The sequence below is a fragment of the Tursiops truncatus genome, chromosome 2 (genome assembly GCF_011762595.2).
Source record: "Tursiops truncatus isolate mTurTru1 chromosome 2, mTurTru1.mat.Y, whole genome shotgun sequence".
Lineage (NCBI taxonomy): Eukaryota > Metazoa > Chordata > Mammalia > Artiodactyla > Delphinidae > Tursiops > Tursiops truncatus.
Window position 1 is genome coordinate 41,311,786 of NC_047035.1, and position 121,896 is coordinate 41,433,681.

At 36.0% G+C, this 121,896-nt stretch overlaps 1 protein-coding gene and 1 pseudogene across 1 annotated transcript; one reads left to right on the forward strand and one right to left on the reverse strand.

Moving 5' to 3' along the window:
- Positions 1–22,345: 22,345 nt before the first annotated feature.
- Positions 22,346–121,568, reverse strand: LRRC9 (leucine rich repeat containing 9). Its single transcript, XM_073799892.1, has 32 exons — positions 121,521–121,568; positions 114,206–114,424; positions 113,446–113,586; positions 112,848–112,911; positions 112,502–112,572; positions 107,766–107,948; positions 104,194–104,349; positions 100,815–101,011; positions 99,791–99,922; positions 92,267–92,443; positions 91,819–91,936; positions 88,118–88,250; positions 85,885–86,007; positions 85,153–85,268; positions 80,166–80,378; positions 75,122–75,241; positions 66,060–66,251; positions 64,686–64,811; positions 62,408–62,542; positions 61,208–61,385; positions 58,888–59,108; positions 57,836–57,958; positions 53,437–53,567; positions 49,609–49,717; positions 48,827–48,966; positions 45,871–46,007; positions 35,746–35,963; positions 33,792–33,860; positions 28,863–29,003; positions 24,645–24,789; positions 22,669–22,837; positions 22,346–22,397 (listed from the first exon to the last, which is right to left on the reverse strand). The coding sequence occupies exons 1-32, from the start codon at positions 121,566–121,568 to the stop codon at positions 22,346–22,348; spliced, it is 4,497 nt and encodes a 1,498-aa protein (XP_073655993.1).
- LOC117311372 (U2 spliceosomal RNA) lies at positions 31,023–31,120 on the forward strand (annotated as a pseudogene).
- Positions 121,569–121,896: the final 328 nt, after the last annotated feature.

Below are 121,896 nucleotides of genomic sequence, written 5' to 3' on the forward strand. Positions count from 1 at the left end.
ACTACAATGGGTCCCTTCACGGTTTTTTTTTCATTTTTATTTATTTATTTTTTATTTTATTTATTTTATTTAATTTTATTTTTTAACGTCTTTATTGCTTTACAATGGTGTGTTAGTTTCTGCAGTATAACAAAGTGAATCAGCTATACATATACATATATCCCCATATCTCCTCCCTCTTTTTTTAAATTTTTAAATTTAATTTTATTTTTTATACAGCAGGGCCTTATTAGTCATCAATTCTATACACATCAGTGTATACATGTCAATCCCAATCACCCAATTCATCACACCACCACCACCACCACCACCACCACTTTCCCCCCTTGGTGTCCATACGTTTCTTCTCTACATCTGTGTCTCAATTTCTGCCCTGCAAAGAGGTTCATCTGTACCATTTTTCTAGGTTCCACATATATGCGTTAATATACGATATTTGTTTTTCTCTTTCTGACTTACTTCGCTCTGTGTGACAGTCTCTAGATCCATCCATGTCTCAACAGATTACCGAATTTCATTCCTTTTATGGCTGAGTAATATTCCATTGTATATATGTACCACATCTTCTTTATCCATTCATTTGTCGATGGGCATTTAGGTTGCTTCCATGACCTGGCTATTGTAAATAATGCTGCAATAAAATTGGGGTGCATGTGTCTTTTTGAATTATGGTTTTCTCTGGGTATATGCCCAGTAGTGTGATTGCTGGATCATATGGTAATTCTATTTTTAGTTTTTTAAGGAACCTCCATACTGTTCTCCATAGTGGCTGTATCAATTTACATTCCCACCAACAGTGCAAGAGGGTTCCCTTTTCTCCACACCTTCTCCAGAATTTGTTGTTTGTAGATTTTCTGATGATGCCCATTCTAACTGGTGTGAGGTGATACCTCATTGTAGTTTTGATTTGCATTTCTCTAATAATTAGTGATGTTAAGCAACTTTTCATGTGCTTCTTGGCCATCTGTATGTCTTCTTTGGAGAAATGTCTATTTAGGTCTTCTGCCCATTTTTGGATTGGGTTGTTTGTTTTTTTAAAATTGAGCTGCATGAGCTGTTTATATATTTTGGAGGTTAATCCTTTGTTGATTTGTTTGCAAATACTTTCTCCCATTCTGAGAGTTGTCTTTTCATCTTGTTTATGGTTTCCTTTGCTGTGCAAAAGCTTTGAAGTTTCATTAGGTCCCATTTGTTTATTTTTGTTTTTACTTCCATTACTCTAGGAGGTGGATCAAAAAAGATCTTGCTGTGATTTATGTCAAAGAGTGTTCTTCCTATGTTTTCCTCTAAGAGTTTTATAGTGTCCAGTCTTACACTTAGGTCTCGAATCCATTTTGAGTTTATTTTTATATATGGTGTTAGGAAGTGTTTTCATTTCATTCTTTTACATGTAGCTGTCCAGCTTTCCCAGTACCACTTATTGAAGAGACTGTCTTTTCTCCATTGTATATCCTTGCCTCCTTTGTCATAGGTTAGTTGAACATAGGTGCATGGGTTTATCTCTGAGCTTTCTATCTTGTTCCATTGATCTATGTTTCTGTTTTTGTGCCAGTACCATATTGTCTTGATTACTGTACTTTGAAGTATAGTCTGAAGTCAGGGAGTCTGATTCCTCCAACTCTGTTTCTTTCCCTCAAGACTGCTTTGGCTATTCGGGGTTTTTTCTGTCTCCATACAAATTTTAAGACTTTTGTTCTAGTTCTGTAAAAAATGCCAGTGGTAATTTTGGGTAGGGATAATTTTTTGGTAGGGATGATAGGGATTCCATTGAATCTGTAGATTGCTTTGGGTAGCATAGTCATTTTCACAATATTGTTTCTTCCAATCCAAGAACGTGGTATATCTCCCCATCTGTTGGTATCATCTTTAATTTCTTTCATCAGTGTCTTATAGTTTTCTGCCTACAGGTTTTTTTTTCTCCCAGGTAGGTTTATACCTAGGTATTTTATTCTTTTTGTTGCAGTGGTAAATGGGAGAGTTTCCTTAATTTCTCTTTCAGATTTTTCATCATTAGTGTTTTGGAATGCAAGAGATTTCTGTGCATTAATTTTGTATCCTGTGACTTTACCAAATTCATTGATTAGCTCTAGTAGTTTCCTGGTGGCATCTTTAGGATTCTTTATGTACAGTATCATATCATCTGCAAACAGTGACAGTTTTACGTCTTCTTTTCCAATTTGTATTCCTTTTATTTCTTTTTCTTCTCTGATTTTCCTTTTATTTCTTTTTCTTCTCTAGGACTTCCAAAATTATGTTGAATAATAGTGGTGAGAGTGGACATCCTTGTCTTATTCCTGATCTTAGAGGAAACGGTTTCAGTTTTTCACCATTGAGAATGATGTTGGCTGTGAGTTCGTTGTATATGGCCTTTATTATGTAGAGGTAGGTTCCCTCTATGCCCACTTTCTGGAGAGTTTTTATCATAAATGGGAGTTGAATTTTGTCAAAAGCGTTTTCTGCATCTATTGAGATGATCATATGGTTTTTCTTCTTCAATTTTTTAATATGGTGTATCACATTGATTGATTTACGTATATTGAAGAATCCTTGCATCCCTCGGATAAATGCCACTTGATCATGGTTTATGATCCTTTTAATGTGATGTTGGATTCTGTTTGCAAGTATTTTGTTGAGGATTTTTGCATCTATATTCATCAATGATATTGGTCTGTAATTTTCTTTCTTTGTAGTATCTTGCCTGGTTTTGGTATCAGGGTGATGGTGGCCTCATAGGATGAGTTTGGGAGTGTTCCTTCCTCCGCAATTTTTAGAAGAGTTTGAGAAGGATAGGTGTTAACTGTTCTGTAAATGTTTGATAGAATTCACCTGTGAAGCCATCTGGTCCTGGACTTTTGTTTGTTGGAAAATTTTTTTTTTTTTTTTTTTTTTTGCGTTACGCAGGCATCTCACTGTTGTGGCCTCTCCCGTTGCGGAGCAGCAGCTCCGGATGCACAGGCTCAGCGGCCATGGCTCACGGGCCTAGCCGCTCCACGGCATGTGGGATCTTCCCAGACCGGGGCATGAACCCGTGTCCCCTGCATCGGCAAGCGGACGCTCAACCACTGCGCCACCAGGGAAGCCCTGCTGGAAGATTTTTAATCACAGTTTCAATTTTATTACTTGTGATTGGTCTGTTCATATTTTCTATTTCTTCCTGGTTCAGTCTTGGAAGGTTATACCTTTCTAAGAATTTGTCCATTTTATTGGCATAGAGTTGCTTTTAGTAGTCTCTTAGTATGCTTTGTATTTCTGTGGTGTCTGTTGTAACTTCTCCTTTTTCATTTCTAATTTTATTGATTTGAGTCCTCTCCCTCTTTTTCTTGTTGAGTCTGGCTAATGGTTTATCAATTTTGTTTATCTTCTCAAAGAACCAGCTCTAGTTTTATTGATCTTTGCTATTGTTTTCTTTGTTTCTATTTCATTTATTTCTGCTCTGATATTTATGATTTCTTTCCTTCTGCTAACTTCGGGGTTTTTTTGTTCTTCTTTCTCTAGTTCCTTTAGGTGTAAGGTTGGATTGTTTATTTGAGATTTTTCTTGTTTCTTGAGGTAGGCCTGTATAGCTATAAACTTCCCTCTTAGAACCTCTTTTGCTGCATCCCATAGGTTTTGGATCATCGTGTTTTCATTGTCATTTCTCTCTAGTTATTTTTTGAGTTCCTCTTTGATTTCTTCAGTGATCTCTTGGTTATTTAGTAACATATTGTTTAGTCTCCATGTGTTTGTGTTTTTTACGCTTTTTCCCTGTAATGCATTTCTAATCTCATAGCGATGTGGTCAGAAAAGATGCTTGATATGATTTCAATTTTCTTATATTTACTGAGGCTTGATTTGTGACCCAAGATGTGATCTATCCTGGAGAATGTTCCATGCGCACTTGAGAAGAAAGTGTAATCTGTTGTTTTTGGATGGAATGTCCTGTAAATATCAGTTAAATCTATCTGGTCTATTGTGTCACTTAAAGCTTCTCTTTCCTTATCTATTTTCATTTTGGATGATCTGTCCATTGGTGTAAGTGAGGTGTTTAATTCCCCCACTATTATTGTGTTACTGTCGATTTCCCCTTTTATAGTTGTTAGCAGTTGCCTTATGTATTGTGGTTCTCCTACGTTGGGTACATATATATTTATAATTGTTATATCTTCTTCTTGGATTGATCCCCTGATCATTATGTAGTGTCCTTCCTTGTCTCTTGTAACATTCTTTATTTTACAGTCTATTTTATCTGATATGAGTATTGCTACTCCAGCTTTCTTTTGATTTCCATTTGCATGGAATATGTTTTTCCATCCCCTCACTTTCAGTCTGTTTGTGTCCCTAGGTCTGAAGTGGGTCTCTTGTAGACAGCATATAGATGGGTCTTGTTTTTGTATCCATTCAGCAAGCCTGTGTCTTTTGGTTGGAGCATTTAATCCATTCATGTTTAAGGTAATTATCGATATGTATGTTCCTATGACCATTTTCTTAATTGTTTTTGGTTTGTTTTTGTAGGTCCTTTTCTTCTCTTATGTTTCCCACTTAGAGAAGTTCCTTTAGCATATGTTGTAGAGTTGGTTTGGTGGTGCTGAATTCTCTTAGCTTTTTTTTTTTTTTTTTTTGGCAGTATGCGGGCCTCTCACTGTTGTGGCCTCTCCCGTTGCAGAGCACAGGCTCAGCGGCCATGGCTCACGGGCCCAGCCACCCCACGGCATGTGGGATCTTCCCAGACCGGGGCACGAACCCGTGTCCCCTGCATTGGCAGGCGGACTCTCAACCACTGCACCACCAGGGAAGCCCAATTCTCTTAGCATTTGCTTGTCTGTAAAGCTTTAGATTTCTCCATCGAATCTGAATGATATCCTTGCCAGGTAGAGTAATCTTGGTTGTAGGTTCTTCCCTTTCATCACTTTAAATATATCATGCCACTCCCTTCTGGCTTGTAGAGTTTCTGCTGAGAAATCAGCTAACATTATGGGAGTTCCCTTGTATGTTATTTGTCATTTTTCCTTTGCTGCTTTCAGTTATTTTTCTTTGTCTTTAATTTTTGCCCATTTGATTACTATGTGTCTCGGTGTGCTTCTCCTTGAGTTTATCCTATATGGGACTCTCTGCCTTCCTGGACTTGTGTGGCTGTTTCCTTTCCCATGTTAGGGAAGTTTTCCACTGTAATCTCTTCAAATATTTTCTCAGGTCCTTTCTCTCTCTCTTCTCCTTCTGGGACCCCTATAATGTGAATGTTGTTGCATTTAATGTTGTCCCAGAGGTCTCTTAGGCTGTCTTCATTTATTTTCATTCTTTTTTCTTTATTCTGTTCTGCTGCTGTGAATTCCACCATTGTGTCTTCCAGGTCACATATCGGTTCTTCTGCATCAGTTATCCTGCTATTGATTCCTTCTAGTGTAGTTTTCATTTCAGTTATTGTATTGTTCATCTCTGTTTGTTTGTTCTTTAATTCTTCTAGGTCTTTGTTAAACATGTCTTGCTTCTTCTCGATCTTTGCCTCCATTCTTTTTCCGAGGTCCTGGATCATCTTCACTATCATTATTCTGAATTCTTTTTCTGGAAGGTTGTCTATCTCCACTTCATTTAGTTATTTTTCTGGGATTTTATCTTGTTCCTTCATCTCATACATTGCTCTCTGCCTTTTCATCTTGTCTATCTTTCTGTGAATGTGGTTTTTGTTCCACAGGCTGCAGGATTGTAGTTCTTGCTTCTGCTGTTTGCTCTCTGGTGGATGAGGCTATCTAAGAGGCTTGTGCAAGTTTCCTGATGGGAGGGACCAGTGGTGGGTAGAGCTGGCTGTTGCTCTGGTGGGCAGAGCTCAGTAAAACTGTAATCCGCTTGACTGCTGATGGGTGGGGCTGGGTTCCCTCCCTGTTGGACGTTTGGCCTGAGGCACCCCAACACTGGAGCCTACCTGGGCTCTTTTGTGGGGCTAATGGCAGACTCTGGGAGGGCTCACGCCAAGGAGTACTTCCCAGAACTTCTGCTGCCAGTGTCCTTGTCTCCTCGGTGAGCCACAGCCACCCCCTGCCTCTGCAGGAGACCCTCCAATACTAGCAGGTAGGTCTGGTTCAGTCTCCCCTGGGGTCACTGCTCCTTCCCCTGGGTCCCGATGCACACTCTAGTTTGTGTGTGCCCTCCAAGAGTGGAGTCTCTGTATCCCCCAGTCCTGTCGAAGTCCTGCAATGAAATCCTGCTAGACTTCAAATTCTGATTCTCTGGGAATTCCTCCTCCCATTGCCAGACCTCCAGGTTGGGAAGCCTGACATGGGGCTCAGAACCTTCACTCCAGTGGGTGGACTTCTGTGGTATGTGTTCTCCAGTCTGTGAGTCACTCACCCACCAGTTATGGGATTTGATTTTACTGTGATTGCTCCCCTCCTACCGTCTCATTGTGGCTTCTCCTTTGTCTTTGGATGTGGGGTATCTCTTCTTTGGCGAGTTCCAGTGTCTTCCTGTCGATGATTTTCTAGCAGCTAGTTGTGATTCTGGTGTTCTCTCAAGAGAGAGTGAGAGCACGTCCTTCTACTCCACCATCTTGGTTCCTCTCCCTTCACTTTTATTACAATGTTATTTAAGCTTTATACCACATCAAACAGGCCAGATTCTTATCTTTTTAAAAAGTTAATCTTATGAAACGTTCAATTACTTATTTTCTACTAGGAAATTCTTACATCAAACATGAATTTCCTGTAGTATAGCTTAAATCTGTGCCTTTTACTTCTGCTTTTGACTTTTTCAAGCAATTGTTAACTTCACACCTTTTGTTTTCCCAAGCCATAGTTCCTCTGATGCTCAGAGAAGATGCATTTTCATTAGTTTTAAAACTATTTTATGAACTTGTTTTTTTAGTGCTTCATATTTTATGAACTGATGGCCAAATATCCTTCCTACCCCCACTGTAAGAAGTGAGGGAACTGTATTTTTTCAAATTACTCTTTCATTGTAGGACTCAAAATAGAGACAATATTATCTCCTAGATCTTATGTATTATACTAAGTCAGAACACTTTTGGTTGCAAATGACAGTAATTGAACCCCCAGAAGGATTTATTGGCTCATGTAATTGAGAAGTCCAAGTGTAGATCTTAAGGAAAGACTGCATCCAGAGATTCAAATACCACTGTCAGGACTGTCTCCATCTCTTGGTTTGCATTATTTTATCTTTCAAATAGATTCTCTCCTAGTGGCAGGCAAATACCTCCAGAGGCTTCAGACTCACATCCTCCTGGTTAAGCAGTTACAGTAGAGGAAATAAAGAACCCTCTCCCAGTGTCCGTATCTCAATTTCAGGTCCTGTGTGCCTACCCGTATGATCAGCAGCCCCAACAGTACTCATATGTTCAAGGAGGAGTTTCCCAAAGGAATCTGAAGAGAGGGTGGGTGGGAATTATCTGGGCTGACAAAAAGAGCAACTCTCATAGTCTACTATACCCACTTTATAGATGTGAAGCAACTTAAAACATTTTTTAGATAAACATCAATGTTCCTGTTCAACTCCATTAAAATATTTCAAATTATTTAATGTATTGCATATTTGTCTCTTTTTGGGTGCTCACTGTTTGAATCCCATTCATTTGCCACTGTGGGAGCCAGTGTGGGAGCCACTGTGGGAGCCTTAGTGGAAAGGCAGGCCACATCTCCTACCATGGAAGTTCAAAAATACAGACGTTTTTTAAAAACTCTCATAAAGTTTTGGGAAGCAACCTACGTTTGGCCATCTTCCTGGAGCTTTCAATGTAAAACACGAGAAGTAAAGAAGCAGGAATAGTTAGAATTCATTCTCATGGCAGCAGGACCATTCAGGGCCCAGCAGCACCCATGTAGCAGCAAGGTATTGGCACCCTAATTGAGTTGATCCATGTCATAAGCAGTGTTATGCTGTGTTCTGATCACCCATCTTCCCTTGGTAATTACTCATTCTATGACCCTGGTTTTCCAGTTTTCCTGGTGATTGTATAAGCTATTCAATATCCTATGAATTCCTTTTCTATTTACATTAACCAGAGTAATTTTCTTTTCCTTGCAACTAAAGCCAATGACTAGTACAATCTGCCAAATTTTATCCAAATAATTTTGAAGTATAATTATTTTCTCTAAGGTTCTAATCATTTAGAACCTTAGAGAATTTAAGTATGATTTCTTTTTTCATCTTTATTTAATAGCCCCAAATTCTAGTTTATTCTTCTGTGCCGCCCCTTATACTGATACTAAAGGACTTTGCAGTGACCTTCTAATATAACTCATTCAGAACCAGTTGCTGCCTTCATTTTACATCTTCCATTTTATACTCTTTCTTAAGATCTACATTTCTTATTTGCTGTCTTTCTCACTTATCACTGAGTTGTATTTGTCTGCTAAAATTTTAATATAAAAGTCCTTCACATCTCTTTTCTGATAATGTTCCTGTATCAGTTAGGAATGGGTTGAGCTTCATGTAACAGAGAAATCATAGCAACAGTGGTTTAACAACATATAATTTATTTCTCTGCCATATAGAGTAAGTCTGGATTTAGGTGTTCCAGGATCAGTATGGCAGTTCTGTGGGCTGGTGGGTCCATCCATTTTATTATGCCATCATCCTTAGGGTCTTTTCCCTCCTGATCCAACTAGAACTCCTCCGTCATATTCTACACCACAGGACGAAGGAAAGGGACATTGTTTTCCTTTTCGTTTTTAAGGAGACTTCCAGAAAGTTCCCATACAGCACTAGCCCATGTATGTCATTGGCCAAAATAAATGGCCACACTTAGCTTCAAGGGAAGCACTGTACCTAGCTAATAATCAGAGTTCTTTTACTAAAGGAAAATGATGAACAGATGCTGGGAGGTAACTAGTTGTCTCCTCCACAATTCCACTTCTTTTAGCTATGTCACTAAGTAACTTCTCATCTTTCTAGCTAAGACATAGTTTGCTTTTTGTTCTGGGACGACTTTGTACATTTTTAGTTCAATTAATTAGTAAAAAACTTGGAACAAAAAGCCAAAATAGTGCTTCTTTTGTAATAAAAAAAGTTTTTTGGACATTATAACGTTTTTATTATATAATTATACTTATTCCAGTTGCCTGAATAGAGTGCTTAAATTTCTGTACCAAAAATTCCTATTAGTTCGATTTTTTTCAAACTATGATGGCTTCATTATGAGTTAAGTTCTCATAAAAGGAAGGCATGTTTTAAAATAAACTACATTACTTGTTGATTCTGATATGAAAATAAAATACAGAACATCCCTAAGACCTTCCTGGATCCCCAGTTTCATGAAGAATGTATGAAATACAGTGGTAATAGAGCTTACTGATAGTTTTGCTCCTACACATAAGCATCAGTAAAATGACAATTTGAGTCAGGAACATTGTCCAAAATTTACATTTCAAATTCCTAATTCTTTTTTTAAAGAAATAATTTTGAACATATAGTAAAGCTGAAAAAATAGTGCACTTCCCTTCACCCAGCTTCCCCTAATGTTAGCATTTTACATAACATTTTATGTAACAGAACGATGATTGAAACCAAGCAGTCAACAATAATAAATACTCTTAACTAATCTGCAGACTTTATCAGCTTTCACTAGCTTTCCCCACTAATGTCCTTTTTCTTGTCCAAGACCCAATCCAGAACCCACATATTACACTTAGTTATGTCTCCTTAGTTTCCTCCAATCTGTGACTGTTCTCCAGTTTTCATCATTCAATACTCTTGACCTTTTTGAAGAGTTATTGACCACTTATATGTAGAATGTCCATTAGTTTGGGTTTTTCTGACATTTTCTCACGATCAGGTTGTGTATTTTTGGCAAGAATATCACAGAAATGCTGTTGTACCCTTAGTGCATCATATCAGGATATTGACATTGGTGATGGTTATGATGATGATATTATTATGAATTATTATTCTGATCATTGGTGATGTTAACTTTGATCACTTAAAGTGGTGTTTACCAGGTTTTTCCACTATAAAGGTACTATTTTTCTATTTGTAATTAAAAAGTATCATGTGGAGAAATTCTTAGAAATTCTTCTGCTCAAATATCTTCTTTATACTACCATCTACTAATTTAGGAATCCATAGATGATTTTTACCTGCAATAATTATTACTGTGGTGTTTGCATAGTCATCAGTATTCTTTACTCATTTCAGTGTGTTTTTTTTTTTTCCCACACCACCAAGCAATTCTCTCAGGAGACACTGACTAGGTGTACTATCAATACAAATTTAACTCAATTCTGACACTCTCTATCTGGAGATAGTATCAGATCCCACAGGGTAAGGATCTCACAAGACTGGCCCCACTTTAGACACCAGTTGCAAGTTCAGGTTGTTACCTGTGCTTCTGACAACCTCTTATCAGGGTTCCCACAACCCTCTTATCAGGATTAATTTGCTAGAGTGGCTCACAGAACTCAGAGAAACATTTATGTTTACCAGTTTATTATGAAAGATATTATAAAGGATACAGATGAAGAGGTACATGGAGTGGGGTCCAGAAGGGTCCTAAGCACAGGAGCTTCTGTCCCCGTAGAACTAGGTGGCATCACCCTCCCACCACATGGATGTGTTTACTAACCTGTAAGCTCATCAAACTCTCATTGTTCAAGAGTTCTTGTAGATCTTTAATCTCCAGCCCCCAACCACCTTCCTCTTCCCAGAGGTTGGGGGTGGGGTTGAAAGTTCCAACTCTAATTACATGGTCTTTCTGGTGACCCTCTCCTAGGTTACCACCCTAAGTTATCCCATTAGCATAAACTATCTAGGACCCCAGTCTTAAGTAATCTCATTAGTATATACTCAGATGTGCTCTAAAGGGGCTCCTATGAATGACAAAGGAACTCCTACCACTCAGGAAATTCCAGGGATTTTAGGAGGTTTATGCCAGGAACCAGAGAGAAAGACCAAATATATTTCTTATTAAACCACACAGTCTATTGAATGCAGGAGAAAATTACTCTGATTAGGAACAAAGATCTGTAAATGTGAACCTGATTGGAAATTCTCATCAGTAGGCTGAAGAAATGACTGAAAGATACAGGAAAAAATGTGTGCAAATGTTAAATTGTGGTGTTTTCTACTTCAGCTGAGAAAAACAGATAGATGATTCAGTTATCTCTATTTGTGGGGTCAGTATGATTCTTGATGGGATCCAGGAACTTCTGTGTTGACTCTTGGTTCTAATCTCACCTTTGTCTTTGTGCAGAATAAAACTTCTTGGCCCGTAGCTATATAAGAAACAAGGAATTAGAACTCCCTAGATCTTCAGCCAGCCTATACATATATATTTATGTATGGCGTATATATATATATACATAAATATATATGTATATATGTATATATATGGCATGTCTTCTTTATCCATTCATTTTTTGATGAGCACTTAGGTTGCTTCCACATATTAGCTATTATAAATAATGCTGCTATGAACTTTGGGGTGCATATATCTTTTCAAATTAGTATTTTCATTTTCTTAGGATATATACCTAGCAGTGGAATTGCTGGATCATATGGTGATTCTACTTTTAGTTTTTTGAGGAACCTCCATACTGTTTTCCATAGTGGCTACACCAATTTGCAATCCCACCAACAGTGTACTAGGATTCCATTTTCTCCATGTCCTCACCAACATTTTTTATTTGTAGACTTTTTGATAGCCATTTTGACAGGTGTGAGGTGATATCTTATTGTGGTTTTGATTTGCATTTCTCTGATGATTAGCAGTGTTGAGCATTTTTACATGTGTCTTTTGGCCATCTGTATGTCTTCTTTGGAAAAATGTCTATCCAGGTCTTCGGCCCATTTTTAAATTATGTTCATTTTTTTAATAATGAGTTTTATGAGCTGTTTGTATATTTTGGATATTAACCCCTTATCAGTCATATCACTTGCAAATACTTCCTCTTTCCATAGGTTGTCTTTTTGTTTTGTTGATTGTTTCCTTTGCTGTGCAAGAGCTTTTAAGTTTAATTAGGTCCCATTTATTTTTACTTTTCTTTTGCCGTAGGAAACAGATTCAAAAAAATATTGCTATGATTTATGTTAGAGTGTTCCACCTATGTTCTCTTCTAGGAGTTTTATGGTTTCAGGTCTTTCATTTAGGTCTATAATCTATTTTGATTTTTTTTGTTATTTTTTATATGATATGAGGAAATGTCCTAATCTCATTGTTTTACATGTAGATGTCCAGTTTTCCCAGCACCACTTATTGAAGAGATGGTCTTTTCTCCATTGTGTATTCTTACCTCCATTGTATAGTTGTTGTAGATTAATTGACCATAAGTGTGTGAGTTTATTTCTGGGCTCTCTATTCTGTTCCATTGATCTGTGTGTCTGTTTTTATGCCAGTACTGTACTGTTTTACTTTTTTTTTTTAGTGATCTCTGGACCTCATTTTCTTTCTTTTTTTTTAATTAATTAATTAATTAATTTTTGGCTGTGTTGGGTCTTCGTTGCTGTGTATGGGCTTTCTCTAGTTGCAGCGAGCGAGGGCTATTCCTCACTGCAGTGTGCAGGCTTCTCATTGCGGTGGCTTCTCTTTGTTGCAGAGCACGGGCTCTAGGCGTGCGGGCTTCAGTAGTGGTGGCACGCAGGCTCAGTCATTGTGGCTCACAGGCTCTAGAGTGCAGGCTCAATAGTTGTGGTGCACGGGCTTAGTTTCTCTGCGGCATGTGGGATCTTCCTGAACCAGGGCTCGAACCTGTGTCCCCTGCCTTGGCAGGTGGATTCTCAACCACAGCACCACCAGGGAAGTTCCTACCATGCTGTTTTGATTACTGTAGCTTTGTAGTATAGTCTGATCATTTGAGGATTTGATAAGAGACTACGTAGCTCATTTTTTTTACATCTTTTATAAATGTGAAAGGATAATAAAAGTATGATGTCATGAAATAGAAATGATCCAGTATGTAGTAGGACAACTTTTTGATTTATATCATTCTTTTTGTTAGTTGTGTGTCCTCTATTCTCTGCTATAATATTATTCATGTGCTTACTTCTTTAATACATAGGCCATTCAGCTACAGTAAGCTCAATCATATATCCAAATGTATAAATGGATTTATATCAGAAGAATAGCATTAATTTTTAAAAACTTATAAGCCCATAAGTTTATTTTACATAATCTTATTCCTTCATTTAAACTAGTGAGTAGATTGATTTTATTATTTTTTAAAAATCAATTTTGTTCTTTCCCCCACAAACATCATGAAAAGACTCATAAACATAATGAATAAAATTACAAAATTCAGTGGAAATAAAACAGTATGTAAATGTCAATAATTGATCTCAAGACAAAATAACTTAAACAGTTATGATCCAGTAAGGGAATTCAAGCTTCTTTATAACCAAATATGAATAACATTACTCTGGTTACCAATATTCTGCTTTGTTTTCATTTGCTTTTCCCCATCTAGTCTCACAATTGTATTCTTTATTGATTTTTGAATATAATTGAAAATAATTGATCAAAAACTATGCAAGATTGAATAGTAGAAACAAATAACTCACTTTTTAAAGTTGTTTTTGAGTTTCAAGAGAAAAGTGTTTCCTAACCCAAAACTAATTTCTTTCATGTTTGTTTCTTCCATGGAAATAATACTCTTTAAAAGTAAGTTTTGGGGGGCTTCCCTGGTGGCGCAGTGGTTGAGAGTCCATCTGCCGATGCAGGGGACATGGATTTGTGCCCCGGTCCAGGAGGATCCCGCATGCCGCAGAGCGGCTGGGCCCGTGAGCCATGGCTGCTGAGCCTGCGTGTCCGCAGCCTGTGCTCCGCAACGGGAGAGGCCACACAGTGAGAGGCCCACGTACCACAAAAAAGAAAAAAAAAAAAGTAAGTTTGGGGCTTCCCTGGTGGCGCAGTGGTTGAGAATCCACCTGCCAATGCAGGGGACACGGGTTCGATCCCCAGTCTGGGAAGATCCCATATGCTGCGGAGCAGCTAAGCCTGTGCACCACAACTACTGAACCTGCACTCTAGAGCCCATGAGCCACAACTACTGAAGCCCATGCGCCTAGAGCCTATGCTCCGCAACAAGAGAAGCCACCGCAGTGAGAAGCCCACGCACCGTGACAAAGAGTAGCCCCCGCTCACTGCAACTAGAGAAAGCCCACGCACAGCAACGAAGACCCAACACAGCCAAAAATGAATAAATAAGTAAATTTATTTTAAAAAAAAAAGTTTGGCTTTTATTATCTTTAATAGCTGTTCATGATGATTTCTCTTCTAAATATTGAAGTGACTGAAATACTCATGTGGTAAATACATACATTTCTACTCTTATCTTCTGACAATGTATTGGAAAAAAGTCTGGAAATAGCAGTATATTAAAACAGTTCTATGGTAATAGGAAATCTTCACTCTTTCTGAAGTCTGTTGTAGCTGTTGTTCAAATTCTTGATAATGTCAATATTAGTTAAAAGTAAGTCTTAAAAAGAATAGGTATTTAAAACTTTCAGTAACGAAGTATTAAAGGATGACATTATATGGCTGACGTTTTCATATTCTTTTTGAGAGTTAACAATGGCCCAACTTGTTAACATTGACAGATATTTGGGCTTTAGTTTTATTTAGTTTCTATCTACAGAGGTTTTAGATCTATTTCCATAAATATAATTAATACCTTCATTCAAAACTTAATAATATAGTAATGCTTAAGTTTACTATACATGAAAAATATTAGAACTTTCACCTAACTTGAAAAATTATTTAAGCATCTTAGTCATTGAAGGAACACACACAAAATGCAAGCCAGAAGACAAAAGCAAAAATCACGAATCTTGGTCTTAAGCAACTTCCAAGGTTAAATTGTCAATTCCAGTCACATTCTACACAGTTTTCTTAGCTACATTTTTTTAAAATTGTAAATCATGCACAACTATCACCTGAGACAGTTTTCTTAGCTACATTTTTTTAAAATTGTAAATCATGCACAACTATCACCTGAGACACTATAAACAGTTTTCTTAGCTACATTTTTTTAAAATTGTAAATCATGCACAACTATCACCTGAGACACTATAAATCATTGAAAATAAAATTTTATTTCATTTATTCTGCTTACTAAAACAGGAAAGTATGTCAATACATTTAATAAAAGTTTTCCCAAAATGTAGAAAACAAATGTTCTGATTGACTTCCAGCTAATTAAAAAACTTAAGTCATCTGATTATTCGAAAGTATACTATTCTGTGAGTTGCATGTGTTATCTAGATGAGCTTTCTTTTTCAAGTTTTTGTAATAGTACACTTGCACCTTTGCCATTAACTCTAAATTAGCCTTTTTTTGTTTTTGATTTTGGAGGATAGGAAGTTTGATATAGTGTACTGATTGCTATAGACCATAATATTAAATTATTACAATTATATGAGAGCTATATGTTGTATTTTTACTTGTATGTATCTGTGTATGTTTATGTGGTGTTAGGACCACCCCAAAATATGCCTCAATGGCATATTGATTATTTTGAGTTAAAGTTACTTAAAACACGACTGATGCAAGAGGGACATATTGACCCCTCCTCTCTGTCTCTCTGAAGGTAGGAAATAAACCTCCCATGTGAAATGTGCCCTCGCTGTACCTAGAGGCAAAAAGACATAGGGAATTCAGGGCCTAGAAGCTTGTATTAACAAACCTTGTTACTTCTTTACTAATTTACTACCCAAGCCTAAACTTTGCATAAATTCCTTACTAATTAAGAACCCAAACCTGAGTTTATTTATCCTGTCAAATCCTCACAAATTTATTTTTCTTCATGTAAAAAGATACAAAAGCTGCCTGCTTTTGGTCAGTCTCTGAGCATCATTTTATGATCTTCTGTGTGCACAAAATTCAGCTGGTTTTTCTACTGTTATCTGTCGTGTGTAAATTTTATTATTATTCCAGCTATAAGAACTCAGGGGTAGAGGGGGAAATTTCGCCCCCTGTCCCCAACTGTTAGTTGCATGTATTCATTAAATTCACGGATGTACACTATGTTGTTGCTTAAAAACTCCAATGGTGGCAATTTAAAGACTGTTTTGTTGCTAATAATGGCTTAATACCTAAAACTGAACAGAGTTGGTCACAAGGTAAATTAACCAGGGAAATATGCCAATTTGGACTTCATTTCCATCCTATTGAATGACTGCATTCACTCTCTTTAGATTTAAAGCTCTTCATTCTACTGTTCCTCAACACTCTTTATAGAATTCCATCTTGCTTTTCACCTATATTTTAACAGTTTAACATAGATGGCTGGATCAAGTCCATTGTTCCAATTGTATGTAGCTTAAAAAGCTCTGCAGTATTTTACTCTTTCCATTGTATCTGGCTTCTCTGAGTGCTCTGCTCACTACATTTTACTCCTGTTCTCTCTGTTTTCTAAACCCATTTATGCCTATTCTTTCTGAAGACACTTGTTCATCTGAGTGCTCAAATTGACTTCTCATTCTACTTTCTTAACTAAAAATGCACCATTAAGGTTGATTGAAATCATTTAAAGAACTGCATAAAAAAATGAAAGGCTATAAGAAAGTAGGCTACCAGTGTTTGTAAATACCTGTTTTCAGCTAAATTGGTAGGATGAAATAAGAAATAATTGGAAACTTAAAAATGTTATTGATATATTTTTTACAGATTAGTCTTTTTTGGTTGTTCTTTGAGAAACATACTTGTAAAACATTTGGGGGCAGGGAGGGAAGGGAAGGTGTTATGCTGTAAATAAAGATGAAACAAACAGTCAAAGAGTAGAGCCAAACTACTAAAATTATTTAAAACATTTTAATGTTTTACAGTAAGCAATATGTAAAACATGCAGGTCCATGATTAAAATCTACAGCTTTTAAACCACATGGTCTTAATTTTTTTCTGTTTAAAATACAGATATTGTTGTTTAAAAATAAATGTAATCATAATGGTTTACAAAACTATAAACTGTAAATTATTTATTTAATATCATCACTAACCTTTTGTCCTATTTGTAATGTTTAAAAATGGAACTCTGTTGGTATGAAATACTTTTAAGCATTTGGAAGTTCATTAGAATTATAAAATTAAAAACTAGAAGAAAATGTAGAATACTATTTGTGAAAAATACTTCACATCCATTTTCATTTTATTGTTTGATCAAAATGAAATGAATTTTTAAAAGGTACCAAAATATGTTATCCCAATGGATTTTTATTCAGAGCATATGGAAATAGATACTCTTATTTTTAATGATACAATATAAGGAAAAATATTCTAATTTTAAAATTAGCATTTCAGAATCACCAATATTTTATATGGAAAATGATGTTGACGAATTTGCTTTCTGATTTACCTAAAAGAGCATATAGTTAAGGTAAGGCCTAATAGATTACACATGAATGATAAATAATTTGATTTAAGGTAATTAACACTTTCAAAGCTCCTTCTAAGTTCCTTTGAATGTATTATTCTATTCTTAGGTCACAGAATTTCATGTTTTTGCTATAAAATCATTTATCTATATTTTACTTTAATTATAAGGAAAAATCATCACCAAAACTAAATTTGAGATAAAAAAACACATAAATTGGGCCTGAGAAATGTCTTTTCTGTAGATTACAAAGCGATTTTATTCATAAATTGAAGAAAAAGAGTAATAATATAATTCATATTTTTATGAGATATAGACTTGTAGAAATAAAATATTAGTGATAAAATAACTGTGTACTTTTTGCTGACCTAGTTCTGAAAGGCAACTGCAAACTAAAATTTCAATTTGGTACAGGTTTTTCTTTAAAAATACTTCAATAATGTGGATGTATGTAGAGGGTATTTTGCTAAGTGAAGTAAGTCAGACAAAGACAAATACCATATAATCTCACTTACATGTGGAATCTAAAAAACAAAACAAACAAAACAAAAAACAGATTCATAGATACAAAGAATGGGTGTTTGCTAGAGGGGAGGCAGAGAGGCGTGGAGGGTGAAACAGGTGAAGCAGATTAAGAGGTACAAACCTCTAGTTATAAAATAAATAAGCCAAGGGATGTAATATACAGCATAAGGAATATGGTCAATAATATTGTTAATAACTTTGTATGGGGACAGATGGTTACAAGACTTAGAGTGGCGATCATGTCAAATCACTATGTAGTACATCTAAAACTAACAATATTGTACATCATCTATATTTCAATTTAAAAAAAAGAAAGAAAAAAAATTCAGTAATAGAGGAAAGTACAGAGAGATGAACAAGAGAAGTAGTTAAGCACTTGGAGTTGTCCAAAAGTTCTAAGTTTTATAGCAGAGGAATTAAAAAAAAACAGCCAGTTTCTATACCAAAACAAACTGATAATAGATTCATTGAATAACCAACAGAACTCAAGACGTAAGTGCTTTCTTCTACTCTTATAGAAATATAAATAATTTACTTCTTTTTATGTAACATTTAATTGAAGCTAAGCACCTATAGCATGACTAACAGTAAGATCTAATGTTTTAAAACATTAAACACTTCTCATAATATAGGATAGCTTATGAATAAATAATGAAATGACACGTTACTTAAACATAAGGACTATTTTAAAACTAGTCATGAGTGCCTGCAAACACACACGCACAGATCCACACTAAATATTCTGTGCAAAAATATGTTCACAACCATAGTTAATTTTGTGTCAGTAGTAGAGAAATCAAGTAAATAATAAAGTTTTAATAAACAGTTATAGTCAATCTTCATAAATAGAAATCAGAAGATCACTTTGACATCATCTATATGCAGTTCAGCAAGGTAGGCTCCTTGTCTATAGTTAAAGTGCCCTCAATTTTAGCTTTCCAGGTTGTTTGTGGAATTCTCCTTTAATTTAAAACAAGTCATACAATTATGCATATGACTGCATGCAAAATAAATTTATCATGACATTTGCTGGGGGGCAAAGAACTAATTTTACTGCAGAAATTATACATTTTCCGTAAGTTAAATACACTGAAAGAGAATGAATAGTTTACAATTTTTACACACATTAGGGCTCGACAACAGCTGATTAAACAGCACATTAGGAATAATTAACTGTCAGTTCATTTGTAGTCATCAAAACAATGAATTTAGAGTTGAAAAAATCTAGGATTTGGTGTGATATCTTTTCCTTTTAAGGCCAGTTTTTTGTTTTTTTTTTTTTTGTGGTACGCGTACCTCTCACTGTTGTGGTCTCACCCACTGAGGAGCACAGGCTCCGGACGCGCAGGCTCAGCGGCCATGGCTCACAGACCCAGCCGCTCTGCGGCATGTGGGATCTTCCCGGACCGGGGCACAAACCCGCGTCCCCTGCATCAGCAGGCGGCCTCTCAACCACTGCGCCACCAGGGAAGCCCAAGGCCAGGTTTTTAAATCTATAAATTGAGACAGTACATGTCACATCTATTTCATAAGTTTGTTATTAGGATAAACCATGTAAAATATGGACTAGTGGTTTATAGTAATAAGCACTACCTGCTTGTTTTGTTACAATCGGTTGTGAAATGTATTATGAATAATTTAAAATTTCACAGTTGGTGAATGATCTACTTAAAAAAATTTTTAGAGCAGATCTAAAGCAGACCCGTAAAAACATCTCTCATATTCAATTACATTTTCATTTGTTTTGTTGAATAGGAAGGGGATGAAGTTATAGCAACTGCTTTAAGAACTGCAGATAACCAACAGCTTAACCTGTCCAGGAGAGTATGTATCATCATCTGCTTTCATGGCAGAAAAACTTCAGAACTACTGTACCAAATTATCTTAGTAATTATCCCCCTCATTGCTTTTATATGGAAGTATTGATTGTATATTTATATTTAAAATGTTCTTAAGGTTGGGTCAATGTCTGTTTCTGTACAGCACCTAGCAATGCCTGTATACGTTTATTATTTATTTATTTATTATTATTATTATTATTTTTTGTGGTACGCGGGCCTCCCACTGTTGTGGCCTCTCCCGTTGCGGAGCACAGGCTCCGGACGCGCAGGCTCAGCGGCCATGGCTCACGGGCCCAGCCGCTCCGCGGCATGTGGGATCTTCCCGGACCGGAGCACGAACCCGTGTCCCCTGCATCGGCAGGCGGACTCTCAACCACTGCGCCACCAGGGAAGCTATATACGTTTATTATTCTTCTTAGTGTTTGTTACTATTAAATTATCACAAATTTACTTTCTAGAACAAATTCGAATTAAAATTTTATAATAAAATATCTCAAAATTGAACAATGTGTTCAAAAAAATCAAGTGATATCAAATATATTAGAAATGCATAGAAGAAAATGGAATAGAAGAAAATACATAGAAGAAATGGCTACACGAAAAAAATGTCAAATGTTAAGTGGATGCTGAATAATAAGTTATGTTTTTCCTGCTTTATACTTTTCTGCTCTTGTAAATTTTTCTCCAGTGAAAACCTGTTACTTTATTTTTCCCATCCAGTTTATTATTTACAAAGACACCTTTTACTATAAAAGTAGCATATATTGAGCATTTCATTTATACATAATCATAAGAGAAAGAAAAAGCAAATGATGTCAAGTTAGTAACAAATAGTGAAGAGCAGGTGCTTATCACAACACTGTAATGAAAACAGTTGTCAGAACTAAAGGGCAACAAAGACATCTTCTGGACATCTTAAGAACTGCATGGTTCCTTTTTAAACAAAGGATCTTATTTCTACCTTAGAGTAATAGTTGTTTAAAAACCACACATTAAGAAGGGTAAAATCAATCTGTATTAGGTTTGAAATTTTAAATATTACATCATTAAATTACAAACATACAGTATTTAAAGAAGACACAAAATTGTTGCATACATATTGGCATTAGTTTCCAAAATATCCTTAAAACTATTTCCAGATAGATTATAAAATACAAATATTTTAGTAAAAATAATTTATTTTCATGTAAGGAACACATAAAATAATATGAAAATTACATGTAGCGTTGAACCACTACTTGAAAAATTTAAACAATACTTCATGAATCTTGGAGCCCATTGATATAAAAATATGATTGGCAATTTAATCATTAATTTAAAGAACTGTGTTTAATAAATAAATTCAAAACCACACTTGATTTATGATTTTTCCTAGTACTATACAATGTAATTGTCAATATTTTAGAAAATTTATTTCCAGTAAAATATAATTGAGTCCAAATTTTAAATGTGTCCACTTATTTTGAACATGTGTTTATTTAGCCTAAAACTTGTTTGTAAAATTATATCACTATGGGCACATTCAATGAATTGTGTATATGAAATACTATTCTTTTATTCTTAGAGCATGAATGGCTGGTTGCACTCATAGCTACCTTCAGGAAGTACTATTGATGCCTATGAGTTCCATCTCTAAACAATTCTTAGGGCGGACTCAGTTTGAGGCTATTTTTTTTCAAAATATAGTCCTAAAAAACTAATCTGTAGTTCAACTAGCACAACTCAACTTGCTTTAGTAATAGTTGTGTTTGGTAAGAAATGTGTGCTTTAGCTTTAGGTAAGCCTAAATGAACAGATATTCTACAAATGAAAGTATGCTTATTTCCTAAAATTACCTTTTCTTAGTATCTTTATATGAGAAGCCAAAATGAGATTTTACAACTAAATGCTTCCAATACCCCAGGACTAAACATTTGATTCTTTGAACTTTGTTTTATGCCACTTGTATCTTTTCAATTGTTGTATGATATATTTCATGATTTTTCTAACATAGAAAATCAAATGAATAATTAAGATAACCATAAAGAAAGTTTAAGAAAGATGATATTAAATAAAATTCACCAAGGGTGATAGAGAGTATCTTCATATGGAACAGAGGTGCTTCAGTAACATAAGTAACGTGATTGTCTTATATTTTTTATCACCAACACTGGCTGCTAGTTTTGCACAACTACTAAACAGAAATAGGTTTCTTGGTATATATTCATTTCTCTTTAGGCAGTTACATTCGATTTGATCTTGGAAAGTGTCTGCCAGGAATTCTGTCAGAAACAAAATATTTATGAGTCAAGTAATGGTGACAATTTCTTAATGGATCAGCTCACTTAAGGTAATTCTGCAGGAAATAATTTTTGTATTTTATATGTGTACAATTTCAAAAAGACAACACAAGAAAGAATAATATCCTATTTTTGGCTATCTATAAATCAGGTCATCATGAGGATAAACCATTGATACCAAAATATGGTATCAGTATATTACACTCACTAAATATATTCTCAGTGGGACACGACTGATTATAGCAGGGAAGTTAGTACAGCAAGAACCAGGCTTAAGCTAGATTTGCTGCTAGGTCACTCTAATAGACGCTGCAGAGATTGGCTACAAAGAAGCTAGAGGACAGGTATTAACTGGAAATCTGGGTGGACAGGTGTTGAGCAGCAGAGTGAATTCTTAATGAGAAGTAGCATGTTCTTAGGCCTTCAGCTGGCCTCTAGGGCTAGGATCCAAATTGGAGGAAGGGCAACTGGGAATTATAAGAAGCTTGAAAAATTTACATAATTCTCAGCCTTTGTGATTTCAGAGTTGAATTTATCTGTTGTTCAAAATGTAAGTGAACTGCTTTGCATATTCAGTGATTAGAAGTGACTTGGGAGAGAATACAATTAAAAGTAGTTCCCATAATAGTAGTTCCCAATTAATAGTTTCCTATTTCTATAGATGACAAGCAAATTGGGGAAGTTTTTTTTTTTTTTTTTAATGATGACAAGTGATATTAAAACACAGAAAAGCTTTACCTTCCCTCATCTTGGTTGCTCTGGTATATTTCTGCACTTGGAGATGCCATATTCTGATGTGATAAAAGAGATGGAGAGAGATTTGTCCCTCCGAGTTGCTGAAAAGCTATTTCTGCATGGATGCTCTGAGGATTACTTGTTAGAATCCCTGCATTCTTGTCTTTTTTGTCTGAAATTAGGAATTATGAAACAATGAAAAGCATTAATAAATTAATAAGGTTTGGTTGTCCTTCAGTTGACTGTGTGCTATACATATTTCATAACATGAATTAAAATTTTTAAATAAAAATAAAAATCGGACTATATTTCTAGCACTTAATGCTGCTTAAATTTTTCTGAGCTAGTGGATCAGTTTGATACCTTCTTGGTAATTTTTTTTTTTTTTTAACATCTTTATTGGGGTATAATTGCTTTACAATGGTGTGTTAGTTTCTGCTTTATAACAAAGTGAATCAGTTATACATATACATATGTTCCCATATCTCTTCCCTCTTGCGTCTCCCTCCCTCCCACCCTCCCGGTAATTTTTAAAAATATAAATATCCAGAGCTGTGTGCTATAATAAATGTATCAATAAAATGACCATACTTTTCAAAACAAAAATTGGGGCAACACAGTCAGAAAATAGGAAAGAAATAGGACTTTTCCAGAAAATCCTAAAAAAGTAGTTGCATAATGAATCTTAAAGATATCTGAGAAGAAACTTATGGAAATGAATCCAGGGTTGAACTAATGCCCCCCCCAAAGATATTGAAGACATTCCTGAAGATGACAGTGATGACACTGTACTATTAAGGAGGCTAATAACAATTTGGTATGTCTAGTTTTACTGATAGTTCTATCTACTGGACAAAAGCATTAAATTTCTCACTATGATTAAAATCTTGAAGCCATAAGTAGGTAGAAGTATGAAAAATAAGTTAAACAAAAAATAACATCTTAGAGTAAATTATGTTGAATTTCTTTTAACTGAGTTTCCTTTAAAAAAATTGCATATTCTTAGTAGGCTTTTAGATCATTTTATTATTATTGTGATGTTCAGTTTTATTGTCTAACAGTAGTCTGAGGCAAAGTGGGATGTTAGAAAGAATGGAAGAGGTGAGCCCTCAGGGAAAGAGTAGCTACCCCCAATTTCACCAAAATGGTAGCCAGTGAAGATCTGGAATTAGAGAAAAGGCATGATCTAAGTCTGAATGAAAATGTATATAATAGAACGAAACATTTCCATGCCTTGTCCTTTTAATATACTCCCTTCCTTTAGAGAGCTACCTCTTGAAACACTTCCCTACTAATAGCTTCATGAATATATAAAATAATATTGTGGTTTCAAGGATGAAGTTTGATCTTCTCTCTGTAAGATACCCTTTGAACCCCAAGAGTGTGTTGTTACCAATATTTTTAAACCTCTGATTTCTACTTTTAGCAGGATGTACTACAGGTTTTAGTAGTCGTTTGCTATGAAATACACGAAATGTAATAAAAGCTTTGAAAAGAAATGTCAAGAACAATTGTGCAAGTATCACAAAGTTCAAATTGCAAGCAAATGTGTAGTTACAACATATTAGTAGTTGAGTAGAACCAAAAAATACTATATAGGGCTTCCCTGGTGGCGCAGTGGTTGAGAGTCCGCCTGCTGATGCAGGGGACACGGGTTCATGCCCCGGTACGGGAAGATCCCACGTGCTGCGGAGTGGCTAGGCCCGTGAGCCATGGCGGCTGAGCCTGCGCGTCCGGAGCCTGTGCTCCGCAACGGGAGAGGCCCCAACGTCAGAGGCCCGCGTACCACAAAAATAAAAAAATAAAAAAATACTGTAGATTCTTTGAAATCAGAATGGTCACATGAAACTTGAACAAACATTCAATTTTAGGAAATGTAAAATATGCAATTTTAAGTAGTATTAGAAATCAAAGTGAGATTTTTGTTTCAAATGAAGTGTTTTTGCTTTTTTACATTCACTCAGAAACTGTCAAAATACCTTCAACTTCAGGAGTTAAAGTGAAGTCAGATCCCAAGTAATGGCCAAATCCACCAGGCCGAATTACATTTGTTATCTTTATGGGAGGAGCTTTCACTTGGCCAAACGATCCACCATCCACAGGAGAGTTGGTAACAGGAATAGACTACATAATAAAAGAAAAGTTAAGAATGCCTTATCTCAAAAACTCAGATCAGTAGTCTTAGCCTTACCACAAGCCCCACTTGATAATCACCTTAAAATTTTTTAGGTCAGAAATTATATGCTTCCCTAAACTCAGAGTTTGTATGAGGCAAAAACTGTGAAACAGACAGATTTTTGGGCCCTTAAACCCCCTCAGAACCTTATGTTCTGTTTTTTTCAGACTGCATTGTACTCATTACAACAGTCTAGGGTGATGGCACCTCCCCATTCCAAAGAGTCTTAACAAGGTAAGTGTAGAATTAAGAAAATTAAGCCTTTACCCCTTTGTGATATCTTTTCTTTTTTTCTGAACAGGAATTTCTAGATGGTAAGAGTTGTATCTTCCACATCTTTGTGTTCCTCACATTACCTCACCAGGTGTCTTGCAGTTAATTAGTTTTTCAAGAACAAACAAGTAAATAAAATGGGGGCTAAGAAAAGCATCTTATAACAATCACTTTTAATGAGTGTGCTAACTCTCTAAACAGTGTTTACATTTTATGTTAGTTGAGAATTAAGAGGCTTTTAAAAGATTTTCAGGAATCAGCAAATGGAGGAGAGAAGTATTTTAGGCTGGAGACTCTTGGTTTCCCTAGAAATTTATGCCTGCTCTGTCTTTAGTAAGACTGACCTTGTTTATACTTTAAAAAATATGAATTCTGAATATATGTTTTAATTTATTTAGAGATACAGGCTTTTGCCATTTGTGTAAAATTACCCATTTCCCTCATATTTCAGTAAACGTAACCAAAATGCAGCTTCGTAATGAGCACTAAGTTATCAGGCCTTTTACTAAAGCTGATCCCAAATTCCCTAATTCCTTCATAGGAGTTTCTTCCCATCATTAAACTAGAATATTGTCAAATTTTCTTCTGAAACAAGAGCACCAAAATGTTCTGGTTTAAAGGACAACTTTAGATTTCATTTATTTCCTCTTTATTTGCTGTTAAAAAGAAAGAACAGCAGCAACTAAAACAAAGAAAAATACATTAGACTGAACCGATGAAACTTGAAAAGTATTCTGTTCTTGTGTCTTCTGAACAGCTAAATGAATAGCTCAATTTTTTTCTGGCCAGGAAAATAAAAATTATTATTGCATCTTAAAATAGATTTCTCTGAAATAAAGACTTCAAATACCCCCTTTATTTTACTAACCATATATAGATGAATTCTTTAAAACCCAATTTTTAAATAAAGTATTTACATATAGAGTAAATGGAAAGGTAATTAAATTCTTATGTACGGCACCGATTTGAATGGCAAGAATAGGTATCTAGAATCACTGAAGACGACATGGTAGTACAGAATTGGAAAAATCTTAGTTCACTATATGAGAAATAGAAAAGAATAGCCAACAAGCAAAACCTTTAGTGAAATAATCATCCATCATTGACTACAATTTGAGTTTATGTACTTTTTTTGCTATATGAAACTAATTAAAAAATATGTATGGAAATTGGGATCTTTAAAGTTGCTGTAAGTGATTTCTTTATATGGAATTTAGTGAGTATTTATGAAGTTATATGGAATTTTAAAAATGTAGCCAACATTACCTTAAAATAGAATTTATCAAATGTTACAATTTGTATAGGTCTCTCACTGGAGGCCTCACATTTGTGGTATGATAGACGGAATAATGCCGCCCCCCAAGATGTCCACATCCTAATCTCTAAAACCTGTGAATGCTTTACGTGGCAAAAAAGGACTTTACAGGCATAATTAAATTAAGGATTTTGAGATGGGGAGAATATCCTGGATTATCTAGGTGGGCCCAATACAATCACAAGGGTCCTTATAAGAGGGAGGCAGGGAGGGTCAGTGTGAGAGAAGATGTAATGATGGAAGCAGAGGTCAAAGTGATGCCATTGCTGGAAGAGGGCCATGAGCCAAGGAATGCAGATAGCCTCTAGAAGTTTGAAAGGCAAGGAACAAATTCTCTCCTAGAAGGTATGCAGCCCTGCCGATACTTGTGATTTAGCTCTGTAAGACTGATTTTTTGGACTTACGACCTCCAGAATTGTAAGATAATAAATTTGTGTTGTTTCAAGACACCAAATTTGAGGTAACTTGTTACAACAGCAATAAGAGACTAAAGTTTCCTTTAGTTTTCCACTTCTGGAAGCAAGAAGTGACTTGCTCATGGAATATAAGAGAGAAAGGGAAAGGAGGCATAAATCATTGAACTAACTTTTAATTATTCTCTTTTTAAAGACTAGAGACTGTGACAATAATTAGGTAGATGACATTAGATGGTGCTGTCTCTTAGTTATACAGATTAGTAGCTAAGCTTTTTTTCACAAAGCATAGTTTTTAGAAAAACATTTGTAAATATAACCCATAAATGAACCAATTTCCTCTGCCTAATCTAGATAATCTTTTTTTTTTTTTAGATAATCTTTATTAACATTGTACAGCTCTAAGTTTCACAGGTCTCTATAGCTATTTTGACCCATAATAGAATCCCCTTGGTTAATTTTAAAAAGTCAGGGAATAATAAGAATTAGATCTATAATTCTTTTTATAATTCTTAAAAAAAATTTTAAAACATAAAAGTACATGTGCCCACACATCTTTTGATGAAGGGTCAAGGCCTTTTCTTTAAGAAAGAGTCCCTTGACTGGTATTTTATCTGATTGATAAATCCACCCTTAAGGGCTTTACCTACAATTTCCAGTTTTGGTTTCGTTAAAGTAGCAAGACTTCAACAACATGTGGAGAAAATTTGAATACAAGAAACTGTCTAGATTTAAAGAAATTTTCCCACATATTAGTCTGAATTTTTATAATTTTCTTCCTTATTTTGCAGGTTTTTTTCCTCCCAACCTAATTTGATATTATTTGTGTATGTGTAATCAATTATTTGTGGTTTGTGTAATTGACCTTTTTCCAGACTTTACAGAGAATCCCATTTGGCTTTCATAGAAACATAGAAATAATAATTTAAAATTTGTACTTGTGTATCTGTTTATTTAAAATAAAAGTTATAAGTTTTTGAAAAAACACAGCCCACTCAATAAATATGTGAATCAATTGCTGAAGGCAGAAGTGAGCTTAGAGAGTAGCCTACTAGTATCAAACGTTCAATGTGCTCTGGGAACTCGTTAGTTTGTTTTACAAAGGGAGTGGAGAGTGTTGGGTAAGCCAGTGAGATAAATGAAAGCATCTACAGTAGTCTTATCGCTTTCCTCTTCAACTCAACTTTTAAAAGTAATCTTTGTTCACTGACTAATGCCCTTGCTCTCTTGCTTTCACTGACAGTAGAGGTTCATTTACACTCTCACTGCCCCACCTTAGTCCAGGTTTTCATAATCTCTCTTGGATTATTCTAAAAGCCTCTTAGCTGGTTTCTCTGCCTCCAGCTCCTTCTTCCTTAAACCTTGCAAAGGCACAGCTCTAATAGTGTTACTTCTTTGTTCAAAAACCATAGCTTTTCTGTGTTAAATTTAGTCTTTTAAGATAGTTATGAAAAATCCTGGTGGTCAATGATAGAATTTCCAAATTATATGCTTTTGTGGCTTCTCTCTCTAACCTCTTCCCTGTCATGCTCAGATACCCTATTAGGGTTTATAGGCAAAAGGCCCAATTATTCTGCCAATATACAAGAAAAGAGGCACACACCTCCCTTGTTAGATGAACTACACAGTCCAGAGAGTTTGAGGTCATTATTCCTTCCTTCCCTTTCTATCTCCTAAGTGGAGAGAGTTTTATTGTTAGTCACTGTTTATAAGAGTGATACGTTACAGTTTCTTACCTTCCAGCATTATCTGACATATGGAACAAGAGGCACAGTTTAAAATAATTTGCTTTATGTCAAAGTATGTTTTTTGAATAAGGAGCTTTCCTAGCTTCTATGTGTATATGCTCTATTCACCAGATCAAGCTGCTTTTGACAGTAATCACCAAATACATACTAAAATTATCTAGAAAAACATCATACATCAGGTTTAAACATTACGTAAAAACTCATGACAGAATGTTCATCTACTAATAATTTATGTATTTTAAAAGAAAAAGTGTAAATAATAGAATTATTACCAAATTTTTCTTTGCTTGTGGTTCAGAGAAGTGAAATTCAGCTTTTGCCCTATCATCTGAATTCACAGGGATTCCATCTAACATCTGTAAGTTAGGCAGTCGAAATATAAGCACGTGGCGATGTAGCATTTTTCTACAAATCTGAATAAAGTTAAAAATAACAATTCATTCCTTAAAAAAACTTTTTATTTCAAAGATTAACCTTTATAGAGAAGCATAGACAGCAGAGATCACATGTAACAGCTAATTTGTAGTATTAAATGATATAAATACGAATTCCCTTATTGAAAGATTCCTCAATTCCCTGTTATGCCAAATGAAGATGAGAAGTTTTTTTTTTTTTTAAACAAGGCTACCACTTGGAGATTTAATGTCTTTTTAGAGTATATGATATTGTTCATTAACTACAGGCAATCCCAACTCATGAATAGGATTATATTATAAAAGTTCACTTATAAGTAATTAGTTTGAAACTTGTATGATAATTTCCCATAGACACTATGCAGTTTAATTCAATACACATCTATTGAACTATATGATCCATCACTTCATAGTATTAACCTACTATAAAAATACTTGCATAAGTACATAAGAGAGTGTGTAGAAAGTGTTAACATAGTAGGCTTGAGGCTGTTATCTTTAGAAGGATCTGTTTGCAAGGAGCTCTTGACAAGAGTTTGGTACTTGGATTTTGGAAGCTCTCCCACCATTCCTTAACTGATAAGGGTAGTTCACTACGCCTAGACTGCTTATACAAACAATAGGATTCATGTTCAACCTGCTCTCCTTCTGGGAGTCTGGAATTTTGGTATGTGATTGGCACAGGGTACCTACATGACCAGCTTCCAAAAAAACCCTTGAATGCTATTAAGTCTAATGGGATTTCCTGGGCAGAAATATAACACATTTGTTGCTGCATTTTTGTTGGTGTGTGAAGAGTGTACACTGTGATCCCCTCATGTGAGGGAAAGAGCATAAGGAAGCCTGCACATGGATTCCTCCAGACTCTGCCCATGTGTTTTTCCTTCATCACTTGGCTGTGTATCCTCATTACGTCACAGTAATAAATCTTAGCCATGAGTATAGCTATATGCTGAGTCCCTTGACTTTTAGCAAATCTCCGAATATAGGGATGATCTGGGGTACTGACAACACAGAAGAAGTATGCAGCACTGTTTGTGATAACAAAAGAAAGAAAGAAAGATTATCATCAGAGGGGAATAAACTATTTTTTAAAAATGTAGTAGATACATATACATTAATGGAGAGGGATCTCTAAGCCGTAAATTGAGTTAAAAAAATGAGCACATTCAAGGCCACAAAGCCAGTTTCATAAAACCAAAGAATGTATAGACTGTCTCTTCTGATTAAAATGTAATAACACTAGAAATAAATAATAACGAGATAGCTAAAAATACCTAATAGGTTTGAAATTAACACACATAATCCTCAATAATTCACAGATTAAAGAAGAAATCTTTTGTAAAGTAGATTCTAAGATTTTTTTTTTGATGTGGACCATTTTTTTAAAAGTCTATTGAATTCGTTATAATATTGCTTCTGTTTCATGTTTTGGTTTTGTGGCTGCAAGGCATGTGGGATCCTAGCTCCCTGACCAGGGATCAAATCCACACCCGCTGCATTGGAGGGCAAAATCTTAACCACTGGACCACCAGGGAAGTCCCTGTAAAGTAGATTCTAAGAAATAGCAGGAAAAACACAACATATCAAAACTTTTAGGCTATTGCTAAAGCAGTATTTTGTAACCTAAAATTTATTCATTTAGAAGAAATATTAAAAATTAATGAGCTAGGCATTCTACTCCAGAATATTTTAAAAAAGTAAATTCCAAGAAACTAAAGGTAAAGGGTAGAAATTAATGAACAAAAAAGAAAAATTACACTTGATAAAACCAAAATATGGTTATTTGAAGAGATTAATATGATAGACAAACCTTTAGTAAGACTCATCAAGAATAAAAGAGAAAAAGCAAAAAAACACCAACAAATTTAGATATAAAAAAGGTGACAAAACACAGATATAGTAGAGATTTTTAAAATTCATGAAAGTATTATGATGGAAGTGCATTTAAAATTTAGATAAAAGGACAATTTTATTGAAAAATATAAGTTCTCAATATTGACTTTTGAATAAATAGAAATTGCTTCTTGCCTTTTTGTTAAGAACAAGTGTAGTATCTGTTCTTATCAGTTTAATAGAAAATGGCTAGATAATATATATCAATTAAAGGATTTGAATAAGTAGTTTAAAATCTAACTTCAAAAAATAAGTTCACATGGTTTTAGAGACAGGATCTAATTATCCTTCAAGGAACACACAAGTCTTCTTTTATATAAATTAATTCATAGACTAGAAAAAGAGGGAGAACTCCCCAATTAATTTTATGAGGCAAGAACAGCCTTGATGAACTTGAAAAGAATAGTATAATAAAGTAAAATTACAGAATAATTTTACTTATTTCCATAGAGATATGCTACATGAAATTTTAGCAAATTGAATCCAATAAAGTATAAAAGATGACCAAGTAGTATTCATCCCAAGAATTTAAGGATGGTTTAGCACCAGAATCTATTAATATAATTTGCATATTAACAGATTAAAGAGAAATACTATATTTCCAATTAGTTAAAATCCAGTGTCCATTCCTGATAAAAACAAGTAGTAAACTGGAATTAGAAAGGAACTGCCTTAAAATGTTGAAGGTTATCTACCCATAACCTACAGCAAACATATTTAATAGTGACAATTTAGAAGCATTCTTTTGAGGTCAGTAACTATCAGTGTGTCTATTCAGCACTGTACTAGAAGTCCTAGTCAGCACACTGACAGAAGTAAAGGAAATAAAACCATAAGGATTGGAAAGAAAGAGTCATTATTTGTAGATACTATGATTGTCTACAGAGAAAATCCAACAAAATTTACAATCCATTAGAATTTAAAAGAGAGTTCAGCAAGCTTCCTGGATAAAGAGTAATATGCAAAAATCAGAATTTCTATACTTTAGCAACAAACAACTAGAAAAATATAAAAAAGATATTGTTTAAAACAGCTATTAAAACAACAGAATAGGGCTTCCCTGGTGGCACAGTGGTTGAGAATCTGCCTGCCGATGCTGGGGACACAGGTTCGTGCCCTGGTCCAGGAAGATCCCACATGCCGCGGAGCGGCTAGGCCCATAAGCCATGGCCGCTGAGCCTGTGCGTCCAGAGCCTGTACTCCGCAATGGGAGAGGCCACAACAGTGAGAGGCCCGCGTACCGCAAAAACAAAACAAAACAAAACAAAACAAAAAACAACAGAATAAATCTAACGAAAGATGATTAAAACCTTTAGGAGAAAATCACAAACCTTTATTGAAGGACATAAAATAAACACAGCGATATTTGTGTTTGTGAAAGAGAAGGCTCAATGCTATAAATATTACGGGAGACTGCTTATTGTATTTCTTTCTTGGTGGAAATAGCTCTATGATGTGGCACTACTGGCTCTCTCAGTCCCTTCACTCCTTCACTCGGGGAAGGAGAGCGACTTAACTGATAAATCTGGGAAGATTTTTTTAAAAATAAATTTATTTATTTATGTTGTTGTGGGTTTTTTTTGTTTTGTTTTGTTTTTGCGGTACGCGGGCCTCTCCCTGTGTGGCCTCTCCCGTTGCAGAGCAACAGGCTCCAGACGCGCAGGCTCAGTGGCCATGGCTCACGGGCACAGCCGCTCCACGGCATGTAGGATCTTCCCAGACCGGGGCACGAACCCGTGTCCCCTGCATCGGCAGGCGGACTCTCAACCACTGCGCCACCAGGGAAGCCCTATTTATTTTATTTATTTTTGGCTGCATTGGGTCTTTGCTGCTGCACACGGGCTTTCTCTAGTTGTGGCAAGCGGGGGCTACCCTTCGTTGCAGTGCGCAGGCTTCTCATTGCAGTGGCTTCTCTTGTTGTGGAGCACAGGCTCTAGGTGCATGGGCTTCAGTAGTTGTGGTACATGGGCTTAGTTGCTCTGCGGCATGTGGGATCTTCCTGGACCAGGGCTCGAACCCGTGTCCCCTGCATTGGCAGGTAGATTCTTAACCACTGCGCCACCAGGGAAGTCCCAATCTGGGAAGATTAAACTGGGTATGTTTAGCTCCTGTCTTTCCTCTTGAGAAGGAGCTTATTGCTGGGAGAATGCCTTCTGCTCCTCCAGGAGAAGCTCTCCTCCCATGTGAAAAGGCCTCAGTAAAGTATTTCCTGCTACTGGGTCATCATGACTTACTTTTGGCATCTGTTAGCAGGCCCATTTGGCTTTCTCACTAAGCTAAGCAAAATATTCTCAGCTCTCTATCTGCCACTGTCATATTTCTCAATTCGTTCAAATGTTAGGTGAGTAAGGATGCTACTTATTTGATCCCTTCGAAGACTCCAACGGGAAAGGTGGCAAATTTTTCCCAAAATTAATATATAAATTCAGTGCAATTCCAATTAAAATATCAACAAGATTCTCATATAACTTGAGAAGCTGTTTACTGAAACTCATAGGAAGTGTAAAGGGCCAGGGATAGCCAAGACAGTGAAGAAAAAAAAAGAGAAGGTGGAAGACAAGGAAAATTAGAGGTGCTTACTCTACTGGACATCAAGACTTAATGTAAAACTTTAGTGATTAACACAGTGTAATGTTATAGGGATTGACAAATAGGCCAATGAATACAAAGTAGAACCAAGAAGTAGACCCTCTTGTATATGACAATGACAGTTTATATTGTAATCAGTTGGAAGAAGACGCTAGTCAATAAATTGTGCTTGGATAACTGTTTATGCATATGGAAACAGATAAAATTAAATCTTTTCTCACATTATATAAAAATAAGTTATATACAACTATAAATTATATTTAAAATAAATTAACTAATAAATTAGAAAAATAACACACTCACTGGATTGCCATAAACTGTAAGCTCTCTGAGGGAAGAGATACCATCAAGTTTTTCCAGTTCTGCCATATCCTATTAAAAAATTAAGCAGTAAGTTATTATTTGGTTAGACCCAACATCTTTAAATATATGCTGATTTGAGGTAATTATATGTAAGTGTTGGATTGCAACGAGTTCATGATTGAATCTTCTGAAGTGAGCTTGATTGACAATATTCTGTATTGTTGATTAAAGACAGATCTGTGTACTATTGATTCCAAATACATGACTGGGTAAAGATGACAAGCTAACATGGGAAACAGGCCATACAGCAGCGCTTACTAGGAAAGACCATATTTTTTTCAGAAGACTTATGATCTATTCTAAAACTCAGATTATATTTGGTTAATTCCCAAGAGGACTGACCTAGATGTGTAGAAAAGGAGGTGAATCTAGTCTAAACAATTTCAACGGTGCATATCAAACACAACCTTAACCATGAAGGAGCATGTCATATTGAATGGACTTAATACTGATATATTTGATGGTAATGTATATAGTTGAAAAACTATTTCTCTAGTTGAATGACTTGCCTTTGCTACTGGATGGGATTATTTATTATTATCTATTTAACATTGGTGAAAGTTTGCAAATACATTTTAGTTTCTGCAAAGTTATTTCTAAAATGCTATTGCTGACAAAATTTAGGCAACAAGATCAGCTTCAGGTTGTTGCTAGTTCATAGTAATAAAACAAAGTTATTGATATGCTCCTCTTCTTATTTGGGATGACTAGTGGGTTTAGCCAATTCATCTAGTAACTATAAAAATATTTAGACCTATTTTAGATCACTTGGAAGTGGAATTTGAGAAGCCACAGGAATGCCCCAGACCCTGTGTATCCTTGAAATTATTAGTAAGGCTTGATACTGGGTAAGGTCTCAGATTCAAGTAAGTCTGATTTGACATATTCTTTGTGTTAGCTCAGTTGCTATCACTGGAAAGAGTTCCTATAGGATAGCAATTATCCTAATTTAGATTTCTTCTGGATAAAGCTTTGGAAGAACCATTGCCAGTTTTGGCAGGCTTTTTCTCAGATGAATGTTGTTTGACCCTTGATGTGTGAGTTGTATGTAATTTTCTCTGTATATGTATTTACTAGTTGCTGTGTAGAAAGGGGCACTGATCATGATTTCCTTGTAGCCTTGAACAGGCTTTTATATCACTCCAGAAAAGGCTTCCTGAACTCCAGCAAGAAGAGCCACTAACAAGTATTGATCATGTATCTACTATGTACCAGATGCTTTGCTATATACTAATACAAATGTGGGCAAGAAAGACATGGTCCCTGCCCTTGCAGGGCAGTATACAGTTCAGTTTGTCTTCAAGATTGTCTTAGAGGTATGGGCAGAAATATCAAAATTGGTAAAAGGAGGGCTAACTGATCATCAGCAAAACACTGAGAGAAATGTTAGGAGAAATACCTTCAACCCTCTTATCTGCATACTATCTCAGAAGAGAGTTTGGGCAGGCTCAGTTGGGGCAGTGGCCTAATGGAAACAGGCTGAATTATGAGCAGGTGAAACAAATGCAGGATGCTAGCTTAGGAAGCCTTGAGTGGGGAAAGATGGATTATTAAAGCCAAGTCGAAGTCCATTATCAGGAGTTGATTCAAATGTCAGGTAGAACAAGTACGTATGTTAAGTTTAAAGGGGCAGAGGGAGTCTAGGATTGAGATGCACAAATAGCTTGGACCAAGAGAAGTCAGGAACAAAAAATATCTCTTAGAGGATCTGCAGGTAGATGCATGTGGGTTGGTTGGGTTTATAAGTCTAGCAGCAAGGTGAGCATTTCTGCATCCCAGAGTATTTACATGTCATATAAATGATAAATAACACACTAGCAAAATTTTCATTGGTGTGCTTGGAAGCTTTATATTCAAAGGAGTTAAGTCTTTTAAATCTCATAAATAATGTTACCTGGATTTTATTATATCCTAGGAAGAGTTTCTCTAGTTTTACCAAAGGTTGTAATTTGCTCAGCTCTCGTAGTCTGTTTTCCTCTAGGTGAAGTGCCAACAGAGAGCTTGGTTTGGCAAAGGCACTATCATTAAAGGCTCTGATGCGGTTATGGTCCACTACCAATTCCTGAAGGAATTCTAAGTTGTCAAGCCCTTCAACTTGACTGATTTCATTCCCTGAAAAAGATAATTCATGATATGTTAAGTGAGCCCAAACTGAATAAAAGTTATCTATCTTCATTTAAATATTTTTTTATCAAATGAGTCTTTAAGAAGTGAAGTATTAAAAAGAACATATTTCCAAGGAGAAACAGAAATGTAATTTATAGGAAGGTAGCATCATCATCAAATAATATTTGGCAAAATTTTTCCTTTAAGATATGATGCACAAAATGTACTGAATTGACCCAATCTGTCTGTTCAACAGTTAAGTGCTAAAATAGTTGATACTGATAAAAGTAGATGTATAAAAGTGCTGCAGAAGATATGCTTCCTAGCTCATACAGCTCAATAACAAAAAAACAACCCAATCAAAAAATGGGCAGAGGACCTAAATAGACATTTCTCCAAAGAAGACATACAGATGGCTGAAGTATATGAAAAGATGCTCAACATTGCTAATTATTAGAGAAATGCAAATCAAAACTACAATGAGGTACCACCTCACACTGGTCAGAATGGCTGTCATTAAAAAGTCTATAGACACTTAGGTTGCTTCCATGTCCTGGCTATTGTAAATAGTGCTGCAATGAACATTGTGGTACATGACTCTTTTTGAGTTATGGTTTTCTCAGGGTATATGCCCAGTAGTGGGACTGCTGGGTCATATGGTAGTTCTATTTTTAGTTTTTCAAGGAATCTCCATACTGTTCTCCATAGTGGCTGTATCAATTTACATTCCCATCAGATGAATGGATAAAGAAGATGTGGCACCTATGTACAATGGAATATTAGCCATAAAAAGAAACGAAACTGAGTTATTTGTAGTGTGGTGGATGGACCTAGAATCTGTCATACAGAGTGAAGTAAGTCAGAAAGAGAAAAACAAATACCGTACGCTCACACATATATATGGAATCTAAATTTTAAAAAAAATGGTTCTGAAGAACCTAGGGGCAGGACAGGAATAAAGACGCAGACGTAAAGAGTGGACTTAACGACTTGGGGAGGGGGAAGGGTAAGCTGGGATGAAGTGAGAGAGTGGCATGGACATATATACACTACCAAATGTAAAATAGATAGCTAGTGGGAAGCAGCCGCATAGCACAGGGAGATCAGCTTGGTGCTTTGTGACCATCTGGGGGGTGGGATGCTGGAGAGGTTGTGGAGAAAAGGGAACCCTCCTACACTGTTGGTGGGAATGTAAATTGGTGCAGCCACTATGCAAAACAATATGGAGGTGGCTGAAAAAACTAAAAATAGAGTTGCCATATGATCCAGCAATTCAAAAAGATGCATGCACCCCAATGTTCACTGCAGCACTATTTACAATATCCAAGACATGGAAGCAACCTAAATGTCCATCAACAGATAAATGGATAAAGAAGATATGGTACATAGATACAATGGAATGTTACTCAGCCATAAAAAAGAATGAGATAATGCCATTTGCAGCTACACGTATGGACCTAGAGATTATCATACTAACCGAATTAAGTCAGAAAGAGAAAGACAAATACCATATGATATCACTTCAATGTGGAATCTAAAATATGACACAAATGAACCCATCCACAAAACAGAAACAGACTTACAGACAGAGAACAGACTTGTGGTTGCCAAGAGGGAGAGGTGGTGGGGGAAATATGTACTGGAGTTTGGGACTAGCAGATGCAAACTATTATATATAGAATGGATAAACAACAAGAGACTACTGTGTAGCACAGGGAACTGTGCTTATTATCAATATCCTATAATAAGTCATAATGGAAAAGAATATGAAAAAGACTATATATATGTATAACTGAATCACTTTGATGTACACCAGAAACTAACACAGCATTGTAAATCAACTATAATTTAATTTTAAAAACAAACAAAAACAACTTAAAAAGAAAGACCAAAATGCACCAGGAAGTAGTTAGAAAAGCAAAAAAAAAAAAGATACACTTCCTGAGTATACTGGGTTATTCTAATTATTATTCTAATAGGTATTCAAATAGGTATATCTAATTATTAAAATAAACTAATTTGTTGTAATGTTAGGTTGGAAGAATATACCTTAATTATGCTGTTCTTTCTTTCTCAACATATTTTTGCACTGCAACTACATTAAAAAATTAAGAATTTATTACGTTAATTAAAACCTCAATCCTTTCATTATAACCTATGATTTCTCTCAGCTGTAGCAATCAATAGTTTTATAAGTATGAATGATAACTTATATAAGAAGAGAACCTTTGAGTTGACCAAATGCTTTTATGTGTGTTTTCTATTCGATTCTTAAAATAGCACAGGGAAAATTTTATCCTTTTTTCTTTTTTTTTTGCTGTATTCGGGCCTCTCACTGTTGTGGCCTCTCCCGTTGCGGAGCACAGGCTCCGGACACACCGGCTCAGCGGCCATGGCTCACGGGCCCAGCCGCTCCGCAGCATGTGGGATCTTCCCGGACCGGGGCACGAACCCGTGTCCCCTAGCATCGGCAGGCGGACTCTCAACCACTGCGCCACCAGGGAAGCCTATCCTTTTTTAGTGATCAGAAAACTGAGGGTCAGAGAAACTGTCTTGCTCAATGACATAAAAGTGGCAACACCAGGCCTACCCTAGACCTTTTACAATGCTGCTTCTGTGCCATTCTTTCATCCACTATTTATCCTCTTTGTTACTGGACTGAATTGTGTCCCCCCCCAATTAATATGTGGAAGTCTTAACCCCTAGCCCCTCAGAACATGGCTGTATTTCGGTCTTTAAAGAGGTAACTAACGTTAAATGAGGTCATTGGGTGATCACTAATCCAATATCACTGGTGTCCTTATGTGAAGAGGAGATTAGGACACAGAGGGAAGACCATGTGAAGATACAGAATACAATTATAAGCCAAGAAGAGAGGCCCTCAGAAGTGACCAACCCTGCTGATATCTTGATCTTGGACTTCTGGCCTCCAGAACTGTGAGGAAATAAATTTTTGTTTAAGCCACCCAGGCTGTGGTACTTTGTTATGGCAGTCCTAGCAAACTAATATACTACTGAACATGTGATCCCACTTTTTTGGAATTCTTCTCTTTGTAATTTAACATATTTAGTCGAACTTAAGATGCCAATGATTGTTAAGATAGGTCAATATTTTATGTATACTAAGGAAAAAAAACATGGCTAGGTAAACTATGTTATGCCATCAATTAAGATACAATCTGATTTCAAGACATGTTAAAATATAAAAAGTGGGTGTCTCATAATTGATGAAATATGAGAAAGTTACCTTATTTTGTTTTATTCCTTAGAGAAACTGATAACATCATAACCTTCAATAAAATTGCTCACGGAATTAAATCACAGACTTTGAAACATTACCACTGCCTTACTTAAGAATGAAAAAAAGACTATTCAAGTCAGACTGAGAAAAATGACTCAGTTGTGTTAATATATTACTTTCATGAAATCATGTATTTGGACGGTCACTTTTAATAAAGTCCAGTGGTATAAAAATCACGTGACATAGCTTTAAGTGCTGAATAATGTCTACAGTAGCATATTTTTGGCTATTTTTCATTTTAGAATGTTCACTAAACATATTTAAGAAAGAAAACTCCAAAACAACAGTGCTAAATGTGATTTCAGGGATCTTATATTTAACTAGTAGAATTTGCCATTGTTAGAAAACTCTCATTTACTTCTAAATTAAAAAAATTTTTTTTACTTATGAGATATTATTTATTTCCCTTAACAGTTCATTTTTCTTTAATATCTTTATTGGAGTATAAGTTGCTGCTGTACAACAAAGTGAATCAGATATATATATACATATATCCCCATATCCCCTCCCTCTTGCACCTCCCTCCCACCCTCCTTATCCCACCCCTCTAGGTGGTCACAAAGCACCAAGCTGATCACCCTGTGCGATGCAGCTGCTTCCCACTAGCTAGTTATTTTACATTTGGTAGTGTATGGACATCATCAAAAAATCTACAGTATAGGCTGAAGTCAGGGAGCTCCACTAGCCCAGAGATAAACCCATGCACATATGGTCACCTTATCTTTGAAAAAGGAGGCAAGAATAAAGAATGGAGAAAAAACAGCCTGTTCAGTAAGTGGTGCTGGGAAAACTGGACAGCTATAAGTAAAAGAATGAAATTAGAACACTTCCTAACACCATACACAAAAATAAAATCAAAATGGATTAGAGACCTAAATGTAAGGCTAGACACTAGCTAGTTATTTTACATTTGGTAGTGTATGGACATCATCAAAAAATCTACAGTATAGGCTGAAGTCAGGGAGCTCCATTTTTCTTTTTCAAGATTGCTTTGGCTATTTGGGGTCTTTCCACACAAATTGTGAAATTTTTTGTTCTAGTACTGTGAAAAATGCCCTTGGTAGTTTGATAGGGATTGCAATGAATCTGTAAATAGCTTTGGGTAGTATAGTCATTTTCACAATGTTGATTCTTCCAATTCAAAACATGGTATATCTCTCCACCTGTTGGTATCATCTTTAATACCTTTCATCAGTGTCTTATACTTTTCTGCATACAGGTCTTTTGTCTCCTTAGGTAGGTTTATTCCTAGGCATTTTATTCTTTTTGTTGCAGTGGTAAATGGGAGTGTTTCCTTAATTTCTCTTTCATATTTTTCAACATTAGTGTATAGGAATGCAAGAGATTTCTGTGCATTAATTTTGTATCCTGCTACTTAACCAGATTCACTGATTAGCTTTACTAGTTTTCTGGTAGCATCTTTAGGATTCTCTCTGTAAAGTATCATGTCATCTGCAAACAGTGACAGCTTTACTTCTTCTTCTCTGATTTGGATTCCTTTTATTTCTTTTTATTCTCTGATTGCTGTAGCTAAAACTTCCAAAACTATGTTGAATAATAGTGGTGAGAGTGGGATCCTTGTCTTGTTCCTGATTTTAGAGGAAATGGTTTCAGTTTTTCACCATTGATGATGATGTTGGCTGTGGGTTTATCATATATGGCCTTTATTATGTTGAGGTAAGTTCCCTCTATGCCTGCTTTCTGGAGAGTTTTTATCATAAATGGGTGTTGAATTTTGTTGAAAGCTTTTTCTACAGCTATGGAGATGATCATATGGTTTTTATCCTTCAGTTTGTTAATATGGGGTATCACATTGATTGATTTGCGTATATTGAAGAATCCTTGCATCCCTGGGATACACCCCCACTTGATCATGGTGTATGATCCTTTTAATGTGCTGTTGGATTCTGTTTGCTAGTATTTTGTTGAGGATTTTTGCATCTATGTTCATGAGTGATATTGGTCTTTAGTTTTCTTTTTTGTGCCATCTTTGTCTGATTTTGGCATCAGGGTGATGGTGACCTTGTAGAATGAGTTTGGGAGCATTCCTCCCTCTGCTATATTTTGGAAGAGTTTGAGAAGGATAGGTGTTAGCTTTTCTCCAAACTGATAGAATTCGCCTGTGAAGCAGTCTGGTCCTGGGCTTTATGTTTGTTGGAAGATTTTTAATCACAGTTTCAATTTCAGTGCTTGTGGTTCGTCTGCTTATATTTTCTATTTCTTCCTGGTTCAGTCTCAGAAGGTTGTGCTTTTCTAAGAATTTGTCCCTTTCTTCCAGGTTGTCCATTTTTTTGGCATACAGTTCCGTGTAGTAATCCCTCATGATTCTTTGATTTCTGCAGTGTCAGTTGTTACTTCTCCTTTTTCATTTCTAATTCTGTTGATTTGAGTCTTCTCCCTTTTTTTCTTGAAGAGTCTGGCTAATGGCTTATCAATTCAGTTTATCTTCTAAAAGAACCAACTTTTAGTTTTATTGATCTTTGCTATTGTGTCCTTCACTTCTTTTTCATTCATTTCTGACCTTATCTTTATGATTTCTTTCCTTCTGCTAACTTTGGGGTTTTTTTGTTCTTCTTCCTCTAATTGCTTTAGGTGTAAGATTAGATTGTTTATTTGAGATTTTTCTTGTTTCTTGATGTAGGATTGTATTGCTATAAACTTCCCTCCTAGACCTGCTTTTGATGCATCCCATAGGTTTTGGGTTGTTGTGTTTTCATTGTCATTTGTTTCTAGGTATTTTTTGATTTCCTCTTTGATTTCTTCAGTGATCTCTTCATTATTTGGTAGTATATTGTTTAGCCTCCATGTGTTTGTATTTTTTACATTTTCTTTCCTGTAATTGATATCTAGTCTCATAGCGTTGTGGTCAGAAAAGATACTTGATATGATTTCAATTTTCTTAAATTTACCAAGGCTTGATTTGTGGCCCAAGGTATGATCTATCCTGGAGAATGTTCCATGAGCACTTGAGAAGAAATTGTATTCTGTCATTTTTGGATGGAATGTCCTATAAATATCAATTAAGTCCATCTTGTCTAATGTGTCATTTAAAGCTTGTGTTTCCGTATTTATTTTCATTTTGGATGATCTGTCCATTGGTGAAAGTGGGGTGTTAAAGTCCCCTACTATGATTGTGTTACTGTTGATGGCCCCTTTTATGGCTGTTAGCATTTGCCTTATGTATTGAGGTGCTCCTATATTGGGTGCATAAATATTTACAATTGTTATATCTTCTTGTTGGATTGATCCTTAGATCATTATGTAGTGTCCTTGTCTCTTGTAATAGTCTTTATTTTAAAGTCTATTTTGTCAGATATGAGAATTGCTACTCCAGCTTTCTTTTGATTTCCATTTGCATGGAATATCTTTTTCCATCCCCTCACTTTCAGTCTGTATGTGTCCCTAGGTCTGAAGTGGGTGTCTTGTAGACAGCATATATATGGGTCTTGTTTTTGTATCCATTCAGCCAGTCTACGTCTTTTGGTTGGAGCATTCAATCCATTTACATTTAAGATTATTCTCAGTATGTATGTTCCTACTCCCATTTGCTTAATTGTTTTGGGTTTGTTACTGTAGGTCTTTTCCTTCTCTTGTGTCTCCTGCCTATAGAAGTTCCTTAGGCATTTGTTGTGAAGCTGGTTTGTTAGTGCTGAATTCTCTTCACTTTTGCTCGTCTGTAAAGGTTTTAATTTCTCCATTGAATCTGAATGAGATCCTTGCTGGGTAGAGTAATCTTGGTTGTAGGTTTTTCCCTTTCATCACTTTAAACATGTCCCTTCTGGCTTGCATAGTTTCTGCTGAAAGATCAGCTGTTAACCTTATGGGGATTCCCTTGTATGTTATTTGTTGTTTTTCCCATTCTGCCTTTAATATTTTTTATTTGTATTTAATTTTTGATAGTTTGATTAATATGTGTCTTGGTGTGTTTCCCCTTGGATTTATCCTGTATGGGACTCTCTGCAATTCCTGGACTTGATTGACTATTTCCTTTCCCATGTTAGGGAAGTCTTCAACTATAATCTCTTCAAATATTTTCTCAGACCCTTTTTTCTCTTCTTCTGGGACCCCTATAATTCGAATGTTGGTGCATTTAATGTTTTCCCTGAGGTCTCTGAGACTGTCCTCAATTCTTCTCATTCTTTTTTGTTTTTTCTGCTCTGTGGTAGTTATTTCCACTATTTTATCTTCCAGGTCACTTATCCGTTCTTATCTTCCAGGTCACTTATCCGACAAATTTCTATCTTTCCATTTAGATTAACTCTGTGTTTAGGGTCTCCTTTTCACAGGATGCAGGTTTGTAATTCCTGTTGTTTTTGGTGTCTGCCCCCTGTGGGTAAGGTTGGTTCAGTGGCTTGTGTAGGCTTCCTGGTGGAGGGCACTGGTGCCTGGGTTCTGGTGGGTTGGGCTGGCTCTTTTCTTTCTGGTGGGCAGGGCTGCATCCGGTGGTGTGTTTTTGGGGTGTCTGTGCATTCAGTATGATTTTAGGTAGCCTCTCTGCTAATCTGTGGGATTGTGTTCCTGTCTTGCTTTGGCATGGGGTGTCCAGCACTGGAGCTTGCTAGCCATTGGGTGGCGCTAGGTCTTAGTGTTGAGACAGAGATCTCTGGGAGAGCTCTTGCCAATTGTTATTACTTGGGGCTGGGAGGTCTATGGTGGGCCAATGTCCTTAACTCAGCTCTCCCACCACAGACGCTCAGGCCTGATATCAGGCTGGAGCATCAAGACCCTGTCAGCCACATGGCTCAGAAGAAAAGGGAGAAAAAAAGAAAGAAAAAATTAAATTAAATTAAAATTTAAAAACTTTTTAAAAATTATTAAAATTAAAAAATTAAAAAGTAATTAAAAAAAGAAGAGAGCAACCAAACCAATAAACAAATCCACCAATGATAACAAGTGCTAAAAACTATACTAAGCATAAAAATCAGAAACAAGTCAGTCTCAGACAGCAAACCTGAAGTCTACAATTTACCGTCTCCACCAGTGAAGGGGCTTCCTATTGTGTGGAAACTTTTCCTCCTTCACAGCTCCCTCCCAGATGTGGAAGTCCCGTCCCTATTCTTTTGTCTCTGTTTTTACTTTTTTCTTTTGTTCCACCCAGATACATAGGGATTTCTTGCCCTTGGGAAGTTGAGGTCTTCTGCCAACGTTCAGTAGGTGTTCTGTAGGAGTGTTCCACATGCAGATGTATTTTTGATGTATTTGTGAAGAGGAAGGTGATCTCCACATCCTACTCCTCCGCCATCTTGATGGTCTCCCAATTCCCACTTATTTAACTAGATAGTTATATTTTAGATAAATTGACCCTTATCCCTTAAGATTCTAACTTGCTTCCCTACAGCCCCACCCTGCCCTTTCCCTAAAGACTGTACCTTTCCCACCATCTTGCAAACTTAACACAATATGTGAAATGTAAGTTCATTAACTCTCTGGTAGACCATGGCATGGCGTCATCTTATCACTGCCTACATTTGTGTACTCCTCTACAACTTTTGCCCTCTTCCCTCTTTAGACTGACCTTAGAATTATCTCCTCCTGTTCAGTATCTTTAACCTAACTCACCTCTTTACAAACCTTTAAAATATGCTTATAATTTCACTAGCTACCTTCTGATCTCTTCCTTCTTTTCAGGGACAAGTTCCTTGAGCATCCAACCTCTGTTTGTTGTCTTTACTGCCTATCCAACCACTTCCCTCTATATTATTTTCACTTTGGCTTTTGCTCTTCCCACACTTCCAAATCTGATACTCTGAAGGTTACTAATGGTCTCCTTTTTTGTTGAATCCAATTGTGTACATCCAGTATGTTTTTCATAGGCCTCATTCTTTTTATCATTTGACTTTAGGTCAATCACCCTCTTTTCTCCTGACATTTAGAGTTTGTATTTCTTGGTTTTCTTTCAAAATTTTGTGAATGTCTCCTTTGCTGGTGCTTATTCCACCCTTCTTAATACTGGGTGTGGGGTATGGAAGGGAATTGCTGAGAGGTAGTGGGTTTGTCTCCACATCCCTTTTTGGCTTTTCATTCTTTCTCTATACTTATTTCCTAAGTAAGCACATATGCTATGACTTTACCTGTTACCTCCACTGGGATAATTCTAAAATATACATCTCCAGTTCTGACCTGTGGTGCAGTACTACAACTTGAAAAAGTTTCCATTTTCATGTCTGAAAGTTGTCACAACACTAACTAATCTTTCCCTAGCTTTAGTACCTCATTTTGCCCAATCTCTTAATAAAAGCATGCAAACATCTTGAACTATTTTTCTTTCCTTGTATATCTAGTCATTAAGTACTAATATTTACTTCTTTTAAACTGCATTTTGGACTCACCCTTTCCACTGAGACCACTCTAGCCCCATTATGTCATTCATGCTGCATAGAAAATGCCATGTGTTTTGGTGTCAGAGCTAGAATGCAATATTCTATAGCTCTAGAATATCACATTTACATTATTTATATAAATAGCCCAAGATAAACCCATTAGTGATTACTGAAATATTTTTGTCAATGAATCTGTTTTAATGTTGATGCTTATATTTGCTTTCAAAACAGGATGATAATCAAATCAGTTTTTAATAATAAAGACTTATCCATGAATAGTGTTGCTACTCACCCTGAAGAAAGAGGAATTTTAAATTTCTTAGTCTGTTAAGCTGTAGCTGAATGAGATTACAAATTCCGTTGTAGCCCAAATGAAGAACTTCTAAACTGTGCATTATTGGAGGCAAATTTTCACTGCTCATTGTATCTCTGAAACACACATGTAAGTTTGAGCCCATAAACTTAATTTCAAACCAGCTGTTTGTATAAACATGAAAAGACAGTTTGGTATGTATTTACTATAAATTGAAGTTTAAAAAGAAAAAGAATGAATTTAGTAATAAATCAAACTATAATATTCTGTCTTCATAATTTATATAATAATCACATTTTCTTCTTTAAAAACAGTTTTATATTTTAAAGAACAAAGAAATACAGAAAGAGTTACTTGAAATAAAAAGCAAGAGCCAGTGCAATCAGGCAAGAAAAAGAAAAAAACAAATGTATTCAGATTGGAAAGGAATTAGTAAAACTGTCCTTATTCTCAGATGACAGGATCTTATATTTAGAAAATCCTTAGGAATCTACCAAAAAACTATTATTGCACCAATAAATGAGTTCAGCAAGATTACAGGGTAAAAGATTAATATACAAAAATCAACTGAATTTCTATACATCTTCAATAAACTGAGAATGAAATTAAGACTTCTATTCACAATAGTATAAAAAAGGATAAAATGCTTCACAAAAAATTAACAAAAGGAGTACAAAATGTATACACAGAAGATTACAAAACATTGCTGAGATAAATTAAAGATCTAAATAAATGGAGAAATATTCTGTGTTCACAGATTAGAAGACTCACTATTACTACTAAGATGGTAGTTGTCCCAAAATTGATCAATAGATTCAATGCAATCTCTATCTAAAGTCCAGCAGGTTTTCTTTCTTCTTTTTTTCTCCAGAAAATAACCATCTCATCATAACAGTTATAAGGAAATGCAAATAACCCAGAATATCCAAAACAATCTTTAAAGGAACAAGGTTGGAGGGCTTACATGTCCTGATTTCAAAACTTATAAAGCTGCAGTAATCAAACCAGTCTGGAACTGGCAAAAGGACAGACACCTAGATCAATGGAATAGAATTAAGAGTCCAGAAACAAACTTTTATATTTATGGTCAATTGCTTTTCAACAAAGGTACCAAGGCAACTCAGTGGGGGAAAGGATAGTATATTAAACAAATGGTGCTAGGACAAATGAATATACATGTGCAAAAAGATGGATTTAGTCCTCACATTTTACCTCACAACGTGTACAAAAATAAACTCAAAATGGATCATAGTCCTAAATGTAAGAGGAAAAAAATTTTTTTGAAGAAAACATATGAGAAAATCTTTGTGAACTTAGGTTAGGCAAAGAGTTCTTAGGTACAACAACAAAATCATAATCTGTAAAAGAAAAAGTTGATAAATTGGACTTTATCAAAATTAAAATTCTTTTAAAAGACACTGTTTAAGAAAATAAAAAGACAAGCCACACATTGAGAGAAAATACTTGTAAATCATTTATTTGATAAAGGGCTTGTATCCAGAATATTTAAAGAACTCAGTAATAAAAAACCAAACAACATAATTGAAAAATAAGCAAAAGATTTAAACAGTCACAAATAAGATATAATAATGGCTAATGGAGGCTTCCCTGGTGGCGCAGTGGTTGAGAGTCCGCCTGCCGATGCAGGGGACATGGGTTCGTGCCCTGGTCCGGGAGCATCCCACATGCCGCGGAGCGGCTGGGCCCGTGAGCCATGGCCGCTAAGCCTGCGTGTCCGGGGCCTGTGCTCCGCAACGGGAGAGGCCACAACAGTGAGAGACCCGCATACCGCAAAAAAAAAAAAAAAAAAGCAAATTAAAACCACAATAAGGTACTTCTTTAACTCCACTAGAATGGCTGTAATCAAAAACACAGACAACAAGTGTTGGTGTGGATGTGGGGAAATTAGAACCTTCAAAAATTTTTGGTAATGTAAAGTGGTGCAACCACTTTGGAAAACAGTGTGGCAGTTTCTTAAACAGTTAAACATTAAATTACCATACGACTCAGGAATTTCACTCTTAGGTGTCTACTCAAGAGAAATGTGAACATGAGCACATACAAATACTTCTACACAAATCTTTATAGCATCATTATTCATACCAACCCCAAAGTGGGACCAGTCCAAATGTCTATCAACTGGTGAATAGATAAACATGATGTGGAATATATCCAGACAATGGAATGCCCAACATATTCAGCAATAAAAAAAGAATGAACTAATAGATGCTATAACATGGATGAATCTCAAAAACATTATGCTAAGTGTAAGAAGTCAAATGCAAAAGACCACATATTATATTATTCCATTTATATAAAATGTCTGGAAAACATAACTCTCTAGAAAGTAGATTAGTGGTATCTTGGACCTAGAGGTGCAAAAGGGAATTGACTCCAAATAGACACAAGGCATCTCTCTGTTGTGTGATGGAAATGTTCTAAAACTGTACTGCAGTAGGTAGTAATTGCACAATTCTATAAATTTAGTAAAAATTATACACTTAAAATGAGTGAATATGGTAAGTAAATTGTACTTTAGTAAAGCTGTTAAAAAACAAATCTGAGTAGTCTCCAATATAAAGGAGGGGTATAAATTTTCATAGCAACTTTAATCAAAATAGCTTCAAACTGGAAACAACCCAAATGTTCATCAATGATAAAAGATAAACAACTTGTCATATAATGGAATACTACTTAGCAATAAAATGAAATTTATTTATCATACAATATAAGTATGAAATGGAGAAGGCTGGGAAAAAACAATAACAAAGAAGTATTTTGGTATCTTTTTATTTGTGAAGTTTATTTTTGGCACGTAGCTATTAAATTAAGTATTAAAATAAGCTAAATGTACGTACTGCTGTCATTAATGTGACTAACTGCTTTTTAAATTCCCAACAGAATTATTTATAGTTGTAAAAAAAAAGAATAATACCTGTTTATTTTTGAAGTTCCTTGCTGCCCATAGCCACTTGAAGGCACTTTCTGGTAGAGTAGTTGTCTATTGGTCAAGTGAGTCTGAGGCTTTAGTCGGGGCATGATTGATTCAATATGATTATAGTTGAGGCATAAGACCTACAGAAGGAATCCATTATTAATCAGATATTAACATAGGAATGATGCTGTAAATATATCTTTGGCTATACAACATAATTTAATATATTAGTGTTAAAAATGACAAATTTTTATGTCCTGAATTGTCTGGATTTGGCTTTGAATGTGTTTTTTATCATCTCACATGCTGAAAAATACACCATTTCAAACAAAATAATGGAGACCTAGAAAGTTGCTCAACTTTCTCAATCTGTACTCCTGACTTCTCCAAGCCTTATTTAGATGAAATAACTCTAGTTGGAGAGATCGTTATTTCCCTAAGTTTAAAAGGCATTAGTAGATGGCTCAAAGCTGTAGGACAGGAGGCGATGAGGCTGCTTTGAGAACCACAGTATCCTCCAACTTCACTCACTACAGAGGCAGCCTTCCATCCCATCTCCTATTAGACAGGAAGACTCACTGCTTATAAGACAATCGCATAAAATTGAGATCAACTGAAATAACTTTGGGAAGTAATGCTTTTTTTCTTGGTGAAAAAATACTTTCAGAAAATTAATTTCTCTTCTTTAATGACATGAATATACATTTTAGCCCAAAGTAAAGAAGATTACAACTTGCACTGAAAACCTTGAAAGAAAAAAAGAAAATTTGTGAGTGACTCACCTTCACGTTAGGCAGATAGATTAATCCACTGAATGAGGTAAGATTATTGTTCTGTAGATTCACATTACACACATTTCTAAATTGGTCAACTGGAATCAAATCCACAGTTCTGAATTTAGACAGAGTAAATACAGTTATAATTTTAACAGGCAAATTATATTGGTGAATCTCTCATGTGTAACCCCAAAGGCGTTTTTAAAAGATCTGATCTGACAAATTCTATGGAAAAGAATTGCCTTAATATAAAATATATGCGTCAGGGCTTCCCTGGTGGCGCAGTGGTTGAGAATCCACCTGCCAATGCTGGGGACACAGGTTCGAGCCCTGGTCCAGGAAGATCCCACATGCTACGGAGCAACTAAGCCTGTACACCACAACTACTGAGCCTGCGCCCAGAGCCCACGAGCCACAACTACTGAGCCCATGTGCCACAACTACTGAAGCCCACGCACCTAAAGCCCTTGCCCTGCAACAAGAGAAGCCACCACAATGAGAAGCCCGCGCACTGCAACAAAGAGTAGCGCCTGCTTGCTGCAAACAGAGAAAGCCACGCACAGCAACGAAGAACCAAAGCAGCCAAAAATAAATAAATAATTTATTTATTTATTTTTAAAAATAAATAAATTTATTTATTTATTTTTAAAAATAAATAAAAAGTAAAGTTAGTTTAAAAAAATAAAATATATGGGCCAAATGATCAGATAAATACACATTTTTGTTGGGTACATGTGTAAGAAAATGACATACAATTTCATTGACTTAAAAAAACATGTCTATTATCACATAAATATAGAACTATCATAAAAGAAACGTTAAAAATAAACATTTCCAATTTCTTTATAATTCCATACATGTTCATGAAGTCATAGTGAAGTTGATATGGTAAACCATAAGATTTTCAGGTTGTAAACTGCAGAGGATATATATGAAATAGGTTATTTCTGAAATGCCAGGAAGGGGTTTGGGATAGGAAAGAAAAGGAGAAAGTAGGTAATTTCTTTGAAAACAGAGTTTTCTGTGGAATCTCCTGAAAACTTTTATGGCATTCCACCTAGTAAGGATGTTTTGGTAATTGGTCAGAATGCTTGATTCCTAGTCCACAGCTTTAAAAGTGTTTTACCTTCCTTTGAGCTATGAGGGAGAAGAGCATAAAGCTTAATCACCTTGTTCTAAACACTTCTTTTTTTCATATATCCCAATTTGTTTCATTTATATATTCTTTTAATTGAGGTATAATTGATATACAATATTATGTAAGTTTCAGGTGTACAACATACTGATTCACAATTTTTAAAGATTATATTCCATTTATATTTGTTATAAAATACTGGCTATATTCCCTGTGTTGTACAGTATATCCTTGTGGCTTATTTATTTTATACATAGTAGTTTGTACCTCTTAATCTCCTACCCTTATCTTGTCTCACCCCCTTCCTTCTCCCCACTAGTAACCACTAGTTTGTTCTCTATATCTGTGAGTCTTTTTTGTTATATTCAGTTTATTTTTTACATATAAGTAATATCATACAGTATTTGTCTATCTCTGTCTGACATATTTCACTTAGCATGATACCCTCCATGTCCATCCATGTTGTTGCAAATAGCAAAAACAAAATTTCCTGCTTTTTTGTGGCTGAGTACTATTCCATTTTATATGTATATACCACATCTTCTTTATTCATCTGTTTATGGTCACTTAGGTTTCTTCCATATCTTGGCAATTGTAAATAATGTTGCTATGAACATTGGGGTGCATGTATCTTTTTTGAATTAGTGTTTTCATTTTTTCCCAGGAGTGGAATTGCTGGGTCACATGATAGTTCTATTTTTAGTTTTTTTGAGAAACCATACTGTTTTTCATAGTGGCTGTACCAATTTACATTCCTACCAACAGTATATGAGAGTTCCTTTTTCTCCACATTCTCGTCAACATTTGTTGTTTGTGGTCTTTTTGATGATAGCCATTCTGACAAGTGTGAGATGATATCTCATTGTGTTTTTTGTTTGTTTGTTTGTTTGTTTTTTGCGGTAAGCGGGCCTCTCACTGTTGTGGCCTCTCCCGTTGTGGAGCACAGGCTCCAGATGCGCAGGCTCAATGGCCATGGCTCACAGGCCCAGCCGCTCCACGGCATGTGGGATCCTCCCGGACCAGGGCACGAACCCGTGTCCCCTACATCGGCAGACGGACTCTCAACCACTGCGCCACCAGGGAAGCCCTCATTGTGGTTTTCATTTGCATTTCTCTGATGATAAACGATGTTGAGCATCTTTTCATGTGCCCGTTGGCTATCTGTATGTCTTCTTTGGGAAATGTCAATTCAGATCTCTTCTGCCCATTTTTAATCAGGTTGGTTGTTTTTTTTTTTTTGATGTTGAATTGTATCGTCTGTTTATATATTTTGGATATTAACTTCTTGTTGGTCATATATTTAATTTGCAAATACTTTTTCACATTCAGTAGGTTGTCCTTTCATTTTGTTGATGGTTTCCTTGGCTGTGCAAAAGCCTACCACACCTTTAAAGAAATGCTCACCCCTAAAGTTATAATTACGATACACTTTATACATTAAAAGTCATTTATTCTTTTGACATGTTTTCATTAGTTTGTTTCCTAAGTGCAGACAATATGTTTGGAAAGGCTACAACAAATATGAAAGTCACTGTCTGTGTCCTCAAGAAATGGGATACAGAAAAACTATAATAAAAAAGGAAGGGCCTTCTATGTTGTACAAAGAGATTTAAAATTTTATTCTGTAGACAGTGGAAAGACACTGAACAATGTTGAGAAGGGAAGTGATCTGATAAAACTTGCATCTTAGAAGGCGGTATGGATAATAGATGAATTTGCAGGTAAGGTTGTATAAGACAAAAAAAAAACCAGTTTCTAAATTAGTTAATTCCCCAATCTAGGAAAAGGGCAATGACTATGGAAAGAAGGGGGGAACTATGACACATACTTAAGACACAGACTCTATAGAATGTAGTGATTAATTAAAAACGGAGGACAAGGGCTTCCCTGGTGGCACAGTGGTTGGGGGTCTGCCTGCCGATGCAGGGGACGCGGGTTCGTGCCCCGGTCCGGGAGGATCCCACGTGCCACGGAGTGGCTGGGCCCGTGAGCCGTGGCCGCTGAACCTACGGGTCCGGAGTCTGTGCTCCGCAATGGGAGAGGCCGCAGCGGTGAGAGGCCCGCGTACCGCAAAAAAACAAACAAACAAACAAACAAAAAAATGGAGGACAAAGGAGAGAGAGTGGACTCTAGATTTTTGGCTTGGGCGACAACAGGTGAATGTTGTTTCCTAGATGCTATCTAGAGAGCAATCGAATATTCAAATTAGGAGGCTAGATTTGGGGTAAATTAGGGGGTCATCGTCATAAATTAAAACTATGGCTAAAGATGTCTGCCTGTGAAGAGTGCAGAATAGAAAAAGAAGAGAAACGGATTTATTAAACAGGAGGACAATGATAGCATTCATGAGAACAGCATCAGAGGAATGGTGGCAGTGGTAGCCAGAGAGCATTGGATTAGAGTGGTACAATGTGAGGAGCAAACCTAGTATGTTCTAATTTTAAAAGCTTGATTGTAAAAGAAAAGGGAAATATAAGGTCTTAGAAAGAGCTTGATGACATTTTTAATCATAGTGTGTGATAATAAAAGTTATTAATGCAATTCAAAGATGGTAAAGTTAGTATGAGATTGTGAAGTAGTGTAGATGATTTTCTGAATTACTGGTTATATTTGGATAAGATGTATAAATTATAAACCTTAGAAAAATAATAATAACTATATATTATAATATCAAATAGCATAGAATAAAATGATTGTACCTGATGGATGATGAAGTCCAATTTAGTTCTTGCATTTGGGTGAAGTTTGAATGTCCTTGTCGTTCAGCAATCATGTCAGAAGTAAGTCTGCCACCAAACAAATCTTTTGCACACTCAATCTCTGGTGGTTCCTGTATATGAGGATATTTAGAAAGTGAGGTTCTCTCTTACAAATGACTAAATGACATTAATTCTTTGGTTCCAGGTCAAAATGGAATAGCCTCATTTCTCCCTATTTCCTACTAAGTACAGCTAAACCCTTGGATATTATATATAAAATAAATATAGGAGACTGAAAGGTGCAGAGAAGAAGGCAGACCACCTAGGGACCTTGGGACCTGAGGAATGACACTGTGGTGAGTCCTCTGGTGTGTTACTGAGATAATAATAAGAAACCTTCATCTACTGTTCCTGGCCTGGCCATATGGTCAGGCAGGAGGGCAATGGAAAACTGACCTATTAAAAAGATGCCCATATGGGGCACAGCCTTATGGAAATTTGAGGTGTACATTAAAGTAGGACACATTGATGCCCATCTGAACTCTCTTCCCATTTTGGAAGGTGATTGGAATTGACAAGCAGATATGCCCATATGCTCACTTAAGGTGGCCACCTGGGTCTATAATAGGTGGACATTGGGGGTCTACAGCAGTGCGGAGATGGGCTGAATCTAGACATATTCCTCTTGCACCCTCTGAGGCACTAAATGCCAATAAGAACTGTTCTGTCTGCCAGCAAAAGAGACAGAGACTGCAGATGGCTATGTGGCAGATTTCCCTGTGGTAAAGCCCTGAATATAGCTGGCAAGTCAGACTGAGGCTGGTAGCCCTGGGGGACTACAAATGGGTCTTGACAGGAATATATACTGACTCTGGACTGGGATTTGCTTACCCAGTGTAAATGCAAATGCACATAATGCTATAAAAGAACTGGAACAGAAGATATTGCACCAATCTGGACAGTTGACTTATTTCTTCAGACCAAGGAACACACTGAACAGCCCATAATGTCTAACAGTGGGCAGAAAGATATCCCCCTCAGAGTAGTAGTTCAATAGAGAACTAGAGTGGGCAATTAAAACATTGGTTGTCTAAAATGCGGGGGGAGATAAAAGCATGATGGGCTGGCTTAAATACCTTCCTAAGAGTGCTCATACTCAGTGTGAACATGAATGTGGCTAAAGGAGGGTCCCCACTGGATAGACTTCTGTTTTTCTGGTGCATCTGGGGGATGGGGCAAGGATGCTGATATGACTATGCAATTCTTGCGAAAGAAGGATGATGCTGGTATAACCATTATATTTTTTCTTTCATTCTTCCTCACATCACCTCAAATTTTTTTTCTGCCTGATGCAGTGGCCACAGGACCACAGCTACAACTACAAATACTGGAAACAGGGATAATTCCTAAGCGAGAAACTATGTTTTTAAGCCTTTTGTCAGGATTCCTAAAGGCCTGATGGGGGTAGGTTTTACCTTCACCCCATCTGGCAAAACTGGGGTTAACAGTGAATGCATCTGTATTTCCTGGTGGCAAAAATAGCCCACTAGTTTTGCACCTATATAACCTTGTCCTATCTGAAGTGGGGTGGACTGAGGGGAGGTATATGCTAGACTAGACCAGCACAGTGGCTGAATCTAATATCCCTTCCAAAGGTGGAAAAGTATGGGTATAAATGGAGAGAACAGGGAAGGGCACTTACGGGTAAAGGAATTAATAAATAGATTATGTAATGAGGAAATCCAATATTATATTACCTCAAAAGGGGTTCAGAGCAAGAGATGATATTGTCTCAGTTCAATTATATCAGATGCCTGAAGAAAGGATTAAGCTATGTGTTTTGAGACCACTCCTGCTTTTGGAACCTGACAAAGTCTCCAATGGAAACCTGCAAATCTGAGTGGCCTCACTGGGAGAGACATTTCTATATGATTATGGACTGGATAATTACTGAATGGGATTACAGTAATATTCCAATATATTTTGAATTTTCTGATCATTTTGCTGTAAAGGATCTGTGTTCAAAGGCCAGAGCATAAGCTGTGATATTGTGATTTATAATAAGAAACCTATATTTGGTCTTTGTCTACTGTTCCTGGCACATAGCTCCTCAAACCCTCATAATTTCCTATATAAGAGCCATAGGGGCATCTTTTATTATAATATTTGGTTTTTTGTTTTCGGTTTCTGAAATAGGTCCAGAGCCATAAAGGTGAAAGGACTGTGTTGCTATTTATGACAAGCTCCTTTCAACCAGTCTGAGTATCTTAACAAGATGACTTTTGGAAAGTCCTTAAGAATGGGGGCTGGTTGCCAGGGGCAGCAACCATGATTAGAGGGTTGGAACTTCCAGTACCACTCCCTTACTTCCTGGTATGATTATATATCCATGGAGCCTTGGGCACAGAGTGAGGCTCAGCTGTCCATACTTTACCATTAAAAAGTCATGTCACTTGGAATGTCATTTAAATTCTCTGGAGTTCTTTGCGCTCATTGATAAAATAAAGGATTTAGACTATGTCATTTCTAAAGTCCAGGTCCATTTACCTCTCAAACACTCTAGGATGATATTGCTCTTCTACTTCCCTCTGTGTCTACTTTTGGTGGCTTCTTTTCCTCTTTACATTTCCTAAATGGAAGTATTAAAGGCTCACTTGGATTTCTTTACTTTCTTTACTCTCTTTCCTTAGTCAATGTTATATCCTTTTGGTTTTAATTATCAGCTTTCTTCGTGTGTCTAACACTAATCATCTTATTCCTGAAAATGCTTTTCTTCCTGTAATCATATTTCTGTTATGATATCTCTTAGTGGAATAGACTCAAGTCTTGTAGACATCTTTTATTCTTCCATTTCCTCGTCCTTCAAATTTCATTGGTTGCCAAGTTCTGTCAATTCTTCCCAGTATTTCTCCTACCTTTCAGCTCTCCATTTTTAAAACCACTTCCCCTTGGTTTATTTCAGTTTCTCATTACCTCACATGTAGACCACGCGAATAGCCTCCTATTGGTTTTTCATCAATCACTTTAAACACTGCTGTTAAATTTCCTAATATATGGTTTTCAAAATGTTATTCCCCAATTCAAAAATCTTCAATGCCTTCCCATTACCTCTCAATTAAAGTCTAAATTATTCAATCTAGTCTTCATGTCCATTATTAATTCATATATTTATATTCTACCTCATTCCACAAAGAATTTATGGCAGCTTACAGGAGGAACATATACTCAAATAGTAAAATGCAAATAATAAATAGTGAAGATCAAGACTGAGGATGATGTAAGTTAAATAGATCAAAACTGGGGATAGGGACAGATAGACCATAAGTCCTACAGGGTTTCTGTCATTGAACCATAAATGTGGCCCTGAGCTTTTAGGTAGTCAAAGTGAAAAGGAAAATAGTTTAAAAATACTCATTGTCAGTGAGGACAGCATAACTTTTCCTCAGGGGGGAAAGGTTTTCCTACACTGACTTCTAAAAGCACTTTCTCAGGTGGCCCTTCAAATGAGGGCACAGAGAGATAGGAAGGATAAGATACTCAACACCACCATTGGAGCACATACAGTACTAGTTTCATGAGACTGTTTTTAAAACGTCCCTCAATGAAAGCCAACACCTAAATAAAACCCAGTATACAAGATTCTAGAGAATTGTTTGTGTTTGGGGGAGAATATTTTTGATTCTTCATTCTGAGAAGGGCCCTGAAAAAAATCAGGGTTAGAATTAGTAATTTTCTCAGAGCACCTCAAAGTCCCAAATAATCATGAACTATCTCTCAGTTTCCTAGAAATTTGATGAGTTTTATTGTCTGACAGGGGCTAGGCAATGTTACACAGGGAACCTTTTTATTCTTCACCCATTTGTTTTGCACTTATCCTGTTACATGGAAATCAGGAGCCCTGTATGAACTTACTAGTTATAGAATCCAAGTTTCCAAATATTGCTTTCATATTCAGTGCTATGTTCTGTGTTATTTTTTACACAGTATAAAAAGTTATTTTTTACTAGTATAGTTTACTAGTAATGTTGACATACCATTTTTTGGTTCAAATATGTTTTTCTTAAACCTTAACAACTGTATTTTTCCAGGTAACAGGAAGCTGTTTTTAGGCCCAAGAGGACGGTAGGGGTCCAGGGCAGTTTCTCCTATCCTGTCTCATAAATTTGTTAGGCACTGAATTCAGTGGGTGCAAATGTACGCAGCATCTTCCCTCCCAGACTACCTCAATTTAAACAATTAAAACCCAGATCTAAAATGTGCTTTGGAGACCTAGATTTTAATAAGCATAATAAGTTTGGGTAACATACTAGTGATAAAGCAACATTCAAAATGATTATGGCCTATGGATATATTAATATGAAGCCTGGACCAAATGCTATGAGTCAATAAAACAACTTACAATTGAGATTCCATCCAGACCTTTCAGTTCTGGAAGATGAAATATTACAAACAACCGGTAGTTTTCTTGATTCCATACAATAATGTTTCCATACATGTCTAGAATGACCAGGTTGCATAAACCCTGGTAATAAAAATACATACATTTAAAGTGATATACATATATATCTCACTCTAACAAGTTTTTTTCCCCTTAAGAGTTTAATCATCCTTGAATTTTAATATTAAATTACTCTATCATTTCATAGTGATTTGAGTGCTTTTAAGTATGCTGCTGTTTAGTGCAAGCATTATACTTTCATACTGTTAAGGTCTAATTTTGTGCGGTATTTCAGTGGTCTATATTATATGATCAGAATCCCTTTTTGGATGCTGGTGCTAAATGTATTACCCATGATAAAGATTTGCAAAGAAACTTAGCAAAGTTTAAAACATATACTTTGTTTATGGAATAATGATCTGTTAAATAGTATGTGTGTATACAGATACAACAGTGAAATGAAACAATGAAAAACAGTCTTCTGATGAGGGATAAAACTGAAGTGCTTCTGCCTTGTAAGAGAGTAGCAGAATTCATCTTAAGGGAAAATGTGCTTCCTTATTAGATAAGACGTTTGTTGTGAAGGAAGGGCCCTGAGTAGATATGGATGGGAGAGGTTAAGACAAGAGGGAGTAAAACTAATCCTCATCTATAATGTAAAATGGTTTGTTTTGTTGCTGTTGTTGATTAGGTTGACTCTGCAGCTCTAGAAGTAGTTGTATTGGGGGAATACAATGAGGATAAGGCTGCAAGTAAGGAAAGATGGGAAATGGACATAAGTTTTTGGTAGGAGATAAAGCCCTAGCAATATGGTATCAGCAAAAGGAAAGAGGCCACTGCAAGTCCCAATGGTAGGAAATGGACATCAAATACATTTTTCTTGATTTTTATTTTCTTCCTTACATTTTTCTATATTTTCCAAATTCTGTACAGTGAACATGCATTACTTTCATAGTATAAAGAAATAAGAAAATATTTAGAAAACCAAAAACATTAGTACTCCAGATAGTCACCTTTAAATTGTAGATCTCCTGATTGAGAGCAATATAGTTATTGCCTATGTATAATTCAATTAGTGTAAAAGCTTTTTGTAAACCACTCAATGAAGTGATTTTGTTGTTCTCAAGAGAAAGGGAATGAAGATGAAGCATGTTATCAAAAGTATGCTTTTCCAAACCAGTGAGGAGATTATTATTTATGCTGAGGCGGGTTAATTTAGTCAGCTTGGAAATGCCTAGAAAAATAAGCAAATTCAAGAAAAGATTCAGACAGCACTGAAAAGTTAATTTAAAAAATACCTGGCTGGTTGTTTTACTGTTTATCTTTTTCTAAGTTCAAATGGCTTTACAGATTTTATAGTATTAACCATCATTGTTTTTCCTTTTGTTAAAGAAGAATAAAATGTGTACTAGATAATATATTAAATTCCAATTTTGGATTTCCAAGTAGACACATTTTTTTTAGGTGTTAAGGGAAGGTATTGTATAGGAAATACTGAATTAAGCTTTCAAATAACCTTTAAATTATGTAATTAATTAAGGTTTTCACCATCACAATAATATAAAGCTCTACTTTACAAAGCTCAAAATAATCACCAACCCCCATTGTAAAACATTAAGGGTAAGGAACTAGAATACAACACTCTGGAAAGTATTCCTTACTGTGCCATCATTTGTATTAAAAAGAACCTAATTCTACCTTTGTATGCTTGAAAGCAGTCTAAGACAGAACTTTAGAAAATGCTTCCTCTCACCACAATCTAACCCCCTATGTACATTATGTGCTGTAGACACTTTATAACTGTAGGTAGGATGGTGCAGTTGACAGATAAGAACTCTGGAGTTAGAACTGGTTTTAAATGTTGGTTTCACACTAGATTTGGGACCATAGGTAAATTATGTAAAATTATGTAACCTCTGAGACAAATTTTCTTCATCCATGAAATGGATATACTGAAATCTACTTCTAACGGTTATGGAATTAAACGGAATGGCATTTGAAAAGTATCAGTTATAGCTTTTGGCAAATAAATAATCAGTCCTCAATAAATTTTATTCATGCACCCCTTTCACACCAGCCTTTATCATGGGACTATGAAATGCTGAAAGCAAATCAATCTAGGGCAAGTTAGGATGTAGTATCAAAGCAAAAATCCTTAAATGCATATTAAGCCTATCTATGTTTGGAAAAAAGAAGATAAATATCTGTTAAAGTTTAGTGGGGTAGCTATGTTTGAAAAGTGGGTATAGGGAAAATACAGGTTGAAGGAGTCTTCCCTTCAGTAGGCTTATGGAGGGGAATAAAAAGGAAATAGGTTCTCAATTGTTACATACATAGCAAAATTAACACCCTATTGTATGGGAATGGAGACTAGTGATAGTTGTAAACACAGATGCCTGACCTACACCTCCGCCCCCCCACCCCCAACCCCCCCGCACTGTTTACTTAGCTAAAATCTACAGAGGAGAGGCCTGTGGATCTATATACTCAATAAGTATCCTAAGTGATTCTTATGATCAAGCAATTTTTAGAAACTATTGTTAACAGCCATTAAAATGAAGTATAACAAATGTTATACATGCTGTTTTTAATACTTGCTTTTGCATATGTAATTTTTTAAAGTAAAATTTTCTATTTTATGAAAAAGGTAGTACACACATGCTAAAAACAATTCAAAAGCTAATAAAGTGTAAATTAAGTCTCTTTCTCAGGCATGATTTTCAATTCCTACCTTCTCTCCTTGACAAGGACAGCCTTGTTACCAAAATGCACATCCAGAAATGTATTATACCTAGATAAGTATGCATGATGTGTGTGTGTGTACACTTATGCAGGCATTAATAAAGCTGCTTAATTTGTACTTGTATGTGGATCCCAGTAAAAGTTTATATAGTACATCTGATTTTCAACCTCCAGTGAATAAAATGTTCATTTTGTTGAAAGTCTTCAAATTTCCAAATGTAACCTTAATTCCATATTTTGAAAAATGAACTGAGCTGCTTTATCTTTTTCAAAAGCACACCTCATTCTTTCATTTATTTACTCAATGGTACAGATTTTGAACACTGACTAGTTTGTAATGTGCTAAGTTTGGTAATAGATGGTAAACACTGGTTAAGAGAGGGGAGGGAAGGCAGCTAGTTGGGCTCATTATATATAGCAGTCAGTCACAGATCCCACTAAAGAGGTGTTTAGAATACTCTACTCCAAACCTTCTTGGAAATTCTCTGAAGACCTTCCTCTTCAGAAATTCTATCCTCAGTGTTATTCACTTTTTGCTCTTGTTAATTAGACATTCATATTTTAAGACTTTAGAATTCTCTAATACCTTACCTTCTATCTTTGAGATGCAGTTTCCATCTAATGTGAGCTCTTCCAGGTTAACACAAGATTCCAAGCCTTCCATTTTAGTGAGATTATTGTTGCTGAATGATGCCCACTTCAAATTTTCCAATTTTTCTAAATTTGTGATTTCAAAAAGATGTTGCCCATCTAAATTTAAGGCAGTTATCTGTAGAATAATTCACATTATATGTTGCTTCTGGATGACATCAATAACTTCAATGTTATAAGATAAAAAGGCTAATGAAATAATTCAAATGTGGTAAGTAACATAAAAAGTCCTCTAGGAACTAAAGATATTGCAAAGCTCTTAGTTTACAGAAAAGTAAAATTTGACAAGATTATAACTCAGAGGGACTTATATGGTATTACAGACACTGAGCTGTGCCAGTCAGATTCCCAGCAGTGAAGGACTTGTCCCAGTTGCTGCAAGTGCTGTTGGCAGAAAGCCTTCAACTGTCAGTCCCTTCAGGGACAGCATCAGCAGCAGAGAGCTGCCTTGTCCAAGGTCATGCTCCTTCCCAGGTTGGCCCACATCCAATGATGAAAGGAAAGAAAGGCCTGGCCATCTCAGCCCAACTTGGGACAGATTTAAAGGGCCATTCTAATTTCACAACTCCCTGTGGAGTCAGCTAAGACTATCACAGAGCCGGCATCACAACTAAATATCTATGTATATTCTGTAATAAAAAGAATGCCACTAATATCTTCCATTTTCAAGGGTCAGATTCTTTTAGCCCAGTTTCTATCTTTGGCAAGAGGTAAAAGGGTGCTTCTTGAGCAAGAAGCTGCTAGTGCTCCATAACTTTTCCCTTAGCCTTGGCTGAATTCTGACCAGTTCCTCCATTCTCTTGCCAGGATTCTTGATCCCTTTTACCTTGCCATCCAAATTTTTGGCTTGGTCTCTGGCTCTGAGCTTTAAAGTTTTCTTGTTTATTTTGATATATTCTCAGAATCTACCCTTTGGTTTTGCAGTGTACCTTTATCCTAAATTTCCTGTTCTGTAGTGACCACTGCTGAGTTCTAGCCCCTGTGACATAACTACTCATGACTTGACTTCTCTTTTACTTTTAATTTAGCTCTTCCAGTTTTCTGCCCATTACCTATCTATGCCCTCGTTATGATACAAAGGCCAAAGCTGACTAAAAAAACAATTAAATTTTTATATTAGGTTTAATAAATTGTCTTTACCTTCAAGTACCAGTTTCCACTCAGATGTGAATGTGGTCCTAATTTTGAAATCTGTGTCAGAATTTTGGCAGAAGGCCATATACTAAGAATCCGTGATCTCTCCTCTTTAGTACTAGAATGCCGTAAGAGAGATAACTAATAAAACGAAAAACACATAAAGGAAATAGCACAGAGAGGTCCATATATATATAGTTAAAAGAATTGTTTCCTAGATGAGCGGCCCAATGAATACTTTTAAAATATGACATTTTCTTTACCTTAAAATGTTTTCAGTATCTGGATATACTTTATATATCTCACTCATTTTTTTGTTTTAGCAGACATTTAACCACAAAATAATATTTATAAAACTGTGAAAGGATTATTATAAAACAAACACCATATAATCCATCATGAAACCAGTTTAAGAGCCAGAATATTCCTACTACCCTAGAAGCTCCCTGGGTGCCCCATCCTAATCTTTTTTTCTCTCCTTCTCCTTGGAAGCCATCACTCATCTCAAGTGAATCAATTCCCTAAGAAGCATTCAATTGATCTCAAATTTTGTATCTATCATACTTTCTTTCTTTATAGACTTATGTTTATATCCATAAATAAAATATTAGTCTTATACATATTCAAATTTTATGTAAATTGAATGTTTATATTCTTCTATGACTTGCTTTTTTGCTCAGTATTATATCCATGAGATTCTTCTATGCTTCTTCCTGTAGATGTAGTTCATTCATATGTCATTGCTATATAATATTTCCTTATCAATTCTCCCATCAATGAACATTGAGCTGATTTCAGTTTTTTGCTATTATAAGCATTGCTGTCATAAATATTCTTGTGCATGACTCTTGGTATATATATGCAAGAGTTTCTTTAGAGTATATAACTTGCTAGGTTTAGGGTATGTATATATTTAGCTTTACTAGATAGGGCCAATTTGTTATCCAAGATGGTTGTACCAATTGTAACCTTTACTTCAAACCTTTGCTAAAACTTGATATTGTCAAGGGTTTTTTTCCCCCCAGTAGTGGCCATAAATTGGTAGATCATTTAAGTTTTAATGTTTATTTTCTTGAGTATTAATGTGGTAGAGCATCTTTTCCTAAGTTGTTTGGCTGTTCTGATTTCCTCTCCAGTGAAGTGTCTGTTTAAATGTTTTGCTCAGTTTTCTGTTTGATTGGTTGTCTTTTTCCTGATATATTTTGGATATATAAAGAATATTTTTTGTCAGATGTGTTTCAAATTTCTTTTCCCAGTATATAGCTTGTCTTTTCACTTTCTGCCCTTTGAGGAATAGATGTATTAATTTTAACATAGACAAATCTAACCTTTTATAGTATATGCTCTTTGTTTCTTGCATAATAAATTCTTCCCTCATTCAAGGTTATAATGATAATCTCTGATCTTTTCTTCTAAAACATTTTTGGTTTTGCTTTTTGTAGTGAAAGCCTTAATGCACTTGTTCCAGTGCCTTTTATTGACTAGCTCCCTGATCTGTACACGCAGCTCTGTTATTTATCAATTTTCCAGGTATGTGTGGGTCTACACTGGGTCTTTATACTCTGTTGTATTGGTCTATTTGTCTAACTCTTCCAATTCCACATTGTCTTACAGGATTTTAGTAAGTTTTGATTTCTGGTAGGATAAATCCCCAACTCTTCTTCAGGAGTTAATTATATTCTTATCAACAAAAGAGTTTCTTTCCTTCACTTTGAACAGATACAAAATTAAACATTACATTAAGGAATTAATATTCAAATATTCCACAAAAAGTAAATAGCTAGATAACTAGAGTGGAGATATTTAGGATGTTGAAGCTACTTTGGCCAAAGTAGCGTTCTTAATCTGGATAATATAGGTATTTCCCCTTCCCTAAGTTAATAGGTTTTGTTTTCTTTCAGCCAGACACATATAATATCAATACTAGGTAAATAATTTACTAAATGCTTTCTCAAGGCCTCGAAGCTTACCTTATCCACAGAAAGTTGCTTATTTTCATGTAGGTTCTAAAGGACTCTGGTGAGTTCAGGTTGACTAGGAAAGAAACAGTTACCCTAGAGGTATTTTGGGGGTAGTGTGCAGGGATGAGAATCCATACAACCAGTTGGTATTTAAATGGAATACATTTAAACAGAAAAAAAATTCAAGTGATATGATTGTTATAGACTGATCTTTTTATTAGCATGCTGAGAGAATATAAAATCTCAATAACAAAATAAGAGTATGGGAAATATTATTTGTATATTCTAAATAGAACAAGAAATATTAAACAGTAAAATCCAACCTGAGTAATCTTTGTCCCAGAAATAAATTTCTTAGCTGCTGTTGCTTCTTCTTCAGAAATAAGGACTCCATCTAACTGAGTAAGAGTCTTTAATCTGCCAATAACACTCAGTCTTAATGTGGCTGGCTTGGGAAAAATACCAAAAGTTAATTTTTACAAAATATTACATGTGCTATGACATGGAAAGGAGTTCTTTGTTCCTTCCCACATAATTCAAATTATGCATCTCCTACTTTATTATATTTGTCTAAAAATAAAGGCTTAATTCTTTAAACAATAGTTGAAATTAAATTATATTTAAGAATTAATCTTTTTTGTTTGAAGGTGGATAGTTCTACTCTTGTGGAGAGAGGAAATCCCACAAGCTGTTGAAAAGTGACTGTGGTGAAAAGTGTTCACAGAACAACTGCAGTGCCTCCTGCTTATCTAGATCAGCATTTAGCTAGTCAGCTCCATGGGTGATCCAATACAGATCTTCAGCTCTTGACATTTAATTTGGCAACAGGGCTACAGCTGTACTGTGATCATTCAGGAAGTCTGATTTGGCAAAAGAAAAATATTCTTCAATTTTACTGAGCTAAAAAGGAGAAATACAATAGTATAAACATCGTAATACGGCCAGTTTAAAAGAACCAATCATGCTTTAGTCCCTTTTAAAAATGTTGAACACAGTCTATATACATTTTTGAAAAGCAAGGAAAGGAATAGTCTTGAAATTATAAACTTGGGGCTTATTTTAAATACTTGGAGATACTCTTCAGTATAATCATTGAATATTGAAATTTCTTAGCATGAATCTACATATTTTTGTGATGAGAAAGAATAGCGTTCAATCAAATTTCCTTTTATAACAGAACATAAATAAGACTTTATAATTCAGGTTCATCAGGGAATGTGAAGCATAGGAACCAAGAATAATAGAATACAGTGAGAGAAACATACTATTGTTAATTTAAAAGTAAACATGCTTTTGTTAATTTTTCCCCCTTTAATAGTATGTTTCTCTCACTGTATTCTATTATTCTTGGTTCCTATGCCTCATTACAGTAGGGTTCTAGCATGCTGAGCTATACTGCACTATGAAAATTCTCTGAAGGTGTGCAAATGGCAGTGACATCTAACACTTTTAAAACCACAATACTCTTAAACTATTAGAGGTTGCAAAAAAAGTCTGATGTGAAATTAAAGACTTTTCTTATAGTAACATTTTATTCACTTGATCACTACACTAAATTCAACTTATGAAATACTTAAGGGAATTATAGCGAGACAAAGATAGTTTGCCTATTTCTGGCTATTCTTGAATAGTAGTGAGAAAACAGCTTTGAAATAAAAATGATTGTTTGCTTTTTTATAAACATTTCTGTTTCATACCTTTTGCCATGGATTATGTCGAATATCCAGAGTGAGAAGGCTTGTGGTGTGTTTGCATAACATATTTATTTCATCGCCAGATTTTTTCAGTTGATTCCAGCTCAAGTCTAAGTGCTTAAGTTTCATCAGACCTCTAAATCCCTCAAGAGTTATCACATGGTTATGACTTGCATCCAAATATTCAAGGTTATCCTGCAACACATACAAATAGAAGTGATGCTAGAAGGATCACGGTTTGTATTTACACAGTTCTTTTCTCTCTGATTCTCTAAGTATTTTACGTGCTTTTTTGGTAATCCTCACAGAAAACCCAAACACTAGTTATACTGCAGCAATGGTATCAATGTACATATTTTCCTAGTCATTTTCTCTTAATTCTCACTTCAGCCTTTTAACATAGAGTAGCAATGTTTGTTTTCATGGAGGAGAAGGAAAAGAGAAACTGGCAAGATAATTGTCTCCAACAAACAAAGAATTACATTTCTTATATCTAGGCTTCTAGTTTATACAATTGAACTCATGGCCTGGTTAAAAAAGTTTCGTCTTCAGAGGCAGAAACTAAATCTATTCCATTCTATAATTTCCTTTTTTAGAAGTACATGATTTTTTTTTTTTTTTTTTTTTGCGGTACGCCGGCCTCTCACTGCTGTGGCCTCTCCCATTGCGGAGCACAGGCTCCGGACGTGCAGGCTCAGCGGCCATGGCTCACGGGCCCAGCCACTCCGCGGCATGTGGGATCCTCCCGGACCGGGGCACGAACCCGTGTCCCCTGCATCGGCAGGCAGACTCTCAACCACTGCGCCACCAGGGAAGCCCTATATTTTTTCTTATATAAAACATATTATTCTGTTATATAGAATTTTGTACCCTTCTAACATATTCACACACCATTAAGTATTCTTCAAAATGATTTTTCATGGGGCTTCCTTGGTGACACAGTGGTTTAGAGTCCGCCTGCCAATGTGGGGGACATGGGTTCTACCCCTGATCTGGGAAGATCCCACATGCCGTGGAGCAACTAAGCCCATGTGTCACAACTACTGAGGCTTCAGTCTAGAGCCCACGAGCCACAACTACTGAGCCCACATGCCACAACTACAGAAGCCCATGCACCTAGAGCCCATGCTCCATGACAAGAGAGGCCACTGCAGTGAGAAGCCCACGCACTGCAATGAAGAGTAGGCCCTGCTCGCCGCAACTAGAGAAAGCCTGCGCACAGCAACCAAGGCCCAATGCCACCAAAACTAAATAAATAAATTTATTTTTAAAAATGATTTTTCATGATTGCATAGTATTCTAATATGTGAATTATTAGTATTGTTTTAAACATTTCATTATGGACAATTATGTGGCTTCTAATTGTTGTCAACACTGCAACAAATGTCCGTGGTCATAATACTTTAACCGAGACGCCAATATACTTTCAGAAAAGGTTTTTAGGAATAAGATTACTGGTTTTATGGATTTCTGTATTGTTAAGACTCTTGATAAATGTTGCCAAATAGTTTTAAGGAAGTTTGTACCAGTTTTTTCTTCCAGCAATGGAATTTGAGAATGCTCGTTTCCTTAAATACTCACCAACCCACCCGCCTTATTTTAATTTATATTATTATCAGTGAAGTTGCACATCTTTTCCATGTGTTTATATTAGGCATTTAAAAATTTTGTTTGTTTGTTTGTTGTGTTTCTCATCTTTGGCCATTTATATATTCAGATCTTTATTTTACATATTTGTAAGAAGTCTTTAAGACTTTAATTTGTTACTTCTATTTGTTGCAAACAAAATTTTCTTTTAAAGTATATACGAACTCAGACCCAGAACAAGAAAGAGATAAAGAGTACTTGAAGAAAATATTTTGCAACATATTTTTTAAAATAAAAATAATATTACTATAAATTAAAAATAAACTTGATTTCTTTACAGTTTAAAACAAACAATTGTTTGAATTCACCATAGAATTAGTCACTGCTTATATAACGCATAGTTCATATTGTTGGAATAGCGTCTATTATAGTGACTCAGGTTTCAAGAGTTGAGTGTTCAGATCATTAAAATCTAAAAAATTTCTGGAAATCAAATAGTGTTACTGACTTTTTAATCTCCATAAGTAAGCATAGTAAAAATAAATCCTATAATTTACTATGATTATAATTTCTTGAACAAAAGGATATTTGGCAGTAAAAAAGTATTAAGGATATAATCTTAGAACAGTATTTTAAATTAAATTAATTTAGATTTATAAAAATTTACTATATGGCCCATCTTCTCCTATTTTTCATCAAAAAGTGGTTAAAAACTTGTCCCAAATTCCGGCACTTGCATGCAGACTAGCATTTGTGAATCATTCATCATATAAAGATAACTGCCTTCTTTCCTTGAAAATAGGGGTGGGATCTTCACTTTTTTATATTCCCAGAATATAAAACAGACTCCATACACTCCATAAATATTCAAGGAATAATATTTTCAGTTTTGTAGCAGAGTTTTGTGTTTTAACATTTCTTGTGCTTCAGTTTAAATCTTTTGTAAGTTACAGTACAATGTAGCCCAACTTACAAAAATTAAAACCCACAAGACCTCTTTAAAATATTTTAGGGGTAATAGTTCAATCTCTAAATGTAGATTAGCTGTCTCAAGGCATTAGAAACACTTTAACAATAAATTTCTCATTGGAAAAGATAAGACAGAAGTACTATTTCCATAAAAAATTAGGCCCATAATCTATGAAAGTTGCAGATAGCCATACATATTTGTCTTTCCTTGGCCAATTCTGACTATGGTGTAACTATTTTCAGAGAAAAATAAATCTGTTCCTATTCATTTTGCTTGGATACTCTCCTTTTCTGATAGTTCAGGTGAGTGAATGACAGGCATACAGCTTATGCCCTTTCAATTTACCTTATGTGGATATCTTATTTAGATTTTTAAAAACTCTACAAAAACTATATAGTGTATTTCCACCATTTATGAAGCCCAGGTCTTTCATTATATAAACAGTCACAGATTGGGTATTTTGACTCACAAGGCAAGGCCAGGGTGATGAACACATAGTAACAATATGTTTGCTTTCTGCAACCTAGTATAACTAATGCCTAGCATGCAAGATGGGTATGGAAACTCTCCATGTTAGAGACACACTTAAGGAAAATGATAGTAAAAATGAGAGGCAAATTAAAAAACTTAGAAGACAATAGGAATAATAGGTGAGTGATTAAATTAGATCATAGCCTTTTATGATGCTGAGATAAATATAATTAATATTAAACACACATACAAAGTAGATTACTGTAGAATATAGAGCCTATGCAGCATAGGTGTTCAATCTCTCTGAATCCCCACATAAAAAGAGGGTTAAAAATAAAACCAAAATTCTATGGACAACATTTATAACAAAGCTACATAACAAGGTAGCCCCATAAGTCTCAAAGAAGTTGGTGGGGATAAACCACCACCAACCACAAGACCTACATGGTGTCCAGGTCTATGTGAGAGGAAGAAGGAAGCATCAGGGCAGCCTCTGAGGGACCTGAGAATAAGAGAGCCCCAAAATAGCCAACCAATATTCAGTGGAAGGTATGAGGGCCAACTGAATACAGCAGTTGAAAGTGGGAGGAGTTTTGCCCTCTTTGATACCAGGTGAGTGCATGGGACCTACAGTAAAAAGGTCTGAAGGGGATGGAGCAGTCTAGCCCCTACGAATCTTCAAACTGCCCCACCCGGGCCCCCTTACAGAACTGAATCTTTCTTGGAGAAGAAACTGCTGGGCTAAATAAAAATTAAACAGGATAAGGACAAAAAAGGCAAATAAAAGAGAAAGTTCAAACTGAAGTGGAAGAAGGGAATAGAGCCAGGAAATTTCAGAAAGTAAGTGCTACAGTTTTTAAACAGTACATATAAACAGCAGAAGAGGGAGATCTGTGAAATTAGAAAAGCTTTCCCAAACCCCACTTTTGTTTTTAAAGTTAAGAACTAATTTCACTGGAAAATGAGCAGCAAAAAAGTATTAAGGTCAAATCCCAGATAAAGCTGTGTGCGTGTGTGTGTGTGTGTGTGTGTGTGTGTAAGACAGAGAGAGAGAAATATTGCTATATTGCTGCAGGCAATAAAAGTATACCAGAAATATATGCCCAAGAAACATATCATAACCATAAACCTATTATTTCAGAAAAAGCAAAAAGATTTAAGAATGATACAAGATACAAAATAACAACATAAATCTGGATTAGAAAAACTCAGAAATGAGATGAAAGAACCCAGAAAAGAATTCGAAATAAAATAATAAAAGCATTTCAGAAATGAAGATTAAACTAGTCAAAGACAAAAGACGTAAACACAACAAATAATGCCTTAAGATAAATAGAAGGTGAAAAAGATGAAAATTTAAAAAATCAAATCAATTTAAAATCTAAATGGAGAGATAAAAAGGACTCAAGAGAAAGTGACAAATAGTGAAGATAGGTAAAGATTCAACATATGGATAATGGGAGTTCCTAAAGAAGAGAACCAAAGAAAGGAAACAGAAAAATTGCTAAAAACCTCCAGTTCAAAAAAACAAAAGAAAAAATGATTTTAATCTACATTTTGGAAAAGCATACTGTGAATCCGAAATATTGACCCGGAACAACGAAGCCTGTGACTTACAAGGGAAAAAATTATACATTCTCATCAGACTTTTCTACCGCAACACTTTATGCCAGAAGAAAATGAAATAACATTTAAGATGCCCAAGAAAAGAAATTGTGAGCCAAGGATTTTATATCTAACAAAACTGCCTTTCAAGTATGAAGGACATAGATAAATTATTATCAACATTCAGTAACCGAAGGGATACTGTTTCCATAAGCCCTTCCTGAGGAATCTATAATAGAATATTTTTCAGACAATCAAAATGTTTGATACCACCCTAAGAACTGGTGATAAGAATTAAATACACAATTACCAATGAACTAAAAGGGAGAGTGTACAGAATGTAAGGGCTACATGCTCTAACAAAGTAGATATAGTATGATAATTTTAATTATTTTTTAAAATAGAGAAGAATGAAAAGAACATACACAAAATTTTTAAAAAATCTTTCCAGTAACATGTTGATGAGAGTATTAGCGCTATCATTCTGAGACTTTTGTGTGTGTAATAGGGGATAAAACAAATGAGTGATTATTAAATATCCTAATTCTATCACCTTGTATCCCTGAGAATCAGGATTATTGTTGTGGGAAAAAAAGATATAGATGTAAGTAACAGAGAAAGGTTAAGTTAAATGATTTGCAGTCTTAAATTCGAATTGGAAGCATCAATATAAATTCATGAGGTTAGTTTTACTTGCACATATACCACACACACACACACACACACACACACACACACACCCCTCCCCCACAACAAATTCTGTCCAATGGAAAGACCTAGAAACAATGACAAACCCAGATTGTGGCCCTTAAATACCACTTCTCTAAAAGAAACCAGGGCTCCTTGAAGAAATAGTTGATCCCATGTCTGCAACAGAAAAATACATAAAATGTGTATGGAACATCTTTCATACCAGGTGGCAAAGAAGCTATCACAGACTACTAGGGTCATGGCAAAAGGAGCTAACCTTATGATGCTTCCACTGGCTAAGGATGAGAAAATTTGAGCTTCAATCATGATAGTAATTGCAGTAAATTGAATATCATCAAATATGTTTAAGTCCTTGCATTCCTAATGATATTAAAACTAAAAAAGTATTGCTTATCTTTGGGAATTCGTAAGGAACTAATTCATTATCTTCAAAGTTGGTAAATAAAATCAAATAAACATCTATTCTGCATTTTCTATATGAATAGTCCTACTGGGTATCCAAATAATAGATAAGGGGAAACGTCTCTATGTAAAAGTGTTCCAATTAATAAATGAAAAAGAAATTCTAGAATAAGAATGTTGCTATTTTGTAATCTCCAATGAATTAAAAGATACAGGCATTAATAATGGCTCCTAGAATCAGAAAAGTGAGACAACTAGACATTATGTGTCCCTGTAGTCTCGCCAGAGGAATGGAACCAGAGTCTGATCCAATCTCTGGATCCAGTTGCCAATTTGTAGAAAATCTGGAGGGTGGAGGGCATGTAGGGTGTATCATAGGTAAGCAAATTGGCAGGGTCTGGACTGTGGTAAACTCTGGTTTTGAAGGTCCAAGTATTTCTACAGATAAACAGTGGGGAGCAGATGGGGATAGAAGGGAAACTTAAAAGAGACTTTAAAAATACAGTACATTAAAAAAAAAAAGGGAAAACCAAATTTCTGTGCTAGGGATACACATTTGGGGTGATGGAACTATAGGGGGAAAAGAGCAGGGAGAGGATAACTATTAGCAGTCAGGATAATGATTTCTTGAAGGAATGGGGCATATAGAAGGGGTTTATGCTGTAGGTGGCAAAGTTTTATTTCTTGACTTGGACGCTAGTTAACAAGCATGTTCACCTTATAATAATTTACTAAACCACTTGTTTGTAATATGTAGTTTTCAGTATCCGTGTTTTATTTTACATACAGTATCTCCTCTCTCTGAACATCCGAAGATCCTTACAGTCATTTTTAGAGACATGTTTATACACTGGATTCTTAATGTCTGAGGGGTCTATATCTAGCTAGCTACCTTTACTAGTTCTAAAATTTGAAAATACCACTTGGGCATAAAATTTGTCCAGTTCCCTTACCTGTAAAATAACTGTGGTAATAGTCATCCAATAAGCAGGCTGTGAGGCTATGATGATGAAAGAAATCTTTGTATTAAAGAACAACAAAGCTACATTGCAAATACATGCTGGGCAGCTGGCTAAGCTCACTCACCTTGCATGACTTAAGAGTTTAGTCTTTAAATCTGTGCCTAAGCAAAATTATAATGCTTGTTATAACCTTTGGAACTGCAAGCAAATCATTAGAAGAAAATTAAACAAAAATGCCCAAAATTTATATATAGTCCTGGGACCTCTATTAAACTACCTTCTTTCCTCAGTTGCATACCAAACCCAAGGGAATTCTATTAAAAAGGACTTTGGCCTTGCAGTTAAGTCCTTAATCCATTTTGCATGTGGCCGTCCAGTTTCACAACACCATTAAAATTCCTAGAAGAAATATAGGCAGTATGCTCTTTTATGTTGGTCTTAGCAATGTCTTTCTAGATATGTCTCCTAAACAAAAGCAAAAATAAACAAATGGGACTACACCAAACTATAAAGCTTCTGTACAGCAAAGGAAACCATCAACAAAATGAAAGGACAGCCTACTGAATTGGAGAAGATATTTGCAAATCATATATCTGATAAGGGGCTGATATCCAAAATATATTAAAAAACTCGTTCACCTCAACAACAAAAATACCCCAAACAACCCAATTTTAAAAATGGGCACAGGAGCTTTTTCCAAAGAAGACATACAGATGGCCAACAGGTGCATGAAAAGATGTTCATCACTAATTATTAGGGGAACACAAATCAAAACCACGAGATATCACCTCATGCCTATTAGAATAGCTATTATCAAAAAGGCAAGAATTAAAAAGAGGATGTGGAGAAAAGTAAACCCTCATACACTGTTGGTGAGAATGTAAATTGGTGCAGCCACTGTGAAAAACAGTATGGAGATTCCTCAAAAATTAAGAATAGAACCACCATATGATCCAGCTTTTCTACTTCTATTTATCTGAAGAGTACAAAAAACACTAATTCAAAATATGCACCCCTATGTTCATAGCATCATTATTTACAATTGCCAAGATATGGAAGCAACCCAATTGTCCATCAACAGATGAATGGATAAAGAAGATGTGGTACATATATACAATGGAATATTACTCAGACATAAAAACGATGAAATCTTGCCATTTTCAACAACATGGATGGACTTGGAGGGTATTATGCTAAGTGAAATAAGTCAGACAAAGACAAATACTGTATGATATCACTTGTATGTGGAGTAAAAAAACCAAAATAAATGAACAAACCAAACTAAATAAAAACAAACATATAGATAAAAGGAACACAGTAGTGATTACCAGAGGGGAAGTAGGGTGGAGGGAGGGCAAAATGGGTAAAGGTGGTCAACTGTATGGTGATACATAGAAACTAAACTTTTGGTGGTGAGAGCACTGTAGTATATACAGAAGTTGAAATATAATATTGTACACACTTTTATAAACTTATATAATGTCATAAACCAATGTTACCTCAATTTAAAAAAAAGGACTTTGGCTTAGTAAAAGAAAAAAGGAAGAGGGTTTAATACTAAAATCTAAGGCCAATAAGCAAAGCAGCAACTCTCACCACAGTCGCAGAAGTAGCAGTACAAGGGCCTTGACATGGTTGCAAGGAGATAGAGAATGAGCAAGACCTGAGAATGATGATATATTCTGAAAATGTATGTCAGTGACTTGGGACCTATGGAAACAGGGGATGCTGGGTTGGAGTTCTGGAACCCATATGTAATTATTTTTGTTATATGACATATAACAGGGAAAACAAAAGCCAGATAAGATCCATACGTGTGTGTACATGTGTATTACTGTATTTGTCCTTGATTTATAAGAAGGCAAACACAAATCAAACAAGATCTATGTGTGTGATGAGGGTAGAAAGGACAAGGCAGAGAGAAAGAGAACTAACCATATGGATAATGAACAGATGGGAAGACCTGACAAGATTAGCTGTGAAGTGGTAAACTAGAAAGTGAAGAAGAAATAAAGACTCACAATAAGGAGAAAAAAAAAGAGAAAAAAAGAGCAGAAGAAATTGGAAATGACACTTTATAAATGCCATTTTAAAAACAGGTCTGGAGTAATTTTACATTTATTTTCAAGTAGTTAGAAATCAGATATGGCCACAGGTGTATATTTGGTTTGTAAACAGAATCTAAATCTAAGGCGTATTTTAGAGAAAGTAACATACTATATATATAGTTTATGTATGTTTTGTTCCTGAATTGGGCTGTTAATATGGTATATATGAGGTCTAAATTACAAAAATAATTTATTCATTAAATTAATAATTTTATTTTACTTAAATAATTTCAAAAAGACAGTTCTTACCAGGTGGTATATATCATCTAAACAAGTAAATTCATTAAAGCTGATATTAAGTTTTCGAAGTCCTGTTAACTTGGAGAGATCTCTCAATTTACTCAAGCTGTTTCCATGTAGATTCAGACTCTGAAGTAAAATAAAATGTAAATAAAAAACAAGACAGATTATATCCTAATTATAGCTATTTAAATAACATTAAGAGAGAGCCAATGAGAAAAAAATATAATTTTGAAAGTATAGTCTGATTTTATAATATGATTTTAAAAGGTATAGTTTCTAATAGCAGCATTGCATCTGGTTCTTGATTAATTTGATCTTCCACTTGCTCTAAGTTTATCAATAATCGGCATGAAATTCTTTTTAGAAAATGGCTAAATATTTTGTTGTGATATTCATTAGGGCAGACTTATTTCTCAGGCTAGTGAACAGTGTAGGCCCTAAAGATTTTGGGTATTGGCTAGGTCGCCTCGCAAGAAAAAGGATGGCAAGGATACATCCTGATTACAGGAAACCATATGAGGGCACTGGACTAAGGAAGAAAGGCTGAGGGTGTTAAAGTGGGAGACACAACATCAAAGAAGGAATTGGGAGAGTGTCTAAGACAGTTTCTACATCAGAATTTGGCCCAGATTTTCCCTGCCCATTTGATCCTGGGCTGTATAAAAATGAATGTTATGGGCTTCCCTGGTGGCGCAGTGGTTGAGAGTCCGCCTGCCGATGCAGCGGACACGGGTTTGTGCCCCGGTCTGGGAAGATCCCACATGCCGTGGAGCAGCTGGGCCCGTGAGCCATGGCCGCTGAGCCGGCGCGTCCGGAGCCTGTGCTCCGCAACGGGAGAAGCCACAACAGTGAGAGGCCCGCGTACCACAAAAAAAAAAAAAAAAAAAAAGAATGTTACTATATTTTTATATTTAGGGGAAACCCTGATGTCTACATAATTTTTCTCTTTAAACTATAACATTGTTAATGGTATCAAATGAAGATTTATGCATAGTCTACAAAATAAATAGTAGCACAAGAAAATGTCAATATAATTGACCACCTTATTCACAACAAATGGGTATCATGATAAAATCAGGTATCTACCTCCCAACCCTCTTCACTTACCACCACCATCTTATACCCTATTATACTGTGGACATAACTAAATTCCTGGCAGGGAGAAACAATTGAATGTCAAATAGTTATCAAAATTTTGCTAAAATTAAGAAGGGCCAATTTATGCAGACTAGTTTACAGGTCACACATGACAGATTCTACAGATAACTTACACTTAACATGTTCACAATTGAATTCATCATCTTCTCTTATCTGCTTGGCAGTCCATATTTTCAATCCTGATTAAGAGTTTCACCATCTAACAGATATTGTTGATCATCCATTTCCCCTCTTTTCTATATACATTTGATTCTAGAAATGTTTCTTAAATCAACCGCTCCATACCATCACCACTACAGTGCCTTAGTTCAGACTATTATTTGTCCTTTGGACTACTACAATAGTTTCTACTGGATTTCTATACCACCAGTCTGACCACAGTTAAATCTAAACACAAGCTATCAAAGGTAGGGTCTTTAAAAACAGAGAGCCTATTCCCTAAACAAAAGAATGTAAACTTATAAATTTGCCTTCTGAAATCCATCCCGATGTGGCTATAACCTCTTACTCTTCCATCCACAGCCTCATGTATCTTCTTTGTATTCCAACCTACACCTATACTTCCACTGTCACACACCCAATGTTCTAGTCACACTGAATTCCTCAGTGTTCCCTGAAGACACCAGGATCTTTCAAAACCATGTGTTTACAGATAAAGTATTTCCTCTGCTTGGAAGACAAAAACAATGAAATCTCTCATATCCTTCAAAAATCCACAAAAAACCCACCTCTTTCTGTGGACCTCTCCCAGCAACTCCAAACTTCCTGTATTTGTTTCCATATCTGTCTCCTCCACTGAAATAATATCCTTGGGGCAGGGAAAATAACTTATTCATTGAACCCCCAATACTTATTTCATTGCCTAAAATACAGCAAATCTCAGTAAATGCTAAATGAGTAAACCAGTACAAAAGCCAGACATAACTGACAACTCTAGGTTTCAGTATTTAATTGTGCTGTAAGAGAATATAAAATTATGTTACTCTGGGTTTTTTATTTCTACATATTTTATTTATTTTTATAGATGTCCTCATGAAACTCGACCTGGTGGGGATAACTGAAAAGAAAACAAGAGGTATGTACCCTCCCCTCAGTTTCTCTTACAGTAACGGCACAAAGAAGGGAGAACAAAGGGTGTGATATCTAAATATCCTTCTTCTAATATCTAGTATTCTTACTGGAAACCCTAGAAAATTTGCTGGCTTTTAAGCAATATAGGCAAATTTAATATGAAAAAGCCCCTCCATTCTTATGTTATGCGTGTTGACCAAATTAATACAGTCAGGTGGAGGTCACAAGCTGCCCAAGGTGTTCTGAAGTCTTAACTCTCCTCTGTTTCTTATCACAAACCAAAGATAATAAAAAAGACCTACCTTCTGGTGCTGTTTTTTTTAAAAACTTTTATTTAATCCCTTTAAATCTATAGGAATACATGTTCTATAAGCTCAGTCCAATCAGAGCGCATTCATTTATTAAACCTTTCATTACTGAAGCTTTATTATCAAGAATTCATTACTCAAATATGAAATCTTGACAATATAGTTCAGAAACAATTTTTCCATGCTGTCAGCTGGAAGACTGCTCCTGTAATAAGTATACTGCACACTTATGATAAAGGTGGTGATATTGCCATCATGTTATGAAGTTTTCCTTCCTCTCTAATAATAATCCTCTAAGGTAACGACAGTCTCCTAGACTTGAAGATTTGGTGGATGATGCTAACACAGTTTAACCAACGCAATCCCATAAACTTTCTTAAAAAAGTGTTTCAAATATTTTTAGAAGCAGACTGAAAACTGTTGACCTCACTTATTATTTTAAAAAATATTTTTTACTTTCTGTTTCACACAATCACTTGAGAAAAAACTGTCATCATAAACAATGGATTTAGAAATGTAACGATGGAGCAAAGTAATTGACTTTCAAGATAAAAATCATTTCAGAATTTTTATCTGTACCTTAGCTTTCAATGCATGCATAGAAAGATAGCGTCATGTAAGAATAAGAATAATTTGTCTTCTTAAGTATTCTTATCAATTTATCAGTTAATATCAATTTGTTTACTACTTCTGCAGGTTCAAGTAAACAACCCACTTTCTTTGTTAAGAACCACTCAAGACATTCTGTTTTAAAACAAGTAACTAATGAGTATCTCATGTGTGCTAGGTATTGTGCTAGATAATGGCAGAGTTGATGCTAGTCCACTCAGTGTTTATGAGTAAATTAGAAAAAGGCATCCTTACCTCAAGATGCCTTTATTTTCCAGCTTTTAGAAAATTGTTACAATAGGCTGATTTTGTTAGTAAAAGAAATTTTACCAACAGTCATCAAAAAATTGTTGTAGTAAATATACTACTCTTATTTGAAAGTTGCCCCTTAGGTGTGGCCCTTTTGTTCAATGTACACTGTACAATCTTATATTTTTGCCCTCACGCTGGGAATATAAATGACTAAGAACAGCCTAATCTCTGCCCTTGTGGAATTTATAGTTTAGGAAGGCATATGACAAAGGAATCTTACTTAGATTCTTAACTAGACCTAGAGGTAAGAGGATTTAATGCTAAAGTATAGATCAAAAATATGTGTGGGAGTTAACTAGGAGAAACGGGGTCAGCGGAGAACATTCCATGCAGGAGTACAGTGCAGGAGTACAGTACAAGTGCAGAGGCTCTGTGTGGCTGCAAACAGGGTACATTAAAAAACAAGAAGGAGGCTGAGCACAGGTTGCTAAAGGGAGGGTAATATGAGAAGAGTGTGGATAGACAGGCCAGGAACCAGGTCATGCAAAACCTTATAGGCCATATTAAGGACTCTGGTTTTATTTTTAAAACAATGGAAAATCATTTGAGCATTTCAAATAGGAGTAGTGAGGGGTGACAAATCAGACTTGCTATTTGAAAAGACTCCTCTCGCTTCAACATGGAGAATGGGTTGTGGCCTTAAAGCGGAAGCAGGACAAGGCCTCTTTTGCATAGCTCTAGTAGGCATGTACCTCCCCAGCCCCCAACACACAGACACACACACCTTGTATTGAGTTATAGTCAAGTTATATAGTGAATGGCATCCAAAGAGCACATTAACAGAATACAATGTGCATGGTGCCTCCTGGAGTTGTGTAGTAGCCCTATGGAAGTAGTCTAGGTTGGAGATAAAGGGAGTTTGGACAGAATGGTAGCAGATTTGAAATGGACAGATTGAGAGTCAAGATATAGAGGGAGGCTTAATATCTCAATAGAATTTCCTCAGTGTAAAGTAAGTTGCTTCAATAAGTTACTCAAATTCTGTTGATTAATTTTGTAAAGATAAAACTCCTGTATTCTATGTTGATTGGTCCTGGAAACTGTTTTGAAACTTACTATCTTAATCAGTTAAAGAGAGTTTATTTGTTATTCAGGAATGAAATTCCTTGCAAATTACAAGGCTACCTCTAGACCTCCACTGTCCTCTATGATAGCCCCTAGCCACGTGGGGCTATTGAGCACTTGAACTGTGAACTGAGATGTACTGTGAGTGTAAAATATGCTCCAGGTTTCAGAGACTTAGCATGAAACTATCTGTTAATGAATCTTCATATTGCCTGTATGTTGAAATGATAATATTTGGGATATATTGAGTTAACTATAATATATTATTAAAATTAATCTTACCTTTTAATTTTAAAAATCTTTAAAAATGTGGCTAATAGAAAATTCAAAATTACATACGTGGTTAATATTATATTACTACTGGACAACACTGATCAGTAGAAGAAAAGGGCTGGGCACTTTTAAGCATGCCTGGCATGGACAGCATGCTGCCTGGCATCATCAGATAGGTGGTTTAATATCTTTAGATTTCATGCGATAGATTCTGACCAAATTCAAGGTTCATGTCCCCAAATTTTAATACTCACCACAATATGACTGTAAATGCTAGTCTTGGCAAGGGAAAGTATTGTTTTATCATCCAAGCGAGTAAGTTTTGGTCTGGGCTTGATCCTGGGATCCATTTTTATAACTTCATCATCAAATTTCAAATCCTGGGACAATACTGATCCTTCTGAATTTTTTTTGCTCTCTTCTAGGATAACATTGTTGAATGCAGAAAATAAAGAGTGAGCCTTGACCTAAAAAATTTATTAAAAATGTTGAAAATTTGGTTGCTGTATTTATCATTTTGAAAAAGAAATAGGCTATGTAGGAAAGATGAATTAACTTTTGTTCCTGTTATATAGTAATATCTATGATGAGTATCACATTAGGAAATCTATGAGAGTAGATTAAAACTGTGGGCTAAGAATGGGTGTGTCCTCCTGCTGAAAATTCCCTAAAACTAGCAAAAGACAAGTTAAAAATATTTTATAACAGTGGAGAGGGTACCAACGAAAGACTAAAAATTGTGAGATATAAATCAGAAGGGACTGAACTGACAGACAAATAGGAGCAGAAATGTAACCTGCAGCCAAAATATGCGCAGGAGATAACCACTTCAAAGAGCAGATCCCAAGAAACTTGACGTTCAGAGTGAACAAGTAAAATAGCAGGAGGATGCTCTAGGTAATTATCAGGCAACTAAGTAATTATCATAAGAACTGTGGATGAATGGGCAAAAACAACATGAACAAACAGAAATGGGTCTAGGAAAAACCAAAATGGTCCGTAAGAGAATTTTTTTTTTACTTTTTCATTTTATATTTATTTATTTATTTTGGCTGCACCGGGTCCTAGTTGCAGCATGCGGGATCTTCATTGCGGCATGCGGGATTTTTAGTTGCGGCACACAAACTCTCAGTTGCAGCAGGCATGGGGGATCTAGTTCCCCAACCAGGGATCGAACCTGGGCCTCCTGTGTTGGGAGCATGGAGTCTTACTCACTGGACCACCAGGGAAGTCCCCATAAGAGAATTTTTTAAAATCTGGGAGAACAAAGCATCTATAAAAGAATAGGCTGCTACAGAAAAGAATAGGGTAAATGCTTTGAAGTCAAAGTAAAAACAATTAGTGAAATAGAAAATATTCAATAAACGTTCTGAGAAAGCAAATGGATATGACAGCAAATCAAATTAGCAAGTGGAAGCTAATATTGAGGACATCTTCCAGAGCACAGAATTTAAAAACAGAAATGTAAATACAAGAGAAAAAAAATTAAAATACATGCAGGATCAGTTCAGAATGTCCAATGTTTAACAAACAGAGGTTCCAGAGGGCTTAACAGAGAATGGAAGAGAAGAAATGATCAAGGAATTAAGAGAAAGAAACTTCCCAGAGGTGATGAAAGAACTGAATATTCCGATTAAAAGAGTTCATGAAGTGGCAAAGCAGAAGGATGATGGAGGTCTTTGCCGACATCACTGAAGTCAGTCACAACAGCCAGGGACTTGGCCTCACTACTTCTTGTTATTTCAGTTATTCTGTTTTCTGTTTGTTTGGATTTCTGTGTCTTTTGCTGAAAGCATATTTGACTGATACAATCCGCTTCATAACAATATAAAATATAAATGCCCAGAACTATACTTAACAAGAAATGTTTAAGACGTATATAAAGGAAAATGTTGGAGAGGACTTGAGTAAATGGAATAACTTATCATGTTCCTGGATGAGGGGCCCAATACTACAAAGTAGTCAGTTTGCCCCAAATTAAATTTAAATTCAATACAATCACAATCAAATCCTAATAGGACTTTTAAATAGAACTTAACAAACTGTTTCTAAATTTTATTTGGAAAGGAAAATGTTCAAGAATAGCCAAGAATTAAAAAAATATACATAAGTGGGGACAGGGGAAGAGAATTTGCCCTATCACATATCAAAACATATCATCAGGTTGTAATAACCAAAATAATGTGGTAGGTGTCCAAGATTAGACAGAGAGATCAATGGAACAGAAATAGAAGGATCTATAAATAGACCACTTATATATGAAAATAATTTTAATGATAGCTAATATTTCAAAATAGATTAAAAAAGATGATGCTTGGTCCATTTTTAAGGATAAAATTATTTGACCTCCCCAACCTCACACAGAATAAAACAATTTCTAGATAGAATTAAAAAGCTAAAAGTTTTAGGTACTTCCCTGGTGGTCCAGTGGTAAAGAATCTGCCTTCCAGTGCAGGGGAAGTGGGTTTGATCCCTGGTCGGGGAACTAAGATCCCACATGCCGTGGGGCCAGCTAAGCCCGTGCACCACAACTACTGAGCCTGGGCACCTCAACTAGAGAGCCACCTGCCACAACTACAGAGCCCATGCTCCCTGGAGCCCGCGCACCACAACTAGAGAAGAGAAAACCCGCACGCCACAACTAGAGAAGAGAAAACCTGCACACCACAACTAGAGAAGAGAAAACCCACACGCCACAACTAGTGAGAAGCCCGCACACCGCAACAAAAGAAGAGCCTGTGTGCCGCAACAAAAGATCCCACGTGCCTCAACGAAGATTCCGTGTACTGCAACTAAGACCCAACACAGCCAAAAAAAAAAAAGGCTAAAATTTTTAGAACAACCTATATTAGTATTGGAAGAAAATAAAGGAGAATATTTATATAAGCCTTATGAAGTGAGACATAAAATTCAGAATCCATAATGTAAAAGATGGAGAGATCTGATCTCTTAAAAATTAACTTGTAAATTACAAATGAAAATGACAAATACTTTTTTTGCTACAAATAAAATGAAAATACAAGTGACAGAAAACATTTGCATATATATAAAAGATAAAGGATTAACATCTAGAATGCATATAAAGATTTTTCCAATCAATATGAAAAAGATAGAGTCCAATAGAAAATGATCAAAGGATATAACAGGTGATTCATAAAACTGTAAATAATCTATAAGCACATGAAAGGATAAAATATCTTTTCTTTGGCCATAAGATATAAACAAAAAGATTGATAACACCTGTGTTGGTAAAGATGTAAAGAAACAAGCACTGTCACACACTGTTGGAAATTTATAAAATGGTTCAACTTCTGTAAAGAGTACTGGCAAAATCTATCAAAATTAAAACACATATATCCATATATCCTTTGACTAGCCAATTCTTCTACAAATATGTGCTGCAGAAAAACTTCCATATTTGTATGGAAGATGCATCTGCAATGATACTCACTGAAATATTGTTTTAAGTAGTAATAAAATTGGAGACAACCTATGTTTCATCAACAGGGGAACAGTCAAATAAATCAGAGTATTACTGAATAGTATGAAGTCACCAAAAGACTGAAGTATAGACCTATGTGTACTGAAGTGAAATTTGTCCAAAACATATTGTTAAAGGCAAAAAATTTACAGAATACTCAGAACTTGACTCTACTACGTAAAATGGTATATGTTGTCATATGTGTAAATGCACAGAAAAAAAGGTTGAAAGCAAACCCACAAAGCTATTAACAGTGGATGCCTTCAGGAAAGGGAGTGGTGGTGGGATTGAGGTGAAAGCAGATTTTCATGTTTATTCTATATTCTTCAATACAGTTTGAATCTTTTCCAGTGAGACTACAGTTATATATTACTCATGTAATATATTTGCATGATAAAATATTTAGGTGTCATAATGATTTGTTTTGAAAATTAAGTCCTTTAAAGAATAATCATATTATATTTATACATAGGCATACCTTGTTTTATTGTGTTTTGGTTTATTGCCATTTTTTACAAATTGAAGACATCAAGCAAGTCTATCGGTGCTATTTTTCCAACAGCCTTTGCTCACTTCATGTCTCTGTGTTACATTTGGTAATTCTCATAATATTTCAAACTTTTTCATTATTATTATATATGTTATGGTGATCTGTGATCTGTGATGTTACTCTTGTAATTGTTTTGGAGTGCCACAAACCATGCTCATATAAGATGGTGAACTTAATAAATGTTGTGTGTGTTCTGACTACTCCACTGACCAGCCATTTCCCTCTCTCCCTCTCTTTGGGTTTCTCTATTACCTGAGACAAGACAGTCTTAAAATAAGGCCAGTTAGGGGCTTCCTACGTGGCGCAGTGGTTTGAGAGTCCGCCTGCCGATGCAGACGACACGGGTTCGTGCTCCGTTCCTTGAAGATCCCACATGCCGTGGAGCGGATGGGCCCGTGAGCCATGGCCGCTGAGCCTGTGCGTCCGGAGCCTGAGCTCCGCAACGGGAGAGGCCACAGCAGTGCGGAGGCCTGCGTACCGCAAAAATAAATAAATGAATAAATAAGGCCAGTTAGTAAGCTTACAATGGCCTCTAAGTGTTCGCGTGAAAGGACGAGTCACATACCTCTCATTTTAAATCAAAAGCTAGAAATGACTAAGTCTAGTGAGGAGGCATGCTGAACGCTGAGATAGGCTGAGAGCTAGGCCGCCTGCTCCAAATAGTTAGCCAAGCTGTGGATGCAAAGGAAAAGTTCTTGAAGAAAATTAAAAGTACTATTCCAGTGAACACATGAATGATAAGAAAGTGAAACAGGCTTATTACTGATATGGCAAAATATTTAGTGCTCTGGACAGAAGATCAAACCAGCCACAACATTCCCTTAAGCCAAAGCCTAATCCAGAGCAAGGCCCTAACTCTCTTCAATTCTATGAAGGCTGAGAGAGGTGAGGAAACTGCAGAAGAAAAGTTTGAAACTAGCAGAGGTTGGTTCAATGCGGTTCAAGGAAAGAAGCCGTCTCCATAACATAGAATGCTGGGGACGTGGGTTCGATCCCTGGTCGGGGAACGGAGATCCCACATGCCTGGGGCAACTAAGCCCACGTACCACAGCTACAGAGCCCTCGTGCCCGGAGCCCATGTGCCACACAGAGAGAAGCCTGTGTGCCACAACGAAAGATCCTGCATGCCTCAACGATGATTCCGCGCACTGCAACTAAGACCCGCCGCAGCCAAAAAAATAAAGAAAATTTTTAAAAAATGAATTCATACCACTGTAATATACTCAAATTCTACGATGTATTCAGGCAAAACAAGGTCATGATCAAAGACAAACCACTTGTACTGCCGAATGCTGCAATCACAGTTTCTTTGTCCCATGATAGAATCTAGGGTAAAATAAAAAACAAAAACAAGCAAAACAAACACTCTTCAAAATGATATTTAATATTTTTCACCCTTACATAGATTAATAAACAACAAACTCAGTAAGTTCCAAATATTATGTCATTGAGGTTTTTTTCTCTTATATCTTCCCACCACTGTAGACAATTTCTTAATTCTATAAATACTAGTCACCCTTTCACTACACAGACTAGTAGGGTTTAGTTATATTCATCTCCTTTCCCTTTTCATACTTTTTCACTTTTCTATTCAATGTTTAGCCATATAGTTTTTGACAAATATATTACTTTTTTGTTGTTAAAAGTTGAGTAGGTTCTATTTTTTGAAATACATATAATATATTATACATATATATATATATCTGTGTATATAAAACATAAAACAAACTTTTACAAAATAAAATATCTACACGCACACATATATAAATGTCACTGAAATAGGAAATAGAAATATAGAAGTTCATTAGTAGCTAGGAACAGGTTTTTATAAAAAAGTTAATAAGTTTTGTTAGGTAGAGGTTAAACTGTAAGCATCTGTATTAAATGAAAACATTTTGTATTCAGAAAGATGAAAAAAGATTTATCTTCATCGCAGACATACTTAGTAAATATTTTCGAGGAATGAATACTGAATTAATCATTGGGTAGTTGGCTTGACTGATGGAGTCCTGATCATGAGCCTGAACACTCTGGCCAAGGAAAACCTTTGTAATCAGGAGGATGCCTAGTGTGAAAAAACAAAATGTTTTAACACTAATTCATCTGAATAATTTCCCCATATCATCTTCCTTATTGGCCCCAGACTTGACTGTATATTTTGTAAAGGTAGAGATCCTGGCTATCTTGTCTGCCACCGTAAAGCACACAGCACACTGCTTGATCCAAAATAGAAGCTCAATAAATATTTGTTGCATAAATAAAATGTTTATAAAAGAGAATTCCTGTGATTATATCAAGCAAAGCTTTACAGAGAAGGAAGAAGGAAAGAAGACAATATTTATCAATATTTTTATGAATTAATTTAAGAAACTTGTTGTTCTTGTTAACTGGGTAAAAATTCATCTCTGTATCATCAGCACATAGCTTAGATCATAAGAGGCACTCATACAGGCACTCATGTCTACTGAATGGATGCACATTTCTCTTCCCTTTAGATATTAAGGAACCTTGAAATTCACTAAATCCTAAGGATCTCTAGGAGTCACTGAATCCTATGAAACAACTTCTAATTACTATGCATAAAGTATTCAGATGACTTTTTAAAACTATGTACAAGTTATGAAATGTAAATTGGGAGAACCTAATTGTTTTAGAAAGAATATTCCAGAAGGATCAAGAAAAACATCATGGATATTTCTTTTTATTTTAAAGATTTTTTTTGATGTGGACTATTGTTAAAGTCTTTATTGAATTTGTTACAATATTGCTTCTGTTTTATGCTTTGGTTTGTTGGCCACAAGGCATGTGGGATCTCAGCTCCCCGGCCAGGGATGGAACCAGCACCCTCTGCAATGGAAGGTGAAGTATTAACAACTGGACTGCCAGGGAAGTCCCTATAATGGATATTTCTTAAATGAGAATGGAGAAGGATGAGAAAAAAAGCAAGTGGTTTTTTCAAATAGGAGTTCTTTCTAGATTCAGTAATCTGCTTAATTTTCTGATTATTATTAACTGAATGAAAGACTGCAGAACACACATAATTTAGTTCAGCATGCATCATCTTAACAGAGCTAGAGTCTGGAACCTAGAATATTACTTTTATAGAATTCAGTTAACCAAATTTCTGACTACCCAGTCCTTAGAAGGTTGAATAGTTGAGACCAAAGAATAGATGTCCCTTACTCCCTGACCTGATCAAGTCTGTTTATTTTACATTCTTTGGTACTATGCATTAATACTTCATCTTTGTAGCTCTTATTATAATTGTAATTTTACATTTATTTGGATATTATTATTTGTAAGCACCATAACGGAGAAACTGTCTAGTCTGTATTGACTAAATCCCTATCACCAACCAAGTGCCTAATACCCAGTAAGCATTCAATAAATACTGGTGGAACTGAAGAATGAAAAGTGGAAGAGGGTGGGGCAAGAGAGGACATGATGAGCTGGTCTTTGTCTCCAGTCTGTGGGTACCTGGGAACCTCTCCCAGAAGTGTCCTACAAACTGACTCATGTACTTTTATTTACATATATTCAAGATGCAAATAAAGTACTAATAACTGTGACTAAATTAAAATACCAAACATTTATCTTCTATAAGGCAACTTTAAAGCAATCCACACACTTCACAATTTGTCTTTAGCCAACTTTAGATATATAACCAGATTTTCTTATCATCTTATATTTTGATAATTAAGGACAAATAAGGCCTGTCTTCCTGAGTGCTTTATATAATGATTATCATATAAATAGGCCAAGTTCTCTTTTCTCTTTCCTATGAATTTGGGGTTTGTATGGTGATTGTGTGTGTGTGTTTGTGTATAACATGTACATAAATATGTTAAGTTTATTTTTAGGACACAACTTAATGAACAAAAGCAGATTATGAAAAGTGTTTATTTCATATAAGATGGATTAAATATGATTAACGAATGAGTCTCATCCTATTGATGTTGCTGATAATAATCACTCAGTAAATATTTGTTGACAACCTGACTAAAGTAATAATAATCAGAAAGTCATGTATCACTACACTGGTAAACACTAAATAAAATGGGTTTCAGAAAACCTCCCAGGTTGATAAAACCAAGTATCAAAAAAATTATGCAAATAATTAATGAATTTGAATACTTAGAACTTAAAAGTTCAGAAACACTGCATACTTGTATTACCATGTCTGAAGAGCTCATGCTCAAGAGAGTTTTTCTTCTCATTCTTGTACTTTTGCTGTAGAAATTCAATTCTGGGACACTCACATATACTTAGGCTGTTAGCAAGAATAACAGCTTCTTTTCTGAGAGGCAGCTGTAAAGAAAAAACAAAGTATGAGTATTTTTACAAGATTGACAATACTTCAACTTTAGTAAGATGGTTTATCATTTTATGTTTATGTGTCTGTACAAGGAAACTGCAGGTCAGACTCACTGAAAAGAAGTAGATAACCTTCAGGTGCAACTTCATTCTATAAAACCATTTATATATTTTAAATTTATATGCAAATAGATTTATGAAAAGTAATACAGAACAACATTTGTTCCTGTAAAACCAGCCAGAGTCAAAACTGACCACTCTGTGTGGTGCAGGAGCTATAGTTTTGCACGTTTTCAAGGATACTCCACTAGCAACTGTGCAAATTCCAAAAAGAAAATTCTGTGGGAAATTACACTGAAGATTCTTATTTAAATAAATAAAAGTCTAATAATTGGTCTAATAATCTACATTATTTTCCAAATACATCTCATTGTGCTAATGCATGGAAATTTTAGTTTGCATTGTGATTAGAGTTACTTCTTTAAAAGTGTTTTATCAGAAATATTCATATTACTTGCTGTGAAAGCAGCTCTAAAACAAACAAAAATCTCTGTTTTTAACAGTAAAAAAAAAAAAAAACCTAAGAGAGTTTATATGATCTATCCAAGGACTGAAGCAGAAATTGGCAAAGTCATGACTTGGACTCAGGTCTACTCCTCCTTGTCACTTCTTGGAGTTTTGAAATTATTACTAGCTTAATATTAGTAGCCAAATTATCTAAAATATATCTTTTATATAAATGCTGAATTGCCTATTTTCTTATTGAAACCTGTTATTCAAAGAGATTTAGAAAAATAAATACTAAAATGTGGCTCATCTGATCACAAATTCCACATTCTAGTAATTATAATCTCAGATTTCCCATGAACATCACTAAATATCCATTAGATAGAGGCTATGTGCATGGCTCTCTGCCTGGACCAGACACTGCCACACTAAGCCAAATCCTCCTTCTCAGCTGCTTACACAGCATATCTTTTTAATCAGATCCCGTCTCTTAAATGATGCAGAACATAAATATCAATCTTTACTCATTGTGTGCACAACATAACATAGAAATTTAGCTTATCTGAGCTTTGTGCTACCCAGTGATTTTTCTAGCCAATTATCTTGCCCCATTTCTAAGATCTTAACAATGAGAGTAATTGATGGTGTGTGGAGAAAGAAGGGCAGAATAGTAAACTTTAACCTTCTGGTATTTTCTTGTTTAGAGGCAAGACGGGGAAAGAAAAGGAAACAAAGATGGGACAATCAGAAAAATGTGAGGATAACAATAGTGTATGGATGCTAAAGGAGAGTTTCAAAATGGAAAGAGCAATCAAAAGTATCAAATGTTTTAGCAATAACCTGCCTCCTTAGCACAGAAGGCTGCGTGTCAGTCTCATAATCAAATGTTTCAGCAATAATGGTGAATTTAATAAAAAATTTTCTATGTGCCAGAAACTGGTCTAAGAACGTTTTTGGTAAATTTTAATAATATATTTTAAATCTAATATTTTGCAAATATTATCATTTTAATATGTAATCAATATAAGAAATTATAGTCTTTTTTTCTGTACTAAGTCTTCAAAAACTGGTATTATATGTCTTAAACTTTTAGCACACCTTAATTCTGATCAGTCACATTTCAAATGCTCAGTAGTCACATGTGGGTGGTGCCTACTATATTGGACAGAGCAGTGTAGAGCACTGCTGGAAGGATTAGAGATATTGTATCTCCTTTAGGAGATGCAGGGGATAAAGTGCTAGCACAGTGTCTGGCAGGCAGAAAACACACAGAAATAGCCCCATCCTTCCTCTACCCTTTGTGCCCATGATGGTTCAGAGTTCTCTGATATGACCCTGAGCACTTCACTCACCTTCCTCAATTCTTCACCTCCTTCCTACTTCTCTTCCAGAAAGTACAGTGAGGGCACTCTCACTATACCACCCTGCTGAAGCTACCATCATCTCTGGCCTGAGCTGCTGTAGGACCTCCCCCGTATAGTGGCCCTGTCATTGCTTCTACTCCCTCCAATTTATTCTCCACCAAGAGGTTGGAAAGCTATATCGTGATTTTTTTTTTATTGTGGTAAAAAAAACACATAAGGTTAAAAGCTACCATTTTAACCATTTTAAAGTGTACAATTCATTGGCATTAAGTACATTCACGAGGTTGTACAACCATCACCACTATCCATTTCCAGAACGTCATCCCAAATTGAACCTGTATACTCATTAAACAATAACTCTCTGTCCCTCTATCCTCCCCATCCCCTGGTAACCTCTATTCTACTTTCTGTCTCTACCAATTTGCCTATTCTAGATATCTTATGTAAGTGGAATCGTACAGTATTTGTCCCTTTGTGTCTGGCTTCTTTTATTTAACATAATGTTTTCAAGGTTCATCCATGTTGTAGCATGTATCAGAATTTGATTTCTTCTTATGACTGAATAATATTCTCTTGTATGTATATACCACATTTTATTTATCCATTCATCAGTTAATGGACATTTGGGTTGCTCCTACTTTTTGGCTATTGTGAATAATGATGCTATGAACAAGTATCCAAGAACCTTTTTGCACATATCTCACTAAATCCTAACCATTCTGTTAAGAAGATACTATTATTATCTTCACTTTACAGAATGGATGAAACAGGCACAGAGAGGTGAAGTCACCCAGCTGGTGAGTAGGAAAGCCAGGATTCAAATACAGCAATACTTTGATTTTATGCGTGCCATGATGAGAAAAGGATTAGGAAACACTGCTCTATACCAGTGTGCTACAGCTGCCTCGTCAAATGGGTGGAGGACCGAGAAAGGTTGATTGGATATTTTGGAGCTCAGGAGTGACCAAGGATAAAGCAATATCAGTATCAAGGTGGGGAAAATGAAGTAGAGAATAAAGAAATGGTGGCAGTAAAAGTAAAGAGAAAAATAGGATGATAGAAAGCACAGCAGTGTTAACTGAATGAATTTTTTCAAGATGGAGAAGACCTCGATGAGTTTAAAACAGATTAAAGAAGTGGATTTCAAAATCATCCACAAAAGGATCACAATATAAAATATAAGATGCCTAGAAAGATTAAATAGATAATAATGAAGATAAAGTAATTCATGATTCAACCAACTGTAGATTGAAAATATTTTTAAAAAAGAATTCTGGAAAGTTCCAAAAAGCAAAACTTGAATTTGCCCTGCTTCCACAACTATTTACATAGAATTTACATTGTACTTACAACTATTTACACAGCATTTACATTGTATTAGGTATTACAAGTAATCTAGAGATGATTTAAAGTATACAAAAGGATGTGCATAGGTTACATGCCAATAGTATGCCATTTCATATAAGGGACTTGAGCATCCTTGGATTTCGGTATTTGTGGGAGGTCCTGGAACCAATCCCCCTGGGATACTGAGGAATTGTACTTTCCATGATAGCACTAAGCTTTTTTGTGAAACAGTGTAAGTTTGCTCTAACATGAATGAAAGCATTGAGAATCAAACCACGCTTAATCAGTGGCAAAGTTTTATTCATTAGGAAGAAAGCATTATTCTGAATGACATTTTATGTTACCTTGCTCGTTTCACTGTCTTTGAATCCTTTTTCAAGTATTTGTAGCAGATGCTTTTTCTTCACTGTAACTTCAGGATCAAAAACATAAAAAAGGCATTCCAGCATCTGTCGATAGCTCCTTAAGAATAATTAAGACAAAAAAAGTTTTAGAATTGATTTCAGAAAAGCCTAGCTGTAGATAAGTGACCATATGCCTTGCCCAGGATATTTCCCATTTACGCTGGATGTTCCAGTGTCATTATTAAACTTGCACTCCTCCTCAGTCTCAAAAAGAGCTCCAATGTGGATAAACTATGAGGTCATCCTAGTCAAGGAAGATGCATGAAAAGGAACTATTTACTGACAAGGATATTTTCAACATTGTAAACTTTTAAAACAGAAAGACTTTCTTTTACAAAATAAAATCAGACTGTTGTAAAAATGTTCCTTATGGAAGTTAACTTCTTACTTCGAATCATGCATATCTTCATTGTCCAAAAACTTTTGGAATTTCTCTTCAAATTTTAGTCTCAGAATACGGTTGTTAACCTTGATGACACGTTTTACTTTCACTCCTCTAATACCATACGTTCTGAAGTCCCATGTACAAAAACGTGATAGAATTAATTCATAGCAGGAATTAAACCTATATGGGAATACAAAATATATGCAAAGAAAAGAGATTTTCCTTAAAATGTTGAGAACACAAAGTTACATATGAAAAAAGTAATAGCTAATTTTTTTTTTTTTTTTGCTAAAGATAAATGGTCATATAGTATAGCTCTGATTTGGTTCTTATTCAATCAGTAAAAGAGGCGCTAAACTTTGAAACATAAAATAATAGTTCTTTCATTAATTATTATATATTTGTTCTGACTAAAAGATATGGAGCAATCCTCCTTTATTGAAACACTTCATTTTTTGGCTTCAGTAAAACTACATGCTTCTGGCTTTCATCTTACTGGCTGCTCTTTCATGTTTTTCTTTGCTGCTTCTCTTTCCTCTGACAGACTTCTAAATGTTGGATTGCCCCAGCAATCAGTCTTTGGCTCTCCTCTTGTTTCCATAAACTCTATCCCTAGGTGATTTCACCTGGTCCTTTGGGAATACATATTTTAAATATATTATTTATATATATATATATAAATACATATACATATATATTTATTATACTAGTAAATTCCAACATTTTATTTTCAGGCTTTACCCTTACCCCACTTAGCTGGATATACCTACTCTTGAACATCCAACTACCTGCTTGCTGTGTTCACTTGTATATGTAATAGGCCTCTCAAATTTAACTCACCCAACACACCTGCCTTTAAACCTGCTCCTCCTGAGTGTTTTCCACCTCAGTATATGGCAACATCACCTAACTGGTAGCTTAGGTTAAAATCCCAGGAATAAACCTTGCCTCCTCTCTTCCTCACCAATATCCAAGTCTTCAGCAAGTCTGTTTGATTCTACATCTAAAATACATCCTGAATATGACCCTATTTAATCATTACTGCTGCTATTTTCCTAGTTAAAATCACCATCATCTCTTAGTTGGGCTATTGCAATAACTTCATAGCTAGGGATATAGAAGTGAAAGAGGCAGGGTCCCTGCTCTCATGGACCCTATCTTCCAAGGGAGTTGGACAAAAAAATAAACAAGACATAAAAAAAATCTAAACTGGTAAGTACTCTGAAGAAAGAGAGGCTTGGGGTAAGAGAGGCTTGGAGAGGCAGGGGCTACTTAAGACAAGTCTTGGGTAAGACGTTCAGAGAAGATATTTGAGCTAAAAATTGAAGGAGAAGTAGGGGCCTGCTGTGTGAAGATCTCAGGAAAATGTACACAATGCTCATTTGCTCTCTGCTGCCCTTGCCTGGCCACGCTCACAGTAATAATTCTGGCACTGTCTTAAAGTAGCACAGAATTTAGATTAATTTGAAATTTAAGGGGGGGGTCAACTGTATGGTGACAGATGAAACTAAATATTTGGTGGTGAGCACACTGTAATGTATACAAAAGTAGAAGTATAATGTTGTACACATGAAACATATAATGTTATAAACCAATGTTACCTTAATGAAAAGAAGTAAAAATAAAAAATAAATTTGAAAAAAATGGATCAGTTTGAAAAGGAAGTTAAGTGCTCCTATATGGGGTACATCTGCCTTTGAATGAGATGACTGGTCCTCACTGGGATAATCAACCAGGGCCTGAGCGTGGGTGTGGGCTAAGATCACAAAGGTAAGCTTCCTGATGGGGTGTCTCTTCCTAAGACTAACATCTGAGCTCCTAATTTAGAGCATTCGCCTTTCTCACTAGCAAAGACTGAACCAGTGCAGCTAGGAACTGCCCAGTTACTCTTCCCCAAGAGTTGAAAAGTGAGCTGCCCAAACCAAACTAATCCCAGAGGAGCTCGCAGTCTGGTAAAGGAGACAGAAATAGTGCTGCAATCCAGCATAATGCTGCTAACTAGTTCAGAGGTCCGGCTAAACAACCAGATCATCATGTGCAGTGGGAAACCTACAGTGTCATGTATAGGGGGATCATTTCCTGGGTGGGCCTAAATTAGTCCAAGTCACCCCTAAACAACATGTCCTGGAACCACTGAAACTCATTATTACTTGCACTCTAATTGTTATTATTATCATTATTATTGTGCTTTGATAGAAACTAGTGCTATAGGCGTTTTATGTAGATAAGGTTTTTGTTATAAAGTAACAAAAGGGTAATCGAGAATTGCCCTTGAGAGTAATCGAGAATAGATGGAAGTGATGAATGGACAGTTCCCAGCTTCTAGCCTGGTCTCCCAGGAATGCAAGAACCAGGAATGGCACAGGAAACTCCAAGTAGTATGATCCTTTCATAGAGCTTTTCTTTGGGAATTAAGCAGCTGATCCCTTCCTCATATGGAATTCCTAGAGCCCTGGAGATACAGAACCCTGGTGCTGAGAGGACAAGGGCTCTGTGCTACCTGGGGTCACAGAAGTAAAGCAATTCATTCAATCACCTGGCCACACCGTGGATGAGAAAACATCATTCAGAGGCTGCAATACTGCTGGAGGAGGGAGAACAGACCTATGCTGATAGAGAAGTACTGAGACTTACAATATTATCAGTACGTCATGGAGGATGATAACTTCTTACAGCATTGTTGAATATGTGCTACATGCAACTGGGGAGCATGTCATTACTGGTCTGATGTATACACATTTTAGTCTGAACCTGAAATAATGACTCTGTAGGACTTTGTATAAAATAATATTGAAATCTGCTACACCTTTCTTTCAGTCTGATAGATTTAAGGGCAAAATTGAAACTACCCAGCCCAGCCTGCAAGACCCTTAATGATCAGGCCCTTGTCATGTGGAACTACTGAGTTCTCCAAACATATTATACTATTTCCACACCCTTTCACATGCTGTTTCCTCTGCCTGCAAAGTCCTTCCTCTAATTCTTCGTATAGTTAACTTCTATCAGTCCTTCAAAACTCAGATCAAAGCATCTCCCTCAAGTGTCCCCACTTCCACAATACTTTCTGTAACTTGCCACTCTGCTTTGATCTTCACATAGCTGCCCTCTCCTACATTCTCCATGTGTACAATCATCCCAGAACTTATTACTATTTCATTACCATAGTCTTCTACAGCAGATTGTAGGCTTGATTAGAGAGGGAACTATATCTTATTTGACTTTTATCACTAGCACCTAGCATAGAATGTGACTTATGGTAGAAGCTCAGTGGATGAATGCTGAGCAAGTGAACAAAGTAGAAAAGACTCAAAGATTAAAAAGATGCAGTCTCTATCTTCACCGAGTTTATAAACCAATAAAGTGAAGAAGTAATGGATAAGTACAAGCAAAATTATAATAGAGTATAAGATAGGAGAGATAAAACTCAGTGCTATGAAGATTCAAAAAGAAGAAGAAGAAATGACTATAGCTGATGGAGATGACAAGAAAATTCCTCACAAAGGAATGGCTTTTGATGTCATCCTTGAAGATAAAGTAAGTTTTGACAGGCAATGATAGAGCCAGGGCCTGGGATGCGAGGCATTCTGGGTGAAGGAAGTAGAACAAAGAAAACCACTTATGTGATGGTGTACCAGATATATTCCAAGAGCAGTGAGGCATGAACAGTTCAGCTGACTCTGAAAGGGTTTGAAAAGGGGTTAGGGTAGTTTGGAGACTATACAGTGAAGGACACTGAATGTCAGTGTGAAGAGTTAGAATGTAATTTGGAAGATAACAGGTTGCTACAGGAGGCTTTTGTTTTGTTTTTAACAGAGTGCTCTTGGCATAGGCAGGGACCAGCTATATGTAGCAATAGTCTAAGAGGAAGGTTATGATGGCCCATGTGCAGGAGATTTTGGTTACAAAGAGGGAGAGAACGAATGCAAGAGACATTATGGAGAGAACCTGTGGGTCTTAGGCTGATTGGATATGGAGATGGAGGAAGAGAATGGAGTCAAGAATGGCTTCAGTGTTTGTTGTGCCTCTATGACTTAGAGGGTGGTAGTGCTACAAACAGGAATGGAGGAGTCAGAAGGAAGGGGTGGTTTGTGGGCAGGAAGAGGAAAACAAAAGCAAAAAGATTAAGAACTAAATATTTTTACATCACCTTGTCTAATCCTAACAGTAACCTTTTGTGATAGTTTTTTATTTTCTCATTTTACAGATGACATTCAGATGAGTTAAATAACTGTTTTAAGACTATGCAGATAGAGTTTGAACCTAGGCTTTCTGACTCTAACCCCACTGTCTATTTTTTAGTTTACAGCTGATTCCCTTTTAAATGTGTTGAGTTTGCCTTGCCAGTTGGACATTCGGCTAGAAATGTCTAATAGGTAGAAATTCAGGACTGGGGTAAAGGAGAGAGATTGTAACTTTAAATAATTTTTGAAAGTGCAGGAGTAGAAGAGACTGTCAAGGGAGAGTGTAAAAAGAAAATAGGAAATGTCTAACTACAAGAAAAAAAAAAAGAGAGAGAGAGAGGTGAAGTTACACGGAAGGAATGGCTAAAAGCAACAAGATCTGCAGAGGTTAGGAGAGTGAGGGCCCCTCATGTCACTGGGTGCCCCCACTCATTCAGTAAGACCTGAATGTGTGAGCATCCACAGTGGTGATATACACATTGACTAAGATATTCAGTTACACAGAGAGATGCCTACAAACGTTCTTAATATACAAATGATGCACCCATTTAGCAAATGTAGAATGCACATGGTTTTAAATGGCTGAAGCATAATATAATCTATTAAAATCACTTCAAAATCCTAAACAAGCATTTAATAAATACTGTTAACTGACTTGCTGACTTAAACCATATCAAAAACAAATATAAAACAGTATAAAACAAAAAGTCTGAGTTTCTATAGCTCTCTAAAACAGTACAGCCTGAAATGTTTATATATAAAAAGTTAGATTAATTACTGAAAGTTATTTTATAGACAAAAGTGAACCTACTAAGTGAATATCTATATATTGATATAGAGACTTCAATTAGTTATCTATTGAGTTATGAATCCAGCCAGCCCTATGCTAGATGTAATGACTTATAAGGCACATCCTATCTGTCCCCAAGGATCTCACAGAGTCACTTATATATTGTTTTGTGGTACTTTGAAGTTATTTCTTTAAATTGTAAATGCCATGCATGTATCTATAACCAGGTTAAAAAAGCTTCTCAAGCACAAGGACAGCATCTTTGATGCATTGGAGTCCCCATATGATAAATATTGATAAATGTTGTCTGTTGTCAATAGATATAACTCAGTTGGCAATACAGAGGTAAATAATATGATCTATAATGAAAATGCTGTAGTGGCAACAATCTACTCAACAGACAAGTCTCTGTAAAATCAGGACTTTTTTAAACTGAAAAATAAAGCTCTTCAATTTCAAAAAAGAAATGAAGCTAAGAAATTTTTTTTTTTTTTTTTTTTTTTTTGTGGTACGTGGGCCTCTCACTGTTGTGGCCTCTCCCGTTGCGGAGCACAGGCTCCGGATGCGCAGGCTCAGCGGCCATGGCTCACGGACCTAGCTGCTCCGCGGCATGTGGGATCTTCCTGGACCGGGGCACGAACCCGCGTCCCCTGCATCGGCAGGCGGACTCTCAACCACTGCACCACCAGGGAAGCCCACTAAGAAATTTTTAACGATATACAATTAGAAATCTGCAATGCTCTTTTACTATAAACATAGGCTTTTCTGAGAGAAAACCTTTATGTTTTAGTTCTAGCTCTACTCCAGTACTTTTTATTTAAATGCTAAATACTGGCCTTAAAAATATTAAAGAAAAGTCAGTGTTTAAATTATAAAATGACTAGATATGTACCACACAGAGCAATTTAAAGCACTTTAATAGTTATTTCCTAATATACATAAACGATCAGAGCTAAGGTAGCCAAGCTTGTAGTATGCTAAAAGTAACAAACAGTCCTTGAAATTCTGCCAACATGTATTTGATTTTCTCCTTAAAATGGATCAAGGTTATTTTTATTAAAACCAAGTAAACAATTATTAATGCTTATTAAAATCCACCAAAGCTATCTAAATTACTATCAGGCTGACACGGTTACCTAAATGGCTTTTCAGTTATTTTGCTTTTACATAGTTTTTTTCACTAATGTACTTGTTTTATAAAGAGCTTACTTTGTGATAAGTTAAAAAGAAACAAATAATAAAAAGCAATTCTGTTTAGGTTGAGTGAATACAAATAAAAGACTGAAGAATTATGCATACATCCTGCAGAGAGACACCATTCAATTCTTAACACTTGAAAAATCAAGGCCTCTACTTGTTTACATGGGGACTGGGATGAATACCTTTTATATCTTTGTACATAAAAATCAAATATTGTGGTTAAGCAACAGTGATAACTGTTGGGCAAATGGATCTACTGATACAAAAGAAAGTATTTTAGAAGATCCCTTTGTCCCTTGGGCAGAGCGTCTTAGACTTTTCCACCAAAGTACCCCCAAGGCCCTTCAGAAGCTTTTACTCACAGAGGTGAGTTAGAGCCACATCTAATAGAATCAGGGGGCTTGGCTTAAAGTAATGGATAACAGTCACACATTTTTCTTTCTAAAAGGTTATTGTAAGTTTTGTAGTTTACTTCACAAAAATCGTGTTTGTTTCAACAGTGACAGTGAGTAAAACCATCCTCTGGGGTGATATATCAAGTCCATGCTATAGCTTTACATGTTTCCTTGTTCATGGGCTTCTCAATTTTGAGAAAGTGACTGCAGAAATATGAAAGTTATGATATTTTTGTGCCAAGGCTCTCTTTTTTTAGGATCATTTTTTGGGTTGTACCCTCTAGTTGAAGCAACACAACCACTTCCTTGTGTCTACCAGTAGGACTTGATTCTGAAGTGTGGATCCCTTTTTCCTGTTTCCATTTTGGGTGGCTTTGCCATTTTTGTCCAAATGGGCTTTTCACCCGAATTCCTGGTTTTTAAGCGTCTGCCTTATTTTAACTCATAAAGTCTATGTGCACCCTGACTCTATCTAGCTCTAGACAACTGGTTTCACTTTGATCATGGACCCCCAGGAAATTTACTAGGCAGCCTCCTCCAGTATTTGCAACTTGCTGTTGCCAATCCTGCTTTGCCACTCCTTCCCTATTCTAGCCTCTCACCCAGTATTCAGAATCCAGGGCTATATTCAGTCCAGAAATAAACCGTATAAACATACATAAAATTAATTCGTGACCATAAGCTTTTCTAAATTATATTCTGCTCTTGGGCTAAGGAAAATTAAGTAAAGAGCAAAGAAATACTATTAGGATGTTTTCAAGTTAGCTCATGGCAATAGTATAAACAGAGAAATGTATATATGGTAAAGTAGGTAACTGCCAATTTTCAGTGGATGAATACTCTATATGGTAAGTGTTTTGAAATGGGACATTTTAAGATTTTTATAAGTTGATATTTTGGTTGATGATCCTAAGCACTTAAAATTAGTTTTAAAGCTATAACTAAATATCAAAAGATTTACCAGTCATCAGATCGAGTGCCTTCTTCAAAGTAGATGTTTCCCACAGTCTCCAACTCAATTAACAAAAATGGGATTAATAAACTATGACTTTTCTTCTTTTGTTTTACTTCAATACGATAAATTCCTTCAATTCTATTTAAGAAAAAAATAAAGCTATTAAAATGCTCTAAAATTCACAACATTAAAATTCATGATAGTTTCTTCTAAGCTGATGTTAAAATATAAGGCTTTCATCAATGAATAAAGAAAGCTTGGTGCTAACAGTTAAACCAAGTAAAAGACATTCTGTTTTTGGCAATTAAAATCACCTCAAATTTTGTTAACCTCAGAGTAAGTGAAGGTTAGAAGACTCTCCTGGCTCCACCATTTATGATTCTCAGATCTTAGACAAGTCACAACATTTTTCTGCTGCAACTTCTTAGAAAATGACGAGATTGATAGTACCTACACCTGAATAGGCTTTTTGAAGATTATAGGCAAAATATATGAAAAGCTCTTAGCCAAGAGCTTGGCACAGAGTAAGAACTCAATAAATATTAGTTATTATTTTGTTACTATTTATTATTACAGGGCAAACTAACTTATCCACTTAGTGCCTTAGTAAATTAAAAAAAAAATTCACAGCACTTAATAAGTCTTCTTGCTTTATGTTTCTAGTTGATACTCAACCTGAGTTTCTTTCTACATGATTCCAGACAACTTTTGTATGTGCTTTCTGCACCAGTAGCAACTAACGTTAAAAAAACTAATGTTTTTAATTTGCAGACACTAGAGTCATGTGACAAGAAGCCACTCAGGGGAAGTCCAGTGTTCCTAGTAAAGTATTGCTTCTTTAAAAAACTATATGCTAACTTTGAACCAATGATGCCTACCTCTACTAAGAACTGGACTGAAAAAACATGTTGTGTTTTACTTCATACTGTAATTCTTTCCATTCCTGGAGAATTGAGCTCGACCAGTGGCCCAGAACATTCTTTTCCCTCATGTTTCAAATTTGAACAACGAGATAATTCATTAAACGTACTCATCTAGTTTTTTGTTCCAGAATGTTACCCTTCCATTCAAGGCATTTAGTTTGGTCACTATCTTCTGCTGAAGACTTGGTTCTTCTGTGACAGTTTCACAGTTTTTTGATTTTTCAAGCTCAGTTACTTTATTGTTACTGGATCTGTCATTGTGCCCTTTGCCAGATCCTCTGAGTTCAGTCAGTTCCCGTTCCAACTGTTGAAATCAATGTGCCAGAGAGCAAAATTGTTCAGTGGAATCTATTAAATATTTAGTTAACTTAAATTAACAAAGTAGCAATCTAGATAATAAATAAGCCAAACTTCATAAAAACATGGCAAGCATGTGATTATAACTTTAGTACAAGTTTGGTCAACGAATTTCTCTTGACCAAGTGAAATTAAATACTTCAGACATGGCAGTTCTCTCAACTGAAAATAAGAAAAGCAAAGAAATAAATTTTAAAATATTATTGATGAGTTAGCTTCTAATAAAGCCAAAGTAAAATGATAAGAAATGCTGGTTTTGGAAGAAAGAGAATAAGCTTGAAATAATGTGACTTTTATCACTCCTACTTTTCAATTTTTCAACTACTTTGGTATTCTGGGAAACAACATAAAAAATATACACAAGCATGGATATAGGGGTGCACATTTTTCTCTTTGCCTCAGTCTCCTATACGGCTCTGCACAGCAATGTCCTTATTTAAAATTTTGATATTTGTGATTTTTTCTTGTTGTTCGTAATGGACTTTTTTTGCATTCATTTGTATTTTTAAGAAATATTATAATAGGGACTTCCCTGGTGGTGCATTGGTTAAGACTCCATGCTCCCAATGCAGGGGGCCTGGGTTTAGTCTCTGGTCAGGGAACTAGATCCCACATGCATGCCACAACTAAGAGTTCACATGCCACAACTAAGGAGCCCACATGCCACAACTAAGACCAGCGCAACCAAATAAATTTAAATAAATATTTTTAAAATATATATTATAATAAAATACATGATTTATCTTAATTATGGAGGTTTTAGACCTTCCCTTAAACTTTGGGCCCAGGGTGAGTGCCTCATTTGCCTTACCCTAACCCCAGCATCGTAGAATGGATTTCAAGATAAATTGTACTGTACACAGAGAAGTGCATACAAATAGAAATTTGCTAAGTATCTGTACTCCTTTCTCTATAATGGCTACATACAGCTGTTAAAAAAATGAAGTAAGCATATTTTATAAAAATACCTATAGTTTATATAATCTATAACTATTATTTTTCACATATTAATACATCCATTTGCACATGAAACTGGCAGATATAAAATGATTTCCATATACTGGTTTTCCTGTCATTTTTTATTCAAATAAATAAATTACGTTAATGTTTTAAGAATACCTTTCTGATTATAATATGAATTTAAACCTGTTCATTTCATAAAGAGTACTAAATATATTTTTAAAAATTGATTTTTAATCGCTACATACCATTCAATCTTAAGAATGAGTAATTCTGCCTCTCTTTTTAAACATTTAGGTAGTTTCCAATTTTTTGTTGTTATTAATAGTACAGTGATGAATATTCTCATATAAATATTTATCCAAATCTTTAAATGGAGTGCTAGAAGTAGATTTACTGGGTCAAAGGCTATGAGCATTTTTAGGCTGTTAGTAATATATATGACCCAATTACACTCTCATCAGTGGTGTAATAGTGTCACACCCATCTTCACCAGGCAGGCTATGACAAATTTATAGGTGAAAATGGTTGCTTGTTGTCTTATTTCATATTAGGAAATTAATAATCAGATTGAGGTCCTCTTTCACATGTTTATTAGTTTTTATTTCTTCTTTTGTAAAAAGATAGTTTATGGAATTTGCTTAATTTTTCTATTTGGATATATACTTTCTTGTCTTCTTTAAAATTTTTTAATTAATTTATTTATTTTTGGCGGCATTGGGTCTTCGTTGGTGCGTGTGGGCTTTCTCTAGTTGCAGTGAGTGGGGGCTACTCTTCATTGTGGTGCACAGGCTTCTCATTACAGTGGCTTCTCTTGTTGCGGAGCACAGGCTCTAAGCACGTGGGCTTCATGGGCTTAGTTGCTCCGTGGCATGTGGGATTTTCCCAGACCAGGGATTGAACCCGTGTCCCCTGCATTGGCAGGCGGATTCTTAACCACTGTGCCACCAGGGAAGTCCCTTTTTGTCTTGTTTTACTTATGAGTACTTTTATACTAAGGATATTATGTTTGTCCTTCATGTTTGTTGAAAACAATTTTTCAGACTGTCATTTATTGTTTATTTTCATTAATGATGCTTTTTAGTACAAAAGCGTTTTACTTTTTTTTTTTCAATCAAAGCTAAATTCTGTTCCCTGTGATTTCTAGTATTTTTCTTACTTGGCAGGCTGAGCTCAGTTAAATATATTAATCCATATACTCTTCTGCTTTTTTATGTTTTCATTTTTACATTTAATTCTATTTTCCCCACTGTATTTACTTTTAGTAAAGTATAAACTAAGGATCCAAGTCCCCTATTCCCAAGTAGTTTGACTATTTTTGTAACACCATTTTTTGAATAAACCATTATTTTCTTATACCTTTTTTTTTAATACAATAAGTTCTTATACATACAAAGTTCTGTTTTGACGTAAGCCTTCATTTCTCAGAGTCTACTTTTAGTAAAGGAAATCCAATTTATTCTAAATTAAAAAAGCACATATAACTACTAAAGCACAAACTATTGAAGTATACAACATTATGGGAACTTTATAACAAGCTATACTTTAATAGTATACAACATACAATAGTAAAGAGTACTTTAGCATTTTAGACAAGAAAATGAATTTTGAGCACAGCCTGCTGGTATCTAATAAAAATGTAGTGAAATAAGTCTAACAGATCTCTATAACTCACTGAATCATATTGAATTACACAGCATTTTTAAAACTTTATAAATTAATATGCCTATACTTTTTTTTTTTTTTTTTGCGGTATGCGGGCCTCTCACTGCTGTGGCCTCTCGCGTTGCTGAGCACAGGCTCCTGACGCGCAGGCTCAGCGGCCATGGCTCAAGGGCCCAGCCGCTCTGCGGCATGTGGGATCTTCCCGGACCGGGGCACGACCCGCGTCCCCTGAATCGGCAGGCGGACTCTCAACCACTGCGCCACCAGGGAAGCCCTGCCTATACCTTTTTTAAATTGCAGATTTCTAAGCACAGAATGAAGCTTAGTTAAGTACCTAGAATCAAAACATTTTCAGGGCAAACTTACTTGAAACTTAGTATTAATTTTAAAAGGTATGCATATTTATAAATGTATACATACATATAAAATTTAAAAGATAATAGTATCTTATCTGCCAGTTTTCTTAAGACAAGGCTATTGAAATTTTACAATATTAAATCTCACATTTTTTTTCAAAAGGCTGAATAATTTTATTCGTTCTTCTGGCAACTTCTGTAATTTACATTTTCGATCATTCAGTTTTTCAAGGTCTTCATTAAGATGCCTCTGAACAGTTTTTATACGCATATTGTAATACATTATTTTTTTCATTGCTGTGGTCTAAAAGTGAGAAAAAAGGTTAGCTGAAACAAAAAACATTATAGGTAATTATTAGTGGTATTATATGAGTGGGGTATGTTCTATATAATTATTTTTAAGTTTTACATGCTCAGTTACTAATAATGATATTAGTTTAAATGATAATGGCTACACAGAATCCTCTATTTAAATTTAATAAGCAAAACATAAAATTTCAGAGATGTTCTTTGTGTATAATATTTTAAGTGTGAGGCATATTTACTTTCAGTGACAACATAAAGAGACTATAGAAAGAACTCAATTTACAAAATAGTGTCATTTAGCTAATGTGGCAGTACTACTGAAGCTAACATATTATTCCTATTTGATTAATTTAGAGAAAAAATAAATTTAAAAGAATAAAATCAAATGTAACATTATTCATTTTTTAAATGCATGGCTAAGAAATAGGATTTCATGGGTTTTTTCCCCCAAATCTATAAAAGAATGCTCTAAATGAACTTGTTTTAGATTGAGCAAATTACTAAATTGTCAATCTAATCCAGTTATCTTGAATTCCTTAATATCAATGGATCATGCAGTTACTAATGTTTATCATGATAAATTGATTAAATCCACCATTAAGAAATATACCAGGTAAATGGTGCTCAAGAGTTATATTAGTCAAAAGAACTAGCTAAGAAAATAAACAAATCAGGTGCATGTTATAATGTGACCTAGTTTTAACTGTTTACCTGAAATAATGAAGGCATTATCGGCAAATCTGTACCTCAGTTAAGTTGGAAGGCTTGTACACTGTTGTGTGATTTATTTAGTAGAAAGTGGATAGTCAAGATCCCAACAGAATTATTTGGCATAACAGATAGAATGGAAACAAATATATGGCTTGATGAACAGACAAAAGAATTCCTTCTCCACACATAATATGAAATTCTGAAACTGAAATTACTAAATTCTTCTGCAAAAAATCAGGCATTCATAACATAGAAGAGTTAAGGGGAAAAAGGCTGTTTTAGGGTGATGATTAGCAGATAAAAATTCCTGATCAAGAAGAGCTTGTTTCTCAGGTGCAATTGAGTAGAAAAAACTGTAACTAAGGAAATGGCAGATGGTGTTTCTTGATTTTTTTTTTTTTTTGCCTACAAGTGGCAAGTAAAGTCAGAACTTACCTACCCAAGTGACACACTTCCCCACCCACAACATTCCCTTGGTGATTCATCCAGTCCTCGGCTTGGTATCATCCTTCTGCTTTCAATTCCCATATCTTTATCTCCAATCCAGGCAACTCTCTTAAATAACAGTCTCATATATCCATCTTGGATATTCAAAAGATTGTTCAAAGTTTATATGCTTAACATTATGCTGTGATTCTTCCTTCTAAATTTACTCCTCCCATACTCTTCCTCATCTCATCAAATAGCAACTCCTTCCCTCCTTCAGTTGCTTGGGTTAGTTGCTTGGAATTATTCTCTACCTTTTCATCTACACTTCAAATTCAATCTATCAGCAAATCCAGATGGATTCTACCTTCTAACTACTGCTACAATTACTTTTGATTACTTTTTACTACCCCCTCTACAGTGTCCTGTATCAAACCATCAGCATCTCTCATCCAAGTTTCTGGAATCTAACTGGTCTCTCTGCTTTCACCTTTTCCTTTAATCCTCTATTCTTAATTCATTAACCAAAAGGATCCCTTTAAAACATAAGTCATCTTGTTTCCTCCTCCTCTCAAAATTTTCCAGTGGCCTCATATCACTCAAAGTAAAAGCCAAAGTCCTTACAACGTTCTTCAGTCTCACGTGATCTGCCCCCCACCACTCCTGTATTCATCTCTTCTTTCTTTCCTCTTTGCTTACTCAGCTCCAGCCATACTAGCCTCCTTGTTGTGCTTAAAATATGAGGCATGCTCCTGCTCAAGGTCTTTGTACTTGCTGATCCCTGAAAAACTTGCTCCCTTATTTCCTTCAGGTCTCTGCTCAAATGTTGCCTTAGTAAATCCTTTCCCAACAGTTTTATAGAAAAGAGCCTACAGCCCTTTCTCTGCCCCTACCAACAATCTTGTTTCCTTCACCCTTATTTCATTTTCCTCCATAGCATTTATCACCATCTGACATACTAGTTTTTCACTCATTTAGCTGCTTACTATCTGTCTTCTCTCACTAAATGTAAACTCCAAGGAAGCAGGGTTTTTTTTTCTGTTTTGGTCACTCTATTTCTAGTGCCTTGAACTGTGCCTCGAATGTAATAGGCATTAAATATTTGTTAGATAAATTAATCAGCCAAGTAATTTAGTGAAGCACATTCATCCTGCTCACCTTTTCAGAAAGTGTGTGATGAAAAACTACAGAGATGATAATGGAAATTTCAAAAATATGGTTGTCACTGCAAAGTTTTGTCATTATTTTTGATTTAACCTTGTTAGAGAAGACATTCCTCCCTGACCCTCCAATGACTCTGGACATCTGCTAGTAGACAATAACTCTAGCCTTTTGCTCAATATTACAAGACAGCTCACTTCTTAGATTGGGATGGGAGAGAGGATAATCTCAGTTTTGAAAAGATGAGAGGAGACAGTGGAACTTGAGAATAAATCCTCAAGCTACCAAGAGAAGAGATACAAGAGAAATGGATAAAGACATTCTTTATCTATGTTGAGATGATGGATGAGCCACAAGGAAAGAATGGGAGGGCTTCATGTGGGCACATTCTGGACACTCATAAACTATTTATCGAATGGTTAACTGAATAAACAAATGGGACTCAATGGACTAGAAGGAGAGGTAGAAATATAATGTGGGAAGAATATTAAAAAACATGGTAAATTCCTATGAACTCTACTCTCAAATTATAAAGCCTTTCATACCATGGCATAGTAGTCCCCTTACTGGGAGATTCACCATCAGTGACAGCCCAGGAAAAGCCCTTTTCAAGATTTTGGAGATCTTCAAGATTTTGGCAGTGTGGGTAGATTCACTTATACTTACAGAGAACCCCAAACCATCTTTAATTAGACTAAAATCTACCTAATCCTGGCATACTACCATCAACCATGGGTATCTTCTAATTTTGATATATAATACTCCAAATGAGAGGAGGTTACTTGTTTCATTTCTACTTTATTTAGGCTTAATTTTCGTATATATAGCATTAGTTTAATTATTCTTAACACTGATAATTTTTCAGATTTCCTTCAAGTTTTATATAAGTTTAAACGTTTTTCTATTATTTTACCTTCCAATACTGTCATCAAAATTGAGATTCTAGTACTAATGTTATTATCTGTATGCATCTATGTGAAATATCCAGTTCACTGGGCAAAAGTAGAATTGGTGACAACACTGACAAGATCATACTACCTACCACATGTTGACACAGCCAGAAAGAAGGAGTTAATTAAACTTAAGACACAGACACCTGATTAGGTATGCACTTACATCTGCCAGTTCCTTGATTTGCTTTGCTGACACATCAAACGTGTCAAGTCTTTGAAGGCAAGGCAAATGATATAACACATGTGTGGAATAATTACACAGCAGACAAACTGGATTGGTTTTATACTGAGGATCATTGAGACATAAATCCTTTAAGCAACGCAGCCTGGTTAAGTTAGTGAGGTCCTAAAACAACAGCAACAATAATGGTCAATTGATTAATTGCAACTCTCCATTTCTAAAGGAGGCATTTTAGCTCTTAAGATCACCCATAACTTAATGTAATGCATTCTAATTATGTGCTTTAATATGTTAAAGGTATTTAGATGCATAAAGTGTTATTCTCTATTGAAAAAGATGCTAAATACATGAAAAATGGATCGACAATAATTAAACAGCAGACTCTATATAACTATACATTTTAAATGTAAAATGACAAAGAGTATTTACTAAATGATGTATTCTACATGAAACCCTGAAGCCCATTTATTCCTTAAGACACCATTCTCTCTCTGCACAGCCCCTTTGCTAACACGTGCCCCAGGAATAACAAGGATGTAGGTCTCCTACCTCCTTCACCATACTCCCCACACTGACCACCCAGGAACACAGCTCGCTATTTTCCTCAGCCTCCAGGTCTGCTCTTCTCACCAAAGGCTATGGCACCTATGTTTTAATATAATTAACACTGAACTCCTGATTTTTAGGGTTTGAGGTTTTTGTTGTTGTTGTTGTTTGTTTCTATAAATGCCCTTTCTGCCTATTAAGGGCAACTGAAAGCTAGCTTTCTCCTGAGGGCCTCATTTTCCTCACAGCCTCTGGAGGGGTAGGGGTTGACGATGCACTTTCAGACCAATGTGATTCCTTAACATCTTTTATCTTGAAGTTTAAGTCACTGTTTATACCTTCCTTTATTTGGCATCTGGCCCTTGCTTAACTCTTCAGTCTTGTCCCTTCTATTTAAACCCTGACATTTTATGTTTTAGCCATACTGAACAACTTGAAGTTTCAGAATGTCCCAGACCATTTAGACATTCACTCACGCTTCTGCCTTTGAATGGACTGAACTTCACCCCAATTTTACCTTTTAATCTGTCAAGACTCAACCTAGGTATCTTCTTCTTTGAGAGCCTTGTTTCATCCCCCAGGCTTGGGGTAGATGCTCCTCCTATGAACTCTCTTAGCCACGGGGCTTACCCTTGTTATAGAATTTATCACACCCTATTGTCAATTATCCACAAGTCTATAAGCCAAGGGTCTGTATGTGCTTTGGCCCTCAATCCACAAGCTAAGAATGGTGATTGCATTTTTAAAGTGTTGGGAAAAAATAAAGAAGAATGTGTGACAGAGGCCATATATGGCCCACAAAACCTGAAATATTTTCTTTCTGGCCTTTTATAGAAAAAGTTTGCCAATTCCTGAGATAAACTCTTTGAGAACAGGGTTTGTGTCCTGTTAACACTGCATTCCCAGCATTCAGCATTTAGAACACAGCAGGCACTAAATAAATAATGTGAATTGAATTGAATGCTTATTACTTTCTACCAACCTCTAAGACACGCTCACGTCTTTCTCAATAATAGTATTACTAGGGTGGTGCCTGGGGTAGGAAGGTACTATGGTAGAGTTGGACTTAAATGAATGCACTGCTAGTTAAGAGACTCAGAATCAGAATTAAAGGAAATCCAAAGCAAGGACCAGGAGGCACTAATTTAGAAGATAAAGTATCAATACAAATGGAATCGGGAAGCAAGTAGTGAAATCAGGCTGCTAGAATTAAGAGTAAGACAGGGTGAGGTGGATAATGTGTGTCCAAACTCTCTCTGGACAAGTGATAACTTGGCTTACTGGCTGGACCTAAGGCTATGGCTAGGCCCATAGCATGAGTGGGACTAACTAATCAGGGTGACTCTAAAAAGGAGATTTCTGAATAGAGCTGTGCAGAGAATTATTTGGTCAAATTCTGCAGGGCAAGGAAGGTAAACCATTGACTATGCTGAAGAGTAAAGATACTGTTTGATTTCTGGGTGGCTGTGTTGCATTTGACCATCAGTCTGGGCTATGGCGGGTGTGAACTTTGAAGTCTTATGCAGGAATCCTCCACATACACTCAGAAGTTAGATGACGCTGGAGTCTATGAAAGCACATCTCACTTTCACCAGGATAGTATCTTTTTAGGGTGACTGGAAAGGGTAGACATAAAAATTCAGAATAATAATATTTCAGGAATATTCCTAATATTTGAATAATAAAGGTTGCTGTGAGTCATGTTCAATGTTTTTATGAGAAGCCATAATTATTATAGAGAGCCTTTTTAATTTTATGCCATACAATGAACCTTCACAATAATCCTATTTTTATCCCCATCCTTTTGATGAGGAGATTGAAATAGGTTAACGTCATTAAAGTGATAGTAATAATAATAAAATGGCATATCTATTGAGTGCTTACTGTGTTTAGTCATTGTTCTAGGAGCTTTATTTTATTATTTCACTTCAACTTCATGTTACCATTGTATTATGCTGCCCTTAGTCTGTGGCAGGGCTAGAAGTGACAGATCTTTCTGCCTGTGCAGCCTCTGCTCTTTACCACAAGGCTGCCGTGGCTGGCCAGGGTGAGATAAACTTCCATATGGCTTCTTGGCAGGGTGATACCTTATCCTCCCAGCCTTCTGCACTTATCTTCTTCAGCCTCAACTCATGATTCTCTCCCTCATTCCGTTCCAGGCACAGAGGATTTCTAGTTTTCTATATTTGCCACACTCTTTCCACCACTTAGGTCCTTCACACCTTTGCTTGGAATGCTATTTCCCTAGGTAACTCCTGCTTATGTCTCATTTGTTACCTTAAACATTACCTGCTACAGCATTCTGAATTTACCTTTCACAGCTCCCTCTGATCTCTGCTGCTGATGTTACTCAAATAACACTGATTTCTTACCTCCACACCTTTTTGCATATTGTTCTTCTCATCTTGGAATGCCTACTTCCCACTGCGTTGTAGAAAATCCTCCCTACAATGCCTGTTGAAATTCTGTCAACCCTTCAATGTTCACATCAGATATTTCCTCTTGAATTTGACTAATAAAATTAAATTTTATTGAAATTTCTTTTTAAGGTATTTATAACATTCTGCCTCATTCTATAGATTTTTGGTGTCTTATATTCTTCTCTGAGTAAAAGAATGCCTACTTTAATATTGATCAATTCAAAAGTATTTCTATAGCTAATTTGCTCACCTATTGTCTAGAGGAAGTGTTTGAAAATGTACCTTCAGTCTGACACTGTCAGAATTATGAATGCCATATGCTTTCACCCACATTATATACCATAAACATTGTCTTCTTATTTGTTTTTTCTCTCTCATTTATGTGCTTGACAAATGGTTATTGAGATTCATTACAAGTCAAGTACTGCTTTAAGTATTGTAGATATAGCAGTGAACAAAACAAGCCAAATTCCTGTACTCATGGAGCTTGTATTCTAGTAAGGGTTGTGGGTAAGTGCCAATAGGAAAAATAAAACAGGGGAAAAGTAATGGAATGCTTCCACTTGAGGAGGGTAGTAGGGGTCATTGCTATTTTACTTAATTAGGCAGGAAAGGTGTCACCAAGAACATAACATTTGAATAACATCCAGAAAGAAATGAGATGAGTCACGAAGATATACGGGGTAAGAATACTCCAGCAAGTGCAAAGGCCCTAAGGTGAATGTGTCCTCGATATATGTAAGGAACAGTGAGGAGACCAGAGTGGCTAGAATGATGAAAACAAAGGGGAGAGTGGTAGAAGCTGTGGTCAGGGAGACAGTGGGGAGACTAGATTATATAGAGTCTGGTGGGCCATTGTAAGAACTGACTTTTACTTTGAAAGAGATGAGAAGCCAAGGGAGGGTTTTGAGCAGAAATGATTTGATCTGACATATTTTTAAAGGAGTGGGCTTCTATGTGGAGAACAGACTGAGTGCAGTGAAAGGGTAAACACAGGGAGAACTGTTAGGAGGCTTTTTTTTTTTCCAATAATGCAGGAAAGAGATGATGGTGTCTTCAACCAGGTTGATAGTGATGCAGGTGGTAAAAAATGGTCAGACTTTGGATATATTCTGAAGGTAGAGCCAACAGAATTTGCTGATGGACTGGTTATGGGGTATGAATGAATAAGAGGAGTCAAAAATGACTCAAGGATTTTGGCTTAAGTTATTAGAAGAATTGAGATGACATTTAGAGAAATGGAGAAGGCTGCAGGAGACAAAGGTTCGGTAGAGGGGAAATCAGTTTGAGTTAGGATAGGAGATGTCTATCATTTGGAGTAATTGTTAGGGAAAGTAGAGATACCAATTTAGGAGTAATAAGTGGATAAAGGTATTTTAAGTTATAAGATGATTAGATTAGAGAATGAATGCAGATAGAAATGAGAAAAGATCTTGGACTAACTTGGGGCAATCCATTTTTTAGATGCTAGGAGAGGATGAAAAACCAGAAAACCAAAGAGGTGTAGCCAGAAAGATGGGAGAAAAACTAAGAGAAAGTGGTATCCTAAGACCAAGTAAATAGTTATTTGTTTGGTTTTAATAGTGTCAGATCTTAAGGCCAATTTAATCAGGTAACTCTCAAATTTCTGGGAGTATTGGGTAGTCCAAAATAAATTACTCTTTAAGTGGGGACTCTTTAGTCCATTTTCTGCAAAAAGATGGTTCATGATCCAGGTTGATGAATAAAATAAATTATTCCACTTAAACATACCTTGAAAGAACATATTTGGTTACCAGAAAGGTTTAATCTTTCTAGTTGTTCATTGGGATCAAGACATCGACCTTTAATTAAAAAAAAACAAGATGAGAAAAAAGTTAAATTTCTCATTTTACCTCCTGTTCATATCTTGTCATATTTCTGAGTTGTATATGACCATCTTTTCTTGCATATAAATGAGACTAACAGTAACGTTGTATAATTAGTAACCACTGATCAATGGGTAGTATTTTCACATCCTGTAATTATAGATTTAGAAATGCTTTTCAAGACTGTACTTTTCATATTGACAAAAAATTATTGTAACATTCTCTCATATTCCAAATGAAACTGTACATACCAATGCTGCTTATTAGATTTCCAGCAAGGTTGAGATCACTTAAATTCTTCAAAGTTTGCAAACCCTAAAATTTTAGACAATATATAATTTAGAAGAAATCATTAAAATCTATGTTTATAAATCATCTGAGCAATCTGGTTAGTTCTCCAGGTGTTCCAAGCACCAGGTGCTGTTTACTTTACAAACTTAGAAGTAAGTGGGTGCCTCAGTGAAGTCTACTTTGTTCTCTGGAAACTGGAAAGAATTTTTGAAGGAGAAGGGAACAGGGAGGGAAGCAGAGAGGAAAAGAGGAGGAGGAGTAGCAAAAAGAACACATCACACAGAGTGTGTTTAAAATCTTAGGCAAGTTATATTCAAAACTTCTCTAAACCTCCTTTTTTTTTTTTTTTAACCTTCAGAGAAGAAATAACACCTTACCTCCCAGACACGGTGGGAGGAGTAAAGAAAATGATGCATACGAAGTTCTCTATATGTTACAATATGCTACATACACATTAGTTCTTCTTAACTAATTAAACTAGTCATGAATATTTCTTGGACATTGTGGTTAAACTCTACAGGAGTTGACTTTAAATATAAATCACTGAAATTATCTTACCTCAATATTTTTAATTGTATTGTGGTTCAGCCAAAGAACCTCCAATCTCGATAATTTCTCTAAATTTTCTATTTTAGAAATTTTATTAAAATATAAGTACAGTTTTTCTAAATTTCTACATTCTTGAATACCTTCAATTTTCTGTTAAAAAAAAAAGAGGAGCCTGAATAGTGTTAACTTGTGTTTTTCTATTAATCCTTCAATAAAGTAGATTTTAAGTACATTTTCCTTAAAAATCACATTTTCAGAATAGATTGCAAAATCAACACCCAGCGAAATGTACTAAAATATAAAAAATCATACAATCCCTCTGCCTAAATACTATTTTCAATTTTCATATTCTTTTTAAATCAACTTGATACCTATTTTTATATGGTTATAATCATAACCATATACATTTTGCAATATTGCTTTTCAATATAGATGTTATAATTTTCACACAACCAATAGGGTCAAAGTAAACCAATTTCACTAGCAGTACTGGGTATTATTTGATCTGATTTGATTATTAAAAAGTAGAATGTGTCTATGTTTTGGCTCTTTATTTCTATTTTCTCCTTTGTATAAATCTATTTTTATATTTTGTCCATTTATCTGTTTTTGTTCTGTTTTGTTTTACTGGGCAAAGGGTTTAATTGCAATTCATCATGTATGAATCTATCTGTTTTGATCCATGCCTCAAGCATATACTTCAATGAACTATTTTTCCAAAGCCAAAGGACTTAGCATAATCTTCATGTAAGGTTATGTTTAGACTTACCTTTATGTAGCATTCGGCAATCCAAAGTTCTTTAAGCCGTAAACAAGTTTCTAGTCCTGAAATTTCTTTTATATCTTGAGCAACAATTGTGAGACTTGTTAAATTAGGAAATAATGATAATCCGAGTATACGAGGGTACCCTGAGAAAAACATTTCCAGTTTTGAAGTATCTGATCCTTCTTCTCCAATCATCTCATAAGATAAACCATTGCATAAACACTGTTTTCAAAAAAGAAATTGGATTATTACCTGTTGAAGATAATAAAGGAAGATGGCGGAAGAGTAAGACGCGGAGATCACCTTCCTCCCCACAGATAACACCAGAAATACATCTACACGTGGAACAACTCCTACAGAGCACCTACTGAATGCTGGCAGAAGACCTCAGACCTCCCAAAAGGCAAGAAACCCCCCACGTACCTGGTTAGGGCAAAACAAAAAAATAAACAGAGACAAAAGGATAGGGACGGGTCCTGCACCAGCGGGAAGGAGCTGTGAGGGAGGAAAAGTGTCCACACACTAGGAAGCCCCTTCGCGGGCGGAGACTGCGGGTGGCGGAGTGGGGGAGCTTCGGAGCTGCGGAGGAGAGCACAGCAACAGGGGTGCGGAGGGCAAAGCGGTGAGATTCCAGCACAGAGGATCAGGGCTGACCTGACCGGCACTCACCAGCCGAGAGGCTTGTCTGCTCACCCGCCGGGGCGGGCGGGGCTGGGAGCTGAGGCTCCGGCTTCAGTCGGAGCGCCGGGAGAGGACTGGGGTTGGCGGCGTGAACACAGCCTGCAGGGCGTTAGTGCACCGCGGCTAGCCGGGAAGGAGTCCGGGGAAAAGTCTGGACCTGCCGAAGAGGCAAAAGACTTTTTCTTCCCTCTTTATTTCCTGGTGCGCGAGGAGAGGGGATTAAGAGCGCTGCTTAAAGGTGCTCCAGAGACGGGCGCGAGCCGCGGCTAAAAGTGCGGACCCCAGAGACAGACATGAGACGCTAAGGCCACTGCTGCCGCCACCAAGAAGCCTGTGTGCGAACACAGGTCCCCTTTCGGGGAGCCTGTGCAGCGCGCCACTGCCAGGGTCCCGGGATCCAGGGACAACTCCCCCGGGAGACCGCACGGTGCGCCTCAGGCTAGCGACATCATGTCGGCCTCTGCCGCCGCAGGACCGCCCCGCACTCCGTGACCCTCCCTACCGCCTGCCCCCGGCCTGAGTGAGCCAGAGCCTCCGAATCAGCGGCTCCTTTAACCCGGTCCTGTCTGAGCAAAGAACAGACGCCCTCCGGCGACCAACACGAACAGGCAGGGCCAAATCCAAAGCTGAGCCCCTGGGAGCTGTGAGAACAAAGAAGAGAAAGGGAAATCTCTCCCAGCAGCCTCAGAAGTAGCGGATTAAAGCGCCACAATCAACTTGATGTACCCTGCATCTGTGGAATACATGAATAGACAACGAATCATCCCAAATTAAGGAGCCGTGTGGATGAAAGGCTCTTGGTGCTGCAGCCAGGAGTTAGTGCTGTGCCTCTGAGGTTGGAGAGCCAACTTCAGGACACTGGTCCACAAGAGACCTCCCAGCTCCACATAATATCAAACGGCGAAAATCTCCCAGAGATCTCCATCTCAACGCCAGCACCCAGCTTCACTCAACAACCAGCAAGCTACAGTGCTGGACATCCTATGCCAAACAACTAGCAAGACAGGAACACAACCCCACCCATTAGCAAAGAGGCTGCCCCAAATCATAATAAGTCTACGGACACCCCAAAACACACCACCAGACGTGGACCTGCCTACCAGAAAGACAAGATCCAGCCTCATCCACCAGAACACAGGCACTAGTACCCTCCACCAGGAAGCCTACACAACCCACTGAACCAACCTTAGCCACTGGGGACAGACACTAAAAACAACAGGAACTACGAACCTTCAGCCTGCAAAAAGGAGACCCCAAACACAGTAAGATAAGCAAAATGAAAAGACAGAAAAACACACAGCAGATGAAGGAGCAAGATAAAAACCCACCAGACCTAACAAATGAAGAGGAAACAGGCAGTCTACCGGAAAAAGAATTCAGAATAAGGATAGTAAAGATGATCCAAAATCTTGGAAACAGAATAGACAAAATGTAAGAAACATTTAACAAGGACCTAGAAGAACTAAAGATGAAACAAACAATGATGAACAACACAATAAATGAAATGAAAAATACTCTAGATGGGATCAATAGCAGAATAACTGAGGCAGAAGAACGGATAAGTGACCTGGAAGATAAAATAGTGGAAATAACTAATGCAGAGCAGAATAAAGAAAAAAGAATGAAAAGAACTGAAGACAGTCTCAGAGACCTCTGGGACAACACTAACGCACCAACATTCGAATTATAGGGGTTCCAGAAGAAGAAGAGAAAAAGAAAGGGACTGAGAAAATATTTGAAGAGATTATAGTTGAAAACTTCCCTAATATGGGAAAGGAAATAGTTAATCAAGTCCAGGAAGCACAGAGAGTCCCATACAGGATAAATCCAAGGAGAAATACGCCAAGACACATATTAGTCAAAATGTCAAAAATTAAATACAAAGAAAACATATTAAAAGCAGCAAGGAAAAATAACACACAAGGGAATCCCCATAAGGTTAACAGCTGATCTTTCAGCAGAAACTCTGCAAGCCAGAAGGGAGTGGCAGGACATATTGAAAGTGTTGAAGGAGAAAAACCTGCAACCAAGATTACTCTACCCAGCAAGGATCTCATTCAGATTTGATGGAGAAATGAAAACCTTTACAGACAAGCAAAAGCTGAGACAGTTCAGCACCACCAAACCAGCTCTACAACAACTGCTAAAGGAAATTTCTCTAGGCAAGAAACACAAAAGAAGGAAAAGACCTACAATAACGAACCCAAAACAATTAAGAAAATGGGAATGGGAACATACACATCGATAATTACCTTAAATGTAAATGGACTAAATGCTCCCACCAAAAGACACAGCTTGGCTGAATGGATACAAAAACAAGACGCATATATTTGCTGTCTACAAGAGACCCACTTCAGACCTAGAGACACGTACAGACTGAAAGTAAGGGGATGGAAAAAGGTATTTCATGCACATGGAAACCAAAAGAAAGCTGGAGTAGCAATTCTCATATCAGACAAAATAGACTTTAAAATAAAGACTATTAGAAGAGGCAAAGAAGGACACTACATAATGATCAAGGGATCGATCCAAGAAGAAGATATAACAATTGTAAATATTTATGCACCCAACATAGGAGCACCTCAATACATAAGGCAAATACTAACAGCCATAAAAGGGGAAATCGACAGTAACACATTCATAGTAGGGGACTTTAACACCCCACTTTCACCAATGGAAAGATCATCCAAAATGAAAATAAATAAGGAAACACAAGCTTTAAATGATACATTAAACAAGATGGACTTAATTGATATTTATAGGACATTCCATCCAAAAACAACAGAATACACATTTTTCTCAAGTGCTCATGGAACATTCTCCAGGATCGATCATATCTTGGGTCACAAATCAAGCCTTGGTAAATTTAAGAAAATTGAAATTGTATCAAGTATCTTCTCCGACCACAATGCTATGAGACTAGATATCAATTACAGGAAAAGATCTGTAAAACATACAAACACATGGAGGCTAAACAATACACTACTTAATAACGAAGTGATCACTGAAGAAATCAAAGAGGAAATCAAAAAATACCTAGAGACAAATGACAATGGAGACACGACAACTCAAAATCTATGGGATGCAGCAAAAGCAGTTCTAAGAGGGAAGTTTATAGCAATACAATCCTACCTTAAGAAACAGGAAACATCTCGAATAAACAACTTAACCTTGCACCTAAAGCAATTAGAGAAAGAAGAACAAAAAACCCCCAAAGTTAGCAGAAGGAAAGAAATCATAAAAATCAGATCAGAAATAAATGAAAAAGAAATGAAGGAAACGATAGCAAAGATCAATAAAACTAAAAGCTGGTTCTTTGAAAGGATAAACAAAATTGATAAACCATTAGCCAGACTCATCAAGAAAAAAAGGGAGAAGACTCAAATCAATAGAATTAGAAATGAAAAAGGAGAAGTAACAACTGACACTGCAGAAATACAAAAGATCATGAGAGATTACTACAAGCAACTCTATGCCAATAAAATGGACAACCTGGAAGAAATGGACAAATTCTTAGAAAGGCACAACCTGCCAAGACTGAATCAGGAAGAAATAGAAAGTATGAACAGACCAATCACAAGCACTGAAATTGAAACTGTGATTAAAAATCTTCCAACAAGCAAAAGCCCAGACCAGATGGCTTCACAGGCGAATTCTATCAAACATTTAGAGAAGAGGTATCACCTATCCTTCTCAAACTCTTTCAAAATATAGCAGAGGGAGGAACACTCCCCAACTCATTCTACGAGGCCACCATCATCCTGATACCAAAGCCAGACAAGGATGTCACAAAGAAAGAAAACTACAGGCCAATATCACTGATGAACATAGATGCAAAAATCCTCAACAAAATACTAGCAAACAGAATCCAACAGCACATTAAAAGGATCATACACCATGATCAAGTGGGGTTTATTCCAGGAATGCAAGCATTCTTCAATATATGCAAATCAATCAACGTGATACACCATATTAACAAATTGAAGGAGAAAAACCATATGATCATCTCAATAGATGCAGAGAAAGCTTTTGACCAAATTCAACACCGATTTATGATAAAAACCCTGCAGAAAGTAGGCATAGAGGGAAAATTTCCTCAACATAATAAAGGCCATATATGACAAACCCACAGCCCACATCGTCCTCAATGGTGAAAAACTGAAAGCATTTCCACTAAGATCAGGAACAAGACAAGGTTGCCCACTCTCACCACTCTTATTCAACACAGTTTTGGAAGTTTTAGCCACAGCAGTCAGAGAAGAAAAGGAAATAAAAGGAATCCAAATCGGAAAAGAAGAAGTAAAGCTGTCACTATTTGCAGATGACATGATACTATACATAGAGAATCCTAAAGATGCTACCAGAAAACTACTAGAGCTAATCAATGAATTTGGTAAAGTAGCAGGATACAAAATTAATGCACAGAAATCTCTGGCATTCCTATACACTAATGATGAAAAATCTGAAAGTGAAATCAAGAAAACACTCCCATTTACCATTGCAACAAAAAGAATAAAATATCTAGAAATAAACCTACCTAAGGAGACAAAAGACCTGTATGCAGAAAATTATAAGACACTGATGAAAGAAATTAAAGATGATACAAATAGATGGAGAGATATACCATGTTCTTGGATTGGAAGAATCAACATTGTGAAAATGACTCTACTACCCAAAGCAATCTACAGATTCAATGCAATCCCTATCAAACTACCACTGGTATTTTTCACAGAACTAGAACAAAAAATTTCACAATTTGTATGGAAACACAAAAGACCCCGAATAGCCAAAGCAATCTTGAGAACGAAAAACGCAGCTGGAGGAATCAGGCTTCCTGACTTCAGACTATACTACAAAGCTACAGTAATAAAGACAGTATGGTACTGGCACTAAAACAGAAATATAGATCAATGGAACAGGATAGAAAGCCCAGAGATAAACCCACGCACATATGGTCACCTTATCTTTGATAAAGGAGGCAGGAATGTACAGTGGAGAAAGGACAGCCTCTTCAATAAGTGGTGCTGGGAAAACTGGACAGGTACATGTAAAAGTATGAGATTAGATCACTCCCAAACACCATACACAAAAATAAGCTCAAAATGGATTAAAGACCTAAATGTAAGTCCAGAAACTATCAAACTCTTAGAGGAAAACATAGGCAGGACACTCTATGACATAAATCACAGCAAGGTCTTTTTTGACCCACCTCCTAGAGAAATGGAAATAAAAACAAAAATAAACAAATGGGACCTAATGAAACTTCAAAGCTTTTGCACAGCAAAGGAAACCATAAACAAGACCAAAAGACAACCCTCTGAATGGGAGAAAATATTTGCAAATGAAGCAACCGACAAAGGATTAATCTCCAAAATTTATAAGCAGCTCATGCAGCTTAATAACAAAAAAAAAAAACCCAATCCAAAAATGGGCAGAAGACCTAAATAGACATTTCTCCAAAGAAGATATACGGACTGCCAACAAACACATGAAAGAATGCTCAACATCACTAATCATTAGAGAAATGCAAATCAAAACTACAATGAGATATCATCTCACACCAGTCAGAATGGCCATCATCAAAAAATCTAGAAACAATAAATGCTGGAGAGGATGTGGAGAAAAGGGAACCCTCTTACACTGTTGGTGGGAATGTAAATTGATACAGCCACTGTGGAGAACAGTATGGAGGTTCCTTAAAAAACTACAAATAGAACTACCATATGACCCAGCAATCCCACTACTGGGCATATACCCTGAGAAAACCATAATTCAAAAAGGGTCATGTACCAAAGTGTTCATTGCAGCTCTATTTACAATAGCCCAGAGATGGAAACAACCTAAGTGTCCATCATCGGATGAATGGATAAAGAAGATGTGGCACATATATACAATGGAATATTACTCAGCCATAAAAAGAAACGAAATTGAGCTATTTGTAATGAGGTGGATAGACCTAGAGTCTGTCATACAGAGTGAAGTAAGTCAGAAAGAGAGAGACAAATACCGTATGCTAACACATATGTATGGAATTTAAGAAAAAAAATGTCATGAAAAACCTAAGAGTGAAACAGGAATAAAGACACAGACTTAATAAAGAATGGACTTGAGGCTATGGGGAGGGGTAAGGGTAAACTGTGACAAAGCGAGAGAGAGGCATGGACATATATACACTACCAAACGTAAGGTAGATAGCTAGTGGGAAGCAGCCGCATAGCACAGGGAGATCAGCTTGGTGCTTTGTGACCACCTGGAGGGGTGGGATAGGGAGGGTGGGAGGGAGGGAGACGCAAGCGGGAAGAGATATGGGAACATATGTAGATATATAACTGATTCAATTTGTTGTGAAGCTGAAACTAACATACCACTGTAAAGCAATTATACTCCAATAAAGATGTTAAAATGAAAAAAAAAAGATAAAAACTTATTTTTGCCATTAGAAATTATAAACGGCCAGTTTCACTGATGTCATTTTTCACTCACAAGAAGAAAAGTTGTGTCATATATATGATTTTTCTCTATTTCCAAAGATCATGGTGTAGAAGAAATCTCTAGATAAGCTCCAGAAAGGAGTGTAGAAATGTTCCATTTAATATTCTTACAAATGTAGTTGAAAAGAAACCTGGCTTTGACTCACCAGTTCTTTAATTATGTCTTCTTGGTTTAGGTTTTCACATTCAATCATCTTCCATTAAAAATGAAGGCTATAATAATATAATTGTTAAGGAAAAGGAAAAGTTGAAATAAGTACTAGAGTCATGCCACATCATTTAAAAGAGCCTTAAAGTTACTTAGGTGGAATTACTCACCTGTGGCTTGACATTTCCCAACAGTACATTACCAAGTATGTCTGGACCCCAAGACAGTCCATTCCATCTATGAAGTTTTCTCTTAGACAGTTATTTTTTATTCTGAATTTAATTCTCTCTCTCCATAACTCCTCCCCATTCACTGTCATTTTACCTCCTGGGTTCAAATAAAACAAGCATAATTTTTCTTTCACACTATGACCC

Bases quoted from the DNA above. Each gene is read 5' to 3' on its own strand.
- LRRC9 (XM_073799892.1), bottom strand. From the start codon at position 121,568: ATGATTGAATGTGAAAACCTAAACCAAGAAGACATAATTAAAGAACTG. The intron at 99,923-100,814 runs GTACGTTTAATG...TTTCTTAAATAG, and splicing joins TGGAACAAAAAACTAGATGA to AATTGAAGGAATTTATCGTA. The intron at 53,568-57,835 runs GTAAGTTGTTTT...CCTCATATACAG, and splicing joins GTCTGGATGGAATCTCAATT to GAACCACCAGAGATTGAGTG.